The following is a 130,782-nucleotide window of genomic DNA, read 5'->3' as shown; positions in this document are numbered from 1 at the left end:
TATAAAATTACACATAGAAAACAGTATTATCTAGATAGGTAAATCCGGTGCTGAGATGCTAGGAAAAGCTCGCTACAGCCATGATTGTGCTGTGTTGTGCACATGCTTTATTTTTTAATTACATGATTGCGTACCATTTTGTCCCAAAGGACCTCTGCTTCATTTAGTGCACGGAATGGCCTGAAATATGGTTGCGTTGTTACTCGGAGATGCAGGGTTTCCTAATCTTTGAGTGCTTGCTTTTGCGGTTGGAATAGAAGTACGTCTTTGTAATCTTTAAAACCAGAATAAAACATCGGATAATCTGCAGTGATCCCCTGCACATGACAAGCCGTTACACTTTCATCCCATCGCAAGGATAATTGGCTTTCTAAAAGTTGCTCTGAAGCATGCGAAACACCTCGGGTCAGGCTATTGATGGTTTGAGAGTCGGTTTGCAGCCTGAGTCGGAGACACCCAGCCCCTCCCTTCCTCCTCATTCTTCCTCTGGGGTTCACTTGACCGTGGTTTTTATTAAAGGCTAGTTACAATCCTGAGTTCTGACTCAGACTTCATCCTAAACGCTTGGCAGCGTGTCTCCTGTATCAGCCCAAGAGTTTGTGTTTGGTCAGATAAGGATAGGATCAGAGCATGAAGTGCTGTGGAAGTTGATGTTTTTAACACTGTCAAGTCTGGCATTGGAGTTGCGCTCGAGCAGCACAAATGTGAATGGGAAGAAAGCACATGAATTTTAAAGATTTCTTTTCTGCAAAGCAGCATGAGCAAGTGGAAGAGGAAAAAGCTCTAGCCCCTCCAGCTGCAGAGGAACTTTGCTGCCAGGCCTGGTCGCATAATACCACGTTCTGGCACTTCATCTCTAATTGTCCCAATTTCTTCTATAGGCTCAAGCAACCACTGAGTTATGTAACGTAGCTTCTGTAATTCATGTGAAACCTTCTGTTTTTTTCACAAAATATATCTACAGGATATAATTTATGCTTCAGTGATCCCCCACTGAAATACACTAACCTCAAGAAATTTAAAATACCCGTGTTTCCATGCCACAGCTCCTGTCTTTCAGTGCCATCTAGTGTTCACGCCTGGAAGAGATGCTGTAACTGATGGAATTTCTCCTTATCAGATCGATTTGCCATAATTAACACATTTCGGAAATTGATAGATGGCACTGATAGAAGGTATCTTTGTAAATTAATAAAATATTTCTATATATAAAAATCTAGAGCTATATCAATTAATATTTTTATTTTATGGCATTAAATTCTGACACAGATCTCCTTTACATAAATTAAAATCAGTAGCACTCACAAAGCAAATGTGTGTGTGTGTGTGTGTATATATATCAGTTATTTACTTCTGGCTATGCTGTACTCTGTAACTAATTAGATTGCTTCAGAAAATAGTGGTCACCAAAATGTTTTTTTTTATTTAAAAAAAAAAAAAGGACTGAAATAATTTATCAACTTGCTTTATTTTCAGCTCTCCTGGAAAGGAGTAGTCATCCAGATCAGAGCCCAATCAAAATTTCACTTGCAAAGTAAAATTGCAAGGCTTGGAGTGATGGATCTTTCAATCCATCTACAAAAAGGAGCTAGGTGGCTTTTGAAACAAGGAAGAGACAAAAAATGAGGGATTATCCAGAGATCATCTGTCTTCATTTTCTTATCTTTTCTCCCTTGATGTCTGTCTTTACAGCAGCTTCTAGTTCTTATTCTCACCCCCAGTCCATAATCAGCAGCTAAATAGTTCATAACCATTGAAAGACCCTTATATGTCTTTTACTATTAACGCATAAACTTGAAAGAAAACCATGAGGGACTTATAAAATCTCCCCGTATTACTATGAATAAAGCATTTAGCGGTGAGTACAGATAATTCCCCTTGAAGATTTCAAATTCTAAATTAAGACACAAATCCTGAGTAGCAAATACAATAAAAGGAATATGAATACAGAATTTTATACAATAGTTTTGTGCATACTCAGATCTTTATATATATTTTTTAAAAAAATTTTATTTTTTTTTAACAAACCTTACTCTCCCTACCTGGTCATTAAAGAATTGGAAAGTCAATATTCTCTGAATTAGTCCAGCTAAAAAGGAAACAAAGCAAGGTGCTCAGCTACTTTCATTCCAGTGAAAATTTAATTTAATTAGAGCAATTTCAGATCACACTTCTGGCAGCTGTGTTTATCACACTTTCTTCAAAGGATAGGAATTGGCATTGACTGACACTAGCATCAAAGCTCATTTATTCACCCGCCCATATCCTACCAGCCTTTCTGATTTTGTCTGTTTATTTAGCACTTTAATAGCACCACAGTACATAAGATTTCATTTTGGAGCGTGCATGGTTTTTGTTAAAGCATTTAGGACACACTTCTTATGATGTCACAGTAGAACCCCTCTTTGCAGGTTTGATGAAAGAGCAGCTAGCTCTTCTCCAGAAGAGACATTTTAAATGGTTAACAAGGACACAGACCAGGATCCAGAATTTCTTTTTTTTTTTTTTTTTTTTTTTTTGTCAACAACTAAAAAATATCTGTCTTTCAGTGAGTGGGGGGGGAGGGGTGGAGGAAGGGCCAGAAACAACTGGTCATCCCTTAAGCTGCAGAAGGCTGCCCAAGACCAAGGCCATATAGGTGACAGGGGTTTTGAACTTTGGGTTTTGGGGAAACCATGTGGTACTGAACACTCAGTGCTCTGTTTCACAGCTGCTTCGTCCTGGCCGGCTCATGCTGAGGTGTGAGCATTGCCAGTTCAGTTGCAGTGTACAACCTGCTATCATCTTTTGTGAACTCAAAGCAAGTTCTTGCTGGTAAAGGCCATCTGTTATTTCATAGTTGTGCAGCATCTGGCAAAACAGGGCTCGATCCCCGATTAGAGCTGCTGGAGCACAAGAATGAGGTCGAATCACAGTGCAGCTGTCTTTTCTGGAGGCACATATAGAACTGCTGCCGCATCAGACCAGACACTAGAGATGTTGGCAATAGGAATCTGCTGCCTACATTGCAACCTCAAGCCCTGCGGTGACAGAGAGAAGCAGTTAGGCTGGGGCTCCATGGGCTTATTCTTCAGTTATCAGTGGTAGTTTGCATAGTCATGATTGTTCATGGATGACAAAATACAAGAAAACAATGCCGCAGGAAGAGAAAAAGCTCCTTTCAATTGCATTCCAAAAAGAGGTAAAGCAGACAACTCCATTTGATTTTTCAACAAGTGGAACCCAACTGAGCTGACAGAGCAGGTTCATAGCAGGCGCCCTTCACTGAACGATTCCCTCCACATCTCACCTTTACTCCCAACTTGCCAACATAGATATCACCAGGTACAAACTAGAAGCAGCAAAGAGAGGCAACCTGCCAAAAGCTGAATAAGGTGGAAATGGAGCCTACTGTACATATTACCCAGACAGAAACGGCTGATCACAAGCCTCCTCTGCTATGCTTCACCTACTTATGAAATCAGGAGAAAGCCCATAAAAGCAGCATGAAAGCAAAGGGACGGTGTGGGCATTTTCTTCCTTGCAGTGAAACGTCAAAACTGGTAATGGAAATGGTTGTTCCTTCCCAAAGGTTTATCGTGCTACAAGCAGAACAGTAGTCTCCCCTAGACAGTGTTATCAGCATTGGCACTAGCTGAAAGAAAAAAAAAAATCAGAGCTCTTACTTAAAGATGTAATTCAGAATGTGAACAAGGAACAGCATAGCTATACGTTGCCTTTCTGGTGGGCATATGATTCTGAAGGGAAGTTGAATTTAAAGAAAAAAACAACAAAGAAAACAGATAAGAGAACAACTAATGGGAATAAATTCCACCGCTTTGACCACAGCATTACTTTATCAGATCCCGGGGTTTAATATGCAACGGAATTATTGTAAGACAACAGTTTTGTGTAATGGAAATAATTTAGGTTTCAATACTTTATCCAGCAGTGCAGAGAGGCCTGTGGGGTGTGCCATCTTAGCTGGAACACTTATTCATGCTGACCACTGGTTTATACAGCAGGAGTTGAAAGGTGAAGAATTCAACTCTCCAATTCTGAAATTAGGAAGAAACAGAAATGCCAAGGAAACAAGACACTCGGCATCCTGTGAGAAGGTGATGGAAAATTCACAGCTTTCAATCACTTACAGCACTCGTTATGCAGAATAGGCTGAGCTCCCAGTTTTGCCTGGAGGTTGTGTCACTTCCAATCATCTCTGTGAGACTCAAGTATGGTTTAAAGTGGTGATTTGCATGTAGATGAATGAAACGCCTGCTTTCAGTGATTGTATTTCTGAAACTTGGTTTTCACTAGTTGAGAAAGAAAACAGCTTTTTGGGGGGAATACTACTCTTGTAAAAAATCCTTATACTCTAAACCATCGCAATCAGTCTAACCTTTTTTTTTTTAAAAGGAAAAAAAAAGGTTAGCACACACAACAGAGTAGCACTGATTTGCGTTTTCAACTGACAACCCAGCAACTGGAGAATTTTGTTTATTCCATTTAGCTAGCTAGAAACCACACAGGCCCATGCAAAACCAAATTTTGGACATGCTTTTTCTCAACTAACATGAAACTGTCAGGGAAAAGCATAATTTAGACATCTCTTCAAAAGTATTGCCCAGAAAACTCACATAGTACTTTCCATAATCCACTCTTCCAGATGTTCTTCTCACTTTCTTCATGCGTACAAGTAATCAAAAAAGTGCAATGAAGAGTAGCTTAGGACAATACTCAGTATCTCATAAGGGATTACTGAAGCAGCATATCGACTTGGGTAAGTATATTGTTTTACTAGCTTGGTTGATCTAGAAAGCCAATTTACTGTCTTATAAATACTGACCAACGTTTTAGTTTGCAAAAAAACCCCAGAATCTGGAGGGCAAGAATTAATAGAATCATGACTATTAGTGTTCAGCCACTTGCTTTGCTGAATATTTTCAGTCCACATTGTTTCTCTCAGAGCTCTCTCCACCAGCTCCATGTTCCTGAAGACAAAGCAGTAAAATATTCATTACATAAAAGGCAACTAATTTAGGTATCTTCTGTTAGGAGCACTTAAAAAATTGGAGTTTTCCCAGTACTTCTAGTTACGTTGAGCATAGAAGCTCCATCACATACAGCTGATTTATGGCTGTAGCTTATGTGGTAAAGTAATAACAAGACATTTGCAATACCACAAGCCACAAAACATAGTTAAAATAAATCTTGAAAAGCAGCAATGTGGAAGCACCATCCGCAAATTTGCTGTTATGTTTTAGAAATGGACCAGTTTTGCTTTAGCAGCAAAAAGCTGCAAGAAGTCGATGTTAGAGCAGGATGGGTAAGCTGCATTAACCTCTGGCTCATGTTTCAAGCAGGGTCTCAACTGCAAAGCCTCCTCTACTACCCTTTTCCTCTCAAGTTACTCCCTCCCCTATGCAAACCTGACAAAATGTGATTAAATAGGTTTATGTATCGAAGGTTCAAATTTAAGACTGTTAAAGAGAAATAAGAATAACATTTGATGAACGAGAATCAAACTCAAGTGGAAGATCTCAGAATATGCTGCCAGGGCTGAGGTCCCCTTTCAAAATTCAGTTACATCACGCCTAAAACTTGGAAAACTATGCTACCATTTTTATATATCCCTTTTTCAAAATAGACATTCACTTTAAAGAACAAACTGGCACAAGCTGGTGCTTTAGGCCTTCAGGGAAGTTGTGTCGTGCCTAAATTGCAAGAGCTTATGCCTGATTAATCTCTAAAGTTAAAATTCTGTGTAAAATTATCAAACTAGAACTTGAAATACAGATTCAGACAGTTTCTACAACTTTTGGCACCCCTTCATTTATAGGCAGTCCTCATCAATGCAAAGTGAGCTTAAAATGACGAAGTTCATAAACTATCCCCACATTTAAGAAAATCCCATCTTTTCTGTAGAAATTTGTTACTAGAAAATCTTGATTTCACAACAAATTTTCATCCATCCTTAGTTACAAAATTTCATCTGGTTGATCATCTATGCAGTGTTTCTTCAAGAAGCACTAGGACATGCCTTTGATCAGCTAAACATCCACTACAGTAACCATTGTCTCAACCGTCAATAACCAGTCTCTCAGCATAACAAAGCAGGGCAGGTTATTTTCTTCCAGGAATTACTAAAGGATAATTGGAGTTACATTACATTATTCAGCTAAATTACCCAACAGCCAACAACACTAATAAAAACAGGAGTGTTGCAAGAGAGTGACGCACTCCAGAGACTTTCAGGGAGCTGATGACAGAAAATATTTTAGAATTTGTTTTTTGGGAGGTTTACATGACCTCATTACTACCTCAGAACAATTACCACTTCCACCCCTTATGTACATCTGCCTTGCTCTGTGTAGGGGTTAAGAAATGGAACCGACATCTTTTATATTTCAGGCAGTTGCTGAAGAAAATGAACCCATCACAACTGCTTTCAGGACCCACCTTTTCACATGCAGCACTGCCCTGCCTACAGCAAACTGACAGACATCACCTAGAGTAAACATCGGCCAACACAATCCTACTGTCAGCCTTCTGAGACAATGTTCTTGCAGTATTTGTTGCTATCACCCTCTTTCTTTATGGCCTCAGTTGCTGCCTCTGGGCCAGTTTCTCCTGCTTCACTGCTCCTTACACCCTCTCTACATTTGCACCATGCTCTCCCTTTAGTTATGCTGGTCCAATCACAGATGCTCAGCTGCTTTTTGTAAAACTGCAATAGATTTAACTCAAAACCAACTTACTTGCTGCCTACAAATTAATATACCGTATTGTAGGACATGCTGATTGCAACACAGCAAAAAAAGGACACCGACACTTACCAGAAATTTTATTTTCAGTTGCTGATAACCTGTTGTTAGCACAGAAGTATTTTGTCCCATGTGGGGAAGAAAAGGACTTCCAAATAATGTTTTTTCTCTAGTCTGTGTTAAAACAATTCTTTGTTTGCTTCACTGCTGTAAATCACAGAGGAACTAGAGCATTTCTGAGTCTTGAGATTTGACAGAGATGGTAACTGGTTCAGCTTTTGCTATCCCTTTGCACATTTGCCCAGGATCCAAATACACAAGCGGGAGAGAAGATTCATGTGTGGAAGGGACATAGGGCAATCCACAGAATTACTTTTTTCCCCCAGCAGGCTTAGGCTTTTCAAAAAGATTACTTTAAAGTGAACTTAGTTGAAAGAAAGCTGAGCGGCAGAGCCAGTAGTTCAAAGTTAGGACACATGCTTTGGGGGTTTCTTCATTACATTTTTTCATTAAATCCCCTACTTACGTTGAATAACGGAAAAGGGATGGTATATACTGTAATTATATATAATTTTCCCCCTATGACTCATGCCTCCTTATCAGTTGGAGAGGGGGGGCTTTGGAGCACTGCCTTTGCAGCTGGTCAGGATGGCAGGGCAAGAAAAGCTTGTGGTCTGTAGGAGCCCATCCTCAGTCATGGAGAGCTTGGAATAAGCGAATGAAACAAAAGAGTAAGAAGGAAGAAGAGATAGTTTTGTAACAAAGGCAGCTGAAAGGTGACACAGAGAGTTAGACACCATGGCAGCCTCTGCCCTACAGCTCCCATATGATCCCCGTGTGAATTTTGGCAGTTCATAGCTGCGTGATGTGTGCTTGCTGGGCTCCAGTTCAAAACACTTGCCAACTCTTGGCAGAACTGTTGACCATTCACAGTCACTACAGATGCAGACAACAGGAATACTATCCACAGTATAAAATGCTAAATGTCCTGTGACATTTCTAGACAGATAGTCTAAGTTTGTTGGCTGCTGACAATCTTGACTCTTGTCTTTGTATTGTAAAAAATTATATTTGCAGAGCATTCAGATACTTACCTGACACCACTCCTCGAGACCACATCAGAAGATTAATAAGTTCTCATTCTGTACTACATTGCAATGTTGCACAGCAAATAAAAGAGGACAGACTGCATGGATATATAAAATACATTGAAAATAGAGCATGCTTTCTTGAATGAGTATTCCATGCATAACGTCCTCTGTAAAAAGTGGTGCCTGACCTTGTAATTAAAGCCTATCATGCTGCATAAGGACAGAGGACTGAATTGAGTTTTCATATAGCTGTTTATACTTTTTTGCTTAATTAATTTTGCTATCTTAAGTTGCTTTTTGATGTTTAATCACAATGTAATATTTTTTATTTATAATTAATACATCACATGGTAATAAACAAACATTAATCTAAGCTCTGCCATAATGCTATATATAGAGGTGTGATGTTTATTTAAAAAAATCACTGGCAGCAAAAAGCACATTTAATGTGGGAGGATGGAATGACAGCAAGTAGGTTTGTGTTGCTTCAAATAAAAAAGGTCAGCCACGGGTCTTATTTTTCTTAGAAAATCTACCAGTACTTCACTGTCGGCACAGAGGAGTAAGACAGAGCAGGGCTCTGCCTTGGACATTTATACTTAGTATTTTCCTTAGTGAATGGGTTGATGCAATAGATATATACTTTTGCAAACATCCGAGAGTAACATGGAAAATAGGAATACAATTCAAAAGAATGTCTATAAAAGAAATATTCTGAAAAAAACCCTCAGGATGTAAGGAAATAATTTCAGGGTTCTGCACTTAGACACGATGGGAAACAGCTGCTTAGGTAGCAGATATGCACTACACCGTCTTGGTGAGCCCCAGCTGGAGGCTTCTGTTCTGTTTTGGACATGACAACATTTGAAAAACACGTGGACAAATTAGAAAAAGTGCAGAGGACAGCAATAAGAATAAATAAATAACTTGGGAACTAAGACTAAGGGTGAAAGATGCAAAGGGATGGTGGTGTTTAATCTACAGATGGGAAAGCTAAGGGGAGGCACAGTAACAGTCCAATACAGGAAATGATGATGAAAGACAAGAGGATAATTTGTTGATAGGACAAGAGAGGAACTTGAAATGCAAACAGTATGATCTATGTGAAATAAAGAAAACTCTGTTAGTGAAAGGATTCAAAAACACTACAACCAACTACCTGGGGAGCTGATGCAGTAACCATTACTGGAAGCCTTTAAGAAAAAAATTTGACAAGCCTGTCAAGAATTACTCATCTCTCTTGGGGCAAGAAGCCAGACAAAATGGTCCATCCATTATTAGAACCATCCTGTTCTGATTCTTCTGCAAGTGCTTTCTGCCATGCTGCTCTAACTGTGAAGGTTGCACAAAATTCATAACATACCTAACATACTGCACCCTGGTTGTTACCTACCTGCATGATAATCAGGTTTTTCTGATGTTTACAAATTCCTCTTTTGTTCATATTAAGGCTGCCTCTAGATATCCAAAGCCAAAGAGAGCTCCTTTCTGGGTATTGTAAAATGTATCCTTTGGAAAAGATCAATAGGCTGATACCAAGCAACCTAGTCTGAATTATTTCATTGTTGATAGTGTTTATACCATCTGACCTTTTAAAAATCATCAAATGTTTTAAATCCTGGTGATAATCCCTTGAGACAATGCCAGTAAGTATTAAAAGAAGGAGAAAAAACAACACACTACCAGCTTTGTTGCTTGAATAGTGATTGCATTCCAGTTAATCCATCCTTAAAGTAAGCTAATCAATCATATTAAAAAAAAAAAAAAAAAAAAAAGAAGCCCTACTTACTAAGAAATTAAGCGGTTGCAATTCAAACTGCCCCAAACCAGAGATACAGTCCACAACGCAAGTGTGGACTACAGAGCAGAAACAAGAAGAAAGCTTTAATTTTGAACATACAGTCAAGCTTATCCATGAAGTTGCACTAAACACAGTCCTGTACCATTCAGTTTGCAATATGAAGTGATCTGCCAGTTTGCAAAGGAAGCCTGTAGCCTGTTTTAATTGATCTCTCACACTGGCCAGATTCAGCTAATATATTATTTGCTTTAAACAATCCCACATGACCAGCAGATTTTGCTAGGATAGTTAACATATGCTACAGCTATACAGAGATCTGAATTTGGAAAGATACAGTCTAGGAGATATGTCACCTGTATCCTGTTTGCCAGTTTGTCAAACCAAAAAGACAAAACAGGCAAACTTGCATGTTTTCTCCCAAGAATCCATAACTCACTGCCTGCGGTCTCCAGAGGGAGGGTTCACATTAACCACAGTTGTGTCATATTTAATGTGGCTATTGGAAGACTCACTTGGCTGTCTTTGTAAATACCATACCTTTTAATTTTCTGACTGAAAAGTCAGAAAAAGTTTCTCTGTTTTTGATACTGATGTTTTGCTGCATGGAGATTTCTTGTCATACTCACGATTTCTTCTAAGCATCCATGGCTAATCCTCCTGTATGCTGCTGCCCTCCTAATTTGCAGACACTCAGTGGATGCTGGTTGTGTCCATCTGAACATCATTCAGATGTTGTGTGCATGGGGCATTACTGTTATGATTTACAGAGGACTGTCATGGTTTAACCCTGGTTGGCAGCTAAGCACCACGCAGCCACTTGCTCACTTCCCAACCCTGTGGGATGGGGGAGAGAAGTGGAAGGGTAAAAGTGCAAAAACTTGTGGGTTGAGATAAAAACAGTTTAATTAAAAAAAAAATATATATAAAAAGAAAACAATGACGAGGAAAAAAAAACCCCAAACCAAGAAAAACAACCAACCAACGCCCAGCCAGTCCCTGAGCAAGGGCAGCCTCCACCAACCTCCCTGCTCCCCAGTTTTATCGCTGAGCATAGCGTCATACAGTCTGGAACATCCCTTTGGTCAGTGGGGATCAGCTGTCCCAGCTGTGTCCCCTCCCAACCTCTTGTGCACCCCCAGCCCACTCGCAGGGCAGTGCGAGAAGCAGAAAAGGCCTTGGTTTACTTTTCCAGCTGCAGAATGTCTCCTTTTCCCACCTCACAGCCTTTTACCGCCTGACCCTGCAGCCATGAGATGAGGAGGCCAGCTGATGGGCTCAGCTTCGGCCAGCGGCCAAGTCCATCCCGGGGCTGGAACGGGCTCTGTCCAAGACAGGGGCAGCTTCTGGTGTCTTCTCACAGAAGCCACCTCTGCAGTTTCCCCCATTATTAAATCCACGCCACGTAAACACAGTACACGACCTCATGGAAACCCTACACAGGCGTATGCAGCATCACGCCATTTTCTTCCTAAAAGGCAGATGCCTGGAAGAGGCTGCCAGGCCCTGGGACAGAGCAGCTGCTGGGACACAGGGCAAGAGATTGTCAGAGTTTGACAGTGCCCCTGCTCCGTGGCCTTGGCAGTCACTTTTACAGAAGGGTAGCCGCTCACCTCGTCACAGAGCACGCATGGGCTCCTGGGTGTCACCACGTAAGTAATTACGAAGATGTCCTTTTTGTTGTGACCTGATGTAAAAGATGTAACTTGTGATGCCTCTTCCCATTTTAAAGCTGCAATACCACTCCTGGGTGCATACCGCTTTGTGTTGTGCAGCCTGTCTAGAGGGCCTGCTGCCTGTACCGACTTCATGCTGTTGACCAGAAACCACAAAACTGCAGGAAAATAAGCTCTGCTGACCCTTAGTGGCCATAACTCCACTACAGTACTGCAGGAATTTTTTTATAAATTCAAGAGTACTCTTGTTCTGGTGCTGTTATGCACTGTGTTATATTTTTGTGGGGGAGAACGTATTGACTAACTTGCTGAGGGCAAAAATTGGGAAGTACTGTCATCAGAGAGGAGAATCTAGGTATCACTGAGGAGAAGGTACCTGACCTTAAGATTTTACAGCGATTCAACAAAGCAAATGCAATCTTACATCTAGGGGCTATCAAAACTGACACCGTAAGCTGAAGGCGAGTTATTCTTTGGGAAAGACGGACAGAAAGATTGGAGGCAGGAAGCAAAATTATTAGAGACCACCACATGGCTCTGACAGATAAATGTGATTCTTGGAGACACCAGGAGATGCATGTCTGGTTCAGATAGGGAAGACTTCACACGCTGTGCTAGTGAGGCTTCATCTAAAGTATTAGACATAAGTCTGGCTTTCAAGGATCAGGAAACAGGAATTTGAATATGCAGATAAGGACTCAGGGTGATCAGGGGAACTGAAACCCTATTTTGTGAGAGGAACTTAAAGATTAATAGGAGCCACCGCAAAGGTGACCCAGTAAACATACTGAGAAAGAAGGGTATGTCCTTAGCTGGAGCTCTGAGACATCCCTGATAAGCTCAGCGGAAACCTCTGTGATGGGGAGTAGTTGGCTGCACAGAAGAAACCCTGATGGGTGCAGGACAAAGAAACTGTGATCATGAACTGACCTTCCAGGAAAACAGGACTCAGCAACAACTATTCTGGGAACTGATGTCCTGTGCCCGCTTATATATCGACACGAAAATGGTATAATAAGTAACTCATTACCTACCCAAAATGAGCTTCTCCGCATGAGTCTCCCAGACAGACTGGACTGCAGTCAGATCATGATAAATGCTACAGAAACACAGACCAGAATGATAGCTTCTTACCCAAATGGTTCAGGCTTTCGATATAAGCCAACTGACAGTACGCAGATGTTCCCCACCGCAGCAGAAGACAAGCAAAGCCAACCCTTCCAGGCTGACTCTGCTACAAGGACACAGTTTCCATAGCTCTCAAAAGCACAGCACATCTCTCAAGCTCCTGACACTCCTCAGGTCACCCCAGCAGCAGCAGTGAGTCTCTGCCAGCCAATCCCACTGAAATGCTTTGGCCTCTGCCAGTACCCCACTAGCTCTGCCCTAACTGGAATTCAGTTGCCTGAAGATCCTGCGTGCTGCAGCAGCAATAAAAAGCCATCCCACCACTTGTCTTCATCCGAACATCAGAGCTACCACACACTTCACAACTGTGCCTCTACATTACCTGCTTATTAAGCAACCAACAGGAGACTACATTTGAGATCTCTGGGCTTCTTCAAGCTGTTTCTTCACTGACAGAAATCTTAAATCTGACTTTTCTAAAATGCTAACTACTAGACATGTCTGATGTAGTGGAAAGTAGAACTGCACAAGAAAGAATCTCTTTTGTATTGAAATTATACACCAGCTGCCTGTGAAAACTAGGGGAAAACTATAAGTTTTAGTGTTTTTAAAAAGGCAAATAATTTAAGAAAGAAAGTCTGTGCTGTCAGAGGAGTTCCCACACCACACACAAACACAGAAGTGCAAGAATGCCAACCTGCATCAATCTCAGGAAAAAGTACTGTGGTGTAATTTTTGTGATCTAGTTAGAAATCTGAGCAAAATCATCAGCCCAGATGACATGAATGTGCTAGTCACAAAAGCAAGAGAAATGATTTATTTAGGCTTCCCATCAGCTTCGATCTGATCTGAAGTCACAGTTCAGAGAAAAAGTCCTGAGGAGTTTTCCTACAACATCCAGCCCAGGTTAACAACATTGAGCCTTGCATTTTTCAAAGCTGTTGAAAACAAATGAGTACAGGACTTGCTATTCAGGTGTCCACGAGAATCTCAGTTTTCACTTTCATAAAGCCAAATCTCTGTCTTATGGTTTCAACAGAAAATTTCCAAATACAAACAAGCCAGCAATGTGTAGATATCTATATATAATTTGAAAAGGCAGTTTTATGGTCTGAACTGTCCACTCCTCTTTATTCCAATGATGTTAGCTATAAGCATCATTGGTGGTTATTTCATTTCTTACTCAAGTGTGCAAGAAAATAAGGAAAGCAATAAACCTGGAAATCTGTTTTTTTTTTTTCCCCTGTCACTTAGAAGTGAAGCCACGAAAAGCAGCCTGAAAGGCACTAGAAAAAGACAGTTAGACAGGTAGGCCTTTCACATTCAAGGAACTGCTCAGCTTTCTGAAGTCTGAAGAAAAGTGATCCAAGTAACTCATCAGCTGTTTTCAAACCAACATGAGGGAAATTGTGAGTCTTCAGGAGTTGCCAACACAAACCAGCAACTTTCTGTGACTTAGAAATCCATTTCAGAGTTAATCTGTTTTAGCAGAGACTGCTACTGAAAAGATTACTTTATGGTGGAAAGGAAAACAAAAATCCAGTCCAGCAGTTACATGCTAAAATTAAAAACATTCTCCAAATGTAACAACCTGTTTGGTTGGCTCCCTGGTTGAATGGATGATCTGATGTCAGACAAAAAAACAACCCTGTAAAGTAGAAAAATTTTAGTTTCTAAATTGGGCAGGAAGGTTTGTCTTAAAGTTGATATCCAGGACATTGTCAAATTCCCAATGCTACACTCGAAACAGTTCAGTCTTCACATTCCTGTAACACTAAATTAATACTAATAACATGATATTACACTAATAGCATATTATAAAAATTAAGTAGAAGATACTTTTAGACAGCCAAACAATTCTTATTCTCTAAGGACTACACAGAAATTGAAATCCTTTAAATCACTAGGAAGGAGAAAAAATATTATAGAATCAGTTATAGATACTTTCACTGAAGTCACAACATGCATGAATGAAAACACCTTTTCTGTAGGTTTTTTCAGTGTACCTTGTCGAGGGAAAAAGATTTATTTCAGAAGGAAATAGACATCAGAGTCTGATAGAGACTATTTTTTTTCTTCTAGAAACTGTGCTAAAGCCTGAGAGGCTAAAAGGCATTGGTGTGTATTTACACTAAAAACTGAAAGAGCCAGCCATGCCTCTGAAAATGAAAAAACACGTTTCCTACAAATCTACTTGCCACCTGTTGGCAACGTAGAGAAGTGGCCAGCAATCTGCACCTCCAAAATAAGCCCTTCACATAGTATATAGAACATCTTACAATGTCACAGACCTTTGCAAGCACTAGGATTTTGTATGCGCATACAAAATCATACTGAATTACTTTTTTTTTTTTTATTAAAACAGAAGTTTGGAAATTCCATCTCCTCTCTTTCTACCCCATGACCTTAAGTGTTTCAGTCGAGCTACTACTTCTATATGCACCCAATTCACCTAGGTATCTTGCTCATTTAAGTCCTCCTTTGTGCATACTGCAAGAATAAAGTATTGTCTATAATTATTACATTTGCATTAAATTGGAGAACGTAACATTCAGGACGGACCCTTTTTCTTGCTACTATAGTTGAAATTTTAAATGATGAAACAAAACCTGGTACGTTAAGATTTTTTTATTTTAAATGGTATTCTGAAACTCACGGTTATATACAAATTTACAAACTATGAAGCTTAAGATTGCATGGTGACTGACTTCACAAAATAAGGCTGCTCGGTTGATCTTATCAGAGCTGATTCCATTGAAGTTTGATTATTCAGAGTACAAGGTGGCTTCAAGAAGGTTGTAATCTGTGAAGGCACCAACACCAAAGGAAGTAAGCCTTCCTACATAAAAAGTTAATCAAGGGCCCCCTCAGTTACCATGTGACATTTGCTGAATTTGAGAGCATCACCAGTGGGGAAAGATCTGAGCAAAACCAATTATCATTGTGGAAAGGCCTTTATACTGCACTCAAAATCTGGAGACAGGTACCCACTGCAGGGGCTTTTCCATGCCAGCCATCCTCACTGTACTTTATTCCTCACTCAACCGGGCCAGCTAGGGAACAAAAGGAAAAAAAAAAAAAAAAAAAAAAGGCAGCTTATGCTGCTATGATAATTTGGCATGATCTTTAGAGACATATTTTTTTTTCAGGGATAATTAATAGGCATGAACAGGCTTTATGTTAATGCTGGAACTTCAGTTTAGATACTAGACACAGGGATGGTATGAAATGTATCATCCCTCAGCCAAAAGGCAGAAACTTTTCATTTCTCTGAATTGACATGGAAGGCAGATGAACTGCTGCCTCCTCTCATGTTCCCCCAATACTAAAGGTAGCGATATGCTTCATGAGTTTGTTTTATACACAGACAATTAAAAATACATTTTAGTAATGTTTCCCATAAAAATCTTACCAATAGCACAGTACTGAAATCAGTGCAACAAAATTAAAATGACAGGAAGGAATATTTACAACCATCTTGTACCGAAATTGCAAGATAGGAAATTTCTAAAGTGCAAGGTTGGCTATATTCTACACAGATACAGGGATCTGTTTTCTTACTTATAGTATGAACCACTACCATCATTACAGATGCACCACATATCCATGCTGGACATTTAAGTGACCAAAAGTCATCCTTAGGCTGACAGGCAAAACTCTTCTACCAAATCCAGTGGGAGGCACACATCAGCATCCAAGGGCCAAATTTAGTCCCTCGGTAGAGTGTCACATGCTGGATAGAAATTAACTACTGTAAACCCAGGAACACGAAAACATGGAGAAGTGTATTTAAATACATGGAGGAAGGTATTTAAATAGGAATCTTACAAAGAGCTTAATGGTTTGTTTTATAGTAGATTAAAGACAATCACTGCATTTTTAAAAGCACAAAATAGAGGGCCCAGCACTCCATGTTTTATTTAGCTGCAGTTTTGTCCTAGTTCAGACTGGGCACAAATTTTTAAAGACTATTTACACCAACAAGATTTGCAGGTTTAGCCATGAGAGCCTCTAAAACCAGAGAGAGGCCACAAAAACAGGCTCTTGCCGCATTAGAGTATTAAAAAGTCATCACTCAAAATACCTCAGTCTTAAAAATTACTAAAGGAAATCATAATAGAAGGAATGTGGCTGCTAGGTTTCCAGATTAATTGAAACTCTGTCAATTCACCCATATTCTTAAGCATATTGGACAGTTAATCTATGTATTATTTACAATAATTCTTGCTACTACCCAACAAAACCAAAAGAGAAAACTGCTCTGACTCATAGCTCTCCATACCTTGCAAACTAAACAGTCTCCAGTTTCTTATTTTTGGGCAAAACTATCCAATGTTTGCCATAGGCTTTTAGCTACAAGTAAACAAAGTTTGTCTTGAAAAGCAACACATGTTAAGTGAATTAGTTTTTTCCATTAGTCTATTTTTAAACTACTACATCATATTTACTGAAACAGCTATGGCATAAAGGGTTACACAGTTAGACTTAAGTAATGTCGTAATCTGACACAATCCACTTGGTTATGCCCCAAACTATTTACAGTGAACTTGATTCAAACAAACCACTTGGTTTGAGAAAGCATCCAAAGAATTGCAAGTCCATAAAATAATCCTTCCTAAGAGGTTGTTTGGGAATGATTTAGTCATGATCTGTTCATTTTATTTTAAGATATTTGTATATTGAAATACACCCATAGGCAAAAGCCTCATTGGAAATGAATCCCAGGACCTACACGTGCATTAGCAAACAAGGGTATGTTTGTGCCACAGCGTGTAGCAGATGGAAGGGAAAATGAGGGGACAAGGGAAAATGGAATCTAGTCTGCATAGAAAAAAAATCAATTAGGTTGAGACGTATATGTATTAACACACACAGGCATCTGAAAAATGATGAGTAACTAAAAAATCATGATTATGAAACTGAGTTAACTGCATCTTGATCCTTAAAGAGGGCAGGCTATGCAAATGTAGGTGACTACAGCCGTAGTAAAATTTAAGAATTAAAATCTGTATAAGCAAAGTAGCTCCACACTCCATTCTGGCAAAACCTAAGCTGGTCTTAATGCAAGAAGTCTAAAAAGTCAGATGATCAAGTTATGAACAGATCTGAGTAATTCTTCATAAAACATACCCCAGGCCCCTGTGCAGCATCAAAAGAAATAGACCAATTTTAGATATAAATTCTTCTTGATACTCATTATCCTCTACCTACCTAAGCCCTTGCAGAACAGAAACATCTTCCAAAGCAATTCAGCTGCCTTTACACTTATTTTTGTGTGCAGAACTCACTGAAAGAAAAATCCATCATTGGAAGCAATGAGTTCTGCATTTGATTCACCCGTGACAGCTATCATGAAGATGCTCTTTGCCTTTTGCAGCAGTGAATTATGTAGTTTGGTCCAGTATCTCAGGAAGAGTCTTGAGTTTCCTATTAACCTCCTCAACAGCTTTTGTTCCACAGGCCTTCAAGGAGCTATACAACTGCCCTCTAAGCAAAGTTACTCTAAGTCCCATGAAAGATTTCAAACAGAAGCACTGAATTACACCACAGCAGAAGATGAACCAATTCAAACAGTACAAAGTGAGGAATGTGTTTACACATCATAAGTGCATATGCCATCATGTTTTGTTGAAACGGGAATGTTTTCAGGCTGTTCGTTTTTTTTTTCTCAGGTAAAGCGAAGTGTAGCAACTGGTACCCGGAGATTGCAAGGCCCTCACTTCAACACATGCATCATATTCTTTTGCATTTGCAGCAAATCAGAAAGCTATCGTTTTGTTGACATGGGTGTTTTGCAGTGCTCAGCAATGCTCAGCAATGTTATCACATTTTCCACAGTAGGCAGAAATGGAAGAAGTACGTTCTACAAAATACTTTCTCAGTCTCGACTGGGCTTGGCTTTTGGCAAGTTCTCTTCATAAGGAGCTGATTTCAGTACAATACTGCAAAATCTGAGAAATAGCACTGTTTACATATGGCATAAAGGAAACCTAGAGCTTGGTTTCCCAATTCTGCCATCAGCTCTTCAGCTCATCTTTCCTCCCTGTTCTCCTAACAGTTTCTTATAGACATTACCCAGATGGAAACACAGCATCCTAGTTACAATTCCATTACCTTATGCCTGACAACTTCATGAATTCTACTGCCAGGAGATTTTAACTGTCTGCAGCTTTCAAACTCACCAAATCTTTCAAGGTTCAAAAACTTTGAATGAATGACACTGTGATGCATTACTTTTAAGCACTTTCATATTACTTGCTGCATCACTTTCACGTACACTTTGATATCAAAGGATTTTAATTTAAGGACAGGCAAGCTAAAGTACCTTACCACAAATTTTCATACAAGAGCCCTAATCTATAGGGGAAAGAACAGAAGCTAATCGTTTCAGAAGGATATAAATTGTGCTCTAGTTATGCTGAACTTAAGGTTTTCCAAGTTCTGTGAAATACCATAGGAGTGTTACACACCAAACCCAGATTTTCTTCGCTCTACGATTAAGTGAATAGAACACGACAGGGTGTTAGGCCTGAATGATATAACCTGAATAGATGTAATGTTCATGCAAACTTTTGTTTGCAGAATTTGACATTATATAGCGTATAATTTAATGGAAAAATCCTCAAGTGTTACAATCATGATACTTCCTTTGCTATTTGTGGGTAGAAACTAAACCCACAAAAAGAAACTCTCTAGAGGCACAATAGGAACACTTAAGCCCACTCATTCTATAATATCCCACTAAAACAAAAAATAAGTCAGATATAAATAAACTCTTAGAAATCCATCACATTCTCAAGATAAACACATACTAACAAAAGTAAATTAAATTAGTCTTCTAAATTAAAAAAAGAAGAATCAGAATAAGAGAGATCAGAACTAAAGCCCCGGAGTCCAATTAATACAGTTTCAAAGTGAATTCAAAGCACTTATGGCACTTAAGAAATCTGGCATCCACTGTCTTTTTGAGGCTTTATATCTGGTTCCTTCAGAGGTTTTACTTCTTCATCTGGTTTTGGTTTAGCCTGCAAACAAGAAGAAAAAAACCCTAAATAACCACAAGTACAAACCACTGTGTCTGCACAGTGTTTGTGCACAGCTAGCTTTACATACTCTAATCTAATAGTCCCCTCTCTTTTCAAGGCTGAAGGCTTTGAGCAAGCCTCAAGCAAGGGGGAAAAAACAAATATTCTCTATTTCAGCATCCTTAAACGAATCCTTTTCTAAAAAAACAATCTTTCTATCGCATTCAATCCTGTAACATTTCAGCATCTTATACACATTAAAGAATTTCCTTCTATTCAGGACTTAGAAAATAATTACTCCTAATTTCCAGATGCTGACAGTGCGGCAGAGAGGTTAACTGACTTGCCCCTTGGCAGAGCGGAAATGTGAGCTCAGGTGGTAGCCTCGTGTCTACATCTTGCATTGAGCTGAGGAACATTCCAGAAGAGCAAAATAGTAACTGTATTATACATAGAATAAAGATAATGGGAAAGAACAGTATGTAAGATCAGCTTACAGTGTCATCCTTTGGCCTCTTGGTGAGATCAAATGCTGCAAGTGTTTCAGGAGTCCAGTGTGCGTTCAAGGCAGGAAATTCAAAAGGAACAGGCTCTACTAAGCCATAGTTTGCTTTCAGTTCCAGCTGGGGAGCCTCTGCTGGCACCTTTTGAAAATAGCTGTAACAGAATATAGCAATGTATTTAAAACACAAGGCACTATCTCTGCAAGTCTTGTTTGCAATTCTAAAGAAAAACAATCTGGGTTTTTACAGTGGCAATCAGTGCTGCTCTCTTACCATTTCATTAAGGCACTGTCCGACATGCATTCTGTCAGCAAGATTCACAAGAAAAAAAGCAATTCCTTCTTGGTATTATTAATTCCCTAACAGCTATGTGGGGTTTTTTCCTACTTGATAACCGTTATTCCCAGCGCTTCAATGAGAAGAGCACCTTTTGTCCAAAAAGGCCTTCAAAATCCAAATGAGGATTTAAAATACTTCCCAAGAAAGGTGAAGAGCACAGTTCTTTTCCTAAATCAGTCTTAATGTGCCACAGTGCATAATACCAACAACACTGCAACACCCACAAAGAACTTGCTACAACACAAAGCCTGAATGAGGGTATAAAACTACCCTTGGCAAACCAACAAGAGCTGAAAACTGACAAATACTGACACACGCTACCATATTTCCTGTGCCGCAGCAGAGCTCTGCAGGAGGCACATGTCCCAAAACAGTCACTGGTTATCTGGTTTCTCTTTCACATTTTGTTTCTAGAGGGACATGAATTTGTTGAAATCTCCTGTATGCTGTTGTTGTAAGCTATGACAACTGTTTTTGGAACCAAAGCAGAGTAGAGAATTTCTTCTCCTATTTGCAATTCAACTTGATGTACTTGACAATCCTTTTTGTTTTGTCAATTCCCCTATTATGTAGGTCTTCATATATCATAAAAAAGGGAAATAACAAACCTATTATGGAATAGTAAATTGTAAGAGGAGGGGAGGTGAGAAAGAAATGAGCAAAAGAATTCTAAAGCTAAACTAATCTTGCTATTTTAAACTGCTCCCAAACTCTTTCTGGAAGGGGCATTAACTAACAGAAAGCCCTATTCACAATATTAATTATACTTAGACTGGTAAAGCTCCTAGCACCCTAAGCATATTCTACACTGAAGGTATGACTGTGTCTTGACTTCCCTGCTAGCAATGCAGAATCAGCTACCAGTCTTCTCCGTTTCCCCTCTGTCCTCTTCTGCCTAATAGATCCCAGCAGCCAGGAAGAGAGCATTAGAATAACACAGCAACCTCTGCAGGACTTTCTCTTGCACAGAAGGAAAAGAAACAAAGTGGCTGAGGAAGAAGGAAGAAAACTGCTTAACCTCTCCAGCATGTCAGTCCAACCTACCCTGCTGAATTGGCACAGAACACAGACAGGGTGATAGCAGATTCGCTATGGGTCTGTGCTAAGAGAAAATTACAGAATTGCAAATTTAAGTTACATGCCATGCCCTAAAGGAATTTAAGAACTGGAGAGTAAAATTTACCATCCCATCTTGAAATAAAGGCAAATGAGGTAATAACAGTTCATACAGAGTACTGTACCAACCACGAATTACTTACATGAATCCATTCTCTCTCTGGCATTTTTCTAGTGTGTTCTTAATCAAACTTCCTAATTTCCTAAAGAAGAGATGTCCAGAAGGTTTGGCAGTAGTCCCGGGCCCTTTGGTTTCTCCATATTCTTTGCACAATGCTTCAGCCTTGGCAAAAACTTTGCAAGAAAGAAACGCAATAAAAATCATTTATGTGACTATTACATCATGATTCTGATCTACAGTGCTTCAGTAATAAGAGATACCAGAATCCATTCAGGCTTCTTGCTTCTTAGAAACAAGAATAAACTAGCTCAAAGGCAGCACTTCCCACCAAGCTTTACTGCGTCCAAAAAGAAACTAGGAAGAGAAAAAAAAAAAGATAGCTTTTTGGGTAGGAAGACACAGGAAAGCATTCTTGTGTGTGAGGCAAAACGTAACAATAAGCCCAAAAATTGTGCCACATAGTTGGGAAAAAGAAAGAGTATCAAGGTGTCCATGCACAGTTGATGCCCCAAAATAAACAACACTTAATATGGAATGGGAAAAGAAGCACTCTTCTCTGAAGAGCAGGCACAGTAAAACCACAGTATTTGTTCTACTGCAAGTAATCCAACTTAGTTTGTTCTTAATAAATTCATTTATTTTTAAAATTAATATTAAAAGCTTCCAATTTGATGATTTGAGCATTTTTTATACATTGTGGTAAAGTTATGCAGTGTAGGCCACTGGGGTAGCAATAGCTTTGAAGAAAGGATAGCCAGAAGACCCTGAACTACTGCAAACTTCCCTTAATCTACCTTTCAAATGAACAGAAAGAAAGTTACTGAACTCTGTTTAAAAACAAACAAACATAGTCTAGATTTACTATTTAATGTAAGACAGAACAACCTCCAAAGCAGAAAAGGCTGTGGTTACTTAACATACAGACAAGAAAATGTGATGACCAGACAATTGATTTTTACACTGTATTGCAGGCAGTTCAAAGCCAGTCTTTAACAGGCTGAGAAGTGAAGATGAAATTTTCTGCAGCACTGTTATGAAAGACAGTCTTTGGCAATACAAAAAAAAGAATCTACTGTCTCTAATCAAAAGTATGCTGGGTTTTCATCAGGTGACAGATAAAATCTTAAGTTTATGGGAGACCAAGTAAACACAATACAGCAAAATAAAACAGTCTCAATCACACTTACATTTTTCTGATTCCTGCAGAGACCTGATTGCTTCCCCACATTTATCACTTGCCAGTAAAGTTTGACCATGGTAACAGTATGCCTAATGGGAGAGGACAAAATCATTACCAACATCATTGGGCACTTCCTGCACCAATTCACTACTTCTCTTCCTTACATCAAAATTGCATCTCTTTGAAGCTTCCATTCCTTGCAGATAGCTGACAATTTGGGAATACAAGTCAAAGCAGCATTCACTGAATAATGCAGTTCAACATAAACAGCATGAGGTACATATGAAGCAAGCTGTCTCAAGTCTAGCCAAGAGTAACTTTGAGCTTCATGAAGGCTGTTTTACCAAAAGCACTAGTATATAGTTTAGTTCAAACCTCTCTCTCTCTGAATCAATGTGCAGCATTAAGCCCCACCACAGAAAGAGGATGAACCCCAGTCAAGTTTACAAAGCAAATACTCTAAAAACTAAAACTACTTGAACACTCAAAAACCAAATCTGCAACAAATGTCACTGAATCCAGAAGAGATGAGGTGTTCTGCTGCTTGAGATATTTTACCACAGTACAAATAACTTTTCCACCCCAATAGGTCCCATTCCTTCACCCTTATGCCTGAAGATAATACTGTATTCCAGTGAGAACTGAATTGCCTCTTTTCTATTATCAGAGGTTGTTGAGTTCAAATACCAAATACCATAGGTAAAGGAACAATCCCAGGAACTAATGCCTACCTTGCATACCTTCCTTTAATGTCTGTTCTCACGGTATAGCAAGTGTTACCTAAATCTACCATTGCCCATATTACACAAATTTAAAAAAAAAAAGTACCACAGCTCTGACCCTACCTCACCTCTCAAACTTGCTAATAAGGTATGCAGCTTTTAGCTACAAGTTTAACATAAGAGAAAGACAATTGTGCTAACTGCTTAGTTTGGGCCTTTTTTACAGTATGAAAGAGCCAGATTACAGGCTGTGGCAGGCTACAAGAAATAAACAGCAAACTGAGCAGCTGATGATCCCAAGAGCACCACTGCACTTGCTAAGAGAGTCACGGAAAAAGGGACAGCACTCAGAATGGTACCTAACATTACTTGATGCAGTTTCATTCAGGGCCTTCAAAAAGATGATCAGGTCTGAATTATGCCTAGAATCAGATTGTGATGCAGATAATGGAAGACAAGTATTATGCTCAACCTAAATTGCTTCACTTAACGATACGTGATCACAATAAATTCCACACTGCAGTAATTTCATGTGGCTCAATGAAAACACTTGAAATGCCACTGACACTGCACAGTCTCTCTTCACAGCATGGAAAGAAAGTCAAGGCAATACTTAGCCCCCATTCCCTATCCAGTCCTTAGACAACATTAAAAACTGTGACTGCTGTCAACTGAAGTACTTACATAGGCCATATAGAAACAGGTCTTCAAGTTTAAGTACTTCCTCCATTTACCTGCATAGGTTGGATCCAAACTGGATAGTGTTTGATCTAAGAACACATATGTAAAGTTATTCTTTACGACCTATCCAAAGAGAAAAATGCCACACACACTCAAAAGACCAGAATTCTTAAACTTGGCAATAGATTTTAACTATAAAGTAGCCAGAAACAAGTGACATAAATTACTCCTGCAAAGGCACAGAGAAACTATGAGAAAAAAAAAAAACACAAAAAACATGCAGTTTATTGAGTTATCATGCAGTTATCCCTAGAATCCCTGAAACTGCTGTCCACTAAGTTTGGAAGTATTTTTCTCCAAAGTTTCTTTAGGCAGCATTTCAAAGCCTGTTCCTAGTTTAATTTCAAGTAGTGATGTATAAAAGCCTACGTATGTTACAATATTCCATCTCTTACATTGGCTCCCATATTTTGGCACTTTTCCCACTTGCCTCAGTAAGACCACTGATCAGTTTACTCATCCGCTACATGCTTTACCATCTGCATCATAATCTACTGCCCAAAGGCAGTTGAAACACCATCTACATCAAGCCATTTGTTTGCTGCTATTAGATATTCTCAAGACATTACTCCATCTTCTGTCTCCCCTCACTAATATTTCCTACCATTAGCTACAGAAAAAGATTCCCACAAAAACAAAAGGCCTTATCAAAATATATTGGTTATGCTGATAACCGAAGCCTTAATGCGCTAAATAGAAGCTAAATATACAAAGCATATCCACTGGGAAACAACGTTAATATCACAGTTGACAGGCAGGTGAAGTACGTCTGCTGGTAAGAATGCATAAATCAGGTCACTAAGGATACAAAACAAGACACTTACCAGCTTTTTGGTAAAAGTTAGCTGTTTCATAAGCAAGGGCAGCTATTAGTCCTGGATTGTGTTTCAGCTCAATAGCCCGAGCAATCGTCACTGAAAAAAAATTCCACACCACAGTATTAAAGTTTAATTGAAAATGTCACATCAAATCAGCAGAGGCATTTAGCATTTTAAAACCCCTGCAAGAGCAGAAAACAACTATTGTGCAGTCCAGCAAACTGCAGAATAAAGACAGATTGTTTCTTGGATAGAATGATTCCAAATTAAGAGGAAAGCTGAAGGAAGGTTATTCTGAAGACTAGCTGTAAACAGAAACTGTAAATATTTTAAAGTAAAGGAACTGGGAGTTTATGTTAGGCAAGCATAGTGGTGAAGTGACTGCATCAAAGGAAAGAAGAAGAGAGGAGGAATGTCACACGCAAGTTCTTCCAAAGTGGTTACATTTGCAATATCAGACTGGTTTTTGGCATTTTCCTCCTGTAATTGTAACTTAAGTTTCTTTAAAATCAAGCCATCCCACTGACCCACAGTACGTCGGGAGAAGAAAAAAGAATGGCATTGCTGCTAAGCAGACTTCACAAGACATCAAAGTAACCCACAAAGACTGTCATTTCCCATCCCCAACAAACGTATATTTGAAGATACCTTCTTGAGCTTCAGCTTGGCACTGTATGATGTAAGAGTCTATAAGTCGAGCTTCTAAATCTCTTCCCTTTTCTACAGGTGTAATCAATTTTGGAATGTGACTCTCCTAAGTAAAAAGCAAGTCTCAAAGTTAGTTTAGGCTTAATACCACTGCTGCCCATGCAAAGCAAGTCCCTTATTCCTAAATGGATGGGACAATGAGTAAAGGTCCCAAGACGGCTTGCTGCACTCTTGCATGTGCTGCTGGGCAGACAGACGGATTAGTCTTCCACTGCCATTGGGAAAGAGCAGCAGCAATTGAGTGGTAGCACAACATACTAATACTCTTCTTCTTGTATCATTCAGATAGTCTGAAGTATTTGTTTATTCCGTAACCTCGTCGGAAAAGCAAAGGCTTTTCTAAGACAAAAAGTCAAGTACTTGGAGACAACTTAAAGAACAGACAGCAAAGACAGTTTTTCTACCTTTAAGTGTTTAAAAATCCCAGCTGCTATCTTCAGACTTCTGTGAACGTCTTTTGCTTCATCTTCTGTTATACTAAGAATAGAGGACGAATCAATGAAATTTTAGTTAGGAAGGACTAGGTGTCATTTAGCCCCACCTTCTGCTCTGGAGCAGGACTATTGACAACAGTAGATCAGGTCAGTTATGGCTTTGTCTAGATGAATCTTGAATCCTTCAGGAATGAGGAGTCCACTAATTCTCTAAGTAACTTGTCCCACTGCTGTGCTACCCTCATGGTAAAGAAATTTCTTACAATGTCCAATCATTAAATAATCAAATAGAATTCACTTGAAAAAAAGAAATGTTAACATCAGTGTTAAAAGTCAAAGCTTCAGAAATCTCTAGGGCTAAAAGTCAGCAGAGCTGTGATTTTGAGAATCTTGGTTTTGTACCTGCTCATTTAGAGCAGGACTGATGAAAGGTTTATTCACAATTGACACTTTCTCTACACCACAGTCACATGGTACTAGTACACTTTGTTCACGGGTGCAGGAAGGGACTGAAGTGGCAGCACATTACAGCACTTGAATGAAGGCCAACTGCCTCCTTGAACTCCTAGTCTTAGCTGGACATACACTACAGCAGTCAAAACTTAGAACCTGCTTATTTGTTTGGTTGAATATTGCTGCAATGGATTCCTAAGAAAAGAAAAACACTTACTCTTCTTTTCCAGCGAGTCTTGATGCGTATTTTGTGTACCATAGAGCTACATTAAATCCCATGGAAACCAGTTCAAACACTGCATCCTGCTGGGCACTAAAGAGAGACAGACAAAAACCCCCCAAACAATTTAATACTTTCCATTTTGTTCTGACAAGCTCTGTCTGCTGATAGTTCACATAGGATAAGTCAACATTTCTCTCCATAAATTATTTTTCATTTAAGAAGTAAACAATTTCCAATTCAGAACCTCTCACTTGCTGAACTGCCTAAAAGGGACTTCAATTTTTACTTATTCCCTTTAAGAGCTCATAATTATAATTTCCCACATTCAGATGCCTACCCTTCCCATTTGGGAACTTTTATTTTAAAACAGTAACTTGAGATTTGTTTAGCTTTGGGTGTGGCTGACATTTCCTTCCCCCCCCCCCCCCCCCCTTTTTTTTTTTTTAAATTGCACATTTTGTGGAAAGCCTTGCTCTGGAATGCCTACTTTAAAGTTGCAGCTGCTAAGTTAATAAGTCAGAGCCTATTACATCTCCCTCAAATGAATGTTATTGCAAGTACTTATGTAACTGCCATCAAATGGCATGTGCAAATAGCAGGAAATTTCAGAAGCTAAAACCACGGTCTTTGAAAAGAGCGAATTTGCAATCACAAGCTCAGTATAGCTTAGGAACTTTAAAAAGAAAGGTGTGGGAGTGGGAAGAATAATGTTGGCACAAGTACAAGTGCGTACGACCATGAAAAAATTGGAAGAGAGTCCTAATCAACAGATTGTCTTCCAAGGGGAATAAAAGCTTCGAGGAAATCAAGTCACTTCTAGATAAAGCTTGTCAAATTTGTAAGTGTGGTTATACAACACAATTACCTACAATAGCAAGAGACAACTGAATAATCCAGAAGGTTACAGATCTATATTCCTACTTAAAACGGAAGCTCTGTTTGTTTGTACCAGGAGTATATGTACTAGGAGCTTCAGAGGCCAAGAACAAAATCAGATCTTCAGCAACATTTGTATTTCAAAAAAATGCAGAAGATACTGGTCAGGCAATAGGGCCAAATTAAAAAGTTTTAAACTGTAGTAATCTATGTTATATTCAATTCACCAATACTCTCAAAGTTCTTCTTTGTACTGCTCTAGCCAACTGTAGATAGAGTCTGTAGATAACTAAGACACAAGGGATCCTTCTACCATTATCACTTGCCTTCACATAAAGGCAACACACGCTTCAGAACACTTAATACAGTACTGCAATTATCAAAACCACAAAGCAACAAGTTTTTGGAAACTACTTTGTCTTCAACATTTTGCTACACTTCTAAGTTTTGCTTCACCCCTGTGCTGGCACACGTACATATACATAACAGACCAGAAGAAAACAGCTGCATACCCTGTAATCATAAAGGCATACGTACCTTGGAACTTGTCCTTGTAATGTGTCTGTCCACTTGAAATTCTGAATATATCTCAACTTGCATTCTTGGGAAGAGTCATCCAGTGAAAGGATAAAACCTATAGAATAAAAAAATGTACCAAAAGGCAATCTCAAAGTAAGAAACAGAAACAAGTAATGAAGGAATGGGGATCAATGAGAATACAGATATAGAATAAAGGAATGTTTCTTGCTGTAACACTCAAAAACCTGTGTTACTTCCTGAGGCTTTTATTTCTCAATATCTTGAGAACAAGATGCGCAAAAAACCATAGTGGCTACTACAAGAAACTCCTTGCCCAGCAGGTTACCAAGTCAACCCTGTGAGTCTTGATTGCTCAAGGAAAACCTTGCAGATGTCTGCATGTCCCCTATGGTGACTAGTTGGGAGTTGGACTGACCCAGGTACAGGATGGCTGAGGCTGCTCGAGGTGATTGAGTGACTGCCCTGCCACCATAGTGGTGATCAAGAAGTACCAGGAAAAGCTGCCTGGTCAACAGGGAGAGGGAAAAGGGCTTATAAGCATGGACTCAGCTAGTCATGATCTCTTTTGTCTCCAGGGCTACAGGAAATGGGTTCTTTATGTCCAGCAGCCCAGAAAGCAGCAGTCCATGGGATGAAGCTCATGCTATGGGATGTTCACATCCTAGTATATGCAGGCCCAAAGAATTTTTCAGGGAGTAGTAAGACAGGTCTTGGTCTGATCAGGCCTTACAGACTTCAAAAACTCAAGACTTGCAACAGCAACTAACTGTTGGAGCTACAGCTCTAGGTGCTGCCATGTGTTTACGAAGACAGAAAATACTTGTTCCTTTCACATGCAGAAGTTTTTAGTGACCAAGCATGATGCTTTCCTGAAGAAACTCTCCAAATCTTGTCTGCAGCAACATGGACTGTTATCTTACCTTTATCTAGAACAGCACATTAGCTTACACCCTCCCAGGGACTGAGGGAACTAAACCAACTCGAGCTGCTTCACTTCCCACAGACTGAAAGATCACAATCAGCTGATTCCTGAAAACTCAGTCCTAAGAAACTTGTCTGAGCACTTGACTGGTAAGAGGGAGTTATCAAAATATTGGCAGGAAAAAGGCTGCAAGGGAATGTGTCATCATAGGTGACCAGCTACTGAAAATGCAGATACTATGCTAACGAGCACCTATATATACACCTAAGACAAGCAGCAGCAGAAGTGTAAGCTTGCAACAAGTCTATTATCTAGCATCAGACAAATCAGAAGTTTACACCGAAGAGTGGCTCCTATCAACTAATTAATAGACTCAATTTATACTTAAGGAGCAATTCACCACAATCTACGAGACAAAGAAACATTCTCTCCTCCAGCAGGAAACAGAATGAGGTTAAAAGCAAGAGGACAGGTCTGCCAACACTTAGTAGTACCAGGGTCACAAAGGACACTGAAACTTGCAGAAAGGGCCTGGCGAGTACCCATGACTGGTAGCAAGCATAGAACCCACGAAGATACTCTTTCCTGAAAGTGCAAAGCTTCTTTACATAAGATTAGCACAATACACATTCTGAGAAGTGTCATTAAAACTCAAATTACATGCCTCTTTATGTATTAGCAGTATGGCTAATATACGTTCCTACCTTGTAAGAGTGAGAAGTACAAGTCAGTTGCATTCTTCATCATTTCTGGATTACAACTTGAGTCTGTAAACAGCTCCAACAGTCGTGTTCGAGATAACCTCAAATCACTGTATGGAGAGGAAAAAAAAGAAAAAATAAACCTAAGAAGTTCTCCCCAAAACTATACTATTAAGAAAATACCCACACATGTATACCACCACTCTTTTGGCTAACAAAGTGGAGCTAAGCGTTCAATTTAGCTATCTGAAGGCAAGGAAAAGTACTTTATGAGGAAGATGCCAATAAATACAGAAAATTCTTCCTCTCTCCTCTGCATACGTATGATTGACTCTTTAGTTTAAAGTACAATCCATTTTGGACAGACAACAATGGATAATCAGTACTCATTATCAATCTCTTGTTCTAACACAAACTAAAATAACTATGCCTTTCTCTACCAAGAGGCTGGGTGCAGGGGGAGGGAAGAGAAGTAATAAGCAGGAACATTCTTCAACATTTGAATGGCGTGAGCATATGAAGAGAGAAGAATAGATCTGCAAAACGAGCTGAGATATCTTTTCATTATATTCCTATCTACAATAGAACATCCATGCCTTATTCTCTTATGGAAATTACTTTCAGTAATCTTTTGCAGAAGAATGCACAGTCATCAGAAAGACAATGAAATGTTTAGTCTTTTGCCTCTGCATTATTATAAAAGGCCTTGCTATACACTCAGAGACTTGAAAACTGGATAATTCATTCTTTGTAACTAAATGTTCAGTGTTATCACTGTCTTATTGTCTCCCAGCCTACACTTTTCTAGTCATGTTCAGCACAAAAATTGAAGAGTAACCATTACTTTTAAGGATGTCCTCCAAACCGTGAGAGACAGAGTGAAGTTAATCACCAGTACACTTACTTGCAAACCTTTGTTGCAGCTGGAGTGGTAGCTACCCCATAAAAATTAAATGAAACGGGAGCTGTAGCCTTCAAAGGGTTGCGATGAAACCAGTGGGTCATTTTCTTTCTGTAGTGTTCTTTACGCCAAATCTAAGGTGTGGAAAGAAATGAATAGCTGCAGGAACAGGTAGAATTGAGATGCTATATATGTCATGCTCCTCAGCTCACAAAAATATATTCCAAATGTGAACAGTTAGGAAATAAATTAATTTACAAAGTTGTATATAATTACACAGAAGAAAGTAGAGTTCTTTTTTTCCATTTGAAACACTAAGCTTCCATACGCCTTGTCTTCCTCATCCCTGTGCTTAGTTTCACAATTTTACTCTCTTGAAATACATATGCTTTCTGAGGCAACTATTTTAAGTTGGGCAAAAAAGCTATAACCTACTTTGCTCTATACTACTGCATATGGTCTTACTCAAAAAAACCCCACAGTGGTTACCTCCTGCACAAGGCTGAACATTTCCTGTGTAATTTACAGGTATATCTCAATTCACTGAGGTCATTATATTGTGCCTAGTCAACCTATTAGTAGCTTCTACTGTGGCACTGTTGATATAGATGCAACTGCAATTACCTAGTAACCCTTGCTGAAAACACAAATGTATTTACAAACATGTAACAGACATCGAAGTTTGGTACAGTACAGCTAAAACAGAACATCTTTTTTCTTTCACCTCAACTTCAGCAAACGTATATAACACGAGCATTTCAATGAGCTTTCAACAGTGTGCACGGCAGGAGAATGAAACACAATGGGCACACGCTGAAACAAGGGAGGTCTGTACTGGAGAAAAAGGAAAAACTTCTTCACCGTGAGGACGGTGGAACCGAGGAACCAGTTGCCCGAAGAGCTTGTGTGGTCTCCATCCTTAAAGGCTTTCAAGACCTCAGGAGATAAAGCCCTGAGCCCCCCGGTCTGACCTCAGAGCTGACCCTGCTCCAAGCAGGACGTCGGACTGGAGACACCCCCCCCCCCCCCCAAGACCTCCATCATCTTTTTTTCGATCTCCAAGTCCATCGTTATAAAACACTTTGCAGCTTCGCTGAAAAAAAACAAGGAAGATCTGACAAGAAGCGACCCCCTGCCACCGTCCGGGTCTTCCCGACGGAGCAGGCGACTTGCTCACCGTCATCGCCTATCGCGACATCTTCACCCACCTGCGCGGCGCTCAGGTGCTGTCGCACGGCTCAGCCTCTCCCAAGCCAGGGGACGGTTTGGCCGCCACCTCACAAGGGATCTTCCGCGTCCAAACCCCCGCACCCGACAGAGCACAGGGCGATTTGCTCGGCGGGAGCCTGCCCGCTGCCGACCGCCTCAGGCCCGCGCCGCCGCCTGGCCAAAGCCCGCCGCGGGCTCAGCGGCACGCACCGACGGACTGACTCCCGGCGTGCGGCCCCTTTCACAGCGGTAGCTGCGGTGCCGCCCGGCTCCCCTCCCCCGGTGCCCCGCCGCCACCAGCGAGTCAGGCACAGGCGGCCCTCACAGGCGCCGGGACCCTCCGGGAACGGCCCGCCGCCACTTCCGCCCGGCCCTGCTCCGGCTCCCGGCGCTACGTCACACACCCGCCGCCGCAGGCAGCGCCAGCGGAGAGCCGATGACATCGTCCCGCGCGGTAAGGCGGGCCGACCGCATCGTTCCCACCGTTTCCACCCCACCCCCCCCCCCGCCTCCTCCTCGCCGGGTGCCGCCAGCACCAGCCCCGCAGGTGGGGTCTCCCCCCGGGACAGCCGACGGAGGCACGGCCAGGCCCCGCAGGCCTCCCCCGGTAGGGACCCCTCGACGCCACAAACAGAGGCGGGAGCGGGAGGGGACGGCGGCCCGCGGCCCAGCGGCGGCACCGACACCGACCCTCCCGGACGGGTGACCCGCCTGCGGCGTTGCAGAGGGACACCGCTGCTTACCTAGCGGCGGGGGGGGGGGGGGGGGGAGGTGGGGGCGGGTGTCCTCCCGCGGCGGCACGACCAGGAGCTGGAGCGGAGAAGAGGGGAGGGGAGAAGCGGTCCGCACCCGGACACCGCTACCGCCGGGACCCAGCTGGGAGGGCGGGCTCCCTCGGGAGCCACGTGACCGCCGCCATGACACATACCGAGGCGGAAGTCGCCGTTCCTCCACCCATTCCTCCCCTCCTCCCCGAGCCGCGGGCGGGCGCCGCCGCCTCGGTAGCGATGGCGCGGGCGGGCGCGGCCGGCGCAGCCTACCTCGCTGGGCGGCGCTCGCCGCGTTTGGTTGTCGCGGCGGCTGGGCAGGGCAGGGCCGGGCTGGGCTGGGCCGGGCCGGCGGCGGGCGCGGGGCTGGCGGGAGCGGCTGCCCGGCGGGTTGCCCCGGCCCGGGGTGAGCATGGTGCCCTAGTGCTGGGGCTATGTCGGAGGCGGCCCGGAGCCTCCTGCAGCGCTGGGGCGCCAGCTTCAGGAAGGGCACCGACTTCGACTCCTGGGGGCAGCTGGTAGAGGCGATCGACGAGTACCAGATGTGAGTGCGGGGGCGGGCGGCTCCCGCCGCTGCCCCGCCGGTCCCCGGCACGGCCCCAGAGCCCCCGTGCGAGGGGCCGGGGGTGGGTGGGGGGGACGGAGGGAGCGGCCCCGGGGCAGGGGGGCGCCCGCCGGGCCTAGGCCGCGGCCCCCCTCACCCCTCAGGCCCCTCCGGCGGGTCTCCTGCCGTTATATAAGGCGCGGGGCCGTGGGTCGGGGCGTCCCCTCAGGCGAGGCGGGGCCGGGGGTGGGTGGGGGGGGGGATCGGCCGAACCCGCCGGGAGCCGCCCCGCCGAGACCGCCGGTCGGTGGCGGGTGCTCGGCCGGGTGCTCCCTCCCTCGCCGGGAGCGGGGCGGGGGGGCGAGGCGGGAGCCGACCCGGCCTTATGCGAGGCTGGCAGCCCGCTGGCGCGGAGCCGCGGGCCTCCTCGCCCCCCTCTCCCCCTGCGTGGGCCGTGGAGGCGGTGGGTTGGCGGAGCCCCACGGCGACAGGCACCGGTGGCTCGGGGTACCCCCGTCCCATCGCCCTGTCCCCCGGGCACCGTGCTCGTGGGGAAGGGGGGACCTGGCTGAGGCATATGGGCTGCCGAAGCATCGGCCTTACCCAAACAAACCCCAAACGAGCCATCGGGGTGAAAACTGGTCCGTCGCACGTTTGCGTGTTTCACCCCTGGTGAAACCGGGGTGGGAGAGTGGGGAACCATCAGCCCCAGTTAGACTGGCTTGAGCTGGGTGGGACCGCACCATCCATGAATCCCTTGGTGTCAGGGGCGTACTGGCACGGTAGGGCACTGTTGATGGTATCCTCAGAAACACACCTGCTAGCTTCTTTAGTCAAATGCTCTCCTCTACTCTGTTCGCCATGAAGATGGAAGTTATTTCCTTGTGATCCAAGTATTGCAGGCTAAGTTTCTTATGGTGAATTTTCCGGAAGAAGTCCAGAGGGTTTGCACTTGTTCCCCAAGAGAAAGTCAGCTGAAGGGCTGCTCTCCGAGAGATCTTCCAGCGTTCTTCAGGACTATTCAAGTTACGGGCTGTCACCGCAGCGGCTACCAGTTCAGTTGCCATTCAGAGTAACTAGACTGCTGGCCACATACAGCATAGTCATGAGACGCTATAATCTCATAATTTCATTCACTCACCAGACAGGATGATGCAAGTTCAGTTACTTGTAGTTTCCTGATGGTCTTTAGAGCAGGGCAAGCTATTACTACAAACCTTGGCACAGGGATGAAAAGAAGTTCTATTCCAGATCTGTATCTCAGAAGAAAACAACAATCATCATAAAGTAAAAGAAGGTATTTTTAATAACTGCCCTTATCTGGATGGATATTTACGAGGAGTCCAGCAGGATCCCAATGCTTTAAACCGCCTTGGCAGTCTCAGCAGTCTGTTTCACGTAATGACTTTTCTTCAGAGTGAAAAATCTTCAGGCTTCTCATTCTGAGCTTGCTTCATTGAGAAGGTCACTAAACGCTCGCAGATGGTCCAGTTTGAGAGTCGAAGTATAACTTTTGTTCCCTTCCTCCCAGCATCGCTTGTGTCTGGCGAGAGCTGCATTCTTGCTTTATCCTGACTTCGGAGCAGTGTGGTATCTTTGTAAGAAAGCTCCTTTTGCGTAGTAGTATTGTAAGCTGCTCTTACAAGCCTTATCAATGAGTTTCTACTGAATAGAGTAGTTGTCAGCAGAGGATCTCTGTGGTTCCAGGAGGGAGAAGAAAGGGGAGAGATCAAAGGATTACAGGGAGATATTTCCTAGGGAAGAGCAGAACCTTTTCAGTATGCATATCTGCTTCTTATAGATATAGCAGGTAAATGAATAACAATTTCAGTCTATAGGGTAGGAGTTGCAAGTAAGAAGCACAGGGCAAGATACCTACCTGTAGCCCTGTGGAGACATAACAGCATGGCTTTATGCTGTTGCCTTCACAAGTGCCAGCCTGAGATGGGATGAACAAGTGTGTTGCTGCAGTTGGCCCGTGCTGCTAACACTGGCGAGGTCTGTACTCATCAACACAAGAAGGCTGGGGAGAAGCTGGTTACAGTGAGCTTGCTGACACTGAGAAAGATTTTTCCGAATCTAAGCTAGTTCAGTCCATGGATTTAATGGCTGATGTAAAATACAATTATTTGCTTCCCGTATCCAGGCGGACCTACGTCTGCTCGGGTCTTTATGGTATTCCTGGAAGTGCAGGAAGCTTGGTGCAAAGATTGGCCCTTGTTCATTCAGGTGCCTACTCACGCAGGAGCCCTCTGAACTGTCAGCAGTGCCTTCCCTGCTAAATGTCCCTGTCTGTGGAACTTGATCTGATCCAACTTTGAACAAGCTTCAAGTGGGATGCCAGATGCATTTACTTGAATTAGGGTGGGTTTTTGTATGAGTGACAAATGAAAAGAGGGTTGTGCTACTGATGCTTGCAGAAATGTTAATACTGTTGTGCCTCTTGTGGGTGGCATATTGCTGTGATGGTGATACGCTTTCTTCAATCGTTACTTTTAAATGCCCTTTCTATATGTCCTGTGTATCATATAGGTGGGGCGGTAGGGAAGGGGTGTACATTCGAGTTCAAGCATGTTTGTGCTTTTTGTCTTAGCCACCACCTTTCCCCCTTTACGAAGCGGGGCAGCGCTACTGAGTTGTGCAGTTACCTTGTCCTGTTTGGTTGTGTTTTCGCTGGTGCTAGTTAAAAACTACAGTGGCCTCAATCCTTTGTAAGAGAGCTTATTTGTAGGAAAAGCAAAGAAATAATTGAGTTCTGACTTTTGTTTCTGACACAGACTTTGATGGTAATCTGTTTTGGTGTATGCATCTTGGTGTATGTACTTTAAGCCCACCCCAAAACCAGGCTAATCCCCACCGCAATGGTGGCGGTGAGAAGCTGAATCTCTTTAACAATGCAAACTTGTGAGGTTCCAGACGGAAGTGTATTGCAATGCCCTGAGTACTGCTGCTGTCCCCGGGTTTCCCCTCAGCCCCCTGTCCCTCCTCCCCCTCTGCTTTTTTAAGAAGAATTATTTACAGGGAATGGCAACAATTGCCCAGAGGTTTTGCTTGTTTAATGTTCTCCTTCCTCCCCGGACGGAAACTGTAACTCTTCCCATAGCTTCCCTCTCTAGCTTCCTTTCGCTTTCTTGAGCTGTTTGCTTACTGTTACTTTCCAAACCCCTTGGTACTCCTGTCTCCGTGGTGACAAGGGGTGGGGTATCTGCTCCGCATGTGATGCTGACAGGCACAAATGTGAGCTAATACACCCCGGCAGCCTGGGCCAAGCCGCCCTGTGCCTGGCTTCCAGCGCTGGGAGAGCTTGCGGCCGTCGCCTAGGGTGCCCGCACCCACGCCTCCTGGCAATCCAACTTGCCTCAGATTCTCCCTGTGAAATGCATGTTGGCTTGTACCACAGTGGGTCTTCACAGGGGGTATGGTTTGTTATAAAATAAGGGGATGGGGAGAGGGAAAAGGTCAGTGCTTATAAAAGGGGCTGTTGGCTAGCAGGACCTTCTTACCTGTTCTCCCTTCATGATACATTACATATGTAGTCTTTCCTGCCTCATGTAGTCGCATACCTTGTCCATCTTCTGGGTTTTTTAAAGTATGGCCTACCATGGTTCTAGAAATCTTTGTCAAAAAAGCCCCCAACGAAACCCCCCCTAAAGCCCCCAGAACTATTTGGAGCATTAGTCTGACATGTTTGGCTTGTCATGGTCTTTTGGCTGACATGTTTTCTGGAGACTGGGGCATGGGTGTGTGTGGGGGTGTGTTTCTGTGTTTTGTTCCCACTCTACAATTTTCTTTCATCCCATCCAGATTAGCAAGGCATCTACAAAAAGAGGCACAGTCTCAGCACAACAACTCGGAATTCACAGAAGATCAAAAGGTGGGTATTGCTGTTTGCTCAGGCAAGGAGCTTGACTCGTAGATGTTGATGTGTATTATGGTTTTTTTTATCTCACAGACCAGAGCCTTACGAGACCTTTTTTCCTCCCTCAATATACGCAGACAGAAAGAGAGCCCAGCATGGCTAAAACAGTTGCTGTCATTAGATGTGACAGGTGCTCTGCTGTGTAATATTGAATGTCATGCATGCTGGCCAGAGTCCTTCATAACCTGGGTGTTTCTTTTTTTGGGTGACCTTTTGATAACTTGCTTATACAACGTTAGCACAATTTATGTTTTGAAGTCTGAATACAAAATGTCTTGAACTGCAGATATTGAGGATCTGTGGGGGAGATGTTTGCTTAACATGTAACACCTGACTGGGAAGGGTCCTGGCAGACTACTCCCTAGTAGTCTCTTAGAATGTTATTTGTTTATAGTCTTTCAAACTACTGAAATTACTTTATTCCTTCTTCCCTCCCCTCAGCTGAAAAGGCTGGTTTTTGTCTCAGGATCGTATTAATGCAGTTCTGTGACAGGGTTTGAGAGGAAAATGCTATCTGAGGTCTCGTATGCTCAAGCATTTTCAGCAAAATACAATCTTTTGAGATATGAGACCCTGCTAAATTTTCATGTCTTGTATAAAGACATGTTTTTCTCAGGAATACCAAGTTAGAGAAACCCTGTATTTCCAGATTTCCAAGTCATAAGATCACTTCTTTGAGCAATGGTTTTGCCTGAAAAGTGACGTTTACGAGGTTTGTAACTGTTTCCTTGACATGTACCAATAAGAAAAGGAAAGAGCTGGTCTTCCATGTACTGTTTACCTTCTGCAAAGAAGAAGGTAAGGCTCATGATCATCTTAAACAGAGTGATATTCTTGGAGAAGGATTTGGTCCACCTTTCCTGAACTGAAGGCTTGGGAGCCTTGTTAATGTTGGACAGCTGTTTACTCTTTGATTGCTTCTGATCTCTGTCCCTTGCTGGTAGCATTCTCCATCATTCTCAGCTATAGTCATCTTCACTGTGTGTTTCCCCTCTGTGGATACTCTTGAAAATATGGTTACTTCATGAAGGTGAAGCTGTTAATCTCACTTCTGGAGGCATCATCTCCTGTGAGTATGGGAATCAGAACCACACAGGGCTTTGCTTCCAGATGTTCCCTGCATCTTGTGGAAAGGACCTTGGACCAGATTGTGGAAGTGAGTGAGGTCAGCCATGAGGAAAGGCCTGGGGGGCTCAGGAAGCAGAGATAACTGACCTCAGATGTTAGATGCGCGACTGTGATCATGTCTTAAGGAGACAGTCTTCTGAAAAGAAAAAATAAGGAGTGGCTGTTTTTGAATCCTTGCAGAGTGATACCTGTTTCTAAAGCCGATATAACTTACAAAAGAGGTTGACATTTATATCGCTCGCTTTTTTTTTTTTTTTTTTTTTTGCAGATTGGTAAGGGGCTGATGCACTGAAACTTTAAGCCTGGTTATCAAATGGTGGTGCCTATTTCATTAGCCACATACACAGCCAAATTCCCCAATGTTTTCTTGAGAGAACATTCTTTTTCCTTCCTCTACTGTGACGAATGCTAGACACAAAAATAGGAGTCTTGCTATTGCTTTGAAAGAAACACTTAAAAATCCATACAGCAAAATCTTTTAGTCTGATGTTAAGCTCCTTGCTGTTCTGGTCTTCCCTATTTCTGCAGGAGCTCAGCCAGTATAATCTAGTGATACTGACCAATTACTGTCCTTACTAGTATCATTCACTTGGTGTGTAGGAGTAGAGTTTAGTGTGCTTCTGGGTTTTCAAGCAGTTTGGTTAAATACAAGTGTATCTTCTCTCTTGCCACCCTTCAAAAAATCTATATACCAAACCAGCTACTTTTGCTCAGGTCAGTTCCTGCCAATGCATCCTCCAGCATGCTATTTCTTCCTGGTTCTTGAAAATCTCTTTCCCTAATATCTTGTCTTTCTGAGGTTCTGTATGTCATATAAGAGCCACCTCTTTATTTTTCTGAATGTAGAAAAGTGTGTAAACTTCAGGGTTTGCTTATCTGATATTACTGGCTAAGGCTGCGCGCAGAATTGCGTAGATCGGAGAAGACAAGGCTGTGAAGCAAATTATGATTTCCAGTTGCTTGATCTACCCTTATTCTAGTCTTTGTGTAGATTCACCGTTAGCTGTTTTCCAAAGGACCATACATACTTCTGGGAATTACTGTGAGGCTGTCGTTGTTTCTTACTTGACATACTTTGTGGGGAAGATGGATTTCAGCAGTGATTCCTCTGTACCAAGGGAAAACTACTAGCTTTACAGCTACAGGGAAAGGACAAGGCTAGGTTCAAATCCTCATGTTTGGGTTTATTTCATTCAGCACAGGTGGTGTTACAGTGCGGATATGGCCACACCATAATTGATGGTGTGTTACTTGCTAATGTAATCATACAATCTGTTAATCTAACAACACTTGACAGATCCCACCAATTTCTTTCCTAGGCATACTGTGAGCCAATTATCATTTTATCTTATAATAAATGTATTGTTTATGGTAAGAATTCAGACTTCTAAATATTCGTATCTTGCCTTTTTGCTTTTGATCTGAAGAGTCTGTTTTGAAACACTGTATGCTACTTCCTTTGATAGTGCAGACTAGTCTCCAAAATTTGCTGTTCATTCCTACATGTTCGACTTCTGGGTGGTTGTCATCTTATATCTGCTGCTGGACATAATTCTGGAGTTTTAGTCCTTAGGGAAGGCTCTGTCTTGACTTGGATAATTGACGGTGCTGGAATCTTCATTAGTAATTGTGAATTTTGTTGAAGAATTTCTCTGCAGATAAATACTGTAAACAACAAATCATTGTGTTTAAATCTAGTCACCCTGCAACAGCTTTAAGGAGGCTGTGCAATAGTTTTATCACCTAGATGCTGTGTGTATGGATTACTAACAGATGCAGTTACTGGTGGATTTACCTTGGTCTTAACATCTGCATCCTGCTGTTCTTTATTTTACGTTCATTCTCTAAAAAAAATCCCATCTTCATTCATGAACAACCACTGTGTTTTGCTACATGAATTGTTCCAGTTAGGTTTGGATATGGTTGTCAGCTTGCCTCCAGCTATAGTTACTCTCACCCAGTTCTCTGTGCAATAAATTTGACCTTTAAAGCCCTCTTGTAACCACAGTTGTTGCTTCTCATGTAACTGTTTTTGTGCTAGGCTGAGTTTTCTTCAGTATTAGAAAATCATGCTTTTTTTATGCAATTGGAACTTGCTGAAATAAGAGCACTGTTGAACAGTCTTAGCATGATTCATTAAACTACTGGTCTCCTAACAGCCTAGACCTCTCTTTAAAGCCAAACTCTGCTCTGGCTCTGTATTTATGCAAACATCTTTAACTGCATTACAGTTAGCACAGTCATTACTCACACAACTGCACTGAAGAAACCTTGACTACAAGATCAACTGACTTTTTTCCTTTCTAATCACGAGTTTACATAAAAGTGAATCTTAACTATTTCAAACTAAAAGTTAATTATGGCTTCAGTCTTTCTAATGAGATGCAGAGTGTTTTCTCTGCTGCAAAAAGGAGCCTTTGCATGGGATAGTTGCAGCTGAAAATGATAGCGGTGTTTAGCTGCATTTTTAACTTTTGGGTTGGGTGTGGTCCCTTAAAAAAATAGTTATGAATAATGCCTGCTGGGAGCTTGCCATATTTCAATAGATTCCATATAAAACCTATTCTTTACTATTTTAAGACTCCCAAACTCTCTTAAATTAATCTGTTTCTAGAGCCATTATTGTCCTTCAGCCTCCAGGAGCCAGAGGACACACATTTTGTATTGTTATTTGTCCTGTTAGGAGGTACCTAGTTCAGGCAGTTTTAAGAATATACAGTTACGAATCTGCAGGATAGGGAATAGGGGTGTTGCTGAGCTTATTGGTGAATTGACAAAGGGGATGGGCATTGAGCAGTGCTTCTTGAGACATCATTTACAGTGAGGACTTAATGCTCTACATGTGAGACCGGGAGGATAAGAGCCATGTGAAAATCTGTTTACATGTTCTGATTCTGTGGTGGGGCATGGAGACTGTGTGCGGGCACCCTGCAAACTCATAGCCCTCTTTCTGTGGTGCATTTGGACGGGTTTTGATGTAACACAGCATAGGCATGCTCTTTGCTTAGCAGTCAACACCCAAACCATTGAACAGCTGGATTTTTGCAAATGTTAGAGCTGTAGTCAAACCCTCAGAGATTTCCCCTCCCTTCCCTAGGGAACCTCTGGATTCCTTTCTTTTACCCATTACTTCACACCTTCCTCTTTAAGATTCTACCTTTGCAAATGTATCTTTCCAGATGTTCTCAAATATAAAAAGGAATTCCTTTTGTTGCACTGCAGCCGATGAGATGGATGTGGTGAATTCTCACCTGAGGGACTGAGAATCTGTTTCTGTAGTACTACCTGGTGTCCTCTCATCCAGCCTGAAGGTATATGTAAATCCACAACACCCATGTGTGGAGTGCAGGTCTGAAAGTGTCAAACTTAATCCAGGACTGTACATACTCCTTTCTTTTTAAAAAACCTGTATTTTTCCAAGCTATGCTGGACATCCAGCTGTGGATCTCTGTTAATGTAGCAAAATTTATTTCAGGGAGGTAGAAGTTTGTTGACTGAACCTAGACTACAAAACAAACCTCCACAGAAATAGAGCTGTAATATTTTTACTCTGCCACGTTGCATGCAAGCATGCGGTGATGTTGCTCTATATTAAAATTCCCAAACAGCACACCACTACATATGCTGCATCTTGGGCAGAGGAGAAAACAATGTGTGTCCTGTGCTAATATGCATCACTTGCTACTTTCCTGGAAGGTGCTGAAAAGAATTTTTCTAAGACCTCCATACAATGGACAGTAATATAAACTACAAGGATGTAAAGTCTGGGCTAATGCCATGTTGTAAAAGAGTGTTTAAGACAAGAGGAGACACCAGTTGGGGAGAAATGGCTTTGAAACCTTTGATAAGCCCGTGGTAGCAGATGAAAATCAGGTATCTGAGGTTTTTACACACTCCAGCTGTTAGCTCTGCCCTTGAGGTATTGGTGTCTGATCTGCTTATGATTCAGCTCCTGAACTCTATCAACTTTCAGCCTGGCGTAAGGTGAACTGAAACTGAAGCCACTTAGCTTTTAGCCCAGCCTATTGAAACTAGACTTGGCCCAGGAACTGACTAAGAAGTAGTAACATCCCTTAGCAGGAGAGTCAGGGCAGGTGACTAGGGGGAGCTAGCTGTGAAAGCATGTCTAGTTTTTATCTGCTGCTACAAACCTCTTGGAGCCTAAAATGTAACCCTCCTTTAAAGGGTCATTTTGGCTTTTGACTGATACTGTGTAACTTGCCAGATGCCCATACTCTTGAAGTTCATTGATGCTGGAGTTGTGCTCTAGGAAATATTTTCCTCCCCTTGCATCCAGCTTGGAGGGGAGCTGGTTTTATACTGCCTGATTTAAAAAGCAGAGAATGGGTTACAGGTGCGTATTTCAACTTTTATCTTCCTTCTGGGGGGAAAACTTACTTTGAAAGTAAACTGATTTTCTTTGTAGCTTCACTGTTGCTGGTTTTCTTGCCCTATAAATGTTCCACAGAGCATTTTGAATTCTATTTGGCACTTATCTCTGCAGTAGTCTTAGTTTTTCTTCACTAAAACCTTTTAGTTAATGAACAAACATGTGATGGTTAGGCAAGGTAAAATATACTGTCCAGTTGTGTCCACTTGACGTCGGTTATGGAAGTCTTAACTCCTTTCAGCTGGTAGTAATAGAAACAAATGTGACTTGCTGGAGCTTCTTACTTTGTGAGACATAAAAGCTTAAGTAGCCCTGTCTTCAAATTAAGACTGCTAGCAATGGGCTATTTTGAAGCCCTTCCCTCTTTTCTACATTTTTAAATGAAAATGAGAAATTACTTCACAGGTCTGCTCAGGGATATTTTAGATAGCTGTCAAGTTTGAATCAAAGAATATATTTCATGCTTCACTCGGAGTTTAAATGTCTTAAAATTACAAAAATAGAAAGTTAGAAAAATAATCTGCCTTTATACTTCCTCTCCCACCAAAACCCACAAAAGTGGACTGTGTTTTTTTCAGTGCTGAGATACTGGGCTTCTGTAACTTCTGAGGAAGATTGACTTGGTCTGCTGAGATTGTAAACCCAACAGAGGAACTGTAGACATGACTCCTAAAAGGGAAAATTAGAACAAACTACATAAGTTCTCAGAAGGCAATACACTGGTTGGTTTGGTGTTTGGTTTTTGTGGGTTTTTTTTTCCTCTCCCCTATCACTTCAGAGCAGTTGAGTTTATAAACAATTTACGATGTGGCAGGCATTATTACACTTTCTGCTGAGTGAATGACCCCCATCTGTGTTGATGAGCTGTGGGAGGGGAGTTAAGTGGCAGATGTCTGTTTCATCTATTGTGCTTTCAGAAAATCTTGCTTGTGTATAAAAAAGCTTTTGATGCTGAATGATCTGGTACTGAATAATAGATCCGAAGTCTTTGCAAGAAAAAACAATTGTTTGTATTTATATTTTTAAAAAATGTGAATATGGAAGAATACTGTTTCAGTACTAAATTAAGTAAATTTTTTTTTCCTTTCAGAAAACCATAGCTAAAATTGCAACATGCTTGGAACTGAGAAGTGCAGCTTTACAGGTATATCTCTTTTTCCCGTGTGACTTCATACTTTAGTGATAGGCACCTGTAGAGCGCTCTAAAGCTAATTGGCCATAGCCAGAATTTCTGAAAACAGAGTGAACAAACCTTGAATGCTTGGACTTTCCAGGTTGTCAACGTGATGCCCCAGGTGGCTGCCTTAAAAACCTTTAAGTGATTATATGAGCATGTATTAGTGTTTGTACAGGAATTTACTTGCACATTTTGTGTCTTTGGTTCTTTGCCTCATTTTCCTCCTTCAGAACTGATGAGTTTGTCTTCATAACCTGTGTGCAAGGGTAAAAAGATCCCCGGAGTGACCCTTGCACTAATTCAGCCACTCCACAAATCATAATAGAGCATGAGGAAGAATGTGTGTGTAGAATAAAAATTATTTTGTAGAACTCATGAAAACTGGCAGTGCTGTAAGGAAGCGTGTGAAAATAATGATTTAGAAGCTACTCTTTGGGCTTTTTTCTGGACTGGAAGTTGATGTCATAGAAGTGAATTTCTTTTACTCTCAGCACAATCTTATCCCCAAAACAAAAGTGAGAGAAATGTCCAAAAGAGTGTGGATGGGGGAGGGATGAATCAACTGAAACAAAGTTTCACTTACTGGATTACTTGTTTACCAACAAAGAGTGGTGACAGGCAAATTTTGCATCAAGTTACTTACAGCAGCGCTCCCGAGTACTTCATGTTGCTGTACAAGGTGCAGCATCTCCATTGTGCTGCCTTCAGTTGTCTGAGAGGCTGGAACACAGTGGCAATTGAGGCAGCATGCTGGAGCTGGACTAATGAGGTGGGGGCTGACCAGTCTTGAGTCTGTGCAGCATTTGAAGAATTACTTGGCTAGCTCTACCTGTCTGTCTATTTTGATCTAACCTGGGCTGTTGGAGCAGCATTGCACTTGTTCCGAGTCACTCTGACATTATGACAAGGGCAGGTGTGGGACAGCTTCATGGGTCAGGTCATGTCTCAGAGCAATAGCAGAAGATGCAGCAGTGTCATAACCTGCCAAACTGAAGAGATGATGTCTTGCAAGAACAGCCATCCTTGCTGTTAGTTCCTCAGCAGTAACTCAAGGATTTTATAATCTCATGTGAGGGTAGTAGAACTCATCCACTTCACTTTGGGGAGCATTTTACTTGCTGCAGTTTTGTTATGGTTTCTTAGAAGACAGTGAAGCAGTTACTAAGTGTGGTCATCTTTTCCCATTCTTCTAACAGTATGGGTATAGCTGCTTTACTGTCCTTCTGTAGTCTTGCAGGAGGTCCCTGTTGACACTTGGGCAAAATAAAGAAAAAAAACCCCCAAACCTACCAGGACTTAAAGAAATGTTGAAAACAATGAGTAATCTTAAGAGATGCCAAGGGTGCAATGACACAATAGGCAAGACCTGATCCTCTGCCTAAAAGAGGATGTTCAGTGTCAATCCTCTTATTTGCACTACTTCCCTTATGCCAGCTCTGCCACTTGTTGTCTTGAAATAGGCTAGTTCAGCTTACCAAACTGTTGATGAACTACCCCAGAATAAAAAATAAAAAACTTTACTGTTGAGTTCGTAAATATAATAGGCTTACTGAGAAGCAGACATGTGCTACAGACAGATGAGGCAACTGCATCTTCAGAGTTGGAGAAAGCAGAGGTGGGAATCCCTCTTCCATGTGCAGTGAGCTCTTAGCTGAGTGTTTGTCAAGCTCATCCTGTATACTGTAATTTCTGCCAGTGTTACAATGTTGGACGTGTGTCTTGAACTGTGAATGCTCCTGTTGGAGTAACACTTTGCAGTGCAGTCTTACAGCTGATCTTGCTTCAGAACAACTTGATTGGAGAAGAATTAAAACAAGTCCCTCTGTCTTAATGTTCCTGTGCGTAGTAAGTATGAAAGAGCAACTAGTTGCTTTGAAAGTATTTATTTTGCATTAGAGCTTGGAACATGGGGTAAGTTTGTTCTCAATAAATGAGAAGTAATGTACTTTCTGCCTCACTTGTGAACCTAGCCTCTGTTTGAGAGATTTTGTTTGGGATGTTTAGGACTTAGCTTTGAAGTAACCTGGTATGCTTGAACAAAGGAAGCACCTTGCATGCTTATTCTAAGATACGGTAGCTCTGTCTGAGGGGAAGGTGCATACTGACATCTAACTTTTTCTTTGTAATGTCCTAGTCCACCCAATCACAGGATGAATTTAAGCTTGAGGATTTGAAGAAGTTGGAACCAAGTAAGTAGTATCTTTGTATTTTGAGTGACATTTATCATTACAGTGGAAAAAAAGACAGTAGCGTGAATACTGACTGACCACAATGTGGTTTGACAGTAAGTAATGCTGGTTTTAGGTGGTTCTTCCAAATATCTGTTACCACGTAGACAAAACCTGATGTGTATTAAGGAATGTAATGTGCGTAGTTTCAAAGTATAGTAGTCCTAATGTTTAACATAATGTATTCATCTTTATTCTCAAATAAGTAATTTTCTCGGTACTACTAATTTTTGCATAAAATAGTAATTTAAGCTATTGGTAGTACAGTATATAATCAGCTGGAAAATTTACCCACACATTTCTTCTTTGAACTGAATTTCAACACTTTGTGGTCTTCCTCCTTGCAGCATGAAATTTATTTTTTCTTTTGAAAATATTTAACTTGTGCTCATGGTAGCCAATCACCTGTCACCTACCACTGTAATGCTACCAGACTAACAAAGTTAAGAGTCAAAGTGAGGATGTGAGTCAGTCTTTGAAGGGTTGTGTGTGATGTTGTTTTTTCCCAACTGCTCCTGGGTCAGTTCTTGGTATGTCAATCCAGAAATAACTTTTTCATGTAGGAAGTATCTATTTATCTGCTACATTTTCCTTCCCGTAACACTGGCTGCTTTGTTCTCAAAGCATCCTTATAATCAGAGCTTCCACATCTAAGCAATATTATCCTGAATGCTAACGTTTCTACAATTCTTGGGGAACAGGAGATGTGGAATGCCTTCCTTCATGCAATCAAAAGCTGGTTTTATTTTGTTCCTGTCACAGTTGTATCATTAAGGGAGATGTTGGGATAAACATGATGGGCAGGCAAGTGTTTACACTTCATGAATAAGCTGAATTTCTCTGCATTCCTGTTCTCTAAGTAACCGACACAGGATCCTACAGGGAAACTTGTCAAGAAGCAGGGCATTGAGCTTCCTAATGTCTCTACCAAAACATAGAGTCCAAATGCTTTTAAACTGTTCCCTGAAAACGGAAAATGAAGGTAGGTTACAAGACTGCTAGGTCTGTGAAGACTCTAACTCAGGAAAGGGTTTAACTATATGTTGGAAGTATTAGATCTTTCTCAGTCTACATATTGCATGTCTGCCCTCTGCATCCTCTGATTTGGGATTATTTTGTATAGATACCTCTGCTCTCCATTTACAAAGTATTTAAAATGTAATCATTTAATGACTGGATTTTAGACTTCGTTGTGCAAATGCCCTGTGAGTGACTGAATGGTGGAAGAGGGAGAGGAATCGGGTTTTATTTGATCAAACTGTTCTACAAATCAGAAAAAGTGACTATTGAAGGGTTTAGTCAGATTTTACATTCTGCCAACAGACATAAAGCTTCCCTTGAAATGCTTCCTTTTCTTAAAAGCCAAAATTTCAATTACGGTGCAACAGTCCTGTTGCTTGTCTTACCCTCCATCAGAGAATTGATTTTTAGCTGTCAAAAAACCTTTTTAACAGTGTGAAGTGCATTCAGCCCATGCCTCATACAACAAGCAACTGTATTAAAACTGAGGAAGAGTGTGTGGCCATCAGTTTTTAAAGAGTTATTTTCCTTGGAGGAGGACGAGTGCTTCTACAATAACAATTGAACATTGATGTTCTTAATGCTGCTGTCTGACTTGGATTGTTCTGGCCTCTTTCTGAATTGTGCCTTTGTTTTGTGGTTTTTAAGTATATCTTGAATAGAGTAAATCTTAATCAGGCCAACACCAGCCATTTCATAAAATACACTGTGAAGTGTTTTAATTTGTGTGTTGTCAATTTTCTCTTGCGTTCCACCAGAAAAAGCTAAAAAAAAATCTGGGCTGGCAATGCTAATAAGCGATTCCTTTGTTAGGTCAAGCCATTCTGTTAGTGTGGAACGAAAACAGCTATTCACACAATTTGGCTTGTTTTAATTACTTTTATGCCTGAAGCTGTCAAAATGGCTGAGAAAATTGGTTTTGGTGTTGTTATAACAACCAGCCCCAGTGCCCCCACCCCGCTTTTATTTTTAGTTTTGTGTTGTCAAATTCTAACTTCCTACTTAAGCTTGCATTTCACGCTGCTTGGAAAGTGAAGCAGTTGGCTAGTTTTGTTTGTTTATAGGATTTGTCACTGAATCTTTTGTGCTAGAGTAATGCTACAGGAGGGTCCATACATACAAATAGTTCTTTTGAGACTACACTGTGTGAAATCATTGCTAACACACTGGCTCTCACAAATCCTTTTCTTGTGAAAGCTTATACCAGTGTTATAATACACATTACAAATGGATAGGCTGGGACATCGCGTGTGCCTGTGTTCGTGTGTGATAGATAATTCTAGCTGCTAAGCGACTAGTTTCAAACTTAGTGTATATGTATCATAAGAGAAGTAGATACTGGGTTGTACTAGGGAGCCTGGTATCTGAATTATTTTGTCTTATCTATTTAAAAAAAGTAAATCAGTACAGGTATCATGGGCTATCGCTAAAAATCTCAAAGGACAGTGGTCTTTACCAAGTTAGTGTGTACCGGTCTTACAGCTCATGTTGATAATTTCTTTTGAAATCTTTCAAGAGAGAGCCAACTGCTGATAAAATCAGTGTGATATTGTCTAACGTCACAAAAGAAAAGGCAGCTTCTGCATGAGAGCCTGCAGAACAGTATTTTTAAGATTTCTGTTGGAAAAGTAACATAAATGGAGACCACGATGCTGGGATCTGCCTATTAGTTACACACATGGAGAACTTTCTGTGAATCATGCTTTATGATTTACAGCATTACAGAGTGGAAGTGCTCTTTCTCCCGAGGTGATGTCTGTTTTTAAAAACAAAACAAAAGAACAAAAAAGCCCAAACCAGCCTTTGAAAGCTTAGGTGCCTTACGCAGTATTGCAATGGAGATTTCTGTTTCTTGTAACCTAATGTTTGGTTTTTTGTTGTGGTTTTTTTTTTTTTTTTCCTGCGATCTGGTTGTTTTTATTTAAATCATCTGAAACTCACACTTATGAGAGATGAAAAGAGGATCTTCCTTTTCCTCGAAGGATGATTGTTGCATTGCTGTTTTATTGCTTTGCTTTTTCGTAGTGGCTTTGAATAAGTATTTCACCAGGCTGAGTGCTGTAGATCCACTTCTTATCCTGATGATGTTTAAAGGAGCAGTTTCGTAGATTGCCATATTACAACTTTGCAAAACTTTTTGCTATTGGTGATGAGACAGACTTGAAGGCCTTTTAAAAACTTGATCCACAGCTTTCTGTGGCAAAAGGCAGGAGATTCTGGATGGTGTTTCCAGCAGTGTTTCTGAGCTAAACGCTCAGCATCACTGCCAGGATGTCCGAAAGCCGCGTACTCTCGTGGGGAGTCTGGTACCAAGGCCCCTGTGCGTGGCCGCGGCTCTGTGGCAAGGGGGTGTATGCTCGGCTCTCCCTCCAGGCAGCATCAAGACTTTAGGCGCTGTAAAACTGTTTGCCTTTTTCCTGTACCCGTATCAGTGGAGTATTTTGTGCCCTCTAGTGATGACAGAAATGTATTACTAGAAGGTTTTTGCAGGGGACGTTCATTCACGTAGTGAGAGAAACTGGTTGCTGGGAAGAGAGAGGAATCTAGTGCTTACCAACCTTTGGAAGATGGGAGGAGAACTACTGTCATTTCTATTGCATCTGTACAACGTGCCTATGATCTGTAAGAGATTGCGCTTTACCGAGATTTTTCTGCCTGGGGCGGTTTCACTTTCTGTCTCCAGTATGATGTAGCTCTCCAAGAGCTGGGGAATTCTCAGCGATAAAAATCCCCTTCATTTCCTGAACCTCAGCTGCGCTGGAAGGTGACTGTCTGTTATTAATCAGCTGCTTTTCTGTTGGGAAGTGGCTGTGATTCTTCACCACTGTGTTGAGATCTGCATTACTGATCCCTCAGAGTTTAATTCTTCGGAGAGAGACTTGGCATCAGTTTTGTCTGTCATCTCTGACTGAAGGCAGCTTAGAGCTTTCTATGTATTTATGTGTTGTGTCCAGCTGGAATCAGGTAGTACCTAAACCTCTCAGGTGGTAGTACAGAAATCAGAAAAAAAATCAGCAAAGACTGCAAAGATCTTTTGTGTTCTTTATAGTTTCTCTGAGGGATTCTTTTTTCATTGTACCGTTCAGATTGTGTCTGGTAAGTTAATGATGGAGCCCATGCTGAGTGATGTGAATGTGAAGACAGACAGGGAAGCTCTCCTACGCTGGCTGAATTGTAGTGTGCAGAGGCAGAGGGGCCTGGCAGTGGTTACTTAAACATAACTAGTATTTAAGTACCTCTGGGTATTTGTGTAATCTTAGCATTGTTTTAAAATGATTTTGTTCTCATTCAGTAGTCCTAAGGGGATATCTCCTGTGCTCTGAGAGGGCTTAGTGCAAAGTGAGGCTCAGTGAGAGGACTCAGTTTTAATACCTCCTCTCCCCCTGCCCAGTCTGGGATACTCATTGTCTGGTAGGAGAGTGCCTCTCCCTGCAGGCGTTCTCTTGTAAATTTTTAGGCCCTTTAGCCATCATGAAATGCTTATTTCTTTCACATGTTTTTGGAAGTTTTGCTTTTACTCATAAATGCTTTTGGAAATAACAGCTAAAGTTGTGATTACTAAAACTTGAATAAATTTCCAATACAAATGGCAAAGCCATTCTCCACCAAATGCTGGAGAGTATAGTCAGTGTCTCTGGGGCCTGATGCTCAGATGTTGCACTGTATCTCTTCTGAATTTTGTCAATCTGCCCAGACATCTGAGGGCAGAAAAAAAAAGAAAAAACAAACGAACAAACTCACCACCACCACCAAAAAAAAAAAACCAAAATGCATGCACAAAGAAATAGGAAATCTCAACTAAGCTATGTGTTACCAGCATGCTTGGACTTCTACGGTGGCTGCCTGAATGTGCAGCCTACATGTGTGCTGAATTGTGTCAGTTCTGGAGACTTAAATCTGTTTGGAGCTGATGCCAGTAACAGCATAACCTTCCTTTCAATAGCCACCAAAGATTGCTACCATTACCCTGGGGCCTCTAGCTTTTTATCACGATGCTTTTGGTTATTGCCGTGTTAATCTTCCCTGTCTCTGTAAGTGTGGTGGTGATTAGGTACTGCAGTTGCAGTTAGCCTGTCTGAATGTTACAGTGATACAGCTCTGATCAGGACTGTACTGGTGTTTAAAATCTGAGAGAGGGGGTTGTTGGGTGTTTTTTTTGTATGATCTGATTGTTTTTTAAATATTATTATTATTTGTGTGTGTGAAGATGCTGTGAGAATGGACATAGCTGTGCAAAGTAGTAGAATTAATGCTTGTTTATGGATATGGATTCTTATTTTTTTCCCGTCTCTGCAGTCTTAAAGAATATCCTCACTTATAATAAGGAGTTCCCCTTTGATGTTCAGCCTGTCCCACTCAGGTAAGAGAGAATTGGCTCACTTCAGGTACAGATACTTATCTGAAAGGGAGCATAGCCTGGACCTGGTGTATGTCTGAAATACTAGAATTTCAAGAGCCACCTACTTGCTGTACTGCTTTGGGTAAACTGGTTAATAAAAGAACTTACAAACTCTGTTTGTCTAGGTACCATTAAAAATCAAGCCCATGCTTTTGGTAAAAACAGGACTTGGTACATCCCTACATGCCTCAGTATTGTCTCTTGTTTTTAGACTGTGTTTTCTGTTGGGCTGAGCTCCTGCAATCTCTGTCAGAGTCTACAGGTACAGGTAGTAGTTAAGAAGTATGAAAAGACATTAAAGCATGTTGCTCCTGCTCTATATTCAGATGCTGACTTGTGAGTTGAAAGCCAGATGATGGATCTTTGGTCTCATTCTTCTTTCTCACGTTTTACAGGAAGATTTTAGCACCTGGAGAAGAGGAACACTTGGAGTTTGAGGAAGATGATGAGGAAGGAGGAGCTGGAGCAGGGTCTCCAGACTCTTTTCCTGCTAGAGTTCCAGGTAGGGGCACTAGACTTGCCATGCCAGTCTATGTAGTATGTGTAAGTTCTGTCTCTGAGAAGCCCCTTTTTTCACCTGTGATTTGAAAAGTTCGGGTGAGAAGCAACAGGCTCATGTAAACTCTAGTGCTGTATTGGAGAACCACAAAGGTGGCCAGTGGATTTTTTTTCTCAGCAAACAATATCTTATCGCAAAACAGTTGTGTGGATAACCTGTGAGGGTGGTACCATCTACTTCAAATAATTAGCCTTTATTCCTTGTTCAAACTCAGTATTTTTCATTCCATGCACTTTCTTAACTGTAGTATGTGAAGTTTCAAACGCATTCAAATGTAAATTGTGGCAATGTTCCTCCTGCAAGGAGCATCACATCCTGCTAGAGATGTGATAAGTTGTTGCTGGTTATTTTTGTGTTGCATAGTCTGGTGAGACAATGGCTTAGACTAAAGCCAAGCTCTGAGAGGATAAAGAAGGGGCTAGCTTTGCATTTGATAGCTTAAGTCCTTGTCCATGTGAAAGCACTTGTAGAACTGGATATACCTACAGATTCTAGAGAAGGTCTTCCTGTAACTTCAGCTTCTGACAATTTACCAGGTAAAGGAGTAGGATGTTCCAACAGAGATTCTTTTGGTTCCTTGTGTGGTTTCTTTGCAGAAGAAACAAGTTTCTAGTTTCAGAGCAGGCTGGCAAACTTTGTATTTCAGGAAGGAGATAACAAGTAGGGAAACTAGTACTCGAATTACGGTTGAAAGAGCTGGGGTATTGCATTACTTATGCCTGGAGAAGACACATCTCTGTCCTTAGATCTGAGCCAATGCATGCTACTGAACATGATCCCTGCAGGCTATACTGACGTAGATATGCACAGTCTACAGTTGTTTATGCTGAGCTCACAAATAGGCTGTAATGTATTGTGATATTTTATTACTGACATTTACTATCTTGATCCTTTTCATTCACCATGATAAATCCATTTATGAAGATGCATTCTGTCTGTCCAAAGTACAGCAGAGAGACCTTGAGTAGCTCTTGGTATGGTGGTGAATCAGTAAGGCTTCGACCATTATCATAGTCCCAATGGTTATCTCTGTGCAACCCATTAGAGCTGTATGCATATAGTGGACATAGAAGCTGTGTATATGCTTAAGAAAGAATTTAAGTTGATGATAGACAGATTGAATGGACAGTTTAATCATTTTCAAAGAAATAGGGGAGCCAAACTGGAAAAAGGAGAGCTTTGGGGCATATAGCTTCTTACAGAATTATTCCTCAGCAAGACCATGATTTTAAGAGGAGGTGAGAGCAACTCCTGAACTTACTGATATTTTCCATTGTCATCTAAGTAATAAACTGCATATCTCACTTTTCTGAATTTTGTTTGCATTAAGGTAAACTTCCCCATAGCTACAACAATCTAAACCCCTAAGGTGGTTTTGTACTACTTGAACACAGATCTTGTCTCCCCATTGACTGTAAATCAGTGTGGTGTTTCTTGCCTGATTGGAGATTGGTCTGTTGATCTTTCTCTGGGTGAGGAGGCTTAAACAAAAGCAGTTTGCAGCCTTCTGGGGTGAACCTTGTAAGTAAAGTGGACTTTCCATATTGTATTGATAGAACTGTGTTGCGCTCCTTCCTTCTATATGCCTTTAATCCATAGTGCATAACTGTATTGTCTAACTGATCATGGTCTTGTCTTCTACATGCATGGCTTCATCGTTATCACATTGCACCATTCATCTAACCCAGGAGCCAATGAAGGTATGATAACCTTTCAGTATATACAGTTATTTCTTTGATTGTATTCATGTAGCTGTGATGTTCTTCATTCAGCTCTTAGTTTCAAGCCTCGAAATACAATCCTTGGTAACATAATACTAAGCATCTATGTGTTGATCTTAATTTCCCTTCAGTACCAGAAAAAGGGAAAGTTGTATTTGGTGACGCGCCTTACATAGCTCTCTAGAAGTCCTACTGTGCTAATAAAGACATTTTGACTTGCAGTGTAGCCAAAGGTAGGTGTAGCTAGATTTTTCTTTAGTGGAATACACATTTTATGGGAAATCTTACACAAAGAGTACTTATGTAGTTAGACTTCTGTGCTGTGTGGAGCTGAACCGACCAATGGCTTGCTGCCTCTAACAGCAAAGGTTTCCTGTCTTTCTCCTGGTTATATACTACTTTATTCCAGCGCTGTGCTGGCAATGGATTCTTCTGTGAACCATTTCCATTTGTGAACTCAGCAGGAGACTTATCACTTTTTCACTTTTCTCTGAATCGAGGTTTGGGAACAGAGAGACTGAATGCCTGTGTCTAGGTGGGAGTGAGCTGTTGGGTTGGCTCACCTTTGTGTCTCTGAAATGCACTTGTAGGAGGACGGTTATTTCATCTGTAGATGCTCCCTTCCCCCTCTGGCAATGATGCCCTGTGGTTGTGTCCGAAATGGCTGGCAGTTTTCTCATGAAAAGCCTCAGTGTGAGCCTGCTGCAGGCTAACGGGCCCAAGCCGTGGTGGCAGACTGGCAGTGCGGTGCCCAGCCCTAGTGAAGCTATACCATAGAGAGGTTACTGTCAGCTAATGGCTCCTATATGAAATGACTACAGAGGCTTCAGTGAAAAACCTGCTTGGGTGGCTGCGGCTTGCATGAGACAGGTTACAGTCAGCTGCTTTAGTCTATTGCTGGCTTGGCTGTTCACCCTGCTGAGGCAGAAAGGAAACTGTGTTTCTTGGAGACCATCTGTCATACTGTTCTCTTACCTGCTGGAAGTGAGCTTGACTTTCCTGTTCATTGCACCTCTGCAATTTCACACATTCTGGAAAGCATTTTTCAAGAACAGAATAATTTTTGTTAAGCCACTGTTTTCATAATAAATGCCAGTCTGATGCATCTTTTAGGTGATTTTTCTGTCAAGTATCCCATTGCTTAGTGCCTTTGAGTGACGGATAGGAAAACTGAAGGTTACAGTTCTTCTTGGCTCTTGGGGGGCATGCTGCTTTTAGGAGACAACTGAAAGATGGCAGAGCAAAGTTTTGTGCCAAAGAGAAGACGGGCTTGCTTCTACCTTCATTTAGATTGAAATAAGAACGCTGCCTTTGAACTTCTGTTCAAAGAGACAGCAAGATTAACTAAAGCATGTATGGTGCTTTGCAGAAATGGGTGTTCTCTCGTAATTTGCTTTTTAATGTTTCTGATACTATAGTCAGAAGTCAGTCCCATTCCTTCAGAATGGTGGGTAGAATTCTGCCGTGATACATTGTGAAGTGTCTGCAGATGCAGTACCTTGAAGGTCATGAGTCTGCTAGCAGCCAAGACAGGAAATACAGAAACGTACTGCATCATGGATGTAAATTCAAGTCTTACTGATGATTCTGAAAGAGGGACTGAGTGTGGGAATGCTCATGAAATCTTGCTGAAGCTGTGGCTCTAGTTCTAAGAGCAGAATACACGGTCCCCTGCTGCAAAGCCAGTCTCTCTAATAGGACAAAACCTCGTTGGTTCTCCAGCTCCTCAAGCAGATCAAAAGGAAAAAAAGTATCAAGGAAAACCCATGTTGGACTTGCCAAAGGAAACTATTATTTTGTTAGATCTCAACACTTGGGATAACTTTTTTTTTTTAATTAGGAAACCAAAACTTTAAATCAAGCTTGCTCATGAGTCTAAGGATTTTCTGTCTTGGTGTTTATTCATCTAATACTGGAGAGAGGCTTAAAGCCTGCTAGTTTTTTGCTAAAATCAGCATGGAGAAACCTATGCCTTTGTTGATGACAGAATCTCATGGCTTTTAGTGAGTTTGAACAGTTTAGATTTCTTGCCAGCTGCGTTGTCTTCCTCAGCACTGTGAGGATTCATTTACACTGACCATGAAGTTTTGATGCTAAATGTTCTTGATGCAGAGCTGGGAACCACTTCCTTAAGGCAGAAGGGAATGTAGGGGGGTGGGGTGGAAACACGTGTCCCCCATCTCTTCCCCCCCCCGCCTTTAAGTAGAGGCCAGTAGAACTTAGATAAGGAAGAATCTCTCTTCTGATTCCCTTATGTCCAGTGGGATTTGCAACAATGCCATTTTCCTCCTTATTCTCCCAGTCTAAATCTTCAACATGAAGCCAAGCCATGTTCAATGGGGTGGGACTCCTGATTAAGTGTCTGAACTTCCTGTAACTGCAGATTGAATCCAGCTTCCCAAATTTAATCCTTAAAAATTATATAAATGAGTTATTCTGCATGAGAGCAAGAAAGAACACTTTAAACAAAGTTCCTCTTTCTTCTTATAAAAAACTAATGCCATGAATTCATTTGACTTGAGGCAGTTCTAGGTTGGTGGTTTTTTTGTGTGGGCTTTGAAATCCATCAAATGATGTTGTGTGTTTGCTGTAAGGTGACACAAAAAGTTAATAATATGCTTTATTCTTTTCAGGTACTTTATTACCCAGATTGCCATCTGAACCCGGGATGACATTACTCACAATCAACATAGAGAAAATTGGTCTGAAAGATGCTGGGCAGTGCATTGATCCTTACATCACAGTCAGTGTAAAGGGTAATGATTTCTGTTCCTGGCTCCTTATTTCTAGTTTGGAGAGAGTGCGTTTTCTGAAAGCTGTATTGATTTTTTCAACCTGCTGGGAAAAATATTTGTTGGTACTTGCATTTTCTATTGTGGACTTAAGGCTTCTGCTTTAATCAAGGGTGAAAAATTCTCTATTTGAGAGATACTGGGAGCCGAATCACTGCAGGAGACGTGCTTATCTGTGTGCTCCCAGGGTGCCTTCCCCATGCTGGGAGCTGAGTATCAGTGACTTGGCAGACTGTACTTCTCTACTCCATCTTCTTCAGCTGACTTAAGTACAGATCTGTCTGGACTGCTTGTACTCCCCAACACGTATTGGTCTCTGGGCTTTCTGGAGATGGTGAACCACAGCCCACTGCCTCTATTCTTGCCTGTCATTAACCTAATTTTTTAGTAAAACATATAGATCATCTTACCAAGGCTTAAGGTTTAGAGGAATGGCTATGAAGCTGGGAAGAAAAGCTTACAAGTGGAATAAAATATGTTTTAGCCTTGGCAATGAAATATTTTGGCCAAAGCCTGGTGGGCCGACAGCCTCCCCTTGGAGACCCTCCACGAACCTGGAAGAACCTCTGTCTCTGTTAGTCCAGGACAGGCAACATGAGGATTTCTCACTGTTTCAGATGACAACATGGTTGATGTCTTTTGCTTGAGCCTGAGATTTTTGGCATTCAGACTCTTTCTAGTGGGAGCATCTGCTTCTTCCCCATTTGTTAGCAGGAAGCCCCTGTAGTCAGAATTGCTTACCCCTTAACCTGCCCTGCTTGACTTCTTATCTTTACAGTCTTTTGAAGTATATGATTTTTTTGTTTATCATTTAAAAATGTGTAGCTGAGCCAACAGCCTCTAGTTATTTTCAGTTGTGATAGTGAGCTTGTAAGTGTCCTCTTTAGATGTGCTATTGAATACCAAACGTAGGGACAAAATACTTGTTAGATATGTGATCAGGTGCTTCCTCCACCAGACAAGTTCTTTGGCAGAAGTAAGGGTCACACAGTATTGAATGTCACTTGAATCCCAGTGATGTTCTGAAGTGTTACCTGCCAAAATATATAGCTAGAAAGCTTGATCTAATCCTGCTTCCTGTGATGATTTTTTCAACGGTGAAATCTTCCACTTCTCTCTAGACCTTTGAGGAGTTCACTTGATTTGGGTGGAAGCTGAAGCATGACTCTCGCCTTCCCCAGCTGATACAACTGGTTTTTTTGTGGTTTCAGTCTTGGAAACATGCAGTACTTCTTTGTTTATGGTGTTGCCTTAGGTTTGCAGCATTATTTTTAGATTGTGTAACTATTCTTTGGGCTCTATTTCTTTTAGCACTTGTGGATCTTTTTGTCTGTAGTGTGGCAGAAAGCTGAGGGATGGGTGACCTCAGTGGTGGGGCTAGCTGGATGGATGTGGGTTTAATCAAATTTAATTCTTTAATGCTGAGTTTCTCTTGGCCAACAGGAAAATACCAGCCCTGATGGGATCCTGGAACTTATCAGAACTTGTAAAGCAAACATTCGTTGTTCCTTGCCACTGAAGTGTTTGTCTTTCTTAACTTATTACGTATTGTTAAAACTGTTGCTTGCCTTCAGAGCTAGCTCTCATTTCCTTTCTGGAGCTAAGGGATACTCTATATCACTAGGCTTACTTTCCCAACAAGTCTTTCTGTTAACATGTGGCTCTCTATTTGCAAGCTCCTATAAATGGTGGCTGCCAAGTAACAATGTAGAAAATAGGATCAAAAAGTGTGTGTGTGTGGGCAGGCTATCGCCTAGTCTGCTAATGGTGACTTTTTATACTTTATTTCTCAAGATTTTTGGTGAGGAAAAGTAACTCTGAGAAGTCGTTCTGCCCCTATTAGGAGTCTGAAGATGCTTTGTAGCTGTTTTCGTTGGTTCTATACCAGGCTGCTCTTCTGCAGGTTTGGGGAGAGGTTTGTTCCTGATGTAGCATTGGTGGTCCCAGCCCGCTCCCTGGATGAAGTGCATCAGTGGTGCTCCAGGGCCCCAGCCTTGTGCCTGTACCCCAGGCACAGCGCAGTGCTCTGTACTTGTAATCTTGGCCATGTCGTTGGCAACTTTGCTCCACCTGAGAGAAAAGGATCACTAATGAGAGGAGAAGGAGTAAGAGGACAAATGTACTCGTGTAAGCAGTGGAGGGTTAGTGAGAAACAATATTGTCTGTGGTGGCTGTACCTGAGCAGCACAACTGGTGGCTGGTGCTGAGAGCTGGAGTCCAACCCGTGGCCCCACCATGCCTCTGCCTGTGGAAAACCAAAGGGGAATAATGCACGTTGGGTCTAGGCAGCAAAGCAGGGCATATACCGCTTGTATAAGCCGTGCCCCGCAGACCCTGTGTGGAGGGCAGCCTTCGGTGCATATCCCATTCTGCCGGTTCAGTTGAAGTGCTGAAGCCCTGCTGGAGTCCTGCTTGCAGAGGGAATGGAATCCTTCACTGGCAGCAGAAAGAAATGCGCTCTTAAAAATAGAGAGGGATAATTCAAAAATTTCATCTTAAGAATTGTCAGAACTTCACCTGCTTTTGTGTTGCAATCAACAAGAAAATTCACTGACTGTGAAGGGGCATGATTGCCCCTTTTTTTAAGTTTAGGGGGAAAATCCAGGTGTGCATTAACTTCTTGTGGCAGTATTAGGAGTGATTCGTAAATGTCTTAAAGCAGAACCTTAAAGTCTGAGAAGCGTCTGCCATTCTTATGCTGTTTCTTTCCTCCAGATTTGAATGGGATAGATCTGACTCCTGTGCAAGATACTCCTGTGGCTTTGAGGAAGGAGGACACGTATGTCCATTTTAATGTGGACATCGAGATTCAGAAACACATTGAAAAACTAACAAAAGGTAGGTAGTATCAAAGACTTGAAACAGGGCCCAGGAGCTTTGAAAGTGTAGACACTAGGCTGCTCCTGATCTAATAAACAGGCCGTGCCTGAGCTGCTGCTGCTGCAGGGCTCAAGATCCAGACGAGGATAAAAATAGACCTTTGTATCCTGTCTCTTTCAAATCGGTCATTGTGATGACTTGCAGACAAGGGAGGAATGAAAAGAGATAAAAATGCAGCAGTCTGTTCTACTACACAGGTATTGAGCTGCCTTATCGCCTCCTTAGTCACTGGAAAAACTGTTACCTGGATATGAGTAATTGAGTGAAGAGTACAAACTCTTGTGAGTGTGATGAGCATTGTAAGAACATGGTATAGCTTTTGAGTAAATAACAGAAGTGTCGGACATAATTCCCTTCAATGTATGTAGAGCATCTTAATGGTAGATAAGTTTTCAGATAACTATTAGCCATAATTGCTAACTTTTCTATTAAACCATTTTCTACCCTAGGTGCAGCTATTTTCTTTGAATTCAAACACTACAAGCCTAAGAAAAGGTTTACTAGCACCAAGTGCTTTGCTTTCATGGAGATGGATGAAATTAAACCTGGGGCAATTGTTATAGAACTGTAAGTGATTTGCAATTATAGATGCCAATGACAGAGGAAATTAACTAGGCTTCAGTTACAATGTGTGGCTTGTTGCATCAAGGAAGGTTTCTTGGACTCATTAGATGGATTTTGATAAGGAATATCCTATTTTTAATAAAGAAGGGAAGATAAAATGCTTGTAGGTAAATAAAATGGCTAGAGACCCTTCTCAAAAACTAGACTATTTCCAAATAGAATGCTGGTGCTTGTAACTAAATTTTGCATGAAGTTAACAAATTCTGTGTGGGAGATTTTAATTTTGACCTTAGCTTGAGTATCAGAACAGCTGTATTAAAAAAAAAAAAAAATCAACTCACACAATCTTTTGGTACGGAACTTCTGTAAAGGAAATCTGATCTGAGACATGGGATACTGATTTGCAATTGAATTTTGTGAACATTTCAAAGCATTGTTGGGTGGCTGTGGTTTTTTTCCTGCCCTAAGTATACAAAGAAATAGATTAGCCAGTTATGCTGCTGTGGTTATGATGTGCATCCTACCCTTACTGTGTGGCTGAAGGTCTGAGTGAGGTTTTTTGAGGGCTTTTTTCAGGAAGAGGGTGAACCTTGCAATTCTGGGCATCTCTAGGAAGAGTGCTTAGTCAGTGCTAGCTTGAATACTTCTGAAGTACTGAGTAACTGATACTGCATCTCCTACAATCCAGCGTATTATATTGGGGATTCTCCCTACAAAAACCTTACACTCATTTAAAAATTGAAATCTTTGTTTTGTTAAAATAATAATCCTGAGAAAATCCCAGTTTGAGTTTCTTCCTGTAAATCAACTTGTTGTTGCTTCCAGAAAGTCTTGTCAGATGTATTCAAAAGATTATGGTAATAAGATCTGTACAGGACAAGCTTTCTAATATGCTTTCATCTTCCCACTTAGCCATTAGCACTTAGATTAACTTACTTTCTTGTGGTTACAGGTACAAAAAACCCACTGACTTTAAAAGGAAGAAATTGCAACTGTTGACCAAGAAACCACTTTACCTTCACCTCCATCAAACATTGCACAAGGAATGACCCTAGTTGTGAGACTTCTGTGAACTGAACCGCAAGTCATGGTAGCTCTGTGTAGTAGCCTTCGAGGGGCAGGAAAACGACTGTATTCATGCCAGTAGGTCAGACGGGACCATCACACACTGCACAGCACTACTTCAGGGTCAGAGGCAAGCCTACCATTCAAGTGCGAGATTTTTTTCAGTACCTTCCAGATACAGGTTTTTCTGAGAGCCCTGAAATACGTTGAGTGCTTTTCCTAATTTTGCTGTTCATCACTTTTTATCTTAACCGTTATTATCCTTTTGCCTCAAACTCCACCCAAGGATGGAGACTGCCCCTTTGCCAAACCTGTAGCAATAAAGATGTGGCAGGCCTACTAACTGTTTACACTTGCTGTGCTATTGTAGTTCCTCTCATCTGCATTTCGGAGTCCTCTGTAGCGGGCTGGGTGGCAGTAGACCGGGAGAAAGACAAGGTGGGGCGGGAAGGAGCTTGAGGTACTGCAAGTGACTTAAAGTGAGGGAGAGGAGGATGCTGGGTCAAGTGGGGTGGCCACAGAAGAGCTCCTCAGTCAGCTGTTGTGCTTTGGTCAGGCCAGGAGGAGGACAACTGCAGATGAGAACACTGAACTATGATTTTAAACCAAACAGCCTTGCCTGATCCACTCCTGCTGAGTTCTGAATACATGCTACAATCCTTTAAATCACCATTAGTCCCTAATAGATCTAATTTTTCTGAATCTTGCCACAGAGTGATTTGCAAAGGTGGGTGGGGGATGGAGAGAAGCTTTCTCCAGGGATTCATCCGGGTGGTGGTGGATGTTTTGCCACGTCAGTGACAGCAGGACAGGCCCCTCAGTGTTCAAGTGTCAATTTTCCAGAGCTTTTGGTAAAGCAGATCTGGCTGCAGGTTGACCCACCTTTTACATGAAACTGCTGTTCTTATGGAAACTGATTGTATGCGGTTTTCTGCATATTTTGTGCAAGTCTGGAAACTTCCTCTAAAAATTACCTTTTTATGTAAGTAGATAGGATTATCATTTATTTTCTATATTTTTGATTTGGTGTGTAATAAGCTGCAGGACATTGGCTTATTATGACACACTTACATTCACCTTTTGACCTAATAAAGGGACAGAAGTAGAACCCAGTCAAATCTTTCATATATTTGCGTGGATATTTAATACAATACTTTAAGGTTTGATATACTTCTTGCATATCTAACTAGTGCCTAAATACTCTGCTATGCTAACAAAAGACCCAGCTCCCAAAATAATGTCAAATACTAGGTTTATTTTAAACAGTCTGGATGCAGATTTATCACCAGTTCCTCTTTTCTGTCATGTAACCCCAAGATGTTACGTTATGCTTTAATGGAAGGGATGCTGCTTTTCCTCATGATATTTATCTACAGGCCCGTGTTCAGCATTTTTGGCTTTACCATATTGATTAGGATAAAAAGCTATTTTTGAATGTCCTAATCTTCTTGCCTTCCCTCTGTTCTGGTATAACTAGGGATGATGTTATTTAGGTATTACGAAAAAAGTCAGCAACACTTCCTCAAATTCCACTACTGAGGGGTGGGGGGGGAGGGAAGTGCAATTGAATTTTCCTCTTTATGGGTCTTTACAATGCCCCAGTGGTATTACATCTGATACATTGAATATCAAGCGCTGAAGAGATACCCTACAAGTTACAGAAATATCTCTGAATGCAGCATTCTGGATACCTGAATAAAAGGAAGATGCATACATTCTTAAATAAAAATCATCCTTTGAACGCTGCAAACGGATGGAGCAACCATTAGTCTATGGCTGCAGGTAAATCCCAGCTTGGTTGATAGCTGCATTACCTACCCATGGTCCCCAGCTCGCTCAGGTCTCTTTCTGACCTTCTAAGAATCTGTAGCACCGAGTGTCCCTGCAACATGTACAGCCCCTCTTGCTCAGCAAGGGACGATGCTGGGGCTCTGCCACCTCCTGTGTCTGCTGGTGTCACTCACGGCCTGGTGAATGGTGAAAGTACTGCCGTCAGTTGTGTGTGTGTCCCTTGTCCCATGACTGACAGCACCCACCCCTTCCTCCTCTTGCTGCTCCCAGAGGGTGATTCCATCCTGCTTTAAGTTGTTAACAGTAGCTGGGGGTGGGCAAGGGAGGAGACACTGACCATCGCAGAGCTTGGTGTTGGGGAAGGAAAGATCCTGAATGTGGAGAACCTGACTTTCAAACACAAATGTCCAATGTGCGCATCATTAGCCACTACGCAATTTGAACACTTTCACTTGAATTACAAACCCGTTGTTTCAGCTGCTTACCTTGACTCTTCTCCAGCTTGTAGATGTCTGTATTAACTCCAGTTATATGAAATGTCAACTTTGAAGTATTTTTGTTAAATACACAGTAGAGCTTTGTATTTAACTAATTGTGAATTAATGTCTGTAGAGTGTGAAATACCATTTTTAAAGTTGCTTCTAGCCTTTGTGTTTTTTTCTGTGAGCTGTCTTTCACTGAAAGGACTACTTGTCCCCACAACACAAGCTCTTGTATTGTTTTATGCTTTAGTGATGTTCTATCTTGTCTTTCATTTTAAATCTAAAGCTTAATACTTGTACTGTAAGAATGTAACACCTAGATGGCAAAGTTTAATGGCTGCTTGTACTCTGGCAGTAAAGCTGTAATGGCCTTTCAGTAGGGTTTTTTATTATTCCTAGTTGTTTTCCCTTTTTTTCTTCCTCAAGGATTACTTTTGTACAGAGTGCTTCTGAAAAACCTTAGTGTCTAGATAAGCAAGTGGGCCTGCTATGCCAAATACTACCTAGTCACCCTTGTAGGAACACATTCAGGGACTTCCTTGAACATCTACAAGTGTAGGGTGTGTTTTTAAAGCTATCCCATGTTCTGCATAAGCAAACTGATTTAAAGCAGTACTTGTTAATAAGGTTTATGTACACCCACTCTGCTTTATGGAAATTTTTTTTTTTAATGTGAGTGAGTGAAAAAGGCTATAAAAATACAGCCTTATTACTACAGAAGCCAAGTCAGTCTTAAATACCCAGTAAGATGAAAACAGTTCTCAAACCTTGCTTAATGCTGCAAGCCAGTCTTGAAATCAGAAAGCAATTATGAAATTTCTTAGTTTCTAGACTCCTGGAGCGATCACCTGTATTTCCAAACTAACTGCACAACTTCATAAAGGTTTCCAGCTCTGTACTGCCCTTCAGCAAAGTGCTGTCCCCCACATTGTCCTCAGCACATGAAGCAAGTCCATAACATGCCAGACTAGTTCAGCATGAGGGTAACAAAGTCTTTAATCTTGCAGCAGCAGTTATTCAGCCTTGATTCAGTTCTTCTACAGCTGTGACCAAGTTGCAGTCTCTGGTTAAATTACTGAACCGATGTCCTTTCCGAACAAAAAAATGGCACTGAAACAAAGCCTTCAGGGTTTAGCAAAAGAAATTTTGCTTTTTATTATAACTTTCCTTTGAATACAGTGTCATTTGTGTGTCTGATCTCTGACCAGACAGCTTTTTAAAAAAAAACAAAACAAACACCTTACAGTCCTCATGTAAACCCTTGGCCTACAATAATTGCAGCTTAATGATGTGATGGAGAAGGCAGGTAGGATAGCATTTTACTTAAAAATTATTTCCACAGGAAATGATTTGATTTACATTTTTCACGAAATTAGTTCATTCACCAACTGGTTACAGAGGCTACATTGAATTAAAACTAGCCACACAGGTACTTCCTTTCTATTGCACGTTTAGAGTAGGTTCAAGTCCATCACAAAAAGGTTCTTGCAGCCCAAGAGGATGGATGAGTTTAAGGTGATCATAAATGCACATAAGATGTCTGTAGCAATTGGATAAAAATTAATCCCGCAAAAGCTGAAATATACTGAAATGAGACAAATGGCTTCAAAGAGAGAGCCATTTCCTAAAATCCTGACCACAGGAAGTGCGCTAGAGTCCATTCCGCTGAGCTGCTGACCAGACCCTGCAGTTAGGGTTTCTGCACGGGGGGCTGTGTGTAGTCCTTTGGACCTGCCGGTGGTGGCGGGCCGGCAGGGTAGTCTCTAGGTCCCGATGGAGGCAAGTCTCTGTTAGGAGAAGGCGTATAGTCTCTTGAACCAGGTGGGGGTAGCCGTGGGCCTGGAGGATAATCTCGTGGCCCAGGAGGACCTAGGGGTCGAAAAGAAGGGTGCCCACGTCCATAGCCTCTTGGATCTGGAGGAGGTGGTAGTGGGCCAGGAGGCAGATCTCTCATTCCTAGGGGTGGGCCAGGTAAGAAATCTCTTGCAGCAGGAGGTGGCAAGGGAGCACCACGAACTAGAAGGAAAGGAAAACATGGAGTTAAATGAAATCTTGCTTTAACTTAAACGGTGAAGCTCCTGACTCATTCCTCATTTCTTCACTGTTTGGAGCAGCTCTAGGGTGGATCACTGTCACATGCAGACTTCCCAGGCCATGAATTATATTCTAGTGACTTTTGGCTCCTGGTTTCCATTTTAGACTAAACAAGGAAAAACACCTCCTTAATACCTTAAGGAGGCTTGAAAAAACCCGCCTGTCCGAGCTTACTGAGCAAGACAGCTAGACCCCAAGAAGCACGGGGAAGCTGTGTGCTAATGGATGGCAGATGGCAGTTCTGCAGTAGGCTTCCGAAAAGCATGGTAGGAAAAGTTAGGTTTCAGCACTCAGCACACGGCAATGCAACTGTACCTAGGGGCACAGGAAGAGGTCGAGGCCCGAAGTGCCCACGGAGAGGAGCTGGCGGCGGTCCGTAGCGAACAGGTGGTGGAGGCGGAGGTCCCATCACTGGGGAGGTCATGATGGGTGTCCCAGGAAAAGAAGGTGGGCCTTTGGGACTAGCATTAGCCTGTGCAAGATTAGGTTACACTTCAGTGTGTTACGCGCTGCATCAGAGAAGTTTTGACACTGCTGAACACCACAACCACTCACCAAGAGGTGGAAGGGGAGTGGGAAAGAAGAAAAGAAAAAACCCACACCCCAAAACACATTAACCAAGTAGAAAATAGGGAGAGTTACTGCACCATCATTATCCCTTCACCCAGAACACTGCCTGCACTACCTAGGAGTGAGTGCTTCATGTACCTTCTGAGATAACAAGTTTTCTTTAGCTAAAGCTGTACTAAAGAAAAGTTCAATCCCTTCTGAAGTGTCCTCAGTGGACATCCCTTTGGTAAAGGGCCTGGCACCCTGAATTACACACGGAATTGTGCTTAAATACCACAGGTAAGTCAGCTTGTTAGGATTATTGTTGTAGTCACTCCAAAGTGTTTGCCTATAGTCCTTAACATGAAAAGATCTCATTTTCTCAATTCTGTAAGAACCAGACAGCAACTGTTCATTGTTAGAGAAACCTTCTGAGACAGAGGTATAAGCTCTCAGTTAGTTTTGCAGAGCATTTTGTTATTTCGCAGTTCAGAACACCAAGCCTGTTATTCCTCTCCATCAAAGCAGAGTAACACCATATTCAGCCTCTGAATACTCACTGTAGCTGGTTCAATAGATGAAGGTGAATCAGTAGTTACACAGGGGGCTTCAGACTCTTTGGGAGAGGGTTGCTTTTTTTTTTTGGACAGCAAATAAGGATAGTGACAGGATATAGACAAGACAGAACACAATACAGTTAAAGCAGCTGCAGGAAGTACAGTGAATCATGTATTAGAAACGCTGCCTGAAGGTTTGGGTTTTTTCAGCTTACCACTCCATCCATTGCTGTGGAAGGGGAGGATGTTCTCGGCCCACTACTGATCAGGGATGCTACAGCAGGCCCAAGATCTGTAAAGAGAGCCACAAATGCATGTCTTACCATGCCTGGGGTAAGAAACATGGGGTTTAAATTACATAAGTGAATAAGTTGCAGTTGGTTGCAGGCCACATAACTTACCAGGAACAGACATCCTTCCAGGTAACTCTGGTGGCCTTCGTGGAACAGGGGGACCATCTACCACTGTACCTTAAGGGAAGCAAGAACCCCAGAAATCCTAATCAACACATGACTGAGCTATTTCTACTTAAAAAAAAAAAAAAAAAAAAAAAACAACCAACCAACCAAAAAACCCAAAAAAACCCCAAAAAACAAAAAACACCCCCCCCCCAAAACCCCCAAAACCAAAAACCCCAATCCACAAATACACACCAACCACTCATCTACATATTAATAAAGCAGATATCAATACTTAACACTATTCCTAGAACCAAGATCAGACCTTAGCGCTCCTGGTTTTGTAGCGTAAGAGGTAGTTACTACAGAAGAAAAGCTTCACTGCTTACCAAATTCACCTCTGGAGCCTTCCCTTCGAGGAGCAGAAAGGGGCCGAGCAGGAACTTCTATCATCTGTGTGGGTGATGGATTTCCTCCACTCACAGGTGATGGGCCAAAAGAGCCATCTCTGCTTAAGGGCCCTATGCCAAAGAAGAAAAAACCCACTCAATTTACTTTCCTACAATTTATCATAGCTTTTTTTTTTTTTTTAGGATACACTGACTCAAAGACCAAAGTGTTTGGAGAAACAGCAGCTTTTACCTCGTCGCGGTGGGACTTGGCGATCAGGTCTGCCTGGAGTTGGCTTTACAATTAATGGTCTTTGAAGCATGACGATTTTTTGGTTTACTTCTATTAATCTAATTTTAAAAAATAAAGGTTTTTTTATTATTCAGTTAACACACGTGAGTTATATTTGTTATAATGTAACAAGGCAAACTGCATTGTAAAATGTTACAGCTTTCACTGAGAAATCTTATTTTAACCACCAAAACGGTTTAATAGTAGTTTAAAATTAGTAACTCAAATGCACACTACACATTCTGAGCAAGCAGGCTAACTAAACACCTTGCACTGTTTAAGCACCTTCTCTCCCAAGCACCACACAGCTTGTTCAAAGAGCAATAAAAATGGTCTGTACTGTACTTACTTCTGTCTCAGGTTGGCTGCTTCTCTTTTTTCTTCAGCCAGAGCTCTCTCAGCAGAGCGGGCAATAAGCTATTAGGAAAAATTTTGCCAACTGCATTAACTGCACCAAGCTGAAGTCAAATACAAACTATTTGCATCAAAAAAGGAAGAACATTCTTACCCAATTGTCATGTGCCTTTTTCTCATGAGCAGCAATCTGAGAAGAACAGAAACATCTTGTTTATTTTGTCCAACTACTAGTATTTCCAATAACTCTCTACAGAGCATTGGAATGATGCAGTAAAAGGTGACACAATAACCAGCAAGCAGGAAGTTTACCTGGTTTTTGTAAGATCTCTCTGTTTTTTGCAATTCTTCCTCCATATCTTGGATCCTTTGCCTGTACAAAAGGAAAAGAGGGGAAGGAGAGAGGTTTAAATGAATTTTCTTGAATAGCTGAAATAAAGGAAAACAACAGCCTTCAGAAACTGAAGTTACTTGTAAACTTTCACTTCCTCAATGGCCAGCACGGCTTTTTCATCTGCAGCAGACAATTTCTGCTCCTTCTCCTGACGCTCATACTCTTCCTGGGTTAGTTTTCTGTATAGGAGAAGAAAAAAAAAACAAAACAAAACCACCATATATTCCACCATTCTATATCTACTACAACTCAAAATCAGGGTATCCCCCTGCTAACAACAGTGATAACAGAATCTGTAATAACAAAGAGACAGAAATACTGTCTTTTGAAATCAACAGACAAGCCCTTTGAGTGTAAAACCTGAAAATTAAGGACGCAGAGTTGACTGGAAAGTTCTGTCAGCATCTAAAGATTTGTCAGAATGTAACACTTGCAGACAGTTCATCTCTTCAGATCCTGTAGTCTACTTACTAATTCTACAGATGGTAATCCAGATTTACAAAGGTACAGACAAGGAAATATGCAGAACTGACATCTAACCAAGGGAAATGAAGAAATGAATATGTAGTGAAAAAGGGGGGAACTTCGGGCCCAGTTCACAAACACATTCAATAGTCATCAACCATGCGGAAAAAGCCTTTTTTTTTTTTTTTTAAGTATTCTCCATACCAATTTCTTACATAATCAATTTCCACAGTCCCTTTATAACCTCATGGTTCACTAATTTTTTTTATTTTTGACATTTTTCTGGAAGTATTTAAAAGGTCCATAATGTGTTCCTAACTTACAAGAGCTATCCCACAAAACTGGAACCATTGAACTGGTAGTAAGTTAACTGCTAATAGCCAGTTCAACACAATCCAATTCCATGACTACATGTGGAAACAGTTTTCTAGAAAAAAAAAATGCAGGAAGTCCTTCACTCTAATCAAGAAGTGCTAACAGGCAGTGTAAGTTCATAAAAGTTTTAGAAGGAATAGAAATCCTTCAGAGAGGTCAAGAGGGAGTTTTCCTTGAAAGGTGGACTATCCTTCACCTCTCCATTATGTGTTTACTACACCTGGATCCTGAAGTTATGAGGTCAGGCAGTTTCACTACTTAAGTGCTGTACAGCCTCAATTCCTTAGCTTGTTCCAGTCCTGTACTTCGCCCAAAAATACCACACTTGAACCTTAGAACTTTCAACTGCTTCTCCACCACAATTTCAGCTTTCTTACAGAATTTAGCTGAAAATGTCCCTGAATCCTATCTCAAATTTTCCCCACAAAACTGAGATGGTATTACAGACATTTCAGTAAGTAAGCAAGCAAGGAATGAACACAGATAGGCAACTAGTTCTTCACTGCTAGCAATTCATTCATCTCAGCTGTCACCATGAACTCAGCCTCAATTTAGCCCTTTGAGAATGCAAAAAGCTCACAAGGCTAAATACTAAGTTTCTACTTTATGAGAATTAGACTCAGTGAGCTGAGATCAGAGTAACTGACACAAATCTTAATGGCCACTATATTCTCCTTGACAATTTCTGGACAATGTAACAAAACAACCAGAGAATTTGCAGACCAAGCCACCCATCTCCCCTCTCCAAAAGTTGTTTGTTTGTTTTTTTAATTGTAGAAGGCAATATCGTGTGTGTAAAGTGACAGTCTTTTTGGAATCTCTTGAATGGTGGAAAAAGTAAAAAAGGGGTACTAGCTTCAACCATACTGAAACGGTAGTCATCACCTTTCATTCCAAATACAACTTCAAGTTATTTGATCCTTCTGAGCAAAAAGCATTTGGATAGTGCCTATGATATAATATGCTACGTTGTGGAAGAGTAATGCAAGGCTTACTTCTGCAGCGCCATCTCTTTCTGCTGGTAAAGTTCACCAAGAATCTCCACTTTCTGCTGTAGTGTTTTGCATTCATTTTCCAGTCGAGCTTTGGCTGACTGGAGCGAACAGGAGTCATGTTCTAATTTTTTTATTTGCTCTGTTGGAGAAGCAAAGGTAGGTGAGAAAGTTGAAGGAAGTTGCAACAAGAACCATTATGCCACTTAAACACTATTTCTTTTTAAACCACAAACAGCATTTCATCCTAAGCAATTCTTTTGCTAAGCCTACCTTCCAGCTCATGTCTTGCTGATACTTCATCACTCAGTTTGGATTGCAAAAGATTTCTGTCTTCTTCAACTATGGATAACATAGTTTTTACCTGGAAAGAGGAGCAAAAAGTTTATGATCTTAGGTGTACCAGTAATGTGGCTGCATTTATTAGATATCTTGTGCAGCATACCCTGGAGACATCCATCATCTGCTTAATCTGAGTCTTCATCTTCTCACTCTCATTATCTAGAAGAGAAAAATATATTTGTTTTCCCTGTTTCTTAACCCCCAATTCCCTGGACTCTACAGCTGTTAAAAATAACACTCTCTACACTTTAATCTGGGATAGATCTCCTTACATGGTCAGAAAAGAAGGGGAAAAAAAAAAAAAAAAGAGGTGGAGAACAAAGCACAATAGCAATTCCATAACCAGCACAACAGAACTATTGGATTTATTCAAAAAGGCGTGCAGAAGATTACTTCTTGTCACTTCTTCTAGCCACCACACTAATATTAATGTGAATGCGGTATCTGCTACTGGACGTAGTATCTGAAAAATCAAAAAGTGGGAATTTCCAGCCCACATTAACCATATGGTTAGAAAAAAGGAGAACCCCCCGCCCCGCCCCCCCCCCCCAAACCAAAAACCACAGGACTTCAAAACCAGAGATGTAGCAAATACATGTGCAACATGAGGAATGACAAACTGCCTGAGTAGTTTTGAAAACGTCTATCTCAGTCTTTCAGATTTAAAAGATGTGATTACCTAAATTAATTATCGATCCTGAGGAAAGCACAATACTCATTAAAATTTCATATTAAAAATAAATGTAGCATAACAACAAAGCTGAGATTCTCAGCTTTCGGAATGTTCTTAATTACTAACCTTTATACACAATCTTTAAAACTGTGTCATTACACTTCCAATATACCTAAAAGGCAATCTAAAAGCAATTACTGGCCTTTTTAATGGTTTCTCCGTTCAGTCAGGAGAAATTTTGCATTTGAGGATTAAAGCTGGCAGTCTCTTAACCCACAGGCAGCTACATGCATGGATTCCCTCATTCCCCATATGACACGACATGAACATACCACTGCATATGCTTTAGCCACTGGATATATCAGCCAGCTGGTAGGGTTACTGTACCTGGCAGCTCTCCATTGGCCAGATCGTCTCCTGTGCTCCATTCACACCCTTCGCCGTCCTTCTTGGCCTCAGATGCTGAATCCATATCGAGCTGCTTCAGCTGCATAATGCAGTTAGTTAAAACCTAGTAATGAAATCAAAGGTTCACTGAAGAATCACTCTGCATTTTGTAAAGTATTTCAAAGTATTTTATGATGTGTAATATTTAAAGCAAGCTTGTTATAAAGAACCTACTTCAATTTCATTTTCCTTGTAGGCAAGTGCTTCTTCTATGTCCTTCTGAGATTTCTGATACAGTTTGATCTGCTCACTGAGCTCAGTATGCCTCTCGCTCCAACCTTCAGCTTCTTTTAGCAGCTGTATGAAGCACCAAGGCAAGATGATTACTTGTTTTATTTTTAGTAAAAGGTATATGTAATTAAAGTCTATTTTACTGCCAGTTCTGGTGATAACTGATCACCACAGGTCACAAATAAAGAGTAAAATTCACAGTTATCACACTCATCACTAATCCATTGGTAGAACTGGATGCTGGGAATCTTTCTGCAGTTTATATTATTAGGTGATGTTACAAATTTAACATTTTCTCAGCTAATATCCCAACATCAGAACCAAACTGCTCACACACTTCAAAATAGGAGGAATTAACTGCAGTCCAGATGTAATCAAATCACATTCCTTTAAAAGGCCATCTACTTCATATGTAGAGAATGAAAACAGACAGATATTTACAGTTATTTGTAAAAGAACTGTCATAACATTTCAGGGCTAAAGGTCCTCCCCATTTAGCTTAGCTTCAGTATTGCTTTTTGGCATTCTTTACCATTACTTCCTCCAGTCCTGATCCCAAGCAGCAATCTCCCGATCATGCAGTGACTACTATATTAGCACAGACTTTCTGTGAGGTTGCTGACAAAAACTGAATCACTGGAACTAGCAAAGCCTTTGTACTGAAGACATGTGGCTCACCTGCACGAAAAGCCTGTGCAGGCAGGTGCAAGGGGTTTAAATTTTATCTTGAAAATAGGAAATGTGGAATTCTGACACGTTAAGAAAACAAAGACACACTGAAAGTTATACTCAAGAAAACCAGGAATAAAGCCCCGATATTTTGATCAAAAGAGAAACTTTGAAAGTTGCCTGGCCTGAGCATAACTTACTTGCTCCTTGCTCTTTTTCAGCCTAGCATTCTCTTCCTGCACATGATTAAGCTCGGATTTCACCTTTTCTTCACTTAGTTTAGCTTCATTAAGGGCTATCTGCACCTAAATATGAAACAAAAAGGAACAAAAAGACAAAGTCAAACTGTAACACAGTAAGAGCTATGTATTACCTGGTAAAATGTAAAAGAAAAAGGTATATATGCACAAACAAGACGGAATCTGCCAAGCTAGCATTTTCTATTATATTCTAGATATGAATTTTCCTGGTACAAGAGCTTGTGACTGTTGAGAGGGTGTAGATAATGCTTTACCTCTGAAAGCTCTACAGAATGCACACTGATAGCCTCTTGAAGTTTCTCCAAGGACTTCTGGGTTTCAGAGATCTATATAAGAAAAAAGCAGTGATTTTGCATTAGCCTGGTACATGCCTTAGCCCAAGTAATTATTTTACCTGTGTAATTTGGAAGCATAAAAGGAAAGTCAAAACTACCAACAAATTTCCATTTAAAGCAGCCATTAAACTAGCAGCAACATAGCACTGCATTATCAGCAAGGTAAGAAATGGTAACATACAGCACATTAAAATCAACTTCCCCCTGTGACTGCCTGTTTGTGGCTGTGAAAGTTCCCTGTACACCTGCACAGTCTAGAATGAAAGTAACACGTGCTGCTGTCATTAGCAACAACCTTTGATCAAAGCAAGACCAAAGAACTTGTTGGAGCTTACCATTACTACAGAAAAATCAGGCTTCAGGAAGAAGAAAAAAAAGAAGAAAAAAAAGAAAGAAAAAAGAAAACAAATACCTCTGGACAACAAGAATGAGGGGCAGCTTAGAGACCTTCACACTTACTATAGAACTAGATGCTTCCTCTATGTACAAGAAAACATCCCTTACCAACCTGAAACTTTCAGCTCGTATTGTAAAGGAACTTCCTGGCTCTGGCTAGGAAGTATTAGACTAGCCCACGACTTGAATACATTGGTTTGTGTGTGAAAGCACATAACCACAAGTCCATCAAGATCTTACAAAAGAAAAAAAATAAATTAAAAAAAGGTAAAAATAGTAATACAATCAACAGATTCTCCCCCTTGAGCTTGGGATGAACCTGAAACTTCATTTCAGTTCTCACATCAAACAAGATGTGGTTCATCTTGTTTGCTCTACCTCTATTTGATTACCCATGAGGTTGTGACCAGCTTTTAGGGCACATTAAGTTAAGGACAATATCAGCCATGAGTGTGATCGCTCTTAACCTTGTTCTGTTTCTTCTCATTCTTTTTTCTCTCTGTTTCAAGCATTGTGTGCAGATTTTTTACTTTGTCATCTAGCTGACGATTTGCTTCTTCCAGTCCTTTGACAGTGTCCTTAAAAAAAAAGAAGTAAAAGACCAACTAAAGCAAGCTATTTTATTAATGTTTTTGCTTTCTGTACAGAGAAAGTTAACCGTTTCTTACCTTAAGCCCTGCAGTTTCATCGGAGAGAATGTCTTTCTGTTCTTGGGCCACTTTCACAGATTCTTTTGCTTCTTTTATCTAAGAACAGAAACAACCAAACAGAACTGAGGAAATTGTCAACATAATATTCAGTAAGAATAGAAAATAAAAATATATTAGCTGTTGCATTAACTGTCTCATTAAACCAATAACAGAAAATTAGGAAGCAACGGACGAGAACCTAAAACTATACCTTTTGATCGTATTCTGACATCTTTTCTAAAATTTCTGTTTTTTCTTGCAGAAGGTTTTTAATCTTTTCAGCAAGTTGCTTTTCAGTCACTAGGAAAAAAAAGAAAGCTTACAGTAACTGTACTTCATATCCGGGGGGGGGGGGGGGGGGGGGGGGGGAAATCAGAGCTATCGTTACTACCACTTTAGGGAACATTTTCAAGTAAGGACTAAAGCATAAATCAGGATAGTGTCAGTTCCCCAGCAGTCAGACCTTTCTACAGGAGTCTAAGCATGTCCAGCTTTCATTTAAAGTTAGGATTGAAAACAAGACAGTAAAGCATTGAAGACTGACACAAAGCATATAGCTCTTGCATCCACTTCACAGAAGCTGGTCACAGAACGCACAGTAGAGCAGAGTAAGGTGCTGGCTACACAGGTGAGTTATGTTCAAGGGAAAAACTGGCAGCGAGGATGTCAGAGCAGTCTCAGACTGCTGCTGCGACACTCAGGGAGATGCAACACCTTCCCTAACAACCACCTCTTTCTGCTATATTGAAACTGAATATTTGGCCACCAAAGATAACAGGATGAAAGCTCTGAAGGACCTACTGGGAACAGAAAAGAGACTGTCAGCTAGCAGACAGCATCAGTAAGCCTCAAGGAACTGTATCGCTTTCTAACAGACCTCAAAAGGGCTGGGACTAAGCAACAGTTCTTTAGGCATGCATTTGTTTATCAACCTAAACAAGTTGCCAACCAGCCCTTAGGATTCAACAAAAATCTTTAACGTACTTAAATTATTTTATTGCAAATTAATTTGAAAAACAGCCAATTGTCATTCTTTTTCAAGTCCTAAACCACTCCTGTATTTGAACACCCCAAGCCTCGTTTGCCTCACAGCAAATCTTGCAGCACAAACAGGAAGCACTGGTTGTTCCAACTGCATCCCAGAGGGTGCGATGGCAACTGCTGCTCCTCCTTCCCCTCCCACATGAGAGCTTCTGGGCCAGAGGGTCCCCAGCTCTTCCTGCTCCAGGGAGAGGAGAGCCAACAACCAACCGCTGAGGTACAAGATAGCTCTCAGCAGTTTAGAGGGGGCAGAAAACCCTGTATTAGCTTGGTCTCCCAATTTTACTACTGTTATGAAGAATGGACAATAGATTTTATCTTTGGGGCTCCAAATGTAGTCTATCTTTTAAAACTTTTTTGTCACTGTTAATATTCTTCTATTTTGGATAAAGATGTTAATAACAATATGACCTTTACCATGCTTGAGGAGTATCTATTTGTTCTTACCTTAGTAGTTTCTATACAGTATCATACAGAAGAATATTTGGGTGGTTGGGGGGGATTAGACCTACGTTCCTCATTTTTTTAGGGCAGGCTGCTAAGTAATTTCTACACCACCAATACCAATGTTCCCCCCCACCCCACCCTAATAATTGTTCTGTAGTGTAGAAATCATCTTACAGATCTAAAATGGATTTTTTCAGCTCATCAACTCTGCGTTGATTGTATAGAAGGCAACTGCAGTATAACTACAATGAAACTAGAGAGGAATGACTGACTAGTATGGTTTGTGAGGAAGAAAGAAGCAGAGTTCATGTGAAGATAATTCTTTCATATTTTCATTTTGTATTCAATTACAAATTTCAGCAATCACCCTACTTTGCATTCTATTTCTTTTCTATTCAGTTCAGTTTAATTTTATATACTTGAAGCTAGAGAAACACTCGTAAAAAGCAATGTGCTAGCCACAGGAATATCTGCATATTTAGGTCTACTTTTAGAAGGTCTCTCTGCAGCTGCACAGCAGTCAGTTTCAGGCTCCCCTCAATCCAAAAAGGCAAGAGGAACTAGCTACTGCTTTTTGTGAGAAGCAACAAGCAAAAGCAGATCTACTGCTAGTCGGAAAACCAAAACAAACTTTGCCCCATTACCATCGTACCAGTAAACCAATGGATCCCATTTATGTTGAACAAGGTGGAGTTTTTCCTTGCCCTTTAATTTGCAGGTGCGAGCTGCATTGTTTCTCCTAATCAAAGCATTATCAAAAGCAAAATTGAAATCCTCAGATTCAAGTAAGTATCATCAACTGGCCTAGCTTACATTGTAACCTTAGACTTAGCATTCTCCTTGAAAGGGAGTGAAGATGAATACTTGGTCCTCTGAAACAATCTTCAAAACTTTTACATGCCTAAACATCAAGTACACTGAAAAGCACAGAGAAACTTACCTTGATAAATTCTACTCTTTACCTACAGAAGAGAGGGGGGGAGGGGGGGGAAATAAATTAGCTATAAAAAGTGATAAATGAAAAATTTTATTATTTTCCCTATAGAAAAAAGTCACCACTTATACACAGATTCAAAAGTATATGGAAAACACATCTATCACTGCCAACAAGAGTGTTGAATAACACTACAAACAAGCTTAAGCTGTTTTCTAATAAAAGCTTCTAGGTTAATGCCCTGTCCTACAGCCTTAGTAAATGTCTGTTTACTCAGTCACTAAAAGTATAGCAGTAACTGCCCACATCCAATCTGCAACAAAGAAAATGAAGCCATTTTGCATCAAGCAACAGTCATGAACTTGCAAACACAAAAACACTTGCATCCCAGTTCTGATCCTTTTAAAGCAATCTATGTTTACATGACAGTTGCTCATTTCGAAATGAACACCACTGAAGAATAATTTCAGAAGCTTTCTTTTTATGCTGTTATATTAGCACTATTTTGCATTTGAAACTGACCTAGCGTAGTCAATATCAAAACTAAGCAGGGAAAAAACTACCAATATTGTTACAGATAATATTTAGTTTTATTATTTTTGTCAAGCAAAGATAAAGTATTCCACAGATTTCCAGGGCATATCATCACTGAACCAGACAGCTGTAAAATAAACTGTCCTATTTGATTTTCACCTTAGTTCCCAAGGAGATGCACTGCTATACTTGAGAGCTGGTGATGGTATTTTTCTTGCACAGAAAATTATCCATGTAGGAAAGAATAGGACAAATGGAGAGTGAGAATAAGAGTGAAAAAGGGGCTCTCCAGTGAGAATTAAAATCAGGTGTTTAGGTTTCTAAATGCAGCACCTATAAGCAGCTGTGCAATATGAAGGGGGGAGGATTAACTGCTTGTTTTGGAGAAAGTCAGCAACAGGCTCAAGCACATGGAAGGCTTCTCATTTCAAAGGTATGCTGACCCTTCCCTCGGCCTTCTTGATTTACATCATACCCCCCTATTCTGCTTTCGAAACTGGCCCTTACTAAAAAAATCTTCAGTTAATAGCTTAAAGGAAATGCTTCTTAGCTTGAAGAAAATTACAACTTACTTTAGCTATTAAGCCCAGCACGTAGTTCACATTAATGCTCTAAAGGAAAAAAGTAAAAATGCAGAAGACTACATATTGCTTTGACCCCGGTAATGCTGAAACCGTTTAACCATACAAAAGACTGCGCAGTAAGTGAAATATCAGCAGGCTTGCAAGCATAAAGTATACTCACTGAAAGGCAGGTTCTCCAGAAAATTATAGCAAGCGTGGCAATTCCCACTAATGCAGTGATAATAATAGGCTCCCATGGAAGTCCATGGAAATCAGGCCCAGGACGAATTTCCTCTGGCAGGGTAGCAACCAGCTGAAAACCAACAGCATTCACAACTATGAATATGTTTTCATTAAATACTCAGGCAAAAGAAGTAATCCGCCACATGCTTTTATTCCTCTCATAAAACCAGAGAACCATCTAGAGCTTTCTTGCATTTTTTCTGTAAACTGAAAACCGAAAATGAAGAAAACCACAAAGCAGCTCGATGCTTGCATTTCAGTTCAAAAGTCTGAGTATCTGGAAGACACCTGACAGTAACAATCTGTTGGCAAAGAACAGCTACACCAAAATAAGCCGATGCCTGCATTTTGCATTACACAGCACTAGCAGTTATTTGATCTGTTTCCAAATAAAGCTATAAGGATGGAAAAATATAGAAAAAAAACCCAAACCAACCCAGCCCTACACCTAGATATTTGTAACAACCCAGTAAAAGCAGCTCAGGTGTTTTCCCTGCTGTCACCCTGGTCACAGGGTCATATGTCATGTGTCTCGGTGCTCTCTGGCCTTCAGAGAGACGTATGACAACCGCCTGAAAAAGGTGAGAATACCTGGTACAGTTTACAGGGCTGATAGAGACACGGCGCTCGGAAAATAAACTGTACAAGCCACGCAGAAATCGCTGCCTTCTCCCTGGTCGCAACCGACAGCGGCGTGAGATTAAAATGAGGGCAGACGCTTCCCCCCGCAAAGCCCAGCCTAGGGGCGAGCTGGTGTTTCCCCAGGCACCCTCTCCCCCCAGGGGCCGGGGTGCGGCGAGAGGCCAGGCAGCGATCCCTGCCCGCGCCGACGCCAGCGGACGCCCTCGCTCCCGCGGGATTGCCCCACATCGCGGGGCGGGGGCGAGGAGAAACGGCCCCTTCACGAAGGCGGCGGGGCCGGCGTACGGCGGGGGTGACCCCCCTCAGGGACGCGGAGCAACATCCGCCTCGGCCCGTCTCGCTCGGGGCGCCGAGTCCCCCCCCCCCGGTTCGGACCGGCGGAGCCCTTCCGCCGCTTGTCACGGCCGCCCGCCCGCCCGGCGGCCGTTAACGGCTCCTCAACGGCCGCCGACGCTCGGTGCGCGCGACAGCCCCCTCCTCCCCTTCCCCCCGCGCACCTGCAGCAGCCGCCGCGCCGGGGGCTCCGAGAGGCGCGCGCCGCCGCCCGCGGGGTCCATGGCGGCGCGAGCCAACTTCCAGGAACACGTCAGCCCTGAGTGACAAGCCCCCACCCCCCTCCCGGCCCGCGCGCGTCATCGGCGCGCGCCGCCGCCGCCGCCCGCATGCGCAGCCGCCATCGCCGCCGCTCACCTGCCGCAGGAGCTGACGGGCCGCGGCCGCAGCGTCGCCGAGGGCTCCCCGTGAGGCGGCGCCCGCCTCTGCTCCGCGTCCTGCGGGCCGCCCGGCGTCCTCGTCGGAGTCTGGAGGGAGAAGGGAGAGGGGTGTTACCTCACGGAGCGGCCGCGCCCGCCTCAGCCGTCGCCAGCGGGGCCTGCTGACAAGGGAGGGCTGCAACGGGGAACGCGCTTCTGCCCCTCTCCCCCCCCCCCCCCCCCCCATGCAGTTTCTGCGGCATCTTAGGCGAGATTTCAAATTACGGTTCCCGGATCTCCAGGGCACTGAAGAGGCAAAAGTCCTTAGAAAGGGTACTGATATTCCACAGTCTGCTTCAGAAAAGGTACAGCAGAAAGGGACACAGATAAACAAAGTCACTTTGCCAAGCCTGCCTCAACACATACAACTTCAGCAGCACGTCAACAACAACAAAGCAGCACACACTCTCCCATTCTTAATCAATAAACCTACGTCTTCTAATAAGTGTACAGCACTGTTAGTACGGCGTAAGTTTTAAACCACCTTCACTTCTACCCTGATCTGAAGCCTGTCTCCTCTCACTGCTACTGTTGCCACGAATTCAGGTTAGCAGATTCAAATATCCACTTGCCCAGCCTGTTATTACATTGTGCGACAGTTTCTGTGACAGGGGTTCTACAAGCACCTGCCCTGTTTCTTCTCAGCACTTCTAGCAGTCGTCATAGGAATTCCTAGCAAACAGCATTTAACCACCATTAAGGAAGGAATGGAAGATGGTCTAAAGTACAACTGAACATCCAACTGCTTAACCACATAAGTAGTCCATCACCCACTTAAAATTCATTAGGTGTCTTTGCATTCAACCTGGAGTTTCCCTCAGAACTTAGAAGTTGCTCAAAAGTGCGTGGTGATGGGCATGGTACAGTACTTCAGTAGTGCACAACAGCTAAGCAAGATGTGCCTGAATTTTTTCTAAACAGTCAGCAAAGACAGATTTATTAAGCATAATCAGAGGTGAACGCAGAACAGCGAAGCTGAGCTTAGCACCAAGAATGGAGTCAAAGGTAGTTTCATGCCAAACCAGAGCTGGGGAAGATGATGGCAATAGGATCCCTCCTTGGCATAATGATGAGTCAGCACACTTGCTCCAGAGGGAGAAGGCCTCAGTGGAACAGTCTCAAACATTTCTCCTACTCCAACAAACACCATAGCCAGAAATTATTGAACTGCTTGAGGGAAGCTATACTCCATCTTTCCTGGAAAGTAATATAGCCCAGAGTCACAGGTTAAAAAGAGCAAGAAGAGACAGTGCATGATTCGATAGCCTAACGGTTAGACTGGCAGTACCCCTGCAAGGAAGGGGAAACCTGGGCTGACGGTATGCTTCCAATGATTTCTGCTCTTTAGCCACTACCATCCCGAGATACAGTCCACCAGCCCGAGCACAGAGGTCTGACTACAACGCTTACCGAAGAACTTCTCTTATTTCAATAGTGCAAAAAGCTACTAGAAAAACCTCTGTTGAGACGAGTGGCAGCAATACAACACTGCCACTAGAGGGACTGTCACGGATTAGTGAAAGCCATCAGGATTACAGCAACACACAATGAAAGTATTAACGAAAAACCTTGGTATTTGCCTAAAAGCCATTCAACCATGCCACTCTTTAATAGCAAAGGAACAAAATAACCCAATTCCAGATGGTTACCTGCAGCAATATCTTCCCTTGCACTCTGTCCTGAATCAATTGACCCAAAGGAAGTATCTTCCAGCAGCGATCCTCTTTCACTATCATACCCTTCTTCGGCTTCTCTATTATCCAAGAAGTTGGCCTCTTCATGCTCAGGTGGAACATCAACCACCCTCTTCTCCTCCTCCTCAGTAGGCTGTTCTGGCCTCTTATCTTCAAGTGGCTGAAATTCCTGATTTCTTTCATCAATGGCATTTGGGTTTCTGATGGAAACTCTGTCATATTCAGCCTCTTTTGCACCATCTGTGACAGACAGGGAGACATGATTTAAGCACTGAGCTAATGTGTATTTCTTACCCACAGCTGTCTCCAGTGAAATACTGCATTTGACAAAGCTTTCGTGACACTCTTTAAACACTTCAGCTTGTGTATTTCTTCCAATATATTCTCAATCAACTTTCAGTAACACCTAATTAAATGTTTATATGGAATTTATGCAAGATAATAATGAAACATTGAAATTATAACAATGAAATATTGCAAGGTGAAATATTTTCATCATCCATGACCTTATCAGAAGTCACATGCTTAACATGTACTACTGTAAAAGGAGCCTTGCTAAGAGCATATCTTACCACCTCGCACATTGATTAGAAAAAACAGCAAGTTTGCAGCAGACTCTACCATTGGTTCTTCCCCCGTCAAAAGATTTGTTTGTTCAGTATTTCTACTTATACACTCTTTTATGAATGTGGGCAAAAATATGATAATAGAGGCACCTGAGATTTTAGGTGCATAGATTTAGTGCCTGAACTTTGCATTAATCACTGGATCACTTATAATTAGGTGCTTGCTAGTTCAGAAAAAAAGAGGGCTCTAAACCCTCCAGGAAATTCAGCACATTATTATATGTGAATCCCTATTTCTTGAGGAGGAGGTATAGGCATGACCTGAGTGGCTCCTTCTAACCACACCTATGCATGGATCCCACTTATCTTACACAGAACCTGGCCCATAAGAACGGACATGCCGAGCTCAACATTTTCTATCAGGATTTGTCCCTGGGCCACCCATCACAATGCCAAAAATAAGCATTAAAAATAAGCAAAATCCCAGCAGATTCCACAGGGCCTCTTTCAATTCTGCTCCTTCACCCTCTTCTTAAAGCTTCTCTGGGTTACACAGTGTTGTCTGAGATAGGGTTTTGCTTCCATTTCATCTATTTATTAACTAGTTCAACAACCTACCTTGAACATGCGGCTGATCATGTTCATGCTCTGGAATAGATGCAAGTGGGACACTCTCACTAGCAGATGAATATTTACTCCTTAAAGAATATATTAATTCTTGAATATCATCCATCAGTGCACTCTCCTCATCATACAAATCCATCTCTTTCACCACCTCCTCTTTATTTTCTGCCACTCTGGAATCCAGAACTTTTCCTACAACATCCATAATGCTCGATTCTGAAAACTCAAGTATCTGGTCCAAAGCTTTTTCTATATCTTCATTGTTAAGGCTTGCCTTCTGAGCAAGCTCCATCTCTACCTTCATGTCATGAAACATGGCTTCTATCCTAACCACGTGTTGAAGCCCAAGGTACTTTTGTAGACGTATTACACGCTTTTCATCAAGAAAATCTCTCATTATTGTGAGCCGCTTCACAGACTCACTGAAGTCTGTTACAGTATCATTTGTGGCTGCTGAGCTGTCCGGAGGGCTGGGGAAATGCACAGATTGCTGGTGGTCATTTATTGTATGCTCTAAGTTTTGCACCTCTTTTGAGTCTCTCTGTGAAATGCCCCCTAGGAGATGATCTTTCCTTTGGTAAAAGTCATTGTTGTCTTCTGTGTCAGGAGATTGGAAACTATGTTCTTCCACAGCTGATGGTTCCTCAGCTTCAGAAGACTCCTCATGATCTTCCATGATATGTTCCATCTCATCCAATTTAACATCTTCGCTCACCGGTACGTCAACCTCTTTGTTCCCAGTCTCGCTTGCATCTTGCATGCCAATTGCTTTTTTAGCTTCCTTAGAAAATGAGTTTGTTTCCTCTCCTGTTTCGTAAGTAGGATTTGCGGTTCCCGAAACAGCTTCACTTAGTACTTCTAATTCAGGGTTTGTACTTTTGGCATTTAGTGTACCACCCTGTACATTTGCAGCCCTTGCTTTTGACAGCTTTGCACTGGCAGCATTCTCATCTTCCAGTAGCTCTTCCTCTACTTGTTTCAGGTCACGGTCGTCTTCAGCATCTGGCTCTTCAGATTGCAATTCTGGTCTTAGTATTCTCTCTTCAGCTAAATTTGTGCCAAGATTTCTGTCTGAATCTGCATCCTCAGTACGAGCAGTTCCTTGCTGAGTAAGATTCTCTGTATTAGTATTCCGTGTAGTGCTTTTTGATTTTTCTTCAGGGGAACCTTTCTCAATGCTTTCTTCAAATACTGTCATCTTGCCAAGATTTCTTGAAAGCTCTTCTTTCATATCTGCCTCTGAATACTCAGTCTCATTTTCCCATGGCATAGGTTGCTCGACAGCTCTTCTATGACTTGGGACTCCTTCCCCTGCAGGGGTTTCTTTCATGTATCTCCTTTTTATTTCAGGTTCTTTGTGGAGAGAGGTGTTTTTCTGATCTTCATGATCCATCTCCCCTGTTTGTTTCAAATATTCTTCGTGACTTAGAAGTTCATTCTCCACAGCAGGCATTCCATGCTCCAGTTTCTCTTTCAAGAGGTCAGTATCTTCTAAGTCACTTTGAGATGCTTTTTTTACCTCTTCCACTAGTTTGGCTGGAACATCAACAGAAGGCTTGTTCTCAGCTCTTCCTTTCTCCTTTGTTTTCTCCCATAACTTTTTGTGCTTTAAATCACTTTCCAAGACCTCTTCCAAGGTGTCATCCTCAAACTTTTTCTCATCTTTCTCTATTTGAGCAAGTGGCACTCTTTCTGGACTTTTGTGGATATCACCAACAGATGGTTTTAAAGCATCTTGCTTGCTTTTAACAAATGATTTGGACTCCAGATCATCTCCTGGACTAGGCAAAACATGAGGATCAGGCACAGCTGTACTCTTCAGCTCTTCGGTACGTGACCTAGTTCTATCAACCATGAGCTGCTCTTCAAACTGTTCAGTTTCGCTTGTTTTTTCTTTTGAACCCAGATCACCTGTACCTACAGGTTCCTTTCTAAGGAGTTCCTTGGAGAGATCCTCAGGTTGAGTTGTTGCTGGTGCTTGTCTTTTACTAATTAGCACCACTTCATCTTGTTTCTCTTTTGTTTGTTTAGATTTGTACCTGTCCACACTTATACTGTCACCCAACTTCTTGCTCTTACTGAAGGCATCTTTAAGAATGAATGCATCTGAATCAGGTTCTTCCTCATTGTCTCTTTGGTTATTTAGCTCTGTAGCACCCTTTGTATCTTCATCAGGTTTGTGATTTTGTGACTCGATGCCATCATGTTCATCATCATCTAAATCCATTGGGGACGCAATTTCTTCCTCTGCCACAAAAGACAGCAAAGGGATTTCCTCAGACTGATCTGCAAAGTCTGGCTCCTCCTCTGCATCATAAGCATTAATGCTCAAATCTTCATTAAAATCATCTTCCAGTGATGTAACAAGGCGAGTCACTTCATCATCTGATACAACAGCATCAGCAGTTGAGTCAAGTTTTGTTTTCAAGTTCACAGAGAGCTCTCTGTTTAAAAGCATATAGGCATTGTCTTCTTCATTCTCTTTGTCAAGTTGACTGGTTTCACCCTGAGGAATACTAGTGTTTTTGGTATTTTCACTTTCTAGCCCTTTTAGTTTCCCATGTAGCATTCCTTTCAAGTGGTCATGTGCAATTTGATCTCCCTGAGATTTTTCTTCGTCACTGTTGACACTGGAGTCTTCCCCAGTATTTTCAGCTCCTTCTGTAAAAGAACTGTCTACTTCCTCTGTCATGGCAAAGGCTTCCTTGTCTTCTTCCGTGCTTAGCTCAAGATTGTCCGTCTCCAAAGCATCAAGAGACTTTAATGTATCAACCTGTTCAATCTCCTCATCTCTTCCGATTCCTTCAGCTGGTTTTGTCCCTGGATCACTTGATTCAGTTTCCTCTTCATTTGCTATCGTCTCTTGCAATGACTTCAAAAGGTCATCCACATTATAATTATCAAAATCATCCCTTCCACCATCAAAACAAACAAAGTCCGTTTCCTGAAATGAAAAACAGTATGTAGTCACAAATATTATTTTCTTTATTACAGTGATGAGACCAAATCCACTTGGTTGGTTAGAGAGAGACACAGCAGCACAGTAAATTACATTAATCATGCAGAATTAACCCATTGAGTCCTTAACCAAAACTCTCTTTGAAATCAGTAGAAGTTTTGCCCAAGGACTCTTAAAAACCTAAGTAAAAAGCTTATGTCTTAGCCCTGTCAAAGACCTCCTGGTGAGGAACAAACTGGAAGTCAGCGATGGAGTTGACAGTATTATACTTTACTCATCACATATCCTGCATTAAGAACAAGTCTATTGCTGAATGCCAGTGAGGAGAAGAAAACGAATGTCACTAAGCTTGTTTGTCACAATCCCTTTTCGCAGGTATCTCCTCAAATGACCAAGTCCTCCAAGCAAGAGCTGCCTGTCACACAATTTCTGAAAAATAAATTAAATAGCAGTGCAAGCCACTGAACATGACTTCATCAGGGTCTGAAGCTGCATCCACAAACAGGCCTTACTCACACAACTAGCTATTAGTGCGTGAAAGACATTTATGTGTGTAAGGGTTGAAGGACCAACTCTAGAATCAAAGGGCTAAGTGTATCAGGTTTTGTTTTTTTCTGATAGTACTTTAAACTTTGAAAGTTTAGGAAAAGAAACAATTCTGAATACATACCAAACAGCCTATGTGCGAGCCAGCTAGCAGCATTTCTAGAGCTCAGTCCAAACAGATTTTGTTAGAAGAAAACCAGAGTATTCCAGAAAAGAAAGATCAATGCCCACATTTTGGGCTGATGCTTACACACCCATCAACATACATAGCTGCACAAACGTTCCACCCTGCAACACACATGTGCATCTCTGCACATATGTAGCTGCCTACTAACAAAAGGTAACTACGGATCACCGATATTCCCATTCTCCTTCTCAGGGATTTTATTGAATGCCAAGGTAAGAACCATTAGAGAAGCCCAATTAAAAAATAACAAATAAGACTTACATCTGTTGGTAATTCTAGCTCCTCATTGGAATAATTATGATTTATTTCAAGTAAATCCTTTGGAAAATATCCAAAATCACTTCCAACCTGCCAGAAAACAAACACAAGCAAACAAAAAGCAGTAAAGCAGCTTTCAAAATTGTGTGACTTAAAACTCTCATTACAGACACTAGTAACAAACACATCAAACTCACTCTCAAGTATTTCTAAATGAAGTTTAACACAGTGAATAAAAGAAAAAGATTGGCAATACCTTGTTTATGCAAGAGTTTTCCATGATGTTTTATACTTACATTTCACAACATCCTTGTGAAGTTGGTAAGTTTTACTGTTTATGTTTTAAATCCTGACTTACAACAAATTATTAGGAGGACTGGAAGTGAAGCCCAAGCATTCTGGCTCACATGCTTTAATTGCTATTGTGTGCTCTCACTAGCACCACATACACCTCAAGTATTTTCTCAAGTAGTAAGCAGAAGAGGATCTTTGACTAATAAGATTTACATCCATGCACAGTATTGTAGCCTGAAATATGCTCACTTTGTACCTTAAGGAATGAAAAAATAAATTCTTAAAGCATATTTTAGGAAAGTGCAAAATTGTACCTGAGGTAATAATCTATTTTAAAACTCATGTGGAAAGTATACCCCTCTGCAAATGCATTGTTGCTCTTCAGTGACTAATACAAGCAAAAATCAGTTGCAGATGGCTATTTCCAAGCAAGTCAATGTGCTAAGCCAAGGCAAACACTAGAAGACAAGAATCTCTTATCAGTCACCGGATAAGATCTACACAGTAACGCTCTCACTTGAGAGTTCTGACAACAGCTGTCAAGAAGCCAATATTAATAGCGTGCTATCACTACGTAGATTAGATAATCCAGGCAATTAGAGCCTGGTGGACACACCTCCTAGAAAGGTACAGAGTTCCTAGATGACCAAAATATCTGGAGGAAAAAAAAAAAGTCTTGGTCATTTTCTCAATGTTTTTTTGTAGGAGGAAGACGACAACTGCCCATTTTCTTAAGAAGTTTGTTTAGGAAGAACACTCGGTTAAAGATAAAATTAAAAAGGCAACCAGTTATGTCAAAACAATTAGGGTTATATAGATATATGTATTGTTACACTGATATCACTGAAATAGGTTAAGCTGGGCTCAAGTTTTCTGGATTTACAATGGCATAAAAAAAAAAAAAAAAAAAAAAGAAAATTGTATCCAGTAAATAATATGTATTAATTGGGTTTGGTTTTTTTTTTGTTGTTGTTATGCAAGCAAAGTACGCACTGATACATTATAGGGCTTCCTTTTTTAACTATTTCTCATTCAAGTCTTACTTTCCATAGCCAATATCTCTGAAGTTAGTTACACATAAATTAACAACAACAACAAAAAAATCTATTACCTCCCTACCTTTTTTAAACACATAGAGATACTCCCTTATAGAAAAGAAATAATGTATGCAGGTTTATTACTGGGAATTACTTGGAATGGGAAATTAAACTAGACAAATCAAATCAAAAGCTTGCTCTTGTGTGGTATACTACAGTTTTATTCTAAATTGGCCTCTTTCTCTCTACAAACTTCTATTCCAGTTTTAAATTATCTTTCTGAAAACAAAAGCCAAAGCTTCAAAGTAGCCTCCTTACAGACTAATCTCCGTGACTACCATTATAATTAGGCATCACAATTTGAAATTCGTTTAGTGTAATCCAAGCTGCTGACCATACAAGTCCTCTGCAGTGACCCAGTTTGCCACTTATGTGGTTTATGAGCCATATGGGATCTGCATGCCCAAAATTTCATCTGCTCCTCTCTCTACAAGTACTCTCTTGTAAGGGAAAAAATGCCTCATTGTGCAAATAAAGGAAACATTCTTCATTCTCTACAGACATGAGAGAGGAAAGGCATTATGAATGCCAAGTAAATAAGGGAGAAAAAAGCGCATCCTTCATTTCCACTCCCTTCTCAGCTAAAATACCGTGGGTGGATAAAACACATAGCTGTGTGTACAGCACCTGTCCCCACCAGTGCCCACGTGTGACAGCCAGCTGTGGCAGATTCACCAACCACTACTGACCAAGAAGCCAGACCCTCACACCACCTACCTCAGTGACAAAAAAACAGGCAGCTGGGAAAGAAGATGTTCAAATGTTTTTAATCTTAAAGCCCACAACCCTAAAGCACAGGCATCACAGGTACCTAAAACTGCAGAACATTGGTCAAAGAAGAGTTGGTTTTGTCTGCCCTTACTGAACGCTGGCACTGTTAAGAAAACACAGAAACAATAGGAAAAAATTCCATGATCCTCTGGGTCCTCCAGACATACTCTGTCTTCCTGTCTTACCTTAAGTTTACCTCTCCTGTCTTCCTTTTTATTACCCTATAAGATTTGAAAACAAAAAAACAAACAAACCACCACCCAAAAAAAGCCACGATCTGCAGCCAAGTCCATTTCTTGTAATGTGAGGCCAGAAATAGTTCTCTCAACCTTGAATCAAAGGAATAAAGTTCAGCCCTTTGCCATAACATAAAATAACAACCTTCTGCAGCAAGAATTTAAAGTGTCTTTGTTGAAAAGTTTTGTTAAAAAGCAGCAGTTTTTACCTGGAATTATCCAAAGTAGTTTTGGAATTCTGGACCCTGCTAAAGATGAGGGCAGAGTACAGCAGAAACGCATAGGATAAAAGTCTACATAAACACAACCCGACGGTGTAAACGATGTGAGGTGAATGCTGAAGAGGAGACTAGTTTTAAAGCTGGACACAGTGCACTGGACAATGAGAGTAACAGGTGTGCTCCACCCTTTGGCTTTGGGAAAACAAAATCAAGTATTTTCCTGGAACTGACTTATTAATGAAATTCAGAACATAAATTCACTATCAAATAATGGTCATAGAATACTGTCCAAGCATTTGTCTTTGCTTTATTAATGAGGTTCAGATAGCTCTGCTAAAAACTGCATTCTATATAATGTATATAATAGCTGGGTCCCAGAATTTTTTCATATGCAAAATACTCACTGAGCTCAATGGGAGTTCTGCAAGCAGTAAAGTATACAAGACTGGGATCATAAAATAAAGGATCTATTTTGTTAAAATACAGCATGCTTGCTGGCACAGGGGAAAAAAAAAAAAAATCAACAATGGCTTGAAAAGGGCAGAGTAAATTAGAAAAGCAAAGGCAAATAAAGCCCAGACCCAACTGCTATAGATTTTTCAGCCTTGGTGAAAGGCTTCTCTCTTATCAGATCATCTCCCTTTAGGTCAGAAATACTATTGTATTTCTCATGGCTCCTCAAAACTGATTTCAGGATTAGAGTCTGTATTTACAACTTGTTTGAAATAAGCCCCAGGTTGCAGTAGTTGAAGCTTCTCATACACACGCTCCCCTAACCTCTGCCCCCCTGATCTGAAGACCAGAATACCAGTTATCCCTTGATTTCATAGTTTCCATTATGCCCAATAGTTTCCCCCAAAACTTTAGGGAATGGAAAAAGGCAGTAGAGTAGATGCATAGGATCAAATGATACACACGAGCACACATAAAGTCACGTGACGAGATCCCAAAAAGACTGTGGCAGAAGGTAACATGCCTTCCATTGGAATTTGTTTGATCACAGACATCACTAGGTAGCCTGTTTTTAATTAGCAAGCAACAGCCTTCCCCTAGCTCCAAGACTGCACACAGCAGGCACGGCTGGTCTACATAAATCAAGTTGTCCCGCCAAATCTGGCATGGGAAATCAGTCACACTGCATGAGAGAGACCCCAGAGCTACCTGTAAGTCAGGGACAGGGTCAGATGCGCCAGGGCCCTACTCAACACGCAAGGGTAGGGGTAGGCACTTCTGACCCCGCTGCAGCGTTTGCACGCTGGTTGTTGCAGTATTACAGTTAATGCAGAAGCAGTCAATCAAACCAGGGAAAAATGAAATAAGGGTTATAGCCACCAACTAAAAAGAATTTAGTCTGTCATCACTGCCCTAAAAGGAACACAGAAGATAGCACAACACAATTAAAAAGTGACAACAAATAAAATGGAGCTCTGCAATTCTTTTAGATCTGCAAACTTCAGCTTTTACTTGTTAAACTTAAAGCAAACATCCTTTTAACTTGGAGACACACCTAACTGTTGCACGAGCTTCCTATCAGTGAATAGTTGAACTGAATATTAACTCAGCAATTACCTTAAACCTGCTGTCTGATCTTGCAGCCTGCATTACACCTTGTCAGAAGATGGAAAATTGGCCCCACGCTGCTACTCTGCGTCTTGAGAACTGGCAGCCCTGGAAACCTGTACCAGCTAATTAATCAGATTATTTATAGTACAGTACGCGTCAGAAGGGAATTACCAGCATGATACAATTATAAACTCTTCTTTAACCACGTGCTGCAGTTTTCTGCTCTCTTCTGTATCATTCTAATTGGATTCAGCTCCTGCTGAGAGCTTGGCTGTCCACACCCCGCCTGAACAGGTTAGAGAAAGTGATACATCCTGATTTTCAGTAAACCACTAGTCCCACAGTCAACACCCAGGTGCAGCTTTGAGCAGCCTAGACCACTGTCACAAGCAATTGTCTATCCCTTGTAGAAGACCAGAGTAAGAAAGGAGGTTGAAGTAAATGATTTGGACACAAAACAGTACATAGGGGAAGCGGTCAACAGGGACGAGGTCTAAGCAACCTCCAGACTGCCAGCATTTTTAAGGGAAGTCCACAAAAATTGCTTTTCCTCCAGGGTATCTGTGCTCTGCTTCTGTCAGGCAAATAAGGTGTTTATCATGAAAGCTGAGAGGAGCTCTCTATGAAATAACTGCAAGTACGGGGACACTCCTTTTCCATTAACCCTGTCTGGATTGCCTAAAGAAGAAGACAACTCAGACAAGGCCACTACTCTGCAAGCTGCTACAATGTGTTACTGAAGCTGAAAGAGAGACAGACCTTTTAAAAGTCGAAGTTAATTCTCTTTAGTTTTACTATTTTCCCTCCAATTCTGCATGCAGCTTAGATAAAAAAGTGGAAGACGGCAGCTGAATATTAGGAAGAGAAACGTGATTAAAACATGGACATGGAACGATTTTTAGCAGGATTACAAAGAGCACAGGATGAGACCACATCAGGGGTAAACACAAGCGCAGGCTTAAGCCTCCCTAGACAGGGAGGGAGGCTCAGCTTCCAGGCAGACTCCTGGGCCACCACATACAGTGCTGCAATGAGAGGTTTTCCACACAAAAGCAGTTTTCTAACAGTTTTTAGCACACATTAGCATTGCCCATTTTTCACAGCACTTAATGCCTTAGGTTTGATCAAACCGCACCCCATTTCACACTGGTCTCAAGACAAAATGGCATTCGTTATGTTATTTAACTATGCTCAAAACCTTAAGTGTTCTACAAAGCAAAAGGAAGGAAAAAAGATTACCAACAGAAATCACCAAGAAGAGCAAACAGAACAAATGTTTTACAGTACTTACACTTCCAGCCCAAAGCTCGGTTGATTTTCCTATTAGTTTGTAATATACATACACCGCTTCTCCCTTCTTAAAATTTACAAAGCGACAATCTGGACCTTTAAAATCCTGCATTGCCTTCCCTCGGCACATTAACACTGTCCAAAGAAAACAAAAAGAAGAGTATTACTTTAAAAACAATAATAATAAAACAGTTTCATGAAAGGGGTCTTTGCTAACTGGCAGAAAACAAGACCTCCCTGCACGCACCAGTTTCCTACTTTCCAGACCGGGCCAAGAGATAAGAACTTAACTGGAAGTATAGCTAAAATAAGAGATAATTTTTTAAAAAACGCAAGCTCACCGATCAAGACAAGTGTTTGACAAAGTACTCGAGGATTACATTTCAGAAGTACGCTATGAAGCCAATTATTACATTAGACGGGCTGAAGGATGACATCTGTGTCCTAGTGAATCAGCCCTGAAATTATTCAGCCCATAAACAACACCCAGAGAGCGGGTTTATTACAAGAGGGTTTTGCAGGGGGGGGGGGGGGGGGGGGGGAACAAAACAAAACACAACAAACCAAGCAACCAGCCCAAGGAGCCGTGGGGATCTGAAAACTTGGCCGGCAGGAGAGGAACGACGCGCGTCGGCGCCGCGTTTCCATTTTCCCGATCCTCCCCGATTTCCCTGCCGAAGCCGGGGCGGGGGCTTTGGGAAATGCCCCCCCTGAGGCAGGCGACGTTTGCATCTCTCCCCGCAGCAACTTCCCCGGGGGCGGGGAGCTGCCTCCCGGCCGCGCCGAGCTCCGGGCACCGGGCAGGGAACACTCCCGCACCCCTCCGGGCGCTGCCGGCCGGGGGTCCCCCGCCATCCACCCCCACCATCCCTCGTCCCCGCCGCCCCCACTCACTGCTGCACTCGGGGTCGGCGCAGCGCTTGCGCTCGGCGAAGCGGCGGCCCAGGTCGGTCCCGGCGGCGGCGCAGAGGGGGGAGGGCGGCGGGGGTAGGAGCAGCAGGAGGGCGAAGAGCAGCCGGGGGTCCGGCGGCGGGGCTGCGGCCATGTTGGCGGGCGCCGGCGGCGGCGGGGAGGGAGCAGACACGTCAGCAGCGCCGGCGGGAGGGCGATGTGGCGGCGGAGGAGGGACCGGCCCGGCCCGGCCCCGCCGCCACGGCGGGAGGAGGAGGAGGAGGGCAGCGCCCGGATCCTCCCTCCCGGCGGCATCCCGGTCCCGCCTCCGCGGAGACGGAACCCCCCCCCCCCACACACACACACACACCGCGGTGCCGGGCAAGAGTCCGGCTCGTTTTCAGGCTCCCTCCTAGCAGGGGGCTCACCCCGCCCTGGAGGGGTGAGAGGGAAGGTCCTGCCCCTTGTTTGTGCTTATTAATGGCGGTTTTCTCTAGCAGGGGATCGCTGAAGCAACGAGAATAGCCCACAGCGGTCTGAGCACGGTGCGGAAAAGGTGTAACTGCCCCCCCCCCGCACCCCCCACCCAAGGGTAAGGATGCAGCGGATCCAAACGTGCACCTCGCTGCTCTCCCTCCTGCCCCACCAAGAAGTTCACATCTCCGCTCGAGAGGAGCAAGCATGTCATCTCCCCCGGCGACGTCCCGAAAGTTTGAGGTTAAACCTGCGGTTGAACCTGCAACAACTTGCAGAGATAGCGCTGGGGTCTGGCTCACTCACCCGTAGTCCCACTGAGGGAAGCGTAGGCAAATGAAGGGATGCACACCCAACTGCTGAAAACGCGGGCTCCCCAACCGGCCTGTTCTTGCCCTTGGGTAGCTTCAGCTTGCACTTGCTGCTACATTTTAACTATGAATGTTTGCAAACCACAAGATGTGCTACTTAAAAGCCTGCCTGCGCTTAACGATTCCCTCTTTTTCACAGCCATTACACATACATTGCTTTAGAGATCTAAAATGGCAGAATAACAGAAGTCACAATGGTCACGTACAGGAGAAAAACGAACAAAACTTCTTCTCCCTCCTCTTTTTCAGGCCCATGTTATTTGTTCAGCACAGCCCCTAACTGGATGAAGAGAATAAGAGATGCAGCCAAGAAGGGACAGGTAACACAAGAGAGTCTTCTTGCTGGTTTATCAAATGGGCAAATTTTTTGCCCCCCCTTTCCAAAGGGCAAATTCTGAAGTTGCTCCCAAAATGGGCACTTGGCAGAACTGATGGTCAAGGTGAAGGAGTCTGCTTTTTTTGTGCACACCAAAGGACAACTCTGGACAGCTGAGGGGTTTTTTAAAAGGCCCTTTTAAATGATGTATCACAAGAATTAGCAATCACCACTGCTAATTGCATTAGAGGCACTGCTTGTGTTCTTATATCCTCATGATTATTGATTTTTGCTCTGCATACTCTCATTTCCACAGCTCCATCGTACAGGGCCTGAGATCCAAGCTTAGTTACTGTCACATAATCTCTGAAAACCATGTAAGCGTTTCCTTTTCAGCCCCCATCTAGAGCAGTTTAATATTTTAATCACATTATGAAAAAGCATCAAGGCAGAAACAGGTATATTCCTTAGTGCTGCAATGAACAACTTCGGTACCTCTTTGCCAAATGTACCTTGGACATCCAGCCACTTCTTACAGACCGGTCCATCCCAACATTAAGCAAACATCCACACGCTAGAGAAATGCAAGAATTCATTCACCCAGTGCCCAAACATACTCTCCAGGCCCAGCGCAGTATCGTGACTGTAGTACATACCATTGCTGACAGCCCCCCTGCAATTTTGTTGACATTTTTGTATTTCACATCCTATAAAATGAGGCGATACCTATTTGCCATTGCTGATATTGGCTGATAAAAAGCTCTGAGAAAGCCTAACTCATAAAATTTAGAGGTGAATTTTATCACAATTTACAATACGGAAGTAAATTTATTCAACTCACGTTTTATGATGACTGTATGAATGAAAGACAAGTCATTTTTCCCTTGACATTAACATTTCTTGTGGCTTAAAGCCCAGTGTGATCTTTAGGTCCAACTGCTTCTGAAGACAGAGCTGTTTGGTAATTCCTGTCAGTATGAGGTTATCAAGCTTATCTTTATTAAAAGACCAAGATAAAAGGTAACACTGTCTGTGGTCATAAAGACAAGGGCAAGAAAGGGAGATGTGAAAAGAAACAAGATCGCATATTTCTTGCCTAAGTCATTGCTTTTATTGTGCAATAACAAGTAGCTCGCAGTCGATACGTATACTCGAGTTTACCACTGCAACCATCCAGCATCCCCTACAATTTCAAGTATTTCATAGTAATAATGCACCCACCTATTAACATACCCAACTTTCCCCAATGTGTGACATAAAAGAGAAATACTTCACTTAGTTCAATTTAGATATTGCAGACAAAATTTCCTTCAGTCTTCAACCCCAATCTTGGAAACAGATGTATTCAGCTACGAGAGTAGTTGCACTGTACATGAGGAATCTAACATTTTCTACGTGTCTACAGGTACAAAGCAGTTCTCCCATCTCTCCTGCACTAAAGTACCGACTGAAGTAACTAATATCCTTTAACAAGATAATGTGGCTAAGTTTACATAGGAATAAGCAAAGACTCTCACTCATGTAGGACACAGGAAGATAAAAATAACAAGCCAAATGTCAGTGTGCTTCTAAGCAAATGTGAGAACTTTAAGAAATAAAGTGGGGTAAGCTAGATAGTGAAATTAGGGTACTGACCTAAGAAAAGATCAAAAATGTTGTAGGAAGTGACACCACTCTTGGGGAACACCAAGGATCAATGAGACACTCATACGAGGTACAAATAATAAAGGACAGTCAGAGAAGATGACACTGTTAAAGAAGTGGTGCTATATAACAGTTTATTGTCAAGTTAGTCAAGAAAGTTAACTATCAATTAATAATATAGAATAGTTACAAACTGAAAAGCTGGTTATATATTGGAAGAACACAGGATTAAAAAAAAAAAAGAAAAAGGGACACTTCTGTTACCCCCACAAAGAAACGTCCTGTTAAGGTATGATACTGAGGTTGAATGTTTAGATGCTACAAGCAACTGTTCTGCTTTGTACTATTCCCTTGACACTCATTATTCATCACAGTTGAACCAGGATACTGGATTACATGAACCTTTAATCTGAGCCAGTTTATTATTTACTCACCCTCACGTGGCAGAGCTATTCTGAAAAAAAACTTGTAAATTCTTCCTTGGAAAAATGGACTTTACACATATCAAAACACTCCATGGCAAAGTCAGTTGCCAAAAGTGATTTAAAGAAACAAGTTCCACCACAAATTTGTACAAACCAGATTCTGTGGTCGAGGCGGACAGATTTCTAGAATCCAGGTACCCTGTGGGAGCACAGGCAATATTATTGCTCTACAATGCACAAGTTTTTTATTCGGAATCCTTTTCTTCTGTAGAACGTGATGTTCTAAATTACAAACTAACAGAAAAGTACCAATACAGCTAATGGAAAAAGTGACAACGGGATCCAGTTAACTATCACTTTTACAGTAACCATTGCATTAGTCATGTTTCTAGTAACACTCTGATTATGCTACGTGTAGGATTAAACATCTCTCTGCCCATGCTCCTCCTGATCCCTCCTGCTTCACCCTTCGCTAGCATTTCTCATTTCCCCACTTCCACAAGCAGAGAGGAAAGCCAGCACGCCTGGCCTACAGCAGCTGCGCGGGCTTAGTGGCCGGCTCCCTCACCACACTCCCTCGGCAGGGGCTCAGAAAGCTCCCAGCCCCTCTGCTGCCCGCTGCGCTGCGCTGACTGTACCTCCAGGGCTCACATCATCCTTACATCCTGCTGCCCTCAGCCTTGCTCCAGCCGATAGCTGCAGATAGATCTGTACTCTCCATTAATTTCGGATTTATTTCGGATGCCCAGCTTTGCCAGCTGCTCGGTTCACCCCTAACCTGACAGCGCCTGACCAGACGGTCGGCCCGGGCGCGAGCCGGCCGGGGGCTCCCCCTAGGCCCGTACCGCTTTCTGCCCGCGGCCACAAGTGCCGAGCACCGGGGGCGAACGAAACCTTTCTTAAGGCCGAAAGACACCTTTTTCAAGGCCGAAGCCAAGCGCGAAGAGGCGGGGGCACCGCCTGGCCTGGCCCACCACACCGGCCAGGCCCGCCGTTCGCGGGCCTTCCCGCTGACGTGACCCACGCCCCTTCACCGCGCAGGCGCGCAGAGAAAAAGGCCTCCTGCCATCATGGCGACGGCGTTGCCCGGCTTCCTCAGCGCGCATGCGCAAGGGCGCTTTCCCCCTCTTTCCCTTTCTACCGTGGTGGCAGAGTCGCGCCATGTTTCTGAGGGCGCATGCGCTTCCCGGCAGAGCCGCGCTTGCGCGCTGTGGGCCTGGCCGTTTGCCAGCGTGAGGGGCCAGTCGCCCTTAAGCCGAGCTCCGGCTGAGCCCGCCGGGCTGCCTTTTTTTTTTTTTTTGTGGGGTGACCGCGTGCTGGAGTTCGGCTTGGCTGGGTTTAGTCAAGCTTAGAGCGGCTGAAGGCTCTTGAGGTCTCCCCCGCTAGGGTCAAAGATGGCCGCTGCCCGCCGCAGCCCGGCGGTGAGGCGCGGGCGGCTCGCGCTGCGGTGCCGTTAGCGCTGGCGTGGCGGCCCGCCCGCCGCGCCATGGACAGTTTCCTGGAGGAGGAGGAGGCGGCGGAGATGGCGGCGGTGTTGAAGAGCCCCGCCGCGCAGGCGGGGAGCGCCCTGCTGCCGACCCTGCACCTGCCCTTTCTGCCGTCGCACCTCTACCGACCGGGTAAGGGCGGAGGTAGCCGGCGGCGGGCGCGGTCCCCACGGCTCCCGCTCGTCCCCGCCCTGCCGCCGCGGCTCCCCGCGCTCCGCCGTCCCTCTTCCCCCGCCCCTGCCCTCTGCCCCCGGTGTGGCCGGCCTGCCCCCCTCCCTGCGCGGTTTAGCCGTCGGCCTCCCGCCGAGGAGGCGGTTGGTGCTCCCGGTGCCCTCGGGGCTGCTCCCGGTCCCCGCTCGCTGAGGCGTGTGGGCGGCCCGCCTGCCCGGCAGCTTGAAGGCGGCGTGTACGCTACTCGTAAAACCCGGGCCGATGAGGTGACAGATAACAAAAAGCATTGTGGATGCAGGTGACTGCAAAACCTCTGGAGAAGTTGTTTCAAAATGGCTTTGTAGTGAAAAGTCAGCTCTGTCCGTGCCAGATGACTTCTCAGGATCTTCCTTAGTAGGACTTAGCTACAGTAGTCACGGTCCTTGTATTTAATCTTGTGGTGTTCCCTGTGGGTTTTGTTTTCTTATTGGAACCTTTGAGGTTAGAAATAGGTGTGAAGACTAGATCCATGGGTAGGTCGGTTAGAGGTAATTTTGTAGAATGAGCTGTAATAAAACTGCTTCAAGCCAGTGTTTGAGTTACTCCCTTGCCTGCAGCATTCAGGTAGGAGGTGGATTGGTGAGCTCTGCGTGTCCTTTGCAGAAGGCTCTTAGAGCTTGAGCATTGTTGTAGGGGCCTGTTAGACCATGGCATACAGTTGTAAGCTTTAAACAGATGTGGAAATGAGGCTTCGGGTTTGTGCTGTAACAGGAACCAGTATCCATGTAATAAGGGTAGGTGGCCTCTTTCCAGTCTTGTACTCAAAAGAGAATAATTATCTACATTCATCTTTGTTTATAGTGGGAATTGCTTAGCCTTTGGTACTGGAATGACCTGTTTGTATGTGTGTATGCAAATCTTCAGCACAGTGGGGCCACAAACTTAGATGATGATTAGTAAGGGAAGAGAATGGTTGCCAAAATATAACAAAATGTACTGTGAAGTTATCAAAGCACCATGGTCTTCTAATTCCAGTAGGGTAGTAGTGTGTAATAATTGGCCGTTTACTGTTTCAAGTGTCCACAGATGTGTGCTGCTTGTGGAAAATGCCATTTCATATTCTGTTTCCAGCTTTTGCAATAGTCTTGCTTCCGTGCAGACTAGTAGGTGTGTTTAACTGCAAAACCACGTAGTTTAAGATCATGTTCTCTTGTCTCTGAGAGATCATAGATTTACTGAAATGGTAGGCACGTTGTTATCCGAATAAGGGCTGTGAGAGTTGTGGGCTTGGTTGATTTGTTTGTTTGTTTTGTTTCTTTAGCATCTTCCCATGAACACAAATTAAACTTCAAGAAGAGTAAGGAAGTGTGTTTAAATTACATTCAGGATGCCATGCTACAAAAGCAGTGGAAAAGGGCTGCAGAGTTTCTGACCTTCTATGTTGAGTCACTAGAGAAAGACTTTTCTACAGCATACATGGGTCCGTCAGAGGTAAGCCAATGTGCCTTATCAGAGTTATTTTGCAGTTGAAAAAATACTTGCAAGAAACATTTATAATACTTCAGGACTAACATTTGTCTTAAAATTGAGCCTGTGATTAGTTAATTTTTTTCAGTTAAAAAAGTATTAGAAGACCTAAAAAGTTAGGCAACTCTCATAAACTAAACTAGTTTCTCTAAAAAAAAAAAAAAAGACATTGACACTTCCAAAAACAAATAAGCAACTCTTCAGGTGCTGATGTAGAAACTTTTGGATGGCAGGCTGCAGAAAGTACAGCAGACCTCATCATTGGTAGTGCTCAGGGCAGCATGCCTGAGTCCAATTACTCACCAAAAGACTGCCTCTGCACAGTCATGCCTCTGCTGTGGGTTTAACCAGTCTTGCTGGAGCTTGAATTCTGCCAAGATCTCACTTCTGGGGTGCTGAGAATCTGTAGTGCTGTCTGTTTTTCCTGGCAGAGTGCTCAGTGCTCTTGAAAAGTTCTCTGGGCTTTTGCAGGCTGTTTTTGTGGGGTTTTGTTGGGTTCTTTTTGGTTTGTGTTTTTTTTACATAGGCCCTTGACACAACAGATGAAAGGTTGGCTTGGTGTAAGTTAATTCCATGAGGAGTGTATCTATGAAAAGTCATTTTAAAGTAGTCTTCTAAAATGGAAAAGCAGTAAATGTTTGCCACTGGCATGCCATCAGTCAAAATCCGTTTGAAAGTTAGTGGCTTATTTAGGTCTTTACAAGCACCTCCAGTGCTTGCAAAACTCCTAGCAGGTACTGAGATAGCAGCAGGAAGAAAGGGATCAGAGCTGTTAAATAAATGGCATACTTGAATAGGGCTAGCCTGCTGGAATATTTGGTTACATTGTGCAGGCAGACCTTGAAAACAAGTGCATGTAGATGGGAAGCTACATCTAATTGGAAATCGTCTTTATTACTGAGTTCAAAGAATTATATATACCTTGTGTCTCAGTGAGATCATATCAAAGGAAAACAATTTTTCAATAACAGGAGGGGGAACATTCTGACAAATGCAGTTTTCATAAGCTTTGCTGGAGTGTTGCATTTATAATGAGCAATTATGAAGCACACACTGAATGACTGTAAAAGTCCTACTAGATGAATACGTAGGTTACGATAGCAGTAGATAATACTTAGTATTAATGTTTTATTTGCAATTCAGATCTACCTTTTTTTCATATCTTGCAGGAACTGTAAGTTTGATAAGACTGTGTATATGGTGACTTGTCATTTTTGTACTATGGTAATTTTTGAATCTCTTTCTCCCCATTAATAGATGATTTGGAGAATAGGAACTGAAATTTTGTGCCACCATTCCCATAGCAGCATGAAACAGTTCAACTCTTTCATAGAACAGATGAAAACTTTAGGAGTAAAAAGGTATTTGAAGGTGAGTGTATTTAATGCAGTTTTGATGATTTTCCACGTTTACCTGAACACTTGAGTGTTAGTATCTGAAACTCTCTTTTGAAATGTATTACTGACAATAGTGTCAAAAAAAAACCCCCAAAAACATCTGACTTACCAATTGCATGATATTCTATACCTAACCATATCTTATTCTATACCTAACCATATCTCATTTGGTCTATATGTTTGATCACAGATGCATATTGTCAGTCCTTAGAAGTGCCTAGATCCTTTAATCTTTTAATTTGAGACAATTAAATTTTTTCATGCATGCCCCAGTAACATCTAATTACATGTTAACACCTGCCAAGCTTTGTTTCCAGTCCTGAATTTGGCCACTGTGCTCCTGACTAAACAGTTGTACTTAAATTTTGCCATTGTTATCCACTTACTTTTCGAGTAGCTATTCTGTATATAAAACAGTGGACCTTATACTGTGGACCTCTCTGTAGCCCAGCTGTAGTTTTTTTCCTGTGGTGTCTCCTTCAAATCTATATTGTTTTGGTTTCCTTGACTGTTTCTCACTTGTGATGATGCTTCTGTCTTTCATTGTTGTATTTGTTCAAGGCCTTCAACGGAAGTTCTGTGCGAGAGCTTACTAGAGCTAACTGAAAGTTTAGACTTTTATTCAGTGCCTAATCAACATGATAGGGTGGTAGGACATCCCTCTTTCAGGTACTCTGCGATTGGGTAGCCAATGAAAAATCAACAAATGTAACCCAACTGGATTTCCTCGGGTCATTTCTGGATCTTGTTAAATAGGTACAGCACTTGTTAATGACAAGCAGGTTTTTGAGACAACTGCTTTCTGCTGCCTTGAAAAGTACCACTGAGTGTCTACCACCTGATGGGTGACTTTCTGCCTCACAGATTTCAAGAGCTTCAGCCCGTTGCCTTCCCAGGGATACATCTTTGTATATCAGATATGCTTTTAATTACTAATGTTTCTCCAGCATTGTAGAAAAAAATACTTTAGGTTCTTGGCTCATCTCCCTGCCCCCAGTGACACTTGTGTTCTCCCATTCCTGCATTTTTCTCTGAAATTCCATGTAAAGATACTGTTTGGATAAAAGAATGTGTAAAATGCTCTTCTAATTAAAATACTTTACTAACCGTGTTTGCAATATTTTATATGCATGTCAGTAATAAGTCTCTCCTTTCCCTGCACATCTGTGTAGAACTTTGCTGTATTGCTGAGAATATCTCCATTTGTGATGTGAAACACTGTGGTATGGACTATTTGAATTGCAGGTTTGCTTAGAGCATGCCTTTCATCTCCTTTGTAATGGACTAATAGATGAAGCTTACCAAAACCTGTCCCTGGCAGAAAGCTGGAGGTTTGGAGAACAAACAGCCATTCAGGATAAAGAAATGAAACTGATTCAGGCTTACAGGGGACTGTTGGACTACTATAGCTGGTCTAAGCAGAAGGACATCTTGTTAGAGCATGGTAAGTGTTTTTGTATTGAGCTGTAAACTTCAACTTGCTTGCTCTTGCAGACACCATGGTTTGCAATGACACCTTTACCTTTACTAGGCTTCAAAATGTGGTGGTATGGATGGTACATAATGCTATATTGGCAGAGATAGTGGTGCCAGCATGGCACACTGACCTGTACTTCCTGAAGTGTCCTGAAATGCTATTCTGAAACTTTTTCTCCCCCCGAATCACATTTCTTATATCCAGCTAGCATCACCTAAAATAATGATCAAACGAGTGTGTTCACTTATAGCAGTGGCTTAATAGGTGTGTGTTTCACTGCTGCTAGAATTTTGAGTGCTAGCAAAAGCCCCCAAAACTTGTGTTTGAATTTCAGTTAAAGATATGCAAGTTGCTACTTGTATGTGGCATCTAATTCTGCATATATCTGCTGGCTGTGTGTTATCAGTTACATTGGATCTCTACTTGTTTCTGAGAAAACTAAGCATTGAATTTGGTTTATGGACCTTGTGCTGGTAGCATCTTGTCTTGGAATACTATCTGTCATGCCCTGTAAGTTGAAATTGGGTGATAATAAGTTTGAATGAAGAGCAGTAAAGGTTTCTTGTTTCAATACAGAGGAAACTGAGGCCTCTTTTCTTAAAAGCTCTCTGACTGGAGTCCTTGCTTAGCAAAATGTGATCATCTCTTAGCTGCATCACTTCTTCAAGATCCCTTTTGATTAGCAGAGCTAACTTTGTGGCATTCTTTCATGTTTTGGTAGGTCAGAATGGATTTGAAGACTTGTCTGTTGAACAGGAAATGCACAGTTGCTTTCGGAAGGCAGCAATGAACTTAAAAGAGATTATTAAAATACCTGGAGTCTGGGATCTCTTTGTGAAATGCTATGTGGATGTAAGCGCGTGTTTTACAGATATCTTCCTTTTGTGTTTCCCTGTCTAATTTTCATTAAGATGTCTGTCTGGAGCTTTTTTTATATGTGTGTAGGTGACAACAAAGTATTTAAAAAAACAACACATCTGTATGTGTCTCTCGCTGGCTTTGATTTAGAGCACAGTTTACTTCTGGTAGAACTGCAAAGCTTGCACAGAGTACAAAAAGGAGTTTATCTGTGCATTGCCATGAAAAAGAAATAGAGAAACAGCTTGTATATTTTGTTTTCATGGTGCTAGTACAGAAATTGTTTAAATACCTGAAAAAAGTTCCCTCTTTTTGGCAGGGCAGTGTTTTTCTGGATACAGTATATGTTAAAGACACCAAACATGCAATCCTTCTGGTTTGGTTTTTGTTAAATATCTGCTTAGAATTTCTAATTAAGAAATAAAGTTAATCTTAAAATCTCTTTGAAATTATTTACTTTTTGTAAATGCTGATAAGCTCTGACTTCTCTAAGCACATCTTACGGAATTTTGCTTGGTGCTGACAGCTGCCAAGTTCTCTCACTGAGTTCTTTTGAAAGACGTGGGCAGGCTGCTTCAGTGTCTTTCCAGTGAGCAAGTGCTGGTAATTCTTTGACAATTAAGTGTTAAAGGAATTTTCTCCTGTAGTGGCTTCTATGTGTGAATTCTTGTCTACCTGTGATGAGAGTAGCCAGTAAAATGAAAATATGCTAGCCTTAGTCTTACCTAATATGCTACACTCTTAGATACAGACTGTGCTATTGGATAGTTCTGTGGCAGCCCAAAATTATTTGTAAGAGTTTTATTGCTAATATGTGGCAAACTAATGGCAGACTTAACTTCTCTTAGTTGTTGGAGTTCTATGGAGACCATAATGAAGCCTGCCAAGTATTAAATGAATATGCCTACAACTCAAAGTTTCCTGCTAATCCCAATGCTCACGTTTACCTCTATCAGTTCCTGAAGAGACATGGTGAATCAAAGAAATCACTCATATCTGCACTGAAGGTATATATTATATAGTAGATACAGTCTGTGGTCATTCATGTTGCGTGGTGGTCTGACAGTTTGGTTCAGTTGAACTTCTGTAACATTATTTACCCTATTGTATGCTTTGTGGGAAGCAGAGGGTTAGAGGGAAGTTAGCTGGATGGATGCTAATGGTGGAGCAAACAGTATCCTTTACTTAGCCTTTGAATTCAGGTCTTGGCTTTGCCTTTAACTGATACATTGTATAACTTAAAGTCAGTAAACAAGCTCAGAGAGTGTCTGTACATGGTTGCAGAAGTCTGTATCAGCAGTCTTGTACATAACGTGCATTGATTTCTGTTGTAGTTTGATCTTTAAAGTATTGAAGAAACGATTAGGTGCTTGCTCTTTCACATATTGATCCTGTCTAGCAATTAGTTTCTCTACTTGTTTTCAACGAGCTGTGCATTTATGCTAAAACAGAAGTTAATGTCTGCTAGCTATTGGCAGACAAGGCCTTGCTGTATTAAGCTTTTGTATAGTTGCTTTTAAATTCCTGCTTTCCTTGCCCTTGCGCATTGATCTTAGTAGCTTCTTGCAAACAATGATTTGCAATCTTTTGCCACTTGATGGCACTAATGTGCTTTTGTTAGGGCAGATGTTTTAAAACACTTTCATAAAGTTTAGACTTCTAAACTGTGGCATATGTGTATGAAATTCTATCTTCTCAGTGCTTTTTAGCGGTGGCTTTAGACGCTAGTCTCTTACATGATAGTGACAAATCAAAGAACTGATCTAATAGGTCCAGAAACAGAGATCCAATGCACAGAGCAGTAGACAGGGGAGCTAGAACTGGCCTAGGAGGAAAATTAGGTTGCCTTCTTAAGAGGTGACACTGAATATGGTTTTGGGCTGTTACTTGAGAAAGTTTTATTTGTCACATGCAGTGTTTTTCAGCACCCATCAAGGTATTTCATCTGTAGTGTCACAGAGTAGTGTCACAGATGTGCAAAATGGACCTAGTTACTCATTCTTTGTATCAAGGCACTAAGGTACGAGATTGCTCAATTTTCCTAAAACACCTGAAACTCTGAAGCCTGTGCTTCTCTTGATCGGGTAGAAGTCTTCAAAAGTTTTCACACTAAAATAATGTATCTGGGTCTTGTGGTTTTATTTTTATTTTTCAGATCTTGCATGATATTGTTCCTTCTCATGAACTAATGATAGATTTTAATACCATGCTTCAAAAATCAAGTAAGTCTTTAAATATCTTTGCTCTTTTCCTTAATCTAGAATAATACTCTGAAATTATTCTGCAGTCACCTTTCTGCTTTTCCAAGTAGTTTTGTTAAACAAACAGCCCCCAAACCCACTTTCCAATCACAGGGACCTTTAAGTTGGGTGTGTGAGCAGGCATTTACAAACTTCTGTAAACAAATTACTTTCTTATTTTAAAGGCTGATCAAAGCAAACTGTTGTAAGGCACAGCCAGGATCTCAACTTGATTTTTATTTTTTTTTAAGTAATCTACTCTGAATGCTACGGTCTCTATTCCCTTTTTGGAGTCTCTGATTTATTTATTCTTTCTCTTCCTGAGGAACTGAGATAGATCTATGCTTTAGTTCATTGTTACTGATCAAAGAACAAAATTGACCTATTCTTCAAGGGAGTTTTATCTTCAAGCTGGTAGAAAAGCCTTCCAGTTTGGAGACTGTTGTTTCCATGCTGATCAGTTGTATTCCAAGCTGTCTGTCGGTCTTGTGACCTGGTACATTCCAGCAGGTCAGCAGATTGGTGAAATGTCTTTGAATAAAGAATGTTCTCTTCTGCTTTTCTTTGGGAGGGGGGAAAAAAACAACTTCCTGAATGAAACATTTTTTTGTTCATGCATGACATCTGCTAATTTTTCATTGCTGACGAGGGCAGTCTGATTTTTGAAGAAATTAATGCTGATAAACATAACTTTTCCCATATTTACCCGCTGTGATAGCTCAAGTGTTTTAAGAACTCTGCTGGTATGGAACTGCTGATGTGAAGTGTCTGTTTTATTCCTACAGTCCCAGAATTTATTTTGGGGTTTTTTTGGTGGCATCTCAGGATTTGAAGTGTTCCAGAGGCACTGTGTTCCCTTCCCATCGGAAGAACATGTTGAACATGCTTCCAAGTGCCAGTTGGAAGCACCGATTAGTGAGCTTTGGAAACAGCAGCTATTGTAAGCAAGGCAGTGTGTGTTGCTTGACCTAGCAGTTTTTGAGCAGGGTGGGAGTAGGAACAGAGGGTCTCTGGTATGAGCTGTGCTCTAGAGCCAGGAAGTGTTCCTTTACTTTATCTCTTGGAAGAGGTAGAAGGCAATGGGAGGAACCCTCAGTGATAGGAAAAGTAGCAGTATGTGGGGAGGCAGGATGGAGAACTGTATTTCACTTGTTGCTTAGTAATGAGTTCAGTCTGATCCAAGTCATTCGTTAATCAGTGTAATCTTTCTCCAGAGAAAAGAAAAAAACGTCAGCTGGGGCTAGAAGTTATTTTTGCAGCCTTGGATTATGCTGGCTGGAAGGAAAATGTAAAAGGATGGAGCTGTTTGGCAAGACAGGTGAAACAAATTGTAATGTAAGTCTTTCTGATACAATGTGCTAAAAAAAAAAATAATAGTCAAGTCTCCACCTTTGGGCAGTTGACAAAGTGACCCTTTGTAGCTTTTGTCTTCCCTGCTGGTGAACAGAAGAGTTGTCTGGCCTACCCCGAGTTCTGTGGCAGTGCTTGACTGCAGTGTGCTTTCATTGGGAGGAAAGAAGGAATTATTATTGAGGAGAATTCCAAATTTCAGTATTGTCATTGTCTGAGAAATTCGTTGTTTTTTTTTTTACCAGGTCACATGCTTATGCAGGAAGCATAAGATAATTCAGATGTTCAGGTAGCATTTGCTGCCTGTCGCTAACCTCCCTCTTTCGGGTGTGTGAGGGGAACAAGTTGTTGGGTTGTCTGCTCTGTTACTATGTGTGCATTATCTGAAGCTGGTTTGAGAGCTGCTAGGCTGCAATAGGGGCATGGCTGGTACTATACAGACTAGTGTGTTGTGTGATGATGGTACCTGTTATAGAATGCAGCCAGTGTATTCTTAAAAGCTGGGCCAATGTGCCCTGGGGAGGGATGCATCCTTGCCAATACTGACAGACATGGCCTCTGATTTCAGAAGAAGCCATCTCAGGCAATCTGTGCTCAGGTGGCCTCCAATGTCTAGGCTTTATTTTAACTGACAAACCGGGTGTTGTTTTTTTTAAGCCCTATATATTTACAGTAAATTAATTCAGTACTTAATTTAATGTGTTTTACTGTTTTATTGCCAGCTCCACCTACACAACATCTGCTCTTAAGGTCCAGAAGCTAGTGAATTAAAGTTAGGAGTGTTGTTGCATGGAGTTAGTAAAAATGATATGATACTCTAACTTTGTCTGCATTTTTTTATTTCAAGACACAACCTTAGAGCATCTTGAAATATACTGGGCATCTTGGTTGTTTTATGGGAATATCACTTCCCTGTTGTAGGTAGTTTTCTGAAATGGTTGGTATAAGGTCTTTATTGCATAACAGTTATTGGGATAAGTATTTGGGATAAGTTAGTCTTTGAGTATGCATAGTGTAACACAAACCTATTCTAAAACAAACCAGCCCCTTCATACCACTTTATTGACAAACTTGAAGAAACTTTGTTATTATTGACAAACTGGCACACAAGTCAAAGGCTTGTTTCATTTCACACCATAATCTTTTATTGCCAAGTCTAAACAAGACTGCTAGAGTTCACCTCCTGGGTGACATAAGCATTAGAGTTCATGTCCCTAGTGTTGCCAGGGATTAAAAAAAAAAAAAAGGTTCTTCAGTTTAGATTAGTGTTTCAATCTGCAGTGTAAGGTCAGCGTGTCTATGCCAGCAATTTATGAGACTTATAGCAAGTTGATTATAAAATTCAGTGCCTCCTAATTGTCTTTTCATTTCAGTTTAAGCTTTTCCAACTTGTTTTACCTTTCTCCAGCTCTGAGAAGCATCTTGACTGGATCAAAAAAGAGTGGAACTCCAGAAAGGACTGGTGGCCAGCCTTCCATTTTAGCCGTTACTTGGCAAAAAGGAATTGGCAGGAAAATGAAAGCCTTTCATATGAAAAAGCTCTGGTGGCTGGAATCTTACTGGGAAAGGGTAATACTAAATGTTCTTTCCTTTTCACTACATAGAAGAGAAATAAAGTCTAGTTCTACCCCTAATGAGACAGGATGCAGCTGATCTACTCCTTGGAAGAAATGCAGTTTCTTCTAGGAAAGTGTCTTTGAAGCTGAACATGAGAAAAATGCTTAAATTGGTTTGATACTTGACAGCAAGGCATATTTTGCATAACTTGCCTTATTCTGGTTTAGAATTCTGTTTTTTCTGGCCTTGTTGAGCAGTCACAATACTATTTATCTTGTTGTTTAAGCTTCAAACCACAATTTTAAAAATGCACAACATGCTCCTGAGTGAATGTTCTGAGGACTGCAGAGAGTTTGTTTGCTGGATGTCATCCTAGGCAGTGTCTCAGCAAATACTGGGGAGAAGCTGATCATTAAGGACCATGGGGGTGTTGTAATGCAGGAAGGAGGAGGCAGGGGGGCTCTTGAGTCAAAATCATCAGCAGTTTGTAAGAAGGTGAAGATCATGGCCTCTTTAGTAGCATTCGTTTGAAATGTGCCGAAACCAAGTGGAGTATCAGGCCAAGAAGCAGCAGCTAAATTGAGAATGAGAATGTCACGTGGAGACCATGGGTCGTACACTGGTTTGGACTTTTGGTTGATAGGCAACTTGTTTGTTGTCAGCTTTTCTATAACTTTATCCTCTGGACTTCATAAAACAATTTATCATATTGAAAGTCTTTTTTTTGCTTTCAGTAATATGTTATCAAATGTCTCCCAGCTTTTATTTCCAGATGGCAAACAAAATTGTTCCAGCTCTGATTTTCTTTAATGAAGTTTCTGTGCTTATTGGTGTCAATATGAGCCTCTATCTTCCTTATCCAACACAATAAGCTAATGTATTAAATCAGTGCTGCTTTACACTCTCTTGAAATTTTACTTTCTGATCTAGTTGAAGAGTAAAAACAAGAGTAAATACTTTGCAAGAGACAGCATACAGTTATATATATGTAAATGTTTTCTGGGTCAAATGAGGATAGATTATTTAATGGTGCAGTTATGTCTCTAATGTGCATGTCTTGGATTATTTTATTACTTTTCATTACTGAAAACTTTAGATGTTTGTGTGCTACTTAAACAATGAAAGCATTTTGTATTTGCTTGTATCATGGTATAACTTACAATGCTTTTTTTTTTCCCTCAGATTGCAAGTACTTTAAATATGTATCACACCAAGGCTGCAAAGCTCAGGTGAAAAGGTTTCGGATGCTGAAGAAATTTGTGAATAAGCACAATCCTGTGTACCTGAGAATATCTGGTCTTTCAGATTCCTCTGTACAACCTTGATTAGAAGGTGTCCTTAAGGTTCTTGCTGTACTTTTTTTCTTCTCTGTGAAACCGACTTCTGTATTGGTGCTATTCTAAAACTGAGGCAGACCCTATTGACTCAGTAGTAGACATTTTTATATGATTCTGTAAAAACACCTTGGTTTGTATTTATTTTATAATAAAATGAATATAAATCAACTGATAAGGTTGAAGAATTTCTTTAATACTAGTCCCATATTTGTGTGAAAGGAAATCAATGCTGTTTGCAAATACATCTTGAAAAATATTTAGCATTATGGTGGGGGATTTCTGTATCAATAATATTGTAGGGTTGATCCTCCTTATGTTTAGATGTGTAGATGGTGATTTAAATGACTGCTGGAATGGAATGGTTCAAAATTCATTCAGGACTAGCAGTAGCATTCATAATAGGTGTAGTGTCTTAGCCTAGGAACGGTACATGATGCACTCTGAAAACGCATTCTCAACCTGTAAAGGTTATGGAGCTTGCTGCTTATAACTGATCATTTCCTGAAATATATGGAAAATGGAGAGGCATGTGTCACACCTTTTGCATTATATATTGAGAGGAATTATAGGTTGTGAAGATCTACTGCAGCTTGTTCAAATAGATGATGCACTTCAATGTATCCAAAAACAGTTTTTCCACATGTCATACTTACAGATTGTGTGTCCAGTTCAGGGATTGTTTTCACATCTCTGGTAGGAGAGAGTGAAAGGTTGCTGTAGCTGCATGGCTAGAGAGGGAAGCTAGTGTTGCAGTGCTCTGAAAGAGCGAAGGTACAGAACTACTAAAAACTTCTCTACATGGTAGAAGAGACTTTCTAGAATCTTTTTTCAGTCTTGCCTATGAGCTGAAATATGCAGTGTTGCTGTGTTTAGAAAGCAAATGTTAGTTGTCACAAACTAGCATTCCAGTTTGCTTGAAAACAACAACAAAATGGTTTCCAAATACTACTTCTGTTTTAATAACAGGTCTGTAGAACTCTGCTGGATGAAGTTCTTGAACTACCTCTGGGATTGAAATAAATATGTCTTTAATAGTGTAGTGGTGTATGGATGGATAAGTACAGCTGTGCTTTTAAAAGCTGAGTGTTTATCTGGGATTTTGGTCTGGGTTAATATGGGTCTTCTGAAATGTGCTGTAAGACATGTCTTAAACATAAAGTGAGCTACTTGCCATAACTGCATGTTTTATTAAAAAAAAGGCATGATTGTTTGTCATTCCTGACCTGTGTGCTTGTTTAGTTCTGACTCCCTGAGAATGCTATTGCTTTGTACTGTAATAGCCAAACTCTTTTGTTGGAGATCTTCAGCTGAGTTTTGACTATCTTAATATAGATTGTGAAGTTTCAAAATACTGTTCCCCAGCATCCTATGAGTGTCCCACACCCCTGGGAAGTAACCCCTTGTTGTCCAAAAGGTGATCCAGATTGTTGTTCCCAATGACTCCCCTTGGTGGGTTTCATGCCTGGACAGTGGGACTAAAGCTGTCCTGGGACAGCTGGGTGTCCCTTCCCTGGAGTCCTTAATTTGGCTTCCTGCCTGCCATTGTACCCCTCTGCTCCTCTGGACTTTTGAAGATGGACCTTTGCTGGGCTGGTGACTCTCCTGTGATGGGCCTGGGAGTATCCCAACAGGGTATTATTTGCGCTTCACCCTTCCATTGTCCTCTGCATGCCCACAAAGGATCACAGAGAGAGGTTTTATCATATAACCTAACACAAATAGTATAAAAATTGAATGCTAGAGCCCCTGCTGCTTGTTGAGAGCTTCTGTGTAACTTCCCTTCTGTCCCCTTAGTTGCCTGTGGGAGATGTGTATGCCTTGCAGCAGCTGAGGAACCATCTCTTAATTATTGAGGAAGAAATGTGAAACAAAACAGCAGAGATTGGGCTGGAGGTAAGAAGAATGCGGGAAGGAAAATGAGAGGACAAAGAGGAGCTTGATGTCTTAGAAAAATCTGATAATTCATTGTGCTCACAGCTTTCTCCTGTGACTTCTGGAAGCAGTATTGCTGCCAGGGAATCATGTTCTCTACTGATGCTAGAACTACCATGCTGCAGTCAGCACATAGAGGAACAGCACAGTCCCAGCTTTCACATAACTATCACAAGCATTGCGCTCTCATGTCCTGCAAGAAACTTGATGTTTCCTGACACCATGGTACTTACACCCGAGACAAACCAGCAGATGACAAGTCCCGAGTGAAATTTCCTGTGCAAATTATTCAGTGCATACTGTGTTTTCAAGCCTGTGAGTTGTACTTTGAATATGTTAACTCCTAGTGGGTTGGAATATTCTCTTTTGGTTCCGAATTCTGTATTCTAGGTTTGGTTTTCTTATGAATTTTCCTCCTCATCTTGTGTGCAAAACTTGCGTGAAACAAATAGCACAGCTTTTCTTTGCTGTTCTCCTTTATGCTGAGGCAAGAAACTTGTTCAGGGAATCCACATTTTCTGCACAGACCCAGTGTCTGTTGTCTTCCTGTTCCTTCTCTTCTGGTATTTTTAAGACTAAAACCTAACATAATGATAACACAAAATTACAAAACACTTCAGCTCTACCCTCTGCTTTCCCTGTTGTTCCATTCATGTTTTTGATGCTCCTGGTTGTACTTTCCTGTTCTAAGAATGTCCTTACTAAAGTTCAACAAAAGCAAGCTAATAAAATGCCAGCTGCTTTTTAAAGCATGTCAACCCTGTGTGTTCTTACCCCCTTTCTTTTGCCCACCAAGTTCTCTGTATTTTGAGCAGCTGTCTCATTCTGGAAACTTCAGGAGGTCTTGCCTGAGCTTTCAGAGTAGCGTAAGGATATTGTCAGCACTAAGCAAGTATGTACCTTACCCTTGGAGTAGTCCCTTCAGAATCAGAGGATTGATGTGTTGTGTACTGGTTCTGAATTTACAGTTCTTTGGGGTTTTCTGTAATTGGTGTTCTTATCTGTGATGGTAAATGGAAAGTTGTGCTCAGTCTTGTGTTGTTGCATTTAAAGAATGGCTGGAGGTGGTATGTCGGCCAAAAAACCCAGACTGCCCACTGCAAGGAGTCATTGGGTAATGTGAGCAGCAAGCTCTGTAGGAGGTTACGTGTTCTTTCCTTGCCCGAATGTGAGTAATGCTATTCTAGCTTTTCTGCCCTTGTCAGGGGCCAGCAAGGATTGTTCTTTCCTCCTGGTCTGAAATACCCAGTAATTGGGAAGTGCAGTTCTGCACACAGGTAAATATTCTGCATTTTTGTCTGCAAGTGGCATGTCCGTAGGAAAGGGAGAGAGGTGCTGAAGTTCTCTTAATGGTGGATAATGTTAGTTACCTCAAAGAGCTCAGTAATGCTAAAGGAATTAAAAGCATAGGGAACTCATAGTCTATAGTCTACTAATGAGTACGCAAATATCCTCACTTATCCTTGCTGTTTGTTTTGGTTTCAAAATAAGACAATTGCCAGGGAACACCAAAGTAATGCCTTCATTTCAGTGATTGTCTGCAATGTATGAGAGCAATAACTGAGATAAGCTGGTACTTCAGCAGATTTAAAGACTTGGATTTAAAATGCTTTATCTCATGACAGTGCTGAATCTTGTGCTTGGCATGTTTCCAGTCCATTGAAGCCTAAGCGGAGAGGATTATTGACAGGCTGCTGGACAGTCAAGGTGCCACAAGCTAAAGCCATAGCAAAACAGGTGAAGGTTAAAAACTCAGAGGTTTTTTAAAACAACCATTTCCCAATAAAGACTCTGAGGAGATCCATAATCGTAAGAGTAGTCTCAGCTGTCATGTTACACTGGTGGTTGTATTGAGAAGCCAGGACTGGGAGCTTTAACTTCTCCATGAGCTACATACAGATGGATCCTGAGAGTAAATTGTGATGTGTGGGGAAAGAGGGAAGAGTTTGGGATGAGTGGAGGTGTCCCTACACATGAGATTATCCCTGCAGCTTCCTTTTCCATACTCTTTGCCTGCATCCCATGGAGGTAAAGCAGTAAGTGGGAAGCTGCTAGAAACAGCACAAAGGGTATCTGTGCATTAGCCATAATAGTTTCTTCTAGGATTTTTGGGGAGGAGAGATATCTAATTGCTTTTTTATAATTCCGTTGTTTCCCACTGACGTTTCAGAAGCAACAGAACAGATCACAAATCCTTGCTGTCTAATAAGCTCTGTTGTATGGAAATGTCTATTGAGAGGGTGCATGCTAAAGCCTCTTCCTAACAGCATCAGACTGGCTGATCACTCCCGCAGCTGCAAGGTAAAGCATGACTTACTCTTCTTCACCGGATCAGTTGGGCTCTCGGTGTGCTGCTGATCTTGAACCCATGCCTTGTGATGCATAAAGCACAGTGGTAATGCGTGGTCTGGGTGCGTGTGGGTTTGTTGCGTTGTGAGTAGTGATGTGTACGTGAAAGGAAAACATTTGGTTTTGGTGGAGTGATAAAGGGGTTTGCTTGTGACTAAAGTGCTTTCAGTCTGGAGTTAGGGAAGTGTAATTCTCAGAGACACAGGCTGAGTACAATGTGTACAAACATGATACACCTGCACACACAGCTGATGCTGTACTTCACTAACTAGAGGGCTGTTGTGGTTTAACCCCAGCCAGCAACTAAGCACCACGCAGCTGCTCACTCACTCCCCCCCATCCAGTGGGGTGGGGGAGAAAATCGGGAAAAAAGAAGTAAAACTCCTGGGTTGAGATAAGAATGGTTTAATAGAACAGAAAAGAAGAAACTACTAATGATAATGATAACACTAATAAAATGACAACAGCAGTAATAAAAGGATTGGAATGTACAAATGATGCGCAGGGCAATTGGTCACCACCCGCTGACCGACACCCCGCCAGTCACCGAGCAGCGATTCCCTGCCCCCCCTTCCCAGTTCCTAAACTAGACGGGACATCCCATGGTATGGAATACACTGTTGGCCAGTTTGGGTCAGGTGCCCTGGCTGTGTCCCGTACTAATTTCTTGTGCCCTGGCTGGGCATGAGAAGCTGAAAAATCCTTGACTATAGTCTAAACAATACTAAGCAACAACTGAAAACATCAGTGTTATGAACATTCTTCGCATACTGAACTCGAAACATAGCACTGTACCAGCTACTAGGAAGACAGTTAATTCTATCCCAGCTGAAACCAGGACAAGGGCTTGCTCATGCATTCTTCACCAGAGGGGAAAGCCGGCAAAAATCTCATGTATCTTTAAATCAGTTTAATGTCAGCTGGGGTGAAAACCATTAAAATAATTAGCTTAAGTACAGGGTTACCACAGCATATCACAGTTGACTTCAGGTTGTGCTGATGCCTTAAATGTGTGTTTTCTCCTTTACTCTTTCTGAATTTCTTCTCATTTTAACCCTGAATATATACCTGGATTTGTGGTTGCAGCAATATTGCTGTAAAACTCTTTGTCCTGAAATTATTTGTACCTATGGTTAACTGCTGCCTTAATTTGCTTCTATTTTATGACCTCTGTACAGTCTTTATGAAACCAGACCCAAGTTTGGTGTATTTTAAAGGCTGAGTAAAATGGTATTTAGCAATCAAAAATTATTCACTTGTTTTGTAAATGGGGAGAGATTATCAGGTTCCATATATAGGTATTATATTTCATATTTTTGCTATTCGTATTTCTTGGTGAAGGATTTCTTAGCCAATTTAAACTAAGATGTAAGTATTAGATTTGTGAGTGTTTCTAGGGGCATGAGAAATGTCCGGAGGGGAGGGTTCAGCTATGTGACGTGTGAGATACCAAAGACACAGCCCAGAGGGTTTCTCTCCTGCCAAGTAGTAAACTTGAGAGAAAAAGGGGGAGAGAATGTAAGCAAACCTGAGTGAATGCTAAGCTCTGTGGCTGTAATTAATAAAACAGGGAGGATGAATGAACCATACTACAAAGAAGTCCAGGATTTCTATATATCTGACCTCAAGAAACCTACACTGAAGGAAGTGAATATTTGGCCATGCAGTGGAAGGAGCAGCAGCAGCTCTGGAGTTTACTTTTCTTGCCCACATGTCTTTCTTTGCCTCTCCTTGTTGTGCTCAGTGATAGGCGGTCTGCTGGGGCATCCTCAGTGTCTGGATTACAGGCTGCCTTTCCAGCCCCCTTTTCACTTGGAGTTCTGCTCTGCCTATGAAAATTTTGGCTGCTGCGATCAGGAGAGAGACAACAGCATTGCAGCAAAATACTGGGATATCATGGATTATATTGATCCCCGGGGGCATAAGCTGTGTGGAATGTATATCAAAGATATCCTGTGTCAGGTAGGGCAGAAAAATAGTACCTGTATCCTGTGCTTTGGGCTGACTTGGGGCTCAACTGTGGTTCTGATAGCCTCTTACAGCTAGCTGTGTTGCTGTGAAAAGAGGCATGGGAGCAGGGGAAAAGTGGGCTGACAAGGGTGATGGTACCTAATCTTCAGCATGCATTTTGCAAAGTGCTTTGTGTAAGGTGCATCGCTTTGTGGTATCTGGCAATATATAGTGATGTTTGCTAGGAATAATGATTTATGAAAACATTGCCCAACACGGATGACGATTGGAATCCTGCTGGTCTGCTAATTTTCTCATAATGAAGGGAAGAGTTACAGATCAGTATTTTTCTGCTTGCACCTACTAGGTGCTGGATTACAAATTCTACAGGATCAAATGATATGGGAATTACCAGGCAAAGTGTTTAGATCCCTGCACTGCATGAAGGATGTGTTTTGATTGTATTCCTGCTAAGGATGCTCCAAATGGTGTGGTTAAAGTAGAACAAAATTTAATAGGCAGTGGTTTCATACAGCTGCTGCAATGTCCCGAGGCTTCAGTCATGCATTTCCATCAGTGCTATCTCCCTGCTGTCCACCTGGCTCATGGAAACGGGCATTGTGCAGTAAGAAAAGACCAAAGGCACTGTTCTTCCTGAGCTCCCCTGCCTCCCTGTAATTAGAGGGCAGAACTGACCTACCTTATTAACAACTGTTAGTCATGCAAAGCTGGACTTACTGCGTGCCAAAACACAAAGCAGCCAAAAGACACACAATCTCACTAAGAACATATAATACTCTTCTAGTTAATACTTCCTTAGCCGTAAAATATTATCTGTGTACCAAAATGTTTCCACTCTTTTTTGGATGCTGGCAAAATTCTGGCATCTCCTTGGGGCCGGTGGAATACCCCTTCAGCAGCAGGGCTGAAAAAGGTAGCATCAGGGTTGTTTGTTCTTTTACAGTTGGTAAACCAGAAAAAGATGTGTTTACAGGTCCTAGCAGAACTATCAGTGTTGGTGTTACGAAGATTTTTCTATGTTTTGCAGGTAGAAAAAAACACTATAAAAATTACTCTTGCTTCTTTGCTCATTCTGCAGGGCATAATTTAATTTTGCAATTTTTATAAGTGTATTTTGTAGCAAACCCCACCACCACCCTTATATTGTCTTATAGATATTCAAAGTAATAAGCTATTACTCTTCTCATATCTTTTAGAGTAAGATTGCTGTTAAATCTTTGGGGAGGAGCTTCTGATTGTGTTGTGTTGCTCTTCCGGTTCAAATTGATGACAACCATGGAAATGAGGTTGGGTTTTCCAGCAAATATTATTTGGCTGTTGAATTAGTGGAGGAGCAAAGATCTACCAAATGTTTTTGCTTTAGTGATGTTGCTTTGCTGGATCAAATTGTTAATGATGATCTTGTGTGGAAGGGGTGGAAAATGATGATGTTTCCAGCCTATCACCTCCCAGTATCCTAATAGTTTTTAGTCACTAACTGTGAAATGTTGACATGTACTTAGGGCCACATCAAATACAAAGAGACAGATGCATGTATGTGATCAGGTTGTAACTGTACAAATTCTATTTCTGCTGTGTATGGTGGGACTTCAGATAAACTACTGCTGGTAACAAGTGCTTTTATTGATATTATTTGTATGAAACTTGGGACATAAAGATTAGCCTCAGAAGCAATAGTAGACAAAATAATATTATTAGCTTTTGTCTTTCGACTAAAACAAATTCAGTGAAGAAGTGTAGGTGCTTATGGATAAACCTGAATTAGTAGCCACTCTAATTTAGTGAGAACAGCATTATTTCACATCTTTGGGGGAGATCAGAGCAGTAGTGATGTGTTGTAACAAAGCAGCTCATTCACTCAGGTATTCCTTCAGTGCCAAAACTAGCAGACAGTAAAAAAAAAAAGACAACTCCCCTCCTTCCTGGTGTGGTAATGAGTAGTGCTGAGCATTATACAGAGGAAGCTGCTTTTGGTGACTGCAGCAGTCTCGCTGGTCCCGCAGAGCCCAAGAAGGATGCCGTGGAGTGCGCCTTACCTTGGCAGTAGAGCTGTGTGTTTAACAGATAGAAGAAGATTAGAAGGGGATGTGTTCTGGTTCATGGATTTCCTGCTGTCACTCTAAACCAGATATGTTTCTCTTGCAAACTAACAGGCTAGAAGAGGCATCTAAAGCAATCTGGCTCTGCTGGTAGAGCTGCTTCAGTTTGCATCTGGCAAGATCTGGGTCTATTTTTACTTGCTACACTTGTTCTAAGCATTTGTAGGTTTAGAGTCTGACCCTCAGCTGAGCTGTTCTAGTATTTCACTTAAAAACTGAATATGAAACTGAAAACTGCCTGTAATGTTCATAAGGAGGTGTTCTGCAAGTTGCATGGCTATAAAAATTCCCTGGATGCAAACCTTGCTACGTGTGCTAGTAACAGCTGTTTGGCTGATGGCTGAGAGGATGTTTCTCTATTCAGAAAGCTACTACAGGAAAGGCTTAAAAAAAAAAAAACCAACAAAAAAAAAAGCCAATTAAACCTTGTTCAAGCTGATTTGAAAGCCATGATATTAGTATGGGATAGGAGCTAGTGCAGGGAAAGCAATGTGCTTTTTAAGCCAGTTTTAATGAGGCCTGACTTGATTGCTGAATGCACACTCTTTTTGCAGAAAAACTATTACAAAACAGCAAGTAGTATCAACCTGATCTTAGCAGCTTCTGCTTCTTCCGCTCTATAAAGTAGTGGGATTAATTGTGTTGTTTCATGCACGCTTGAGTGAAATGAAAGCAGACAACCAACAGTGACTGCAAGGCCACCTAATCCTGGGAGTTTACGTAGATCCTGAGGAATGGCCTCCACCTTGTGTGTCTTGCTGGCTCTGTGTGCTGCAGGTGGTGTTTGCTGGGCAAACACTGTATGGGAAGCCCAACAGCTGGGAAAGCATGGGAATTGCTCAGGGCTACGCTTATTAGGAGGATGAACTGTAGGAGACCCTTAAACTGCAGACTGTTGGCAGAACAGAATTGATGGAGCTCGGAGGCAGTCAGAATATGCCTTGTTTCAGAGGAAGCTGGTTTTGCCTTTTTTAGATTGCTGGTCTGGGAGCTGGGCTCTGTTCCCACTTATTGAGAGAAATTAGAAATGTTTTCCAAGGTGTTTATGAAGTAATCGCTTCAGAACACAATTGAGAAGAGCTTTAGACTGCACATGACTTGTGCACAATGGAGCGGTGAGCCAGCTGCAGCTGCACGTTAGTGGGAATGAGGGAGCTTTGCAGGACTCAAAATGCCACACAGGTTAGGCTGCCTAATCTCCCCCACCTTTCCTTGGTGACACCTTATCAGGCTGTCACCTCTTCTTGTCTCCTAGTCACTTGAGATCAGCACCATATTTTGCAAGAACTATGATATAACTAGAAAGTCAATATATTCGGGGGGGTGTGAGTGCATACTGGTGAAAGCAGAGAGGGTAAGCAATGATTAATGGGACTCTAAGCATCAAGGGAGGAACATGCCAGCCAAGTGTTGAATCCCTGCACCAAAGCTGCTCACCTTCAAGAAGGTGAGAACAGAAAGACACTTACCTGAAGCTTTGGTTTTTGGGAATGGCACTCAGGGTCTAATGGTGCCCTTCCTCATTCTGGGAAGACCTTAAACATGGAAAAAATAGTGTGGTTCTGCCATCTAGGGCTGGGGTCAGGCCACGTGGACAGGCGTAGGGGACTTGGCTCCCCTTTGCAGGCTGGGGACCTCTGATTTGGGAAGAGGAGAGAGGTTCCTTACAGCTGCAATGCAGAAACAACAGAAACCAACTCATTCTGTGCAGCTTGATAACCAAATGGCAGCAATAAAAAGTGAGAAAATTTCTACATCATCCAAGAGTTGAAAGGGCTTTACTACTTTCAAGTCATATCTGTTCACAAGATGGCCAAAAGCCCTCAGGCTCTTCTGTGAGCAAAGGAAACGGTTTGCTATGCTAAGTTTGGAATGAGGATCTGTAGCTTTCACATTAAATATCCTGGAAAGGCTGCTACTTGCATTAAAAAAAAAAAAGTCAGTGCTTGTATAACTGCCCCAGATTTGTTTAATGAATTGTTTAATGAAGCAAACTTGTTTAATGAGGCAGAAAATATACTAATGTAGTAGTTCTTCATTCTTTGACTACGTACTTACCTTCTTACATGTGTGCCCAGTAAAACCTCTGGATAGACTGTTTCAGGTTGCTGCCATGAAAACCGGTAAAATAATCTTTCTGTAGAATTTAGCTGCTTCTGTTTTAACTTCTGCAACTTTGTGCTGATTAAAATAGAGGTGGGATTTTAATGGAAATATTTTATAGATGTTCTGGCCCAGAATTTTTGTAAGATGAGGAGTTTAAATTTAGGTACAAATTCAAACACTATGTCTGATTTTTAGTATCTAAGCTATATTTTGCACACCTAAAAATTTAATGATATTTGAAGCAACATAATTTTACATAATAACACTTGAAAATGTTGCCTGAAGTATTTTTTTTCCTGGAGATCGCATATAGTCTCAATGGTAGCTACGTGAATTGCATAAGGTGATATTTACTTATTTGGATCAGTTTTAAATCTCAGCTATAGTCTGCTTCAGTGATATTATGCCTGCTAGAACATAACTGAAGTTGTACAGCATCAGACCAAAGATTAATTTAGCCTGTATATTTAACCAATATACATCTTTAGCACCTACAGTTTCTTCTGGCGGAGTTTGACCTTTTTTAACCTGGCTCCTACTAGCTTTATCTAATGTCCCCTCATTTTTCTTCTGGGGGAAAGGGAGCCCCATCCATCTTCTTGATGTCACTGGTGATATTCACACACCTCTTTCAAGCTGTTACCCTACTCCAATCACCAATCTGCAAGACTGCTCAGTCCCACCTTACCTAGCTGTTCTGTATATTTGACTGTCCTTGTGGCTCTTCACTGTCCTTTGACTGTCCTTGTGGATTTGTTCCCCATGTTGCCTTTGGGAAGGGGGACCAGAGCTGTGCACAGTGTTGAAGGTGTGAGTGAACCTGTACCTGTTTTGTTTGCTTTCTTTCCTAACACTTGATTAGACCGAGGTATGGGCTTAAATGGCTTAACAAAGTAAAATCTTAAATGTATCTGGAAAAGGCAGTGATGCTGGCTGATGTGAAAGATGTGTCCAGATTTGGGACTGCTGGTCTGGAGAAGTCTGAAGTAATGTTCTCCGTAGTGCAAAGGGCTGCTGCAGTGAGGGAGTTAACATATTCTTCTCTCAACCTGTTAAGAACACGTTACAAAGTACCTAGTTTAAAATGTAGCCTGTCACTTCCTCAAAACCCTCTAGTAGTGGAGAATCCACAGCCTCCATAGATGTACTTTTTTGGGGAATAACTTAGGTGCAGTTGATTGTGCTTTGGTAAAGGAAACTGCTACTGACCTCTGAATCCCCTTTGGCCATATTCTGAGTGACTCTCTACTACTCCACTTCAAAGATGACTCATTATGTTCTCTGCCTTAGTAAGTTTTTTCATTTTATTAACCTGTTTGCTTCCATGAAGGTGTCTTGACTTCTGGATGCATGTACACAGCCAGATATTTAGTTTCTTTTACTTTCTAGGAATGTTCTCCTTATGCTGCATATCTCTATGATGCAGAAAACCCTTGGACACCTCTAAGAAACCTCCCAGGACTTTGTTTTGACTACTGTTCTGAGTTTCATTTCAACTGCTACTCCACCATCAGTCTGCTGACGAACGATAAGCACATCCAAGAATGCTGCAAGACAAACAAGACGCACTTTTGCAACCTCCTTCACCTACACGATGAAGACTACTGCTTCCCCAATGTGCTGAAGAACACAGCCCTCAACCGCAACCTGGGCTTGGTGGTGGAGGACCACAAAGGCTGCCTTCAGCTCTGTCTGACTGAGGTTGCCAATGGCCTGAGGAACCCGGCGCTCATGGTGCATGTGAATGACCGTACCCACCACGTGTTTGTAGCTGAGCAGGTGGGCGTGATCTGGGTCTACCTACCTGATGGCAGCCGACTGGAGGAGCCTTTTCTGGACATTAGAAGTATAGTGCTGGCTATGCCATGGATAGGGGATGAGAGGGGCTTTCTGGGGATGGCTTTCCACCCCAAGTACAAGTACAATAGGAAGTTTTATATCTATTACTCATACATGGATAAGAACAGAGTGGAAAAGATCAGGATCAGTGAATTGAAGGTTTTGGCATCTGATGCCAACAAAGCTGATCCACGCTCAGAAAGGTAACGTTCATCTTGAATGCTACTGTATGCCATGATGAGAAATGATTTTTCTCTGTCTCTTCCCGTCCTCCTTGCAGAACCTGCACATTCCCAGTCACCCTGGTTTAGGTCTGTGACCGTCCTGCTACAAAGCTACCAGAGACAGGTTGGCTCAAGGTCACACAGCATACTAGAAACAACTGAAAAGAGGACCCAGGATCTAGGCTTTCAGGTCGTCTTCTCTCTCCATCTTGTATTCTTGTCCTCTAAAGAGCAGTAATAGCCTTAAGCCTACTGTGGAATTAACATCTTCCCTAAAAGTGTTTTGAACAAGGGTGCTTCACTACAATACTATACATTCATTTGATCTGACATGTGTGCACCTGCCCCATCCCCCTGCTAAGAAAAAAAGCTAATTCTCAGTTATGGAGAAGAATTTGTAAATAGTGGACTTATTTTCTCTAGAGTTTCACGATCACCATAAGATGCTTCTGAAGCCCTCAAATTCACCAACTGTTTTTCATATAAGAAAGGAGAAGCCACCTGGCATAATCAAAGTTTAAAGGGCAACAAGCGTTCCCTGCAGAAGAACACACAATGTATTTGAAGTTCTGTTTTCAGACAAGTTGCGATACTCCTGTGCTCGTGGTGGGAGAGCTCTGTAGCACAAGAGGTGTTAATGCAGTGCAGGCCAAAGCTGTAGTGCATGGGGCAGCCATAGTGCTGCATGGCTCATGGGAAACGTGTTTCCTCAAGGGATGCCATACTGAAAGGAGCGCTGCTGTAAGGTAGGCAGACAGCCTTATGCTGCACGTCACAGGAGACAGGATGCAATGCAGCACCATATTTGACAAAGCTGACGGGTCTGTACAGCTGGGAAATCTTGCTTTTTTTCTGTTGAAGTGATGCAATATTTCTGCAGCCTACCTGAATGTCCAGTCCTTCCCAGTAGCTACATCTGGACTTCCTTTTTTTTTTTTTTTAAAGGAATCTTCTGGAGCTTGAGGAGCCAGCTGCTCTTCAGTGTGGATGGCTATATGCATCTATCCACAGGGGATGGAGGGAAAGCTGGAGACCCTTTTGGAAAATTTGGGAATGCTCAGAAGAAGTAAGTAGGAGGGCAGGTGAAAGCTTTGAGCTTGTTCACCAAGATACAAGGTTTGGAAATGAGACAATGTGGGAGAATAAAGTAAGAGTGCTTCCTGAAAGTGTTTGTGCATCTGTAAGTCTGATGCGGTATTTCAAAAATTAAAATTTTACATTTTGAAAACTGAGGGAACCCAAGTTGATTAAAGAGCAGAGAGTCTTCTGTGATTTGAACAGGTTGCAAGGGATACCAGCCACTGGCTTATTTCTTTTGGGCAGATAACTTTTCCTTTGGAAAGGGGGAAGAGAAAGAGAATTATTTGTGTTTTCAGTTGGCTCTCATGCTGGGGTTTCTTTTTCTGTCATCCTCTATAGGAGTACTTTGTTGGGGAAAGTCTTGAGGATTGATGTGGATGGAAAAAGCCCTGATGGAAAGCCTTATCGCATCCCTCCTGATAATCCATTTGTGTCTGATCCCAAGGCCCACCCTGAGGTTTATGCTTATGGGGTCAGGAATATGTGGCGCTGTGCAGTTGACAGAGGAGACCCTGTCACGAAAAAGGGAAGAGGGAGGATATTCTGTGGGGATGTTGGGCAGAACAGGTTTGAAGAAATCAACATCATTGTTAAAGGAAGGAACTATGGCTGGAGAGCAAAGTAGGGATTTGAATGCTATGACACAAAGCTTTGCCACAATTCCTCTTCGGGTAAGGAATAAGTTTCTTATAGAAGATTACTTTATTATACACATGTATCCAGTTCACTATAGCACCAGTTTTCCAGTGAAGCTAAATAATCCAGTGTCGTGTGTTCAATGGAGATTGTTTACTACTTAAGAGCAGAAATCCCTTCTCCATAGACCTGCAGTGTTGGTATGAAATGATGCCCTGCTTATTCAGGGAATTCCCTGCCATGCACTGCACTGGACAAGGTGTTTAGGGTCAAAGCCTATGCCTTTTGCAGACAGAGTTTTCCCAGTGAAGTCAGGAAGGTAATGGATTGGGTTTAAGTAGAAAAGCAATATTGTGTTTTCGTCAGAAGCTCTGAGCCACGGCTATGGCTAAGGAGAATAGACCAGGCTGACGCTGAGACCCTGAACAAATCTTGTGGAAGAGGCAGCGTGTCCTGAGCAAGCAGGATGCTGCAACAGAACACCCAAAAGCTGTGCTCTGGGTCTGACTGTGGATGTGATGGACAAACTCACTTGCTGCCTTTAAAAAAGAGTAGATATTGGTGCTCTTTGGAAAGTAGGGGAGAAGAACTGAGTATTATTATAATGTTCCTTAAGCTGTTGGAAGAAAGCACCTGGTCTCAAGCTCACGTAGATGTTTCTGAAACATTTGTATGAGCAGGCAAGTGTGGAGTATGTCTTATCAACATTTCTCCTCTGCTATGCTGGTACCCGCATGGCTCAAGTATTTTATTTGTTTGTTTTTTAATGGTCTGATGGTCAATTGACAACAAAACTGAATTAGATTTTGCTGTTAATCTATGGTTTTTAATCAACTGCATTTGTCATCTTTATCCTTATCTCTAAAGACTAAAGACAAGCTACTTGATCCATGGGAAAAAAGTGAGGACAAGACTAAAATTCTGTGGGATCTGATATTCAGCCCGAGAAAGGGCTGAATTCAATTTTAACATTGCCAGAGGCAAAGCCTTTATAAGTCTCATGACATTGAATGGAGGTAGCACACTTATGCATGTTCTGTGCTGAGAATGTCAGCAAACCTATGGAGATGTTGAGTTAACTTGCAATTGTTTGATCTTACTCCCTTCTCTAAAAATACTGGAATTTGTAAAGACAATCCCTGCTAAAATGATTGATGCAATCACAAACCTGTAAAATAATACTTCCTGCAGGCTGATACTTTTCTGCATTGCTCGCTTGATGCAGAGAATCTTGGTCCTATGTGTTATGGAAGATCATAATGACTACGCCTTGATAAGCAACTACACAGCTCTTTAAAGCCCCTGGGTCTGTTCTGGAGTAAATTACTGAATTCCCACTGAAAATTAACTATGCTGTTTGTTCAACTGTACTGGTCCTTCTAGTCACTTTTGTGCTTGCCAGTGTCATGGAGCAATCACTTTTTGCTGCTCTCTGGATGTAAATTTTCTCGCTTTTTAATTCTTCTGTGTTTACAGATGACATTCTTCCAATATTTGCATACGGCCGCAATGTGGGGAAGTCAGTCACTGGAGGTTATGTATACAGAGGATGTGAATCACCCAACTTGAACGGTCTTTATATTTTTGGTGAATTCATGAATGGGTGAGACTAATTTTTTTTCTCTGCAGTTCCCGTTCTGTACCCACATTTGCCTTATGTGGGGAAATAAGCATATTGGAGCATCCCAAAACCTTTTGAGCTAGAGTAAATGAGAATCTCAGATGTCTGTATAATAGATTAAGTCTCTGTTTGACTGCTGTAACAACATTTTGGTTGGAATGTACACTTCCTCCCATTTAGAGTCCTTAGGATACATTTGGTTTTGTTCAGGTCTATTTTTCCAAAAGACAACCATTAAAGCCGGTCAACAGTCGGGGTCCTCACTGACATTTTTTTCTTTTTTTTTTTAGTAATGCATGATTTTGACAGGAACTAATCTTAATAATGGAAACATAAAACACAGGGTTTTATTTTTCATCTAGTCGACTTATGGCTTTACAGGAAGATAAGAAGACAAATAAGTGGAAGAAGCAAGATATCTGCATTGGCAGCACAAGAGCTTGTGCTTTCCCTGGAATGATCAGTTCTTACAGCAAATTCATCATCTCATTTGCTGAGGATGAAGCAGGTGGGTATCATGTTAGCCATACCTTTATTGGAAACTATACTGTTGGTTCTGTATTGTAGGGCAAATGTGTAAAATTGTGTTGCTCCTCACAATACTAGAGAGCGGGCACTGCAAAACAGGTTTGTGGCTATCTCAGCGTGGCAGGTAGGGTTGGTATGTGGTTCAGAGAGGTCTCCTGCCCTGTGAGGCTATTGCAGATGGGCTTGATGGAGAGCTCAGGAGACAGATTCTCAGGTGAACTTGCAGTCTGAATGCTCCAGGTTCTCTAAGGAATTTGAACTCCTGTTTGTTTCAGCCTTCCCCTGTCTTTTTGTTGTTATTTGTTTATACTGTTTCATTAATGAAAAGACTATATCAATGCAGTTTGTTCTTTCATTGTAACAGCTCATTCTTGCTTGAGTTCTTACAGCTTATCTGAATTTCCCCCACTTCATTAGTATAAATTCCTCAGTCTTATTCACAACAGCACTTCACACTGTGAATTATAGACCAAGGCTTTATTTGGGGATGAGGAGAGCCACTCATTTTAAAATTTAGTGGAAATGTCTCAGTGCATAGGATTATTGCTATGGTCACAAAGACAGATTCTCAACAAGGTGAAAGTACTAATGCATACCTTATTCACTCTTGTACAGTGTCCTGACAGAGAGCTATGTAATACAAAAAGTGGTTGCAAGGTTTTTCAGAATACAGATGTGTTTTAGTGAGCTCTGATGCTTCATGATTCAGCAGAAAAGAGACTTGCTTGTAATGAAAAGATCCGAGACCACCTGGCTAGCATATTCTGTCAAAGATGCAGGGATATGCAGGCTTTGTTGTGCAAAGTCTACCATTTTTAACTGTTCTAACACGTGGAATGAGTGGATGTTAAATGTCTCTTCTACTGGTTGTTCTTTTAGAAACCAATATGTTGTTGTCATGTAATTTGAAAGACAACAGTTTTGTCTCTTTTGCAAGCTACTATAATTTGCCTGAGTATTGTTCTAGTGGGTGCTGAAGAGAAAGCATGAGGAGTAGTTGCTCTCCTCAGCAACCACACAAGAATAAGAAGCTTCTGTCTTCTATGGATTAGCCAATTTAGCTCTGGTTGGATGGTTTTGGTATGACTATGAGATGGCTAAATATTTGTTGTGTGGTCTTCCCCTCTATTTGTAGCTTCTGGCTTCTACTTTGGTACAAACAAGTTTAAAAAATACGCATGTATACAGAGGGAAGTAAACTTGGAGGGACACTGACATGAGGTAATGACAGTCCTGCTCAGGCACTGTGCTCGACTGAGAGCTGCTGGTTCTGTGTGGAACCCTGCTGCAACCAAGAGATCATTTGGTGTCCCTGGAAGTCCACCTGCACAGGCCAGGGTGAGACCAAAGCCCACTCTTGGAAGTAAGGCACCGCTGAGGGAGTAACTGAAGGGGTTTTCTTTTCTGAGCATGTGAATTAGTGAAGAGCCAGGAAAGACAAGGAAATGCAGAACTGGGATTCAGCTTGGGCACTTGAATCTAACACTGGTTTTCTTTTTTCACTTTCATCTAGGTGAGCTGTATTTTATGTCTACTTCTTATCCCAGTGCCTATGCACCACACGGATCACTATGCAAGTTTATTGATCCTGCAAGGTTAGTAATTAAAGATGTTTTTCCATGCTAAATTCTTCTGCAATTACCACATATTCTCCAGCTATCACAGCAGACAGATGCTAAGTACTACAGATACTAATCTCACTGATCTCTCTCCACACCCAGTTCTTGCTTTTTGTTCACCCACCATACATCTGGTGCACCTTTAATCAGTTTTAGCAAATTTATTCTCCACTCATCATATCTGTGCACTCAGAAATAGACAGAGTTCAGATACCTTAAAGGTCTGGGACAGTAAGGATCAAAATAATGTCTCCTTGGCTGCATATTTGAAGTATGGCACTGTGGTGTTTAAGAAATGACAGTCCATATCCTTCAGGGTCATGACATCAAATATCTGCGATGCACTTTCATATAAATAAATAAATTGCAGTCCACGGTTTAGTTTTCTTCACAAAGAACAGTGAATCCTGGTGGTTTGTGCAGTATTCAAATAATAATTAGAGTCTGAACCTGAGTTTGTCCAAGCAAAATGTTTTTTCCCCATTAAGCAGTTATCCCCGTTAAAGTCTGGTTTTACAATAATAAGCATGCTTATGTAACTTTTTCCCCTCCCAAGCTTTTGGATCTTGCTAAAAAGCATTAAATGAGTTACAAATCACCCTGTAAAGTAGATACAGTTCTAAGGCACCTGTGCTGTTGCTGCGATTTTGGACACTAACAAAATGAAGAAAACAAGTTATGTTTTCTTGGGGAGTTAAATCCAAAGCTAGATCGTTAACTCAAGCTCTGTACCAAGGTGATGGGAATAAGAATTTGAGTCTTTTACTCGCTGTAACTACTTGAGAGGACTCCTGCCTTTAACAGTTTATCTGCCAGGAAGCTTTTGAACTGCATTAACTGTGGCTGACCAAAATGTAACACTTAAAAAAAAAAAAAACAACAAAAAAACACCAAAAATTGTGAGCTAGCATAAACATTGAGAGCTCGAGCATGCTCTTTTTGATGAAAAAGCCCTGCAGTCCCAATGCCACTCCTTAATGCATCACGAAGACTATCAGGATGATAAATCCTCTCCTCTTTCCCACTGTAAAGGGAGAATTGCAGCTTTCTGTTTCACAAGCAGCCTGCGGGAGCCGTTCCAAGAGATTGCCTGCCCTGAGGACTGGTGTGCAGTAATGCACCATGTTATGGTGACTCCATGGGGGGCAGCAAGTCCCTGCCAGGAGTGCAATGGTTTCACTGCTCAGAAGGGCTTTCTGGAAAGCAGCCAGTTCTTCCCTGTGTTTTTGGGGCTTCATATCCATCACTTCTAGAGCAGGGCCAGGCACTTATTCCCTTGGCTTTTCAGAATTTATTCTTGTATTTTCTGGTTCCCTTTATTTACCTTAGCCTGGAGGCTGCTCTGCTCAGCTTTGCTCTTGTCTGTTTGCTTAAGCACTTTGCATACCCCGGACAAGTTTGCAAAGCACTGACTGTTCCTCCAGAGGCTGAGCTTGCTTGGCGCTGCAGCAGAGAGTCTTAACACCTCTAGATCCCAGGTTGTGCTCTGGCCTCCTCCTGATTGTATCATGAGTGGAGATTCGTCCGTTCTCCTCTGCATTTTAATGCTGTTTATAGGATTCTTTGGTTTCTGTCTCACTGTGAGCGGTGGCTGGGATAACTAGCTCCTCTGATGGGTGCAGTCCCAGTCTGTGCAGCCCACGCACTCCCTGCCTTCTGCACTTCAGCAAACACCCTGGCAAGGGCAGCAAGCTGCACAAACACCTGCTTCAAACTGTTGGCAGGGCCACTGCCATCTACCTGATGGCAACTCAGACTGGCCTAGGAACCTCCCAGGAAAACCGAGGGTGGCAGTGCCCCATGTACCCACTTCAGCTTGCCTCTCCAGCAGTGCTCTTGGAGACAGCAGCGTGGCTGGTGTGCCTCCGCCTGGATTGGCACCAAATCCCCTCAGTCAGGAGTGGAGGGAAGAGGTGTTAAAAGGTGCTTTAAAAGATTGGGGGGGAAGGGGGATGGACACCCCCCCCCCCCCCCCCAAAAAAAAAAAACCACAAGCAATGCCAACAACCCTGCTTTAGTAACCTTTTCTTTTTTTTTTTTTTTAAAATTGAAATGGCATGGAAGAAGCACTTGGCTGTTGTCCCTCTCTGAAGGGGAATGCTAATAACAAGAAAATGTGATGCCTTAGGTTATGCTTTGCTCTGCTCTGTGCTGTCAAGCATGCCAAATTGGAAGAGCCTGTTCTTATTTGTCCTACAGCAGTTCCCTTAGTGGGTAACAGAAAACGCAGGTCTGTTGCTCTTCTTTGTACCCACCTTCCTGTCATTTAACATGTGACAGCTTTACCTCTGGGAAAATGTGCATTTTGGGTTTTTTTTGGATGCTTTGGTACTGTGGGAAGTTGCCAGGGAACAGCAGGAGAGGACTGCGGATACATTTTCTTTGTGGTTGTTGCTTCCTCCCTCCTTGCCTGTTCCTTTCCTTTCTCGCCCCTCTTGCTGCAGCACTCTTTGAGGGTCACGCTAGCTTTTGTGGGGCTGTGTGGGCGTATTCGGCTGCATGTACAGAGATCCTTATACTGCACCATGAGTGAGTGGAAAGCGCTGTTGCTGACAAACCTTACGTGCATGAATGAGACTCTTCCACTTCAAGGTGGGATGCATGAGCCAATATTGTGAGGACAACCTAAAGTGACTGATAGTCTGAAGTTCAACCAATGCATCCATCAGGCTTCTAAAACCAGCACTGTGCTGTGCCTCTAGCAGCAAGACATGTAGCTGAACATGCCTAATTAGCATCCTTGAATTTAGTGGTGGGCTACAAGTTCATGCAGGCAGGCCAGCATCCCACACACAAACAAACCAGCTATTGATATTGGATAAAGACAGTCCAAACAGCCTGATGGCAGAAAGTTGACCAGAAAGAAGGGTGGTAGAAGAGAAGCTGCAGCCTTCCAGCTGCTATAGCTATTCAGACAGGGATTTTATGGCTTGTGGCCCTGAGTTAGGCTCTTAAATTCCACCTACATTGCACTCTAGATGCCTAAAGTGCTTTCATGCCTCTTCCAGCAGAGGCAAATGACAACAGGGGATTGATGTGTGCCTGTCAAATAAATAAACTTCCTTAACAATCTCTCAGATATCTGCATATCGCTTTCTGTTTTTCAAGGAGAGCTCCACCAGGGAAGTGTAAATACAAGACTGTTCCAGTGAAAACAAAGAGCAAATGGATACCATTTGTTCCACGTGCAAGTAAGTTGTTAGGCTTTAACTTTACCGAGAAGCAAAACATATAACCAACTTACAGGCATGTGATTGAAATCTTCAGTAGTCCTAAAAACTAAAGCATTGAGCAGGAGCTATCCTGAAGTTAGTTTATCACATTTAATGTGTGCTTCTGTCATCTAATAGGTGCCATGCCTTTTCTTAATCCCAGTCTCTGAGGGTTTTTTAATTTATTTTTTTTTTCCCCTAAGAGTTGCCACGTAAATAGTCTAAATGGGCATCACAAGGGAACTGATGGTTTTGATTCAGGTATTGGATTTGGTCTGGGAAGTCCTGAGCACCTGTCCTTGGCTCTG

General features: G+C 41.9%; 5 protein-coding genes across 10 annotated transcripts in view; 3 read left to right on the top strand and 2 right to left on the bottom strand.

Moving 5' to 3' along the window:
* Nucleotides 1-15,049: 15,049 nt before the first annotated feature.
* On the bottom strand, nucleotides 15,050-32,341 carry BROX (BRO1 domain and CAAX motif containing). Of its 4 annotated transcripts, none has more exons than XM_049833697.1 (13): nucleotides 31,968-32,341; nucleotides 30,763-30,918; nucleotides 29,862-29,968; nucleotides 28,233-28,329; nucleotides 26,814-26,909; nucleotides 26,114-26,186; nucleotides 25,650-25,755; nucleotides 25,008-25,097; nucleotides 24,127-24,212; nucleotides 22,728-22,809; nucleotides 21,563-21,713; nucleotides 19,959-20,118; nucleotides 15,050-19,461 (listed from the first exon to the last, which is right to left on the bottom strand). In XM_049833697.1, exons 2-13 carry the CDS (start codon nucleotides 30,861-30,863, stop codon nucleotides 19,375-19,377), a joined length of 1,236 nt encoding a protein of 411 aa, XP_049689654.1. In that variant the 5' UTR covers nucleotides 30,864-30,918; nucleotides 31,968-32,341; the 3' UTR covers nucleotides 15,050-19,374. The 4 variants fall into 4 exon arrangements, with proteins under 4 accessions (XP_049689654.1, XP_049689653.1, XP_049689655.1 ...); XM_049833696.1 differs by having other exon boundaries at nucleotides 30,763-30,893; XM_049833698.1 differs by having other exon boundaries at nucleotides 30,763-30,889; nucleotides 31,969-32,341.
* Nucleotides 32,342-33,062: 721 nt separating this feature from the next.
* Nucleotides 33,063-63,770, top strand: AIDA (axin interactor, dorsalization associated). 2 transcript variants are annotated; one of them, XM_049833957.1, is made up of 11 exons: nucleotides 33,063-33,279; nucleotides 37,084-37,153; nucleotides 43,807-43,860; nucleotides 46,028-46,082; nucleotides 51,438-51,501; nucleotides 51,936-52,042; nucleotides 53,788-53,799; nucleotides 56,454-56,576; nucleotides 59,328-59,450; nucleotides 59,942-60,059; nucleotides 61,009-63,770. In XM_049833957.1, exons 1-11 carry the CDS (start codon nucleotides 33,170-33,172, stop codon nucleotides 61,103-61,105), a joined length of 933 nt encoding a protein of 310 aa, XP_049689914.1. In that variant the 5' UTR covers nucleotides 33,063-33,169; the 3' UTR covers nucleotides 61,106-63,770. The 2 variants fall into 2 exon arrangements, with proteins under 2 accessions (XP_049689914.1, XP_049689915.1); XM_049833958.1 differs by lacking the exon at nucleotides 53,788-53,799.
* A 747-nt stretch (nucleotides 63,771-64,517) lies between these two features.
* MIA3 (MIA SH3 domain ER export factor 3) lies at nucleotides 64,518-92,845 on the bottom strand. Of its 2 annotated transcripts, XM_049833950.1 has the most exons (29): nucleotides 92,652-92,845; nucleotides 91,759-91,892; nucleotides 86,289-86,375; nucleotides 82,330-85,279; nucleotides 81,101-81,385; nucleotides 79,390-79,499; nucleotides 77,996-78,127; nucleotides 76,724-76,745; nucleotides 74,507-74,595; nucleotides 74,275-74,352; nucleotides 74,074-74,184; nucleotides 73,130-73,201; nucleotides 72,816-72,920; nucleotides 71,890-72,012; nucleotides 71,656-71,779; nucleotides 70,699-70,754; nucleotides 70,527-70,617; nucleotides 70,257-70,395; nucleotides 68,499-68,600; nucleotides 68,340-68,400; nucleotides 68,182-68,217; nucleotides 68,023-68,090; nucleotides 67,635-67,732; nucleotides 67,382-67,513; nucleotides 66,996-67,064; nucleotides 66,810-66,886; nucleotides 66,598-66,669; nucleotides 65,804-65,960; nucleotides 64,518-65,410 (listed from the first exon to the last, which is right to left on the bottom strand). In XM_049833950.1, exons 1-29 carry the CDS (start codon nucleotides 92,800-92,802, stop codon nucleotides 65,085-65,087), a joined length of 6,057 nt encoding a protein of 2,018 aa, XP_049689907.1. In that variant the 5' UTR covers nucleotides 92,803-92,845; the 3' UTR covers nucleotides 64,518-65,084. The 2 variants fall into 2 exon arrangements, with proteins under 2 accessions (XP_049689907.1, XP_049689908.1); XM_049833951.1 differs by lacking the exon at nucleotides 66,598-66,669 and having other exon boundaries at nucleotides 92,652-92,844.
* A 4,377-nt stretch (nucleotides 92,846-97,222) lies between these two features.
* On the top strand, nucleotides 97,223-110,348 carry TAF1A (TATA-box binding protein associated factor, RNA polymerase I subunit A). Its single transcript, XM_049833955.1, has 10 exons — nucleotides 97,223-97,497; nucleotides 98,837-99,006; nucleotides 100,300-100,413; nucleotides 101,685-101,883; nucleotides 102,638-102,768; nucleotides 103,623-103,781; nucleotides 104,930-104,996; nucleotides 106,229-106,349; nucleotides 107,773-107,933; nucleotides 109,104-110,348. The coding sequence occupies exons 1-10, from the start codon at nucleotides 97,365-97,367 to the stop codon at nucleotides 109,244-109,246; spliced, it is 1,398 nt and encodes a 465-aa protein (XP_049689912.1). The 5' UTR covers nucleotides 97,223-97,364; the 3' UTR covers nucleotides 109,247-110,348.
* Nucleotides 110,349-115,075: 4,727 nt separating this feature from the next.
* Nucleotides 115,076-130,782, top strand: part of HHIPL2 (HHIP like 2) — a 16,798-nt gene continuing 1,091 nt past the window's right edge. The window contains 9 exon segments of the mRNA XM_049833952.1: nucleotides 115,076-115,501; nucleotides 121,105-121,757; nucleotides 122,724-122,747; nucleotides 122,749-122,844; nucleotides 123,198-123,529; nucleotides 124,971-125,097; nucleotides 125,478-125,623; nucleotides 127,157-127,238; nucleotides 130,371-130,453. Coding sequence (XP_049689909.1) covers nucleotides 115,076-115,501; nucleotides 121,105-121,757; nucleotides 122,724-122,747; nucleotides 122,749-122,844; nucleotides 123,198-123,529; nucleotides 124,971-125,097; nucleotides 125,478-125,623; nucleotides 127,157-127,238; nucleotides 130,371-130,453 — 1,969 coding nt within the window.

This window comes from Accipiter gentilis, chromosome 30, assembly GCF_929443795.1.
Source record: "Accipiter gentilis chromosome 30, bAccGen1.1, whole genome shotgun sequence".
Lineage (NCBI taxonomy): Eukaryota > Metazoa > Chordata > Aves > Accipitriformes > Accipitridae > Astur > Astur gentilis.
This window is presented reverse-complemented; position numbering and strand designations above follow the sequence as displayed.

What these genes read in the sequence shown, in the direction of transcription:
- AIDA (XM_049833957.1), top strand. Translation starts at nt 33,170, where the DNA reads ATGTCGGAGGCGGCCCGGAGCCTCCTGCAGCGCTGGGGCGCCAGCTTC. An exon ending in TGAGAAGTGCAGCTTTACAG is followed by an intron (nt 43,861 to 46,027) that starts GTATATCTCTTT and finishes GTAATGTCCTAG; the next exon opens with TCCACCCAATCACAGGATGA. An exon ending in CATTGAAAAACTAACAAAAG is followed by an intron (nt 59,451 to 59,941) that starts GTAGGTAGTATC and finishes TTTCTACCCTAG; the next exon opens with GTGCAGCTATTTTCTTTGAA.
- BROX (XM_049833697.1), bottom strand. Translation starts at nt 30,863, where the DNA reads ATGACCCACTGGTTTCATCGCAACCCTTTGAAGGCTACAGCTCCCGTT. An exon ending in AGACTCGCTGGAAAAGAAGA is followed by an intron (nt 26,187 to 26,813) that starts GTAAGTGTTTTT and finishes CTCTATTCTTAG; the next exon opens with TATAACAGAAGATGAAGCAA. An exon ending in TCTGCAGGAATCAGAAAAAT is followed by an intron (nt 21,714 to 22,727) that starts GTAAGTGTGATT and finishes TTTCTTGCAAAG; the next exon opens with TTTTTGCCAAGGCTGAAGCA.
- TAF1A (XM_049833955.1), top strand. Translation starts at nt 97,365, where the DNA reads ATGGACAGTTTCCTGGAGGAGGAGGAGGCGGCGGAGATGGCGGCGGTG. An exon ending in CAGGTGAAACAAATTGTAAT is followed by an intron (nt 106,350 to 107,772) that starts GTAAGTCTTTCT and finishes ACCTTTCTCCAG; the next exon opens with CTCTGAGAAGCATCTTGACT. An exon ending in TGGAATCTTACTGGGAAAGG is followed by an intron (nt 107,934 to 109,103) that starts GTAATACTAAAT and finishes TTTTTCCCTCAG; the next exon opens with ATTGCAAGTACTTTAAATAT.
- MIA3 (XM_049833950.1), bottom strand. Translation starts at nt 92,802, where the DNA reads ATGGCCGCAGCCCCGCCGCCGGACCCCCGGCTGCTCTTCGCCCTCCTG. An exon ending in AAGGGAAGATATTGCTGCAG is followed by an intron (nt 79,500 to 81,100) that starts GTAACCATCTGG and finishes TTCTCCCTCCAG; the next exon opens with ACTCCGACGAGGACGCCGGG. An exon ending in AAAGAGATGGCGCTGCAGAA is followed by an intron (nt 68,601 to 70,256) that starts GTAAGCCTTGCA and finishes TCTCCTATACAG; the next exon opens with AAAACTAACCCAGGAAGAGT.